Raw genomic sequence first — 132,258 nt, 5'->3', positions numbered from 1 at the left:
TACCTACATAAAAAATTGATTGATACCTTAATCTGATGATAAGAGTAATCATTATGAAGTGAACATTATAGGTGAAATTCTATTCTATTTATTTAAAAAAAATATATCAAACAATTGAGCTATAAGGCTTTTGAGCATTGTTATTTGAAGAAAATGGTTTTGACTTTATCTTTTAATAACCCAAGCCCATTTAAATTTCTTAAAACTTAGGTAACTGAATTGTACATTCAAAAATTATCTTAACAACTAATAAATCACTTAATATTTTGACAATACAGTTTTGGTTTTACCTAAAATAAACCTCTCCAAAAAAAAAAAAAAAAAAAAATCCTCATAGTAATCAACAATAGAAATACTGAAATAGGTTCATCGAAGAGAGTATATTTCACCTTTGTGATTTTTTTAGTATTTTTTTAATGGCCAAAATACAAAATCCACCTTCTAGGTTTCACTATTAGTCATTTCAGTTCTATAAATTTAGGTTTTGTTATTTCAGTTATCTAAATTTCATTTCTTCTTAATTAAGTCCTCCATTAATATATTGTTACTTTTTGCCGTTAACTTACCAAAACCGCGTTGTTTTGAACCTGAGTTAATATATATATATATATATATATATATATATGTTAACAATGCCATTAGATTTTTTTTTTTTTTTTCTTTGGTCCAGAATGACATTATAAAGTTAAAAGACCTCAGTCTCATGGACTACCAATAAATCGAGAAATTTGTGCATATAAAGGCTTCAGGAAAAATAAAGAATCATACTGAGATGCAGAAAGAGTCGGATTGAAAAAGAAATATCACCCGCCAACGGAACAAGGGCCAAGAGCAAGAAGATCTTCCAGAGTCGTTGGCAATAAAGATGTCAGAAGTGAAGTAGACAATTTTTATTTGGTTTTATGTGTTTCTTGGAGCTCTATGGTTGATGGGTATTGCAAAGGGGAAAGGATAGGTGATGCTAGAAATTTGTTTGATATCGTACCAGAGAGGAATGTAGTAACTTGGACAGCAATGATTGATGGGTACATGAGGTTGGAGAGTTTCAAATATGGGTTTGAATTGTTATTCAAAGGTGGGTGGGACGACGTGGTTCTTCTAATTGGATTTCTGTTTTTTTTTTTTAATAAACTTTTTTTTCTAAAATTAAGAAAAAAAATTTACCAATTAAGGTCCAAAATGACACTGTTTTGGTAAGTTAACAGCATAAACTAACAGCACATTAAAAAATTGAAATGATAAAACTCAAATTTACAAAACTGAAATGAAAATTAGTGAAATTTAAAGCATAAATTTTACATTTTAACCTCTTTTAATTTTTTTTTTTTTTTTGGATCTAAAGAGTATCTCATGTTTTCTATAAGAACGGTTAATTTGTACCATTATTTATTATGAGAGAGAATATTTCTTCTCTTAAAAATCATTTCTTTTTGGGCGCTCATATAGGCTTTTATGAGTTAATGACTTAGAGCACCCGCATTAGATGTGGTAAATGTGCCAACTGCCAAATATTTGGCACATTTACCACACCAAACACAAAAAACCCTCTTTATCAAATGTTCCAAATGCTATAATTTTTGCAACATGCTACAGTATCATCACATATTTGTCACTGTACGAACAGATGTGGCAAATGCTTTTATTATTTTTTTATTCCTCATTCTCTCTCATCTCTCCGTCAGTCTCACTCTCTCACCCCAATCCTCTCCTCTCTCTCACCCCAATCCTTTCCTCTGAACCCCAACCCTCACTGCTCTTCCACGTCGACGCTGACTGGTTGAGGCAGTTGATGGGTCGTAGAGGATTTGGTTGAGTTAGTTAGGCTGGGTGTCGGCGGAGGTGGGTTTTGATTGAGTTGTAACTAGGTGTCAGCGGAGAAGGGTTTTTGATTAAAGGTGGTTCTTTTTTTTTTTTAGTGGGTTTTCAGTTGAAGGTGAGTTTTCGGTGGAAGGGTTTTGGGGCGGTTGAAGGTGAGTTTTTGGTGGAAGGGTTTTTAGTTGAAGGTGAGTTTTTTTTGTTGGGTTTTCGGTTGAAGGTGGGTTTTCAGTGGAAGGGGCTTTCGGCTGAAGGTGAGTTTTTGGTTGAATGGGTTTTCGTTTGAAGCTAGGTTTTCAGTTGAAGATGGGACTTTTGCTTTGGTTGTAGTATCAATGGGTGGTGATGATGAAGGTTTTGGGTCAGTGATTGGTTGAGGCAGTTGATGGGTCGTGGAGGATTTGGCTGGGATTTGGCTGGTTTTGTTTAGGTTGGGGTTTGGCTTGGATTTGTTTGAGTCGTGGAGGATTTGGCTGGAATTCGAATCATTTGATGGGTTGTTTAGGTTGGGGATATGGTTGTTTGTTGTGGAATTTGGTTGGATTTGTTTGGGTGTTCTTTGAGTTGTGTTTTTGGTTGTGGAGGATGTGGTGGTTGTATGGTGGTGGCTATTGGTTGTTGGCAGCAGTGTGGTGGCTGTTGATTGTGTTTGATGAGTTGTAAATATTATTTTAATGTGTACTAAATATTATTTTAATGTATAGAATTGAATGATAAAACATTTGATAAATGGGATGTTGTAAAATGATGTGGTAAAATAATAAAGTAGGTCTTTGGTGTGGTAAAATGGCATAAATTATGCCACGGCTGCTGTGGATGCTCTTATGTAAAACTTACAGATAGTAAAAATAATAATAATAATAATAAATAAGCTTACTTATAATTACATCTCAAAAATAAGCATATTCTTCAATGGGTAATTCTACAGTACCCTCCCTTTTTTTTGGGGGTACGGTATCCATTAGTAGGCAACCTGTTATATTAGGTTACCAAAATATCACATTTGATTGTACCATCCTCACATTGTGTAGTACTAACATCACATATGATTGTACTTTTATCACATTCAATGGTTCTTTTATTTTTTCTCACATTTGTTGGTACCGCCCTCACATTATGCAGTACCAACATCACATGTGATTGTACTTTTGTCACATTCGGTGATTCTTTTTTTTTTTTTCTCACATTTAATGGTACTATCCTTACTTTGTGTAGTACTAACATCACATGTGATTGTACTTTTGTCACATTTGGTGGTTCCCTTATTTTTTTCTCACATTTGATGGTACCATCCTCACATTGCATTGTATCAACATCACATGTGACTGTACTTTTGTCACATTCGATGGTTCTTTTATTTTTTTTCTCACATTTAATGGTACCATCCTCACATTATGCAGTACCAACATCACATGTGATTGTATTTTGTTACATTTGGTGGTTTCTTTATTTTTTTTCTCACATTTGATGGTACCATCCTCACATTGCGCAGTACCAACATCACATGTGATTGTATTTTTGTCACATTTGGTAGGTCCCTTATTTTTTCTCATATTTTATGGTACTATCCTCACATTGCGCAGTACCAACATCACATGTGATTGTACTTTTGTCATATTCGATGGTTTCCTTATTTTTTTTCCTCACATTTTATGATACTAGTCTCACAAAATGCAGTATTAACATCACATGTAACTGTACTTTTGTCACATTCGGTGGTTTTTTTTTTTTTCTCATATTTAATGGTACTAGCCTCACATTGTGTAGTACCAACATCACATGTGACTGTACTTTTGTCACATTTAGTGGTTCCTTTATTTTTTTTCTCCTCACATTTTATAGTATCAGCCTTACATTGCGCAGTACAAACATCATATGTGATTGTACTTTTGTCAGATTTGATGGTTCTCTTATATTTTTTTTCTCACATTTTATGGTACTAGTTTCACAAAGCGCAGTACTAACATCACATGTGACTGTACTTTTGTCATATTCGGTGGTTCTCTTCTTTTTTTTTCTCACATTTTATGGTTCCAGCCTCACATTGTGCAGTACCAACATCATATGTGATTGTATTTTTGTTACATTGTACAGTATCAACATCATATTTGCAGTACCAATATCATATGTGACTGTATTTTTGTAAAGAAGCCATGAAAAAAATAGCACACAACTAACTAATGCTATTTAAATGGTAGGAATAGAATCAAGTAAGGACCAGTCCTTGCTTAAATGATATTTTGTTTGTTTTTTACTTATCAAAAACGATTGCTGGTGGGGAATAGTTATTGATGACTATGACTCATCATAATCAATGAACTAAATGATGTTGCCGCTTTGGTAGCAATAGCTTGAGCTTGATTTGTATTGTTATATAATTTATTTTCATGAGTATGATTTGTACAGCTAAATAATTAAATCAGACAGCATATAGATATTGGCTAAATGTGATGCATGTCAACTTCCTAGTACTTAGAGTTCAAATAGATCCCAAAAAATATGAAGTCCAATAATACAATTAATAGGATTCCAATTGTTGAAGGCATAGACGATTCATCAAGAAGTGATATTTCTTCTCAATTTGTCAAACTGATACAGCCATAAAAATTAATGACAAAGCTCACAAGGGAACCATGTATCATGATTACGAACCAAATGCATATGCAGGAATAAACAACAACAAATTCTTTTTCTTTTTTTCTTTTTTCCTCAGAAATGTTTGGATTTTATGGAAACAGCATAATTACAAAGCCAATTACATCAAAGCAGAAGCTACTAGCAACATTCTGCTACAAGCAAATTGACAAGAAGCTTCAAGAAGTGAATATATTAAAATAAAACATTTAAAATTTAATCCTTTACACAAAACAATAGTACTATATAAGTTAAGACCAAAACAACAAGTACAAGGAACAATAAGTCCAAACATAATTACAAAACAGAGTTTACAACTCACCTTACCTAATAAAGACTCATAGTGAAACTAATAGTTCAATTGGACAGTAGGTTTCAATAGAAATACAAAGACTTACTGCAAGGTTACCTCACCCAACTCTAAACTAAAAATGGCTCACAATGAAACTTAAGATCACAGTTAGACAATAGGTTTCTGCAGTATAGCAGGGCTCATTAACCAGTTAGAGCATAGGGTTCTATTTAGCACTAAATTGCATAATTGATTCCCCAGTTACAGATGATTTATAAATAAAAACCCAATTGATCCATAGCCTTATAGGTTTTCACTAGATAGCCATAGTTCACTTTTATATCCATATAACATCACAAATTTAGACTTCATCATTTGGAAAAGATAACTTATGTGTATAATTTTGACCTTAATAATCTGAGAAATCAATCCTAGCAAAAGATGACACTAAAAAGAAAACAAATAGGAAATTATTCATATTGATAACCTGAGTTATTAAAATTAGTAATTACTTTTAAAAGAACATGTTATAAGTGTTTGGACTCATTTACAGAAGCAATAGCAATACATAGAATAAGCAAAGAATTTAACATATTTAATAAATTCATTCATAAAGGATTTGTCTTTGGTTACACCCATGGATTAGGAGGGTAGGTTCATAGTAATAATTGATAAATGGGGTAGAATTTTATCAAGGTATCCAGTTCAGTCCAGTTAGGATTGTTTCAAAATTTAATCGACCAAAACAAAGTAATTGAATGGTATGACTACAGATTTTTCTGTTCAGTCCAGTTAGGACGGTTTCAAAATGAACCCACCAAAACAAAGCAATTGAATTTTTCACAAGGTCCAGTCCACTTAGAACTACTCAATGTTGAGTTCAAAAAAAAAAAAAAAAAAAAAAAAACTACTCAGTGTTGAACCCTAAGCAAGTTCCACCCCACACCCAATACCCATATTCGACAAATAGAAAGGGCAGTGATATGCAATCAACAACCAATTGAAATAAAAAGTATATATTTTTTCAAACGGATTAGCTAAAAAACTAACGAAGAAAAAGGGGAAACAAAACAGAGGTGAGTGAAATTAAGTTTTTTTCTTTTTATCCTTACCTTCACCAGTGAGTAAATTGACGGACTGCGGAAAGGAGATTGACGTACAAAGAGCACGCAAGAGAGAAGAAGCAAAAGCAATTTTCTCAGAATGACAAACGAATCAAGCAAGCACTTTTTCGTGCCTGAGATTATTTTTTGAGAAGATCAATTGAGTTTGGGAGGACGCGAGAGAGAACTGATAAGATCTGGTTCTATCATTTTGCTTTTATATGCTAACTTGTCTTTCCGGTAACTATTATCTCACTAAAATTGAATAAACGGCCAAGATTAAAAACCATTAATTTTGATGGTCAAGATTTCGGTGGGTACCATACCCCAGGGCGAAAATGGGTAATTACCCATAAAACCCCAACTATTTAGTTAGTAGGGTCCGTTTGGAAACATATTGGCAAAGTAGCAACTCGAGCCTCAGAGGCTCGATTTAGGGGCCCAAAATCGAGCCTCTGAGGCTCGGTTTACGTTCTTTGGAACGGCCTTGACGTGGCAGGAGTCTACGTGGAACTCGAGTTTTTAAGTCTCGAGTTCCACGTAGGTGCCGCCCAAACTCGAGTCTTTGAAACTCGGTTTACGTAAAAAGTGAAACCGAGTCTCAAAAACTCGAGTTTCAAATAATACATTTTCAAAAATAACGCCTCTCACCTCACACAAATCACTCTCCACTGTCACTCACCCTCACCCTCACCCTCACCCTCTCTCTCACACAGAGCAAACGCTTTCTCACTCATTGTCTCACCCTCTCACACACTGATCCGTCACTGACTTTCTCCACTCACGCTCTCACTCACCGGCTTCTCCGTCTCATTGTTCGCACTCTCAGTCAATCTCACTCTCAGTCTCAGTCAGCCTTCGCCAAAAGCTTCGATCAAGCGACAGCAACCTTTTTCTTTCTACGCGGTCTCTCAAAACTAAAGAAAAAGGTGAGTTGCTTTGTACCCACCGTTTACTGTTTGGTTGCCGAGAAACATGCATGAAAAATTAAAGAAAGTCATCAGTCACGAATTTGTTTTCTATTTTGGGTTCTGTATTGAATTTGTAATAAAACTGTTAAACCTGCTAAAAAAGAGCGAAAGTTTATTGTGTTTTGAGATTGAATTGGTTTGTGGGTTTGATTTTTTTTTTTTTTGTTTTGTTTTGTGCTTTGTTCTGTTCGTGGGTTGATGTGTTGATATGAGGGAAATTTCATACTCATTTGCTAATACTATGCATTGTTTTGCAGTGATGATGTTAGGGTTAGTTAACTGGGTCTTTGTTAAATTAAATTGTTGATGTTAGGGTTTGTTAAAGTTGATGATAGGGTTTGTTAAAGTTGATGATTTAGTGTTTAATTTGATCCATGTTACTGAAAGTTTGATGACTTTCTTCTTGGTAAATTTGATAATTTCTTAAACCCCTTTTTATTTTTCTAATTTTGTGAATTCTGCATCTGTGCTCCTTTAAATTTTATTTACATTTAAATATTTCAATTGGGTTGTCATTTTAAATTTTCCATATGAAGCGTATGCTTAGTGTAATTGTAATTGGATAATGATCAAAATATACTTATAATAGATTGATTGAAAGATTTAGGAGATATTGGAATGGGCTTGGTTGCTTCTCTTAGGATTATTTCTGTTCCTTCTTTTTTAAAACAGAGGAGCCCTGTGGCTAATAGCTTCTGTTGAGCTTGTATTAGTTATGGGTTGAGAGCAGGAATTTAACTCTATGAGATATAATCTTTTGTTGTTCCTGTTTTTGGTGATCGTAGCCCCCATACCTATATTTTCTTGATTCAAAATTCTAAGCTAGAGTGTATTATTCACCTGCTAAAGGCCAGCTATGATCTTTGACGAAATTTCTGGGATATAAAAACAATGAAACCATATATTTTACACTGATAAAAAGATGTCTGCAACCTAGCCAGTGAATTTTGTTGGAGTCGTGTGCAAGTTTCGAAGTTAGGATGCAATCTTTCTTTTCTTCTTTCTTTCTTTCTTTTTAAGTAAGTTTTGGCCCTAAGGTGAGGGAGAAGGAGAGATTCAAACTAGTGGCCTCCAGTTTTCATGAGGCGTGGTCCCCAACATAGATCATAGCTGGCCTTTAGAAACTGTATAATAATTAATACATTCTAGCTTAAACAGTGTCCAATCTTTAACTTCTATAAACATTAGCTTTAAACAGAATGTTGAGATGTTTAGAAACAATTGCAAAACTTAAATAGAGAACAAGTGCCATATAATTAGCAAGTTAAACCATATGAGCAGCTATACATGCATGCATACACATGCTCGAGAACAACTAAAGAGACAAATTGACATAGAAGATGCCCAACAACATTAAATCAACAAAATATTGCCTGTTCGATAGACCATTTTCCTTCAAATAGTTGAAAGTCTCCTTCAATCATCTTAAACTCAATATCACGCTTTTGAACAAAAGGAAGGCTTTCAAGTTCTCTTTCATAACAATCAACAATTCCTTTTGCATTAAATTTCAGCCCAAATGCCAAGTTTTGCTGTCCAATCTGTTTTAAAGGTTGTAATTGCACAGTAAGTAGGATCAAAGGCAAAAGGTCAGAACTAAACTTAGTGGAAAACTTGTTTCAAGATGAGGTCTGCAGTCTATGTCACATAACAATATCAATGTGTGGTAAAACAAGAGGCATAGGGTGATTTAGGAAAAAACATCGAGTGCATTGCACTTGAAATAACCCATGCTGACACAAAGAGGTAAACAATGGAAAACTTGTTTCAAGATAAGGTCTTCAGTCTATGTCACATAACAATATCAATGTGTGGTAAAAAATGAGACAGAGGGTGAATTAGGAGAAAATAATGAGTGCATTGCACTCAAAATAACCCATGCGAACACAAGGAGCTAGCACACCAATGTGCAGGCAGAACAGATATGGCTAGGGTATTAGTATCTTTTAGCCAGAAAATGCATTTTCCCCTTCTTCCTTCTTTGAACTCCTTTCCCAATGAACCTAAGCTCCACTCCCCGCTACACACTACTCCTTGTGATTCACTCTCTTGGTGAATCTAATTTGAAAGTTTATTATTAGTTTATTCTTTACACATGTAGATGAAATGGAAATCTCAAATATGTTGTAGGTAAATGACCCAATGTACAGCCCAATCACATTTTCAATCAATATAGGCTCATTTTTACTCAATATGACCTTTAAGCCAAGTGCACTCTCTTGGCGACCTCCATTTGATGTCATTTGTTGATTTTATTGACTCTCTTTCTTTGCGATTGTATTCTTTGAAAAGGGATTGTTCCCATCTTATTATGTGTCTTTATCTTTTCCTCTTCTATAAAATTTTTTTATTATCAGAAAAATAAAGATCTTTAAGCTTGTTACTACTTCAAAGCAAAGGATAAAACTTCGTAGAATCGTATTCATAGGTAATCAGGATGTTGAGAATTTCCTCACAAAACAGTTCAATGTCATCTGTGAAAAGGAAATATGAGATTTTCATAATCCCCATGTTTTGACCTCCTACATTAAACCCAACAATAAAACCAATTTCTACGTCCAATTCGCACTACTCATGGGTTAGTAGTTTGAAACGCCGCTAGAGTAGTAGGTTGGGATTCCTTATGTCAATTTGTTGGCTTTGGGATTGGAGATGGCAGAAGAGTTAGATTTTGGAATGATATTTGGTGTGGTGAGTCCCTTTTAAATAATATAGCATCACATTTACTCTTGTCGATTGGTGTTGCATGTGGAAGGGTAGTGGGTTATTGTGGATCTCTTATTGCTGCATTGTGCAGTTGGCCATAAACTGTGGTCTATTGTCTTCTCAAAAAAAAAAAAAAAATTGTCTTCTCTATTTAGGAGTTATTGTGGATTATGTAGCGTGGATGCCAAATTTGACCTATTAATGCTGATTGATTTTGTTGGATTTGATTGATGCTGATTGATACTATTTGATGGATTTGATTCTATTTTATTTTATTTCTCATATCTCTTATGTAATCTTGTTATGAGGTTTTTTTTCCCAATGTCTAATGTGATTTTGGGAGCTGTTTTAAAGGGTTGAAAATTCACTATTGTAGATAGTTGGTTCTGGATTAATGAAATTGGGTTGGAAGTTTTCTTCTAGTGCCTTGTGGTGATTCCAAGCTAACCCATTACTTGGTGTTGGTTCCAAGCAACCTTAGGTAGTAATTACTAGTTTTGATTTTCCTCAAACCCTAGGTAGTGATTAATAGTTTCTATTTTTCTATTTTCATCCTTGGTAGTGATTCCTAGGTTCTATAAATTTTGTTCTTTTTGTTTCCTCCAACTCTAAGTTCCCTTTTAAGATTTTATTGTCCTTCTGTTTTGGTATGTGTGGTATCTGAGCAAACCACGATCTAGTCTCTAGGAAAGTCAAGAAAGCCACCATAATTGCTACCCTCCTCAATTGACCATCACAAGTTCACAACATAGTCAACCTCCAAAACCTCAAATCAACTCCAAAACCTCAAATCAACTCCAAAAACCTATCCAAAAAAAAGAAAAAAAGAAAAAACGACCCTCAATTACCTCCAAAGCCAGCTTAAATCCAAATTCCCCATAATTCATTAAGAAATAAAAAACACCCTCAGCATTGCCAACCCAATCTTTGCTGCAACCTACAATAGAGTGGCAAGACCCATCCTAAACACCCCAACCAGAGATTTTATTCGTCACAAATCCAGAGGGTCCAACTGTCATTCAACCATGAACCAATTCATGTTGAGTACATTACCCACCCAAGTCATCGTTGTCAGCTATGAAAACCACAATCGAACCTCAATGAAGGCCAAACCCATTTCAAATCACCTTGAACTCGATCTGGCTTCACCAATTGAGCCCAAGACTTTGGCAACACCCTATAACCGAATTCCCTGCTGTGAGGTGACTTGCCTCATGAAGCTAACCACCTCTTTTGGTTTAGTCTTTCATCTTTTACTGAATTCTCATTGTACAAAGTGGCTTTAGTTGCTCTAACTCATACCTATATATTTAAGCATATTGTGTGTTCAATTTTGAAATTAACTGCTTATCATTCTTCTTCAGTATGGCTGCTGCAAATGCTGGACGCATTGACTATACACAGCCTGGACCCATTGACGACTCAGTGTTGACACAACAGGCGACGCATCGGTCTGAAGCTATTTGGAATGGGCGGGTAAAACACTCAACTAAAACAGTAACTTGTGCACATGCATTTAATCCATACAATGTACACATATTTGCATATACTATATTAATCCATGATTTTGTTATGTGCAGGATCCAGGGTCCATTACCTGCCGTAGTCGTAGTTCAGAGTTCTCCAAGCAACCTCCAATGGTGGACAACCGAGTGAGGAACATCATCACCACAGTTGGTTTGGAGGGACTCTTGTGGGTCCCGGGTAGAGAGATTGACAATGGCCTGATAACGGCCTTAGTGGAGCGATGGCGGCCCGAGACTCACACCTTTCACATGCCACATGGTGAGGTGACCATCACATTGCAGGATGTGGAGGTTCTTCTCAGGCTTCCTGTTGATGGTGACGCTATAACAGGGAGCACACAAAAAACTTGGGTGAATGTGTGCCGGGACTTCCTTGGTTTTCAACCTGTAACTCAAAATAACCATAAGCAACTTGATGGGCAGAGGATTCTCATCAACCGCCTTTTGGAGGAAGTTGCTAACCCATTGCCGCCTGATGCTGAAGAGGATCAGCTGCATAAGTACGCACGATGCTACATCCTAGCGCTATTGGGGGACACAATATTCATGGACAAATCCGGCGATAGGGTGCATCTAATGTGGGTGCAGCAGTTGGAAGACCTTCACAATCCACGGAGGTACAGTTGGGGAAGTGCTTGCCTTGCATGGTTGTATCGAGAGCTATGCAGGGCAAGCGAGGACACCAGTCAGATTGGTGGGTGCTTGCTGTTGCTCCAGTACTGGGCATGGGCCAGGTTCCCCTATTTGTGCCCGACAGTTGAGCGAGGCCCGCCAGTGGGTGCTTACGGTCCTCCAGTACGTGGTCCACTATCCCTGAAGTAAGTCTCTACCTCATACTGCTATAACATACTGTCTTCACCAAAGCACAAGTCTTATATTATGTTTTGAGTTCTTTTTCTATTTGGTTCTAATTTCTTCTTGAGGAATTTTATTTGCTATTTGAAGTCGTAGTCTCTTTAGGTTTTTTATAAAGGCTTTATTGTAATCAGTAACACTCATAGAGAGAGTCTCTTTAGGTTATTTATAAAGAATGTAAAAGACACTACATATAATGAGTAAGAGGTGAATCAGCATAAATGCTTTAATTTTATTATATATGTATAATTATTATATGAATTATAGTACTATATAAATTTTCAAAATGTCTGCACATTATGATGCACAATACCAAAAAAAGAATATAATAATAATAATTGATTCCCAATATGATTCTATATTTGACAACTACAATGCATTACACACACACACACACACAAATGCATCTATATGTGGAAATTTGTTTTACCATCTTTATTTGCATATTTCCACTAGGATTGAGCCTGTCAACAATGCAGCCACAATCCCACCAATGATTTGTCTATTCAAGATGAAAGCCATTTCAAACAATATAAATCTAAATATTCCTTTTCAGTTTGGAACTTGGGGATTGTGCCTATAAGAAGCAAGAGAAGATATCGAAAAAACATAATGATTAAAAGAAGTAGAGAAAACTAAGTTGGAAGGCCAATCAAAAAGGAATATAATATGTTACTTATATAGTTGGATGTTTTCATGTAAAGAGAGTTAGCATTATGACTCAGAATATAAAGTTCAACAGAAACCCCTAGAACAAAGAAATATATAATTGAGAATATATGTGGCCCATCCTGATTCATTAGGACTGTATTTAAGAAAGATCAAAATAAAACACTAGTGTGAAAGCTATTAGCAATATGAGCTTTTCAGTCAAGTTGTGTGGAACAATTTAATGGATGGGAATGTAAAACATTCAATGTCCTTCACGTTCAGCACCAAACCTTATCTCTTTGTTAAAGTTTCAAAGTGAATTATATTGAAGTAAGAAGCAAATTTAAACAGCTATGTATTCCAGCTCACACCATGCTATTGGGGCTTTGGAGTATACAGTAAACATTTATAAATTAAAACAGCTGCCAATTAAGCTAGAAGATGGTTTGGGTTTCAAACCAACGTGATGACGTACCTTGGAAATTAACTGCAATTGTTAGGTTCTCTTAAAATGGTTACTCTGACTAGGAAAAAAAGAAAAAAAAGAAAACTACGAAGCACACACATTGACATAGATATCATTTTTGTTTGCGTGCCTCACAAGGAAGAAGACACTATTACTGGATAGCGAACCAACCAGAATTTATGGCTTTTACAACACATGCTTATGGGTTTGGTAAGTTGGTTCATAATTTGTTGCCTCTAAATTAGGGACGGACCCAAGTGAGGGCCTAAGGGAGCCTGGGCCCCCTTGGGCCCCAAAAAACAAAAACAAAAAAAAAATTAATTAGTAGCTTAAATTTTTTTTTTTAAAAAAAAAAAAAAAGCTTGCCCCACCTTAGTTTTTAGCTTAGGCCCCCCTCGTGAATTCCTAGCCCAGCCAGCCCCCCTTATGAAGTACATTTACAGCCCATATATTTACACATATGTTGAAAAATTAAGCCCATGACCCATGTAAATCAAGAAGAAGAAGAAGAAAACTCAGAAAAACCTAACAGAGAAAGTGAAAGTCTGAAAGATGAAGGAAAAAAGAAAAAAAGAAAAAAGTAAGGAAATTTAGGAGAGGCGAGACAAAGTCACAGAGAGATAGAGAGGCTGAGGCGAGGCAGTTGCTATTGCTACTTCATCTTCTTTTTCTTCTTTCTTCTTTTTCTTCTTCTTCTTCTTTCTCTTCGTTCGCTAGTCCTTCTTCAATTCTATTTTGAATTTTCATTGCCTTGTTTTGTGTTTTCTTTCTTGTTTTGTGAACCTAGCATGTGACTAGTTGTTGGAAATGACAAAGAGACTTGAAAAAAAAAGTTTTAGGCTTTGTTTATGTGGGTCCACACGTAATATATAAGTAATAAAACTAGTACTGCAATATTTAACTTGAGCTTTTATATTTCTGTTTTTTAATAGTAATTTTTTAAGAATATTTTAATAGAAAAATTGTTTTAATAGTTTTTTTTTTTTTTTTTTTTGAGAATCAATAGTATTATTATAATTATTGGGTAGAGTTTTAGACTTGAAATTGATATATTAGTTGAAATATGGACTTATAGTTTTAAGACTCAATAAATTATATGGATGTTGACTCATAATATATAAAGAAATATAAGCATATAAAATTATAAATAAATAAAAAGTATAAAAAAGCTAACTTTGAATTAATTACTATTGCAATTCACATGACCTCACCCTCCACCTTACTTTCAATTTCCTCTTATTTCTTCATCTTAAGTGATTACAAAGTGCCCTCAAATTTCAATTTCCGTATATTTCCTTTAATTTAATATATGTGATTACATTATAGTTTTAACATTATCTCAGTACTTATTGATCCATTCTTCTTGATTGTAGGTGGTTGTGGGTCCCAAACAAGAAAAATAGGCCCGCCCACATCTTCAGGGACAGGTATCGCGAGCAACTAGCTTCCATGTTGCCAGACCAGGTATGAAAATGCCTTATTTTACGCTTTTACGAACGTCCATATAGGTTTCGTGAACTTTGAAATATAAACATTGTTCCCTAATGTGTTGTGTACTTCTTTTTTGGCTATTGTAGGTGGTGTGGCAGCCATATGAAGCTCATTTTGACGACCTCCCGCCGTGGTGTGTTGCAGGGAGGGCCGTATGGACGGCAAGGGTGCCGCTTGTATGTTTCCACCTAGTAGAGAAACATACACCGGATCGTGTTGTTCGTCAATTCGGGATGATCCAAGAAATTCCCCGCGCTGTTAACACTGACAAAGTGCTTCATGGCATTGATTTGAGGGGGAAGATCGGTGTTAATTGGATGCAGAAGCATGCTGCGCATATCCTTGAGTGGGGTAATCGCTTTGATCGGCGTTGCGAAGCTGTGCTTGGTGATATGCCTCCAGAGCACGAGTACCACGACTGGTTCAAAAGGGTGACTCGGAGGTTCATCGATAGGCCTGGTGCTGTAGTGACTCTGCTGGTAACTTCTCAATGTCTTCTACATGTTATAGATTGTGTGTCTTACCATGAAACCACTGTTTAGAGAGCATGATGTTTGTTACTACATTTTTTGCTTAGCACTTCATCTCCCTTTAATTTGCAATTATTAGTAGCAGAACCAACATTTATTTTATTATCAATTGGCATTGTTGATTTCGTATTGCAGGTCTAATATGTGTGGTTTTTCCATGTGCAGATTGAAGGATATGTCCGTTTGTTGAGGCGTCATCCAGTGGGCACCGAGGACCACAACGACATTACTGAGGTGCTGACGGCAGTGCAGGCGATGACACGTGTCCAACCTCCTATCCCTGAGGCCCCGATTGAGGAGGCAGCTATGCCTACCGGCCCAAGCACGAGCACAGCTCCGGCCGGATGTCAATCTCGTCCGCTTGTTGCTACCCCCCAGCTTGTCCCTGCCCCCGATCCCTCTGCATCCACCTCACATGCATCTGCCAGCCCCACCATACCTTCATCCACCCCACATCCATCCCCTACCGTCACCATCCCTTCACCCAACCCACATTCAGCTCCTACGCCCACCATCCCTTCACCTAGCTCACATCCAGCCCCTACGCCCACCATCCCTTCACGTAGCCCACATCCAGCCCCTACGCCCACCATCCCTTCACCCACCCCCCATCCATCTCCTTGCCCCACCATCCCTCCACCCACCCCACTTCCTTGTGATGGGTCTGACGTCCGTCCACCCACCCCACAGTCATTTCTTCAGCTGTCACCCATTCCATCCTTTGACCTGGGTACCCCACCTGACATGCAGCAGGAGCCACCCTCCCATAGTTCGTTTAGTACCCCTTCTTCAGCCATTGACGCACCCCATGTTCAGGCTGAGCAGGCGGTTGGGTTACCTACAGCGGCTGAAGCTCGGCCTAAACGCATATCAAAGGCACCTCCGTGTGGGACAGGGGGGCACAAACATGGACACAATGTTGGGCCTGAGGCATCTGACGAAGGACATGCAAGACCTCCTCCTCATTATACGAGACGGCGTAAGATTCAAAAAAGGTATCTGAAAGCTTAATATACGTGTTTCAGATATTAGGAATGACTTATGAGTGAGTTATGAAAAGTCCCTGTGGCAATGTGTCAGGTGTAAGGTCAATTGTGCTGGTGGCACTTGTTTTGCCAAGCTTACTTGTGTAGTTTTCAGTGTCTTGTTTGTGTGTAAGGTCTCGGTGTGCTTCTGAGCTGTCATATTTTGAGGAAGGTGTTCTTCTATGTTATTGTGAAGCTGTCAAATTTCCTGTTCAAATTGGTATACATTTTATTAGGTGGCATCCTGCATGTAAAGTCTGTTTAAATGATGCTCTAGCGCAAGAATGGTCTAGTGGTTCAATTGTGTTGCTTGCTTTTTCCTGGTCATGGTAAAAGGTGTCTTTGTTGGGGTCCCAATGATGGCATTTAGTAATTCTCTGCATGAAGTAGAAAAACTTATCTCAAAATTGAGGAATGATTTTATTTGTATTTATTTTTTTTTGGATTTTAGGGCTGTTATAGTCATCTCAATCCGGACCAATCAAAATTAGTTTCCATACCACTCAAGATTTGTCAGTATGAATTTAAAGCTTTCTTCACTTTTATTTATACAGAATAGTTGGTGCTTATATTTAGTGCAATCTTCCTGACAGATCATTTCTTTTGCTGTATAATTTATAGGAATAGTTTAGCCTTTTAAGGAAAAAAATTGTAAAATCTACTCTGTTTGTGTATCTATATATCTCGTATAGCCTCTCATTGTTTGGTGTTGTGCTTCTTATTAATTAATTTCCTATGGAAAGCAGAACTTTTTAGTCAGTGTTTTAATTGCTTTGATCTAAGATTCATTTTACATGTAATTCTGGCAGGTAGAAATGGACATGGAAGAGACTTGTGGATGGAAATGGAAATTTATCTGGACTGCAAGAAAGAATGCCTGAGAATAACATAGTACCCCCTCTAGGAGAAGATACACCTGATGGTATGCATCAATCCTTGGCTTTATACCTAACATAATATTGATTTTATCTGATATGGCTTGACTCAGGGGTTGTATGTATCTCTATTTGTGTGTTTTCCATAGTATTACTGCCTCTGCATTTATATGCATTTAGCAAGTATACTTTTGTATCTTTAACGGCACTCTTTGCTTTACACTTAGAATCCTTATAATAGATTCTTTAAAAGTGTGTCTATTTCTTATGTGCCTTTTTCCTTTATAATGTTTGAGCTTGTGTTAAGGCTGGTTTGGATTGATCCGGTTAGGTAACTGATATCATTTTACACAAATGTTCCATAATTTTTCTTTCTTCACTTGTTTTCCCTAAAAAAATTTGCTTTTGTTAATATATCTCTAACCACATTTGACATAAGAAGAAATCAAGGAATGTGGATGTGGAAGATCTACAATTAAAATTGAAAAGGATAAAAAGAAAAAGAAAAATATAAAATCAAGACACTCATTGAAAACAAGGATTGTGTCATACCAGTTGGAGTTAGCATTGTCTATATTGATTATTCTTTTCTTCACCTCCCCTTTTCCTTTTATTTTTAATGTTTAAGCTTGGTTAAGGCTGGGTCAGCTGGGTAAATGATGAACTTGGTTGTTGCTGTGACGGTGATGAGAGGTTACTTGTTGCAGAATATATGCCTACTGATACATTAGCAAAGCAGTTATTTCATTGTAAGTTTGTAAGCTTATCCTTGGTGTTGTTGCATGAGCACTACTCTATATATAATTGTATGTTATCTATTAACTAAACCCACTCTCTAAGTTTAATCTTATAAAATGCAAGAAGCAGGTCCTTTAATGATTCCCTGCATGGACATGGCTTGCCTGAATTCTATAGAAATAATTAAATCAACTATAAATTAATAAATAATGCAACATGTATGTAGGTTAATGGCCGTAGAAGCTAAGGTGAAAGTAACGTCAAAGAAGTGCCCTCGAATAGATATTTCATCCTACCAAGCAACTACGCGCATATTAAGATAAATGACTGTTGTCTAGTTGTCTTTATTTCCTATATCCTTTGTAATATCTACATTCTGAGTTGGTCTAAGTTATTTGGCCAATAAACCATAGGCTTGATGATGGGTTGTAGAAATTAAAAGGAAAGCCCTTTTCTTTTTTTTGGGGGGGGGGGGGGGGGGGGGGGGGGAGGAAGGTTTTGGTGTTTTCCTATGACATTGCTGTAATTGTAAGACAGGCAGTTTCAAAGGGGTGGCAAAATGTATCAAATAAGTACTGACGAAAGGGACCCTTTAATGCACAATGTCCTTTCCAACCAATAAAGATGAGTAACCTAATTAGGTTTTTGTCTATTAGTGAGGGGAAGGAAATGTCTTTATCAAAGTACCATAGGATGAGATGATCAACCAAAAAAAAAAAAGTACTAGAGGATGAAAAAATCCACTCGTTTGTTAGTGGTCCACTTATCTATAATGAGCTTGCTCCATAGTTTGGGGGCCTGCCAAGTGCCAAAGATGGGCATATTCTCTTTTCATTTCATGTGCCTCCCCTCCATCCACCATATCATGCTTTCATGCTTTTATAGAATTTTTAGGATATCTACGGTACAATGTGAAATAGTTAACCAATTCTTCTTTTCAAAAAAAAAAAAAATTCCCTATGTATATGTGCATTCTCTGCTGATCAGTATTTGGGCTTTAGAGATTAGAGGTTTGTGCATTCTCTTCAAATATCTTTCAAACTGTTGACTTGTATCTATTCATTCTTAAACAATCTGATTTGCAGGACTCTTGTAAATATGGAATTCAAAGAGATGCTGTTTATTTTCCCCCACGTCGTACTGAACAGTCACATGTTATGGGGCCATCCTATCCTCTGATGGTTTGTACCCTTTAGTTGCCTGAGCTCTTGGTATATGATCTTAGCTAGGGAAGTAATTATGTATATATCTCACAGACTACTGTATGACTCTTTGTAGGTGGGGATTCAATCACATGCAGTGGATATTAGTGCAGATGAATGAACGTGAGAGGTAGGGTCCAAGGAAACTGATGAAAAGGCTGATGAGGTTCTAAAGTAGGATATTTTGGATTGTTGGACGCCAAAAAATCACTACGGATGGACTGAATCTGAGTGTTAAACATGTTGGGTTTAGACCATCTGTAATGATTTTCTGGAGTCCAACAATCCAGAATATCCAACTTTAGAACCTCATCAGCCTTTTCATCGGTTTCCTTGGACCCTACCTCTCACGTTCAAGTAGCTGCACTAATGTTGGAGCTAATCTGAATGAAGGTTTTGAAACCTTAATTGAATAAAAAGGTATGCTTGTTTCCCAAATATTGCAACCTTGAATTAGCATAACGAGATTTTTATCAGAAAAACAAACTCAATTTATATTTATGCAGCCGTAGCTTCAAAATTTTTGTAGGCTTTTTATGTGGGTTGCTGATAAATGTACCTTCATTTTAACTGAAGGAGATTCAGCTAAGGCTCTTGCAGTAAGTTGTTGTGTCACTGTGCAGAGTTTTTTAGCATTAAAGTTAGCTCTATTGGGTTTCACTTTGTATGATTTTCGACTTTATTCATTGTATTACAGTTGTCATGAAGCGTCATGCGCTGCTTGAGTCACTTTGATTTCCTAATGTAATTATATTACTTGTAAATTTATCACACCCTTTTTTTTACATAGAGTGGAAAAAGCACTTTGCCGAAATGGATGTGGAAAAAGCACTTTGCCGAAATTATCATTTGGATTTTGAGAAGCCAAGAGGGGGTGAAGTTTTGCTTGGGGAGCATAATGTCCTGCCAAACTATTTTGAGCAAAATCAGGTGTGTTAGTGTCTACAATGTTGTATCTCCCATTTATCTAATGATCATGGTGTTTCTACTTTTTCATGCTTAATTCTAAGCTCCAATGGTTTTACAAACATATACATGTACTTCATATATATTTTTATATAATTGGCAGTTTGTATGTTTTGCTAATTGTTTGCTTGTGCTAACTGACACTGACCCGCATCTATTTTAGGCTGAGGCACTTCATTTCAATAAAACAGTGCTTGAGACAGTAGTAGAAGCTGCAGAGGACTGGAGAAGTGATGACATAAAGGGACTCCTTGGGCGTTGTAATTTTAAAGCTGATATGCTTGATAGAAAGGTTTCTCTTTTGAGTGGTGGTGAGAAGGTAAGCTAAAACTGTATGCTCTTATGCGATTTTGTATTCTCTCGTAGTGGACATATATCTGGCATTTATGTGTGCCATAACAAGTTCTGTTTTGTGCTTCAGATCTTTAACTGGAACATGTACCTATCAAGAAAAAAAAAAAGACAAAAAAACTGTAACTGGAAAATTAATTTATAATTTTCTTAGTCTCTTGTATATACACTAGAGTAGTATTGTACTTTAATGGAAAGCAGAAATTATCAACAGCATGAATTTCCTAGTCTCTTGTATATATTTCATAATGTTAAAGAGTACTATTGTAGTTTAATGGAAATAAGAAAGTGCAGCACAATCTGGTGGATTTCATTTCCGGTGATAGTTTGAGGATTTTTGGACAAAGTCTTGTGATTTCCTGAATGAAAACTGCTGAGATGATAGACAAAATATACAACTAAAAACCATTACATGATTTTGTCTATGTCATTCTTAATGACAATGGCCTGATTTTTCAGCATGGTTTTTGGTGTTTCTTTTCCACCCCTTTGTCTAAAAAAAGATTATTTGTTGAGTTTTAGTTGGACCCAAGGAGATTCTAGGAAGGGTGGAAGACACAAATATTTTGTGGATTTTATGTATCATTTGGAAGTTAGATGTATGACTTAAACTGGATCTATTTCAATGCATCCAGTGATCTACATGTGTAATTTTTTTCCTGGCATAGGGTTGCACTTGTGCCTGTGTAAATATGTATGCTTGTCTGTTAAGCCCATTGAGGCCTAATTTGTGATCATATCATGAGATACATTATTGACATTGTTAAGCCCATTATGCAACTATAAATGAAAAATAAAATAAAATTATCATATCCCATGTGCATAGCTTAGTGGGAGTCTGGACGTTGTCCTCCATGCAGTGCAATTATCCAATTGCTAAATTTATTAGTACTTTATGACCTTGTGTATATATTACAGTATTATCTTGAGAAAAATCTTGATGCGAGGATGAGGGAGGTAGAACGTGAGGCCGAGCTGATATGCTGAAGGCTCCTAAAATTAATGCCAAATCGAAGATGTCTAAGGTAAGCATTGTTGTTATTATTACCAGCATTATGAAACAGGAAAGGAAATGATATAGCTTCATAAGCTTCTGCTGTAGCAATCTGAGTTGAAATTTAGATTTTGTTCCTCTAATAGGCCGAGAAGGAAGCCCTGAAGAAGCAGAAAAGGCAAGCATTTCAGCAGGCAAAACAAAAATCAAAAGGAACGAAGAAATATAAGAGGTGGAATTGATTGATTCACCCATATTCCTCATTGAAGATTCCTCCAATGTTTCAAATTTTTTTTTTACTTGTAAAAAAGCCTAGGAGATAAGGTGGCCTGTTGTGAGCCAGGTAGTTGTCCTCATGTATATAATTTAAATAGAATTATAGGAATTACTTGAAATTAAGGCTGTAATTGAAAATCTTGTTCTAGCAATTTGTTCTCCTTTACTAATGATTGCAGAACCCCGACAACATGCATTTATGCTTTCGAAAGCCATATAATGTAAGGAAAACATGAAGGTAGGAGTTCAGGGACTATTTGATTATACCCCCTTTTGAAAACCTGGTTGTAGATATCATTTTACCATAAATCCAACAGAGTTATTGAATGTATGAAGTGTGCTAAATAAATGAAGCCTAAATTCATAAAATACATTCAAGTATGACATGGTAGCCTCCCAGAATGACGTTAAACCCACCGGTAGCTAGCTACTACTGCTTTGGTTGTTAATTATTATTATTATTTTTTGGCTGACACAGCTAGTATTGTGTTAGACTAAGTACATTGGTTCGTTGGGGTGCCTACCACGAACCTTCTTGGAATGAATCTTAAAATTTTGTATGTGATAGTGGTTGCATCAAAGATGGTTGTTGTTGCTGTTCTGAAACTTGCAACCATTGGCAACGATAGATGTAAACTTTGAACTAGATTTGTAGATTCTTAACCCAAAAAAAGAAAAAAGATTTGTAAACAAATAAAATAAATGGAATGTTAAATTGCTAACTTGGTTTCAAACTATTTGGGCTAAATTTAATTTAACACTCAAGTACTATTTCTATAATTGTATCAATATATTTTTTTTTAGACATACTATTTGTATCAATTTAATCACTTAACTTTCAAAATCAAGCCAATGTCATCATTAGGTGTGAATTTTTTTAGTAACTTTAATAAAATGGCCACCCTCCAAAAAATAATAATAATAATAATAAAATGGCCAAACTACAATTTGTTGGTTTTTATAAATTTGTCACAGTTTTAGTTTTAGTTGGGTCTTGTTAACAGATGCCCTTAGATTATTTCTTACCAAATCATTTTTAAGGACAAAAAGTATCTCCCAATTTTTTTATCAGATGCTTTTAAAAATAGTTCCTAAACCTTAATTCTATATAGAGCATCGTTATCTTTTCCCCACATTTAATAGTATCAATTTTGTCCCTCTACTTTCAAATCAATTTTGTTCGTACACTTTTAAAACCAATTTCTAAGAATAAAATTAACTTGATTTAAATGTTGAAAGTCGAGATTAGCACATTTATATTAACATTGATGCCATGCTTAAAGTTATATATATACACACTATTTGTCAAAGTAATGGGGAAGAATAACGTTTTAGTTAAGGTAAGTAATATTCCTATATGAATGCACTCAATTGTAAATTTGCAGCTGTGCCATAACTATTTATTTTTTTCAAAAGTAATGATATTTTAGCAAGGGAATAGAGTATTACATGCACAAGGAGTGCCTGGTACGTGCCTTTTTGTTAATAAGAGATGGTTTGATAACAGTTTGAATACATTTTTATCTAAACAATCTCATCTTGTTTACCAGGTTCATCTTGAACGGAAATATGTTGTTGACATTGATAAAAATATCGATATCACGAAGATAACTCCATCAACAAGAGTTGCTCTCCGTAATGACAGTTATGTGCTTCATTTAATCTTGCAAAGCAAAGTTGATCCATTGGTCAACCTCATGAAAGTTGAAAAGGTTCCAGATTCCACATATGACATGATTGGCGGTCTTGACCAGCAAATTAAAGAGATACAGGAGGTTTGCCTCGTGTACCGTTTTACTTTCTGCATTTAAACTGGTAGTGGCAATGGTGACAGTGAAGTGCAGCGGACTATGCTGGAGCTTCTCAACCAGCTGGATGGATTTGAAGCATCAAATAAAATAAAGGTATCCTGTGTGTTTTCATTATGCAGCTTGGGTTGTTTAGTTTTTGGTACTTTTCTTTATTGTGACATCAACTATTTAAACAGATTTTGGAACTTATTGTAAGTATTTGCCAAGCATGTAAAAAAGAAGCTTCATTCTTGTAAAGATTGCCAGTATTTTATTGAATTTAAACAATCTCAACTCTTTTGGATGGATTTGGATAGAATGATAAGTATAGTCTTGTTAATTCCATAACGAGATTTTGCACTGGGCTATTAAAGTCTTCAAAAGTGAAAGATTGTGTGTTTTCTCTGTGCATAATCATATTGTCACAGATTTTTTTTCGTTTTATTTTTGTTGCAGGCTGTGTGCACAGAATCTGGGATGTTTGCTCTGTGGGAGAGGAGGGTTAATGTAACACAAGAAGATTTTGAGATGGTAGTGGCAAAGGTAATGAAGAAGGAGACTGAGGAAAACATGTCATTGCGGAAGCTATGGAAGTAGTGTGTGTCCATGTTAATGTTTTGTTTCACTCCACCACCCTGAATATAATTGATCCGTGGCTTTGTTCTTCACACACAGCCAACAGCTCTGTTCTTTGTATGGATTATGAAGCACATGGGGGTGCCTACACTTTGTTGAAGTTTTTTAAATACCACTGGCATCTCTGTTTATTTTGTTAAATATTCTTTTGTGATACATTTTTATGTAATATGTGTTTAATTATTGTAAATTTGCAGCTGTGCCTTAATTATTTATTTTTTTGAAACGTCATGATATTTTAGCAAGAGAATAGAGTATTACATGCACAAGGAGTGCCTTAGGAGTGCCTTTTTGTTAATAAGAGATGGTTTGAAAACAGTTTGAATACATTTTTATCTAAACAATCTCATCTTCTTTCCCAGGTTCATCTTGAACGGAAATATGTTGTTGACATTGATAAAAATATCGATATCTCCAAGATAACTCCATCAACAAGAGTTGCTCTCCGTAATGACAGTTATGTGCTTCATTTAATCTTGCAAAGCAAAGTTGATCCATTGGTCAACCTCATGAAAGTTGAAAAGGTTCCAGATTCCACATATGACATGGTTGGCGGTCTTGACCAGCAAATTAAAGAGATAAAGGAGGTTTGCCTCGTGTACCGTTTTACTTTCTGCATTTAAACTGGTAGTGGCAATGGTGACAGTGAAGTGCAGCGGACTATGCTGGAGCTTCTCAACCAGCTGGATGGATTTGAAGCATCAAATAAAATAAAGGTATCGTGTGTGTTTTCATTATGCAGCTTGGGTTGTTTAGTTTTTGGTACTTTTCTTTATTGTGACCTCAACTATTTAAACAGATTCATCTCTTATTGTAAGTATTTGGCAAGCATGTCAAAATAAGCTTCATTCTTGTAAAGATTGCCAGTATTTTATTGAATTTAAACAATGTCAACTCTTTTGGATGGATTTGGATTTGTAACTAAGTATAGTCTTGTTAATTCCATAACGAGATGTTGATTTTCTTTTCTTTTTCTTTTTTTTCTTTTTTTTTGGATTTACAGGGTTGGGTTACTTATATGTTGGCAATTGAAAACTAAAAAACCAGATTGTATAATTTTTTTTTGTTCATTTCAGTTATATTTTTGGATTTACAAGGTATTTACTCTTCGATGTTGGTGGTTCTTAAGTAAAATTCCCTGAAAATAGTTCTCAATGGTAATAAAAAAAAATTGAAAAAAAAATCCCAGTAGAACTCTACTTTGATGGGTTACCATAAATAGAAATCGAGTCTTAGAGTCTCGATTTCCATAAATGGAAATCGAGACTCTAAGACTCGATTTCTATTTATGGAAACCGAGTATAACATACTCGAGTTTTACTGGGAATTTTGAATCCCAGTAGAACTCGAGTATTTTATAGTCGGTTTCCATAAATAGAAATCGAGTCTTAGAGACTCGATTTCTATTTATGGAAACCGAGTATAACATACTCGAGTTCCACTGGGAATTTTTTTTTTTCTTTTTTGGCCGCAGGTGACCAGAATTATTTACCACATTTAATTACGTTTTTTAGTTCTCAAATTGGGGTAAAAAAAAAAAGGAAAAAAAAATCCCAATAGAACTCGAGTATTTTATACGTTTTTTAGTTCTCAAATTGGGGTAAAAAAAAAAAGGAAAAAAAAATCCCGATAAAACTCGAGTATTTTATACGTTTTTTAGTTCTCAAATTGGGGTAAAAAAAAAAAGGAAAAAAAAATCCCAATAGAACTCTCTATTTTATACGTTTTTTAGTTCTCAATTGGGGTAAAAAAAAAAAAGGAAAAAAAATCCCGATAAAACTCGAGTATTTTATACGTTTTTTAGTTCTCAAATTGGGGTAAAAAAAAAAAGGAAAAAAAAATCCCAATAGAACTCGAGTATTTTATACGTTTTTTAGTTCTCAAATTGGGGTAAAAAAAAAAAGGAAAAAAAAATCCCGATAAAACTCGAGTATTTTATACGTTTTTTAGTTCTCTCGAGTAATTGGGGTAAAAAAAAAAAGGAAAAAAAAATCCCAATAGAACTCGAGTATTTTATACTCGGTTTCCATAAATAGAAATCGAGTCTTAGATACTTGAGTTCTTTTGGATGGAATTTTTTTTTTTTTTTTGCCGCAGGTGCATGGACCAGAATTAGTTTTCTCCCCTGCAGCAAATTTTGCAGGGTCCAGAACACATCAAACAACTACATACTAGCATATGATAGGCGAAGGGAGCATACATTAAAGTTCTACAACCAAATTAAAACAGTAACTATTCAATAAAATTATTGTTGGACAAAAGTCTTAGCACACAATGGCAGTTCAATACTAGAAGGGCCTTGTGGTTGAACTTGCCAAAGTATCATTGTTCGTATTATAGGAAAAAGCTGCATCACGCAACTAATGTAACGAGTAAAATGGATAGCAAAGAGTTCAATTATTCGTAATTTACAACAATAAACAAAATAACAACTAAGTTAATACAACATAGTCTACATATTCGCCTAGCGGATATAACATATTATACATAGTCACCTAACACTTGTCCATACTGATACAACATACTCTACATAATCACCTAGCTTGTCCATACAGAAGATAACGACAAGTCCCACGTACAATGTCACTTACGAAAATCAAGTCTCCGCTTGCCTGACAAACATGAAATACGGTTATTAGTTTCCAAATGCAAAGAACAAAAACCAAATGACATTCTGAGTATATTATATAAAAACAGTGACGTCACTTGCCTAGTTCATAGCACTACCACTTGTTGAAGCCCCATGGGAATTGGGACAGCATCTACGGTTATGCCCCTCTTGATGACACACTCTACATCGTTGCCTCGGTTGCATCTCCCTCAACTCCGGATCTTCCCTCCGGCTTCCCCGTTCTCGCCGTACCCCATCCATTTCATTCCTTATTCTTGACATCGTAGGACGACCTTTGGCCCGCAACAATCGTGGGTCAGGCACCCACCGTGGTCCGCGAACGTCTGTCCATAATGACTCTGACTTTGGCACCACAAAATTATGTGAATATGTGAGAATGGCGTTGTTCAGACTGTAACATGGGTCAATATAGCTGGGCGCATCGAGATGCAGACTTTTAAGAGCTTTAATTGCATGTGAACAAGGGATCTTCAAGTTTTGCCACTTTCCACAACCACAGGTTCTATCAAATATGCGCACATCATGACTGTGATTTCCCCCTCCAGCTCTATGGTCATTATACGGGGTAACCACTTGATATATACCCTCTGCATGATTATAATTCCTCAGAGTGTGTCCTGCAATTTTCTGCTCATTTTTGTTATAGATCTCCATTGCATAATCACTCCACACCTTACCTCGAGAGAGATCAGAAGTAATTTGTTTATGTCGATCGTGGAAATATGCAACAAGTTTAAAATAAGTGAACTCAACCATTGCAGCAATTGGCAAACCGCGGGCACCTTTAAGAACCCCATTAAAGCACTCAGAGATATTGGTTGTCATTGCCCCGTAACGTCTTCCACCATCATGTGACTGGGTCCATTTGTCTACATCCTCACTCATTAGATATGTGTATGGCATATAACGTATAATCCGGCGATCAGTAGGGTCTACACCCCTCAGTAAATTAATCTCGGCCTCCTTAATGGTCTGCATTATGGACACAAATTTAGCATCATGAGTCGCATATCCAGCTTTCAAGGCCAATGCCTTTAGAGTCGGGTTATTAAAATGTGTGTTGAAGTTGCTAGCAACATGTCGAAGGCAATATCGATGATATACCCGTTCTCTTTCGTCTTGCCCTCTAGGCCACTCTCGAATGGCGCATTTGATACCTTTATGTCGGTCAGAAATAATGCAAATGTCCTTGTTTTCAATAACACGCTCTATCGAAGTCCTGAGACACTCTAAAAACCACCCCCAACTAGCCCCTGACTCCTTGTCCACAACAGCAAAGGCGATAGGCAAAACCTTTTGATTAGCATCGGTTGCCATTGCAATCATCAATACCCCTTTGTATTTACCATATAAATGAGTTCCATCAATACTGATCACTGGCCTGCAATACTGGAATGCAGCAATGCATGGAGCGAATGCCCAATATACATAGCGCAGTAACGTAGTACCTTCTAATGGCTTAGGTATGGTGTGATAGCTATACTGGGTACCCGAATCCTGATCCAAGTATGCCAACAACAACTTTCGCAACCTTTGGTAAGACTCCTCCCAATCCCCAAAAATCTTAGCAATTGCCTTTTGTTTTGCGTCCCATACTTTATAGTAAGAAAGCTTATGATCATACTTAGTACGGATGATCTCCCAAAGCTCATCAACAGTAGCAGTGTGCTTTTTTCGCAATCTTCCCACAATTTCTGATGCAACAAAATTAGAATCCATCATTCTACCATCTCTTCGCAGCCCAAAGGGTATACAACTGTGTGGACCCACATAAGACGTGACCATCCACAGACCATTGAATTTAGGCTTCATGTATGCCCCAACGTACCACTTGCAATTGTCGTCAATGCATGCGGCGCACAATTCAGTTGTGCTCGACCTTTGGATGGAGAAATTTCTATTATCCTTTGCTGCATATATTATCAATGCACGCTTCACCGCAGCTTTATTTGCAAAAGTCAACCCTTTACAAAAATGCATCCCATCTTGCCAAGTACAAAGATATGGTATCTGAAGACGTGAAGGATCAACCATATTTTCCCAAGTATTTGCGTAGAATGAGTCCGCAGGAGGTCTGTAGCCAGTGGTCGTATCTGTATCATGCTGGACACCAATATCATCATCATCTGCATCACCTTCATTATGGTACTCCATATTTTCCTCTTCAAAATTAGGAACGACTTCATGCTCATCCACATCGTTCTCAAAGTCACCTCGCTCAATCCTCTCTTCGTACTGATCCATATCATCATTATTTTCACCATCATTCGCAGCATGATCTTCGTCTTCGTCTTCGTCTTCCTCCTCTAAATGTGTCTCTTGAGAGTAGAGGGTTCCACCAGTATTCGCAACATAATCTTGAGATGACAGCGTATAACCTCCCATTGCATACCCTCCCATTGTAGTGCATCCATCATCTAGGGTTGTAAATTGTAAAGCCGTAGATGTTTCTTGCACCACCTCAGTACTGTTGTCTACACTCGCCTCCAAACTTACATACAACTCAGCAGCATTTACTTGGGGCATTTTCTGGATCCTATTAAACATCATCTTTACATGTTTATCTTCTTTAATCGCCATATACCCATAATTTATCCGTTCATGAAGAACTTCTTGTGGGCAACGATAAATAATCTTGATGTCATACCAAGCAGGGTTCAATTTCAATTCGTCCATTATTTTCCTCTTCAAATCAGTCAACGTCTTCAACTTACGACGTAACATCATGTAGTAGCATTCGATACCCTCCCCTCTAAATGGGAATCCGTCAATCCCTTCAGGATTGTAAAGGTGTCCACCGAAGTATACATTTATGTCAATATTCTTCAAAGATTGTGCACCTATTAGAGAGCCAACTAAATTTATGTTAGTGACATATTTGATCTCTTTCATTTCACATCAATTACAAAAACTTTTCTATCTACTCAAAGTACAAGAATCACAACTTCTAAAAGTGTAACAATTGCATATACTCACCCCACATCACATACAAACACACTCAATCATTATAATTTCATACTCAAACAAATAAAAAAACTGAAGACAAAACTCACCCCCATTACAAAATTGAAACTCAGCTCTAACAAAAATATAAATAAAAATATCAAATCAAACAACAAAAGTCCTGAGGATGTGCAAATGAATGAGTGCAATTATGTAACAACATCATTCAAGTAATTTTAAATTAATGCCATACCCTATTACACTACTATTGATGAAATAACATAGAGCAGGGTTCATCAGACAAAAAAAGAAAAAGAAAAACACTAATGTGAATATAATCATGATCAATCAAATTAGACATATCATCTAATTTAATATATAAATATAAATATATTTATATATTTAGCCTATTTATACAACTATATAATTAAATATTTATATAAATATATTTATATTTAGCCTATTTATACAACTATATAATTAAATATTTATATATTTATATAAGTATTTATATATATAGTTGTATAAATATAAAAATATTTATATAAATATTTAATTATTTAATTATATAGTTTTATAAATATATAAATAAAAATATGTATATATAAATATTTAATTATATAGTTGTATAAATATAAATATAAATATACGTATTTTTTATAAGGAAACAAATATACATATTTTAATACAAACAAATATCTTATCAGGAAACAAATATATTTGCCTAATACAAACAAATATTTTATTAGGAAATGGCATATACACTAAAACAATGCAAGCAACACTTTTTAAAGCAGCTATATACACTAAACAACTAATTAGAGAGTGAGAAGACCCTTACTTGACATAATGATGTGCAAATGTACTGCTGAGATTGTATGAGAGTGAGAGGAGCAATGTTTTGCTGCTAAATATGTATATTGAAGTTGCTGAAGGTGAGAGTTGTTGAGGCAAGTTGTTCTTCATGTGAGAGAGTTGTGTTTAGTCAAAATATTTTCTGCATCTGAGAGTAGTGTGAGAGTTTTTTAGGTTCAACATAGTCTGAGAGAAGTTTTGGGTGCTTGTGCTAGTTTAACATATTTTTTGAATATGTCTCAAAACAGACAAATTATATTCACATGTCCTTCAGCAACGTACTCTTACCTGCTGGAGGAAGCAACAAAGACTGTTGACTAGCAAAAGCACAAAAATAGTAGATAGACAAGCACAAGCAACAGACAAAAGACAAAACATGTCCTTCAACACAGGCTTTAATAGACTAGCACTGCACGTATTCAGTTAATAGACTAGCACAGAGCACGTTCCTAGCACAGAGCACACAGCAAAGACACTTGATAAGACCAGACAGGAGGGTAAATAATGCTTTAAAACTCGAGTCTCTAAGACTCGGTTTCAAAGTGAAACCGAGTCTCAAAGACTCGAGTTCAACGCGTGCGTATTTTCGGCTAAAACTCGAGTCTTTGAGACTCGGTTTCACTTTTTACGTAAACCGAGTTTCAAAGACTCGAGTTTGGGCGGCACCTACGTGGAACTCGAGACTTAAAAACTCGAGTTCCACGTAGACTCCTGCCACGTCAAGGCCGTTCCAAAGAACGTAAACCGAGCCTCAGAGGCTCGATTTTGGGCCCCTAAATCGAGCCTCTGAGGCTCGAGTTGCTACTTTGCCAATATGTTTCCAAACGGACCCTACTAACTAAATAGTTGGGGTTTTATGGGTAATTACCCATTTTCGCCCCATACCCACTAAAAAACATAAGGGTGCTGTAGAATGACCCTTCTTCAACTCACTATTAATGTATCTCCAGTCTCCACTCCGTAAACAAAAACAGAAAAAAAAAAAATATATATATATATATATATATATAAACCATAAATAAAAACCCTTTGTTTCCGTTGCAGCTCACCACCGACCTATTTACCCAGAAAATTTTCAATTTTCTCATATAAATGACAGTACCTAACGGTGAATTTTCAGTTTCCCAAACGGTAACAAATGAATGAATCATTCAAATTTCACATCCTCCTATTAGCGATTCTTTTTGCAACGCGCTCTAATGGAGAATCATCGACGTGCGTGACGGTCTACAAAGAAGGCGGTGCTCCCGCGGTCTTTCAATCCCCAAAATGCCCCCGCTGGACGCTCCCCAATTACGGTTCCACCACCACCGCTCCTTGCCAAATGGCAATACTTCAAGGTCGCCGAAAGTCCCAAGAGGATCGCACTCTCTGTGCCCTCGATATTCGCATCCCTTTTCCTGGTCTCTCTCTCTCTCTCTCTCTCTCTTAGGGTTTTTTTTTTGTTAATTGCATTAATACCATTCTATTTAGCACAATTGCAGAAACACCCCTGAGTACTTCCGTTTTGTTTCCTTTTAGGTCAATTTTAGTTGCTTGCTGAGAATTTTCAATGGCGAAAGATTTTTTGAGAGTTTAATTAAAGCTACAAGAAATAGATTATGTTTATTGTGGATATAGTTAGATTTTGAATTTACAAGAAACATTATTTATATAAGAAAATTATAAATTTTAATTGTTTAATGGAATTATTTGATTAAAACAATTAAATACCATATAGGGTTGTGATTAGAAATATTGAAAATAGTTAAAGTAATTAAATATATTTTTTATTTTTATCATCCTAATTTTTCGGAACCATTGGTAATTTAACCTAGTATTAGAGCAGGTAATCTTGATAAACAATGCTACAGACACTGTAATTTTTACAACAGTTGAATTGATAAGTTTTTACTTGTTAACATCTAGGCCAACCATTGATATTAATAACAACTTTTTACATTTTGTAAAGTTGTGTTTAGGTGTGTTTAACTGTTTCATTTATTGTAAAGTTGGCTTTTGTAATGTAATGAATTTGATGTTGGAGCAGGCAAAATGGGGGTTAAGGAGGTTACAGTTGGAATCGTGGCGGTTTTTGATGGTCATAATGGTGCCGAAGCTAGTGATATGGCATCAAAGCTTTTATTGGAGTATTTCATTTTGCATACTTATTTCCTTCTGGATGCAACATATTCAGTCATATCATCAAAGCAATCCACTGGAAGATTGCCAGATAGAAGACTACATGATTTTGTTTTTCAAGTGCTTAATTTGGATGAAAGAACCAGGTAAGCAGTACTTGGATTTTTTAAGGTGTTTTTGCCTACGCGTTAATGATTAATGTTAGATATCAGTATTTGTAGTGTTAGATTCATGGAGTGTTCTACTTCTACCATTGTGGTATTGCTAAAGTTGATAACATCCACTTTAAATACACAAATATGTAAACTAAAGAAACCAAAGAAGAAAAAAAAAACTTATGAGAAGTTCTTACAAATGAACAGTGGTGGGGTTGTGTTTTACATGTGTCTTAATAAAGATATTTCCCCATTGCTCTGTATGTAGAATTTGTAAGATTGTTTCCAAGAAAATAAGTTTCATTTATTTTAATATGATAAAACAGCTTCCAACATTAACTGAGGGATGTGTTGGTCATGTGTATACATTTGCATTTGTAAGGTTGTTGTTTTTCAGGATGTTAGTTTTTGGGTCTACAAAACCTCTGTTTTTGGTACAGTGCTCTTATATTGTTAATGGTATTGCCTAAATGTTATCTCACCATATAATTTTAATCGACATGATATTGTTTATATGTACTTCCAAATAATGGGAATGCATTCCTAGGTTAAAGTATTCATGGCCGGTGAATTTCGATGATTCTCTTCACTTCGAAATTTTAAAGGAAGCATTGTTGAGGTGTAGATTTTTAATTGATGGGATATTGTTTATATGTACTTCAAATTTGTGAATTCTTTCCTAGGTTTAAGTATTCTTGGCCGGTGAATTTCGATGATTCTCTTCACTTAGAAATTTTAAAGGAAGCGTTGTTGAGGGCAATCCATGATGTTGATGCAACATTTTCTAAGGCAAGTTCTATTTGATATATCTTGGCTTGTTTTAGAATTATTGTGCGTTATTCCCTTCCTTTTTATCTTATGTTGACATTCATTCACTTAAGTAATGAAGGAAGCATCTAGAAGGAATCTTAATTCTGGTTCGACGGCCACCGTCATACTAATAGCAGATGGTCAAATTTTAGTTGCCAACATTGGAGATTCAAAAGCCTTTTTGTGCTCTGAAAAATTCCAGCCTCCTGCAGAGGCAAAAGGTTAGAATGGTCTTGGCCTAATTCGCTATGTGTTCAGAATGTTAGACGATGTTTTGCAGTTATTATTTATGGTGTGATTTGTTTTTTACCTACTAAGTTACACATGCTCCCAATGGGTCTTGAACCTACAACCTCACCCTCCACCTAGTGCTTACAAGGGGAGGAGGTGCCAATTGAGCTAGAGCTCATTGGCTATGGTGTGATATTCTTGTATGATTATTGAAACACAAAGTATGATTTATTATGCCAGAGTTTTACTTATCATTTTAACAAAGACATAGTAAAGGCTATTCAATTGATGTTGCTTATGCATTGCAGCCACTTTAATAAGGTTATATAGGCAGAAAGGACGCAATGGCCCTGTTTCACGCGTGAGAGATCATGACAACTTCAAAGTGGCTTCATCCAATGGATTCGCGCATTTTTATGTTAAGGAATTGACCAAAGATCATCATCCAGATAGAGATGATGAAAGGATTCGGGTGGAAACTGCTGGTGGTTATGTTCTTGAATTGGGTGGTGTGTCCCGAGTAAATGGTCAACTAGCTATTTCTCGAGCAATTGGTGATGTGTCCTTTAAAAGGTCAGGTTCACAAACAGTGTAAAATATTTGAATTGGTATTCTTCCTTAATTGTGACTTCCAAAAGAGCTTGTGATGAAGTCTTATTAACTTTCCCCGCTGCCAAGAGCCTTGTAGTCAGTTCTCTCCTTGTGGAGAACCTAGGTTTGAATCCTTAATTGACTTGGCATATTAAACTCACATTTCTTATCTTTTTATCATGACATCCTTATTTTACTTGTCACTAAAAGAAATATTAATTGAAATTCTGATTTAGTATTCTCTGAATCTTTTTTATCAGTTACGGTGTTATATCTGCACCAGAGGTGACAGATTGGCAACCTCTGACCACAAATGATAGCTATCTGGTGGCTGCATCTGATGGAGTTTTTGAGAAGTTGAGTCTGCAGGATGTTTGTGATTTGTTGTGGGAAGTAAATAGTCATGGTACCCTGGAATCAGAACTTTCTACTTCATGCTTGTACTCATCAGCTGATTGCATAGTGAAGAATGCCTTTGGAAAGGGCAGTCTGGATAATATGGCAGCTGTTGTGGTTCCTTTGGGATCTACTGTTTTTTCTGAAGATTTTCTCAAGGAAGGTTGTGTGGAAGAGGGGGACAGAGATTTGACAGCAAGTGGACTACAAAAGTTCAGATATGAAAACTCAGGTGACTCTCTGCTTTTAAAATTTCCAACAGATTATAGATTGCATAAGTATGGAAACTAGAACTTCAGTTTGTAACTTTGTCTTAGAACCACTGGGGCATCAGAAACCGAAAACTCCAGAGGTCATTTATCCTATCGTTTAATTTTTTTCTATATAAAAGAAAAAATGCTGTGATCATTTTGTAGACTTTGAGATGTGGATTAAACTGGGTTCACATATTTTGGCAATATGGTTTATGAGATAGCTGTTAGAATAATGGTTAAATGATCAAATTCACCCGTTTCCAACAGCTTAAGCTTTTGGGACAATTGGTAATTTATAGTAGCATCAGAGCAGGGGATTATAAACTCTATCTCTATCCCCATTCTACCTCCCATTTAAATGTTAAAAATCTTACATGTTGGGCCTCACTTATTAAGGTGGAGTTTGGGTCTACACATGTTGGGGGTGTTAGAATTATGGTTAAATGATTAAATTCACAATTTCCTAACAATTTAAGCTTTTGGGACAATTGGTAATTTATCAATAACCAACATAGAGTTGGTCTAAAAGTTATCACTTTTGTTCATGATTTTAGTGGTATTAACTTTTTCTTCATTGCAATTTTTTTTTGATAAGTAACTTTTTCTTCATTGCAATTGTGCCAAAACCAAATGATTAGAAGTCAAAACTAGCAGTTTGTCATACCAAGAGCCTTGTACCTTAATTAGTTGGCACTTCTTAGTATCTCCAACAGAGACATTTAGGGTTCAAATCTCCTCACCCTAAATTATCAAATTATCCAAAAACTGGTAGTTTACCTCAAGTGATGTAGCTTTTGGGTTTTCAAAAATCACATTATCTTGTAAAAAAAATACCAATATATTGTTTTGTCAACTTTGTCCTTATTTAATAACTTAAATTCATTTCTATCACATCTTGTTTGTGTTTGCTGATGTCTCGTCTGTGATAGGCATGTTGGCATGCCCTTGACTTGGGCACACCTGTCCTTTCGATTTTTCCATCATAGTTATTCTTTTACTGTTCATTTATGCGGACCTGCCTGCTCAAAATATCTGCTTGTGGTGTGTTGGCGGCCACTAATGTTAGTCTAAAAGTGCACAGACCATGTCAAGAACTTAAGATGAAAAATATATTGAATGATTTCTCAGTTGTCTATATCACATTTTTATCTTGGTACATAGGCTCATTATGATGATTCTTTTATCTGCTATTGTACTCATCATTAATTTCTCACCCTGATCAGCTGATGATGTCGCTTCTGGCCTAGTGGATTTGAAGCATGCTCATCCATTAATGTTCAAGTTTGAGAGGTTATTGGTGAGTATGAAAGCTTAGATTTTTTTTTTCCTTGTTTTGATCCATTTGCTTTTCCAAGGCAGTTGGTTTAATGTCATTTATTACCTCATAGGGAAATGAATTATGATTTTTTCCTACTGTTGTGTGCAAATGCATTTAAACCTTTCAAATAAATATATTTTTCTGATTAATGAAGGGAAAGGAGCTGGGACAGATTCCTTTCATATAACAAACTGCAAGGTGGTTAAGGTGGTTTTAACTAATAATCATGGCATTGGTATTGATGTTCATTAATGTCCACATCATCTATCATGCATCTTGGCAATTAACAGTGGTCCTTTTGCAATTGTTCCATACTTTATTTTTGTTAATGAAATTTTATTTCATCTCTATTCTCTCATGAAGGAAGAGGTTCTGCTCATCCGGAACATAACAAGTTTTGACAAATTAACTTATATTATCTTATGTAAGTTGTAAAAGTCTGATACATATTTACGAAGTATATCTTGGATAAGTGATTGTTTTGATTGAATGGTTGTGGACATTTGGTTATTTTGAGAGAATGATTTGTGGGCCACCAAGATATTTTTGGTAGACTGAAGCAGTCATTTTACTAAAAGAAGACTGTCTACCTCGTCAAGGTCATCCAAGTTTGTTATGTGGTAAATTGTAATTGTTAAAGTTGAAACTAACAATTTTGGGTTCATGTAATGAGACCATGATTTATTTATTTAGTGACTTGTGCCATTAGTACTGGGAAAGGTTTTGTATGAATGATATTGGCTGCATTTCTTTCTCTAGGTTGAAAGAAAACATGGCAAATTTGGCTGTTTTCATTTATTTGAGAACCTTGATGAACACATGGGTTACACCTTGCAAGCTCAAACGGATGACCTAGAAGACCATGTGTATTATGTACCTCAGGCTCTACCTGAGGCCCTTGATCAACAGTGTGGTAAGTGAAGGTGTCATTGGGGTCTTTAATCCATGGTATTTTCTTTTTTTATGGCCATAAATTACCTCTAGCCAAGAGGCCTGTGTTTCTGGGTTTGCTTTCAGTAATTTGGATAGAAACTCTGTTAAGTTCCCCTACATTCAGTTTTTAATAAATGTGAGTTAACCTTCTGTTTGAATCCCTCTCTTTTAGCTGCAATTTCAAAATATAAGCTAGATTTTGTTTCACTCACAAATTGTCTTAATGCATAGGAGAATAATGTGAATTTTATTTTATTAATCATAGACATTTGTCTTTCATTTTTGTCACTAACATACACTATCTATTTACAACGAGCTCTAATTTTGATTTTAGGTGGACCTCTATGTTTGTATAATGACCAGAATTTTTGCTTGCACCTTGGTATGAATGTTGATGGAACTAAAGATCAATGCATAAATCCTGAAGGCTTTGCTAATTTCCTTAGTCTGCTTGAATCAATTCCTCTTCATGATACGGGGCCAAATTATGGATCATTTGAGTATGCAATGCCAGACTTGAGGTACATTGCTTTGCTTTAATTTAATTTTTCTGCTTAATGATTGTTAGCCTGATGAAGCTAATATAAATAAAAAATTACAACTTTTACAACTATACTTGTAAAAGGGGAAAAAAAATCTTAAATTCAATACATGTACACACCTTCATGCAATGTACCTCTATTATGTTAATTTAATTTTTGAAATGATGTGCTAACTCAGTATGTAATCATCATAATAATGTTTGTGAAGTACTCACAATCTGAGATGCCCCTCTTCAGGGGAATTTGATGATCACATACAAATACTTATTAAAAAATTGTGAATTTGTTCTTAGTGGTTTCTTTGTGTTAAAAGGTTTTTATTATTTTTTATTTTTTTTATAAGCTTTTGTGTTTCAGAATTTTTTTGAACATCGCATGTGTGACACGTGATCTTCTGTGTTCTTTGATAAGAGACCCTAAGTCATATGGTGCATTATTTGATTGACTTCCTCTGTTAGGTACACACTAAAGAAGAGGTTTGGTCGTGGATCATATGGTGAAGTATGGTTGGCTTTTCATTGGAATTGCTATGAAGGAAGCAATGCTTCAAACCTTAATGGAAAAAACAATAATACCTCATCTAATTCTTTTCATTTTGATTCAAATCATATTTCATCAAATAATTGTCATGCTGATCCTGCTGACGAGAACTTCTTCATTTTGAAACGTATAATGGTAATAATCTTTACAATTTAAAATTGAATCTTTAGAATTTCGTTTGGATCTAATGTTGATGTCTTTTCATTTGTATAACACTTTTATCCTCCATGTTGCATTTGTTAGGATGATAGCATGAATTAACACTTGCTTCCTCTAAATAGGTGGAGAGAGGGACTGCTGTTTACTTGAGTGGTCTACGGGAGAAGTATTTTGGTGAAGTTTTTTCAAATGCCTCTAAAAGCCTTGGAGGGTTGCTCTCAAATTCTGTTGTGGAAGAATCACATGTGGGCTTCACTGACCTAATAGAAGCAAATGAACCAATGATTCATGAAAACACTTGGAGTTTTGAAAATGAATTTCTGAATGATAGACTGCAAAGAGCTATCCTTGAAGAAGGTCTAAACCATATTGCAAGATATGTAGAGTCATTTGAATCTCGATCTAATGAAATATGGCTTGTATTTCGTCATGAAGGCATCTCTTTGTCAAAGCTTATGTATACTGTTGAAGATGTAGATGATAATGCAGATGGGGTTGAACAAGTTAAACGTGTTCAGATTTTGCGTCCCTCAAAATGGTGGCATTGGTTGAAGACTACAGAAGCAGGACAAGAGGAAATGCGCAATCTTATATGGCAGTTGGTATTTCTGCAATACACATTTCTCTCTATCATGAACTTTTTTTTCAACCTAGTCAATTTCCCATTTTCTATAGTGCTATATCTCGTAGAAATAGTTGCTTGACTTGGATGGATGGCACATCCTTTAGGCATGTGAATATGTCGTTGGAAGATATGTTAATCCTATGCTAAGTAAACATGCTTAAATTTATATTAAGGACAATTTCATGTTGTTTAAATATTCTAGTTTCTATCAAAAGATTAATGAATGTAAAACAAGGCTTGGAGATAAATATGACTCAGCTTAAATTGGTGAATCATACTTTTAATAGGCTGAAGTTAATTTATTTTAAATCTCTAACTTGTGTGACTTTTGCCATACGTCTTTAAGTAAGAATCATAAGTTGGATTATGTATACTACATGTGTCCAAATTTTTTGCAGTTGTTTTTTCTGTTGCATTCATTTAGATACCTGACATACTATCCTTTTCATGTCCCAGTTGTTGGCGATCAAGTCCTGTCATGACCGCAATATCACCCACAGGGATATAAAACCTGGTGAGGACATTAGTACCTTATGTTAGAGCTGATTATTATGTAAAATGATATGGACATGCACATGCACACGGATACATGCATGAGAAATCAATTTTTTTGCACTTGCTGATCCAATGAGCAATAGCTCAAATTGCACTCCCTCCCACAACAATGGGATGGAGGATAAGGTCAGCCTATGGGGTGCATGTGTAACTTACCGATCCAGTTTTTTTTTTTTTATATTTAAAAAGAAGATCCAAGCTCATCACTCCATATTCTTTTCTCCTGCGAATTTATATCATAATTGTCCCACATTAACCAGTTATTTGGTTTTGAAAAGAATCATTTATTTTTTCCAAAAAGTGCTCAATTGGAAAGTTTTCATTTGTGATCTCTTGCCATATATATATTGTGATTTTGCATGACTCAATTGGAAGGAGTACTATTTGGGAAAAAGCTAATTGTAAATTCATTTTTGTTTGGAAGAGAACATGGTCATATGCTTTGAAGATCAGGAGACAGGGAGATGCCTAAAAGGAAGTCCAAGTGGAGATAAGAATTTCATCACCAAAATGTACTGTAGAATATATCTAACTGTTATTGTATTTCAACTGAAATTTTCTTCTTTGTTAAAGTTTTTTGCTAAATGACATTAGCTTCTACTCATCAAGTATTAGGAGAGAGTCAAAACATACTACTATACAATTTGATGGGCTAGTGGTTTTCTTTTTTCTTTTTCTTTTTCTTTTTAAATTTCTTTTTAAAAAAAGTTGATTGTCTGTGTCATATCTGTAGGAATTATATATATATGGACTTGTGTCCGTGTTCACCTTCTTTTCGGCCTTATTTTTTCTATCTTGTGTTTGTTTTTTTTGGCTGTTCAAAATACTTGTCTTGTTTTAAAAAGTAAGTGGTCATTAATTTACTGACTTCCCAACAGACCGATGGATTTAATACATATTTGAATTCTTGAAAGTTTACAAGGGCAATTTTGAAACTTAAATATTAAACAGAAGTCTTTATCCCCCCTTCCCCACACAATTTATCCTCTTCATTTAGTGCATTTTAGAAGCTTATCACATATGCTAGAGCTTCTGCACAACCTCTCTCAACCAAATTGACTGGCCAATAGTTTGTTGGTTGTCTTTCTTTCCCCTTTTAAAAACCCCATTGCTTTGCAATCTTTGGTTGGAGTCTGATTTTGCAAAGGTTTCTAACATAAATAAAAAAGGACTACTTTGAGTTTGCATTATTCCATCATGTTTTGCAATGTCTTAGTTACCATGATTTTGGTCCCAAGTGATTTTTACATGAAATTAGTTAACAACTTCAGATGCTAGTGGTTTACTTGTCATTTAATTTCATGGTCCTCCCTTGTCTCATAGCAGTAGTCTGGGTTGATCCAGCAACATATTATGACAATAATATTTGGGTAAAGTTTGTCATTTCCATATGAATACTTTCCAAAATTGGCTGGTTGTCCACCAAAAACGTGATTTATTGAGACAGCATTATTTGTCAAAAGAGTATTCAAATACTTCATGTTCGAAGAAGCTTCTTTTCTCCTCCAGGCAAATCTTAGTGTAAGCTGTAGTGATCAATGTCTGGCGGAATGTGTCAATTTGTATTTTCCTATGGCCTCGTTTAGGAGGAGGGAATGGAATGGAATGGAAATGAATGAAAAAAATAATTTTAGAATATTCTTCCCTTCCCTTGTTTGGGAGTATTAATGGAGTGAATAGAAAGCCCATTCCCTTGTTTGAGAGTTTAAGTGGGAGGGAATTGAATGAGTAGAAGGGAATACTTATTCCACTCTATTTCCTTAATTCAACCATTTATTTTAAAATATGGATCTAATAGTAATATTGTTATAAAATGATTCCATTCCATTCCCTCCATATTGCTCCCAAAAAAAATTACTAACATTCCATTCATTTTTATTCCTTTCCATTCCTTTATTTTAAAACATCCAATCAAGATTACTTAATTCCATTCCATTCCATTCTTTTCCATTCCTTTCCCTTGCTTAAATACGTTCTATTCCATTCCGTTCCTTTCCATTCCTTTATGATCATTCCATTCCGTTCCATTTCGTTCCCTTATGAACTCCCAAACAGAGCCTATATGGTGGGGGGGGGGGGGGGGAAGGGAATCTTTGTGTTCTCCTTTGCCTGTTTAATATGAGTTTAACATTTTTGATTGATAGTAACCCACCCCACAAGTCATTCCCTTCTTTTCCTATATGTATGTTTTTATATGTAGAGGAAATGTAATTTTTATATCATGCTTATTGTTCAATTTATGATACATTCCATGATCACCTTTTAACCCATTTCTGTTAAAAAGCAATGTTTCTTTTGCGACTCTTTACAAGCTCTGAAGTTGCAGTGTGCTTTATTTATCCATAATTGTTTGACACCTAATTTGACATTATGTATGTGCAAGGGTCCCCCCCTACATCAATTAAAACACAAATAGTGAGGTTGGGTCTTTCACCATTACATACATGTACTGGTCTTCTTTTTGGCATAGACTAGAAATGAATGGTTGGGTTGACTCTTGAATATATGTATCAACAAAACAAAGAAATTATGAATGGTTGAAATTTAGTACTGTTCTGTGTGCTTATTTGATGTATAATAATGTAACTGAAACTTTATGCTTTTTGTGCTTAAGCATGTTGCACTACGGATTTAATGCCTTTTTCTTCAATGGATTAGGCGCATTATTGACTTTGGTAGTGCAATAGATGAGTTCACACTGAAGCACTTATATGGTTCCACTGGACCGTCTAGGTATCTCTTCTTTCTTTGGAAGCTTTTTACTTCTGCAATATCTGTGTTTTAATATCTCAGTTAATGGTATGATGCATATTCATTTTTGGGGTTGCTTCAGGGCTGAACAAACTTATGAATACACTCCACCTGAAGCCTTGCTTAATGCAAGTTGGTATCATGGGCCAAAAGGCACAACTGTGAAGTATGTCAATCTTCGATATAAATCAATATGAAAGTTAGCATGCATGGTTTATATATTAAGGATATATTACTTTTTTACAATGCTGCGTATGTATCTTCATATGTTGGATTTATTTTATTTGCATTGCAGGACTAATAATCACCTTTACTTGACAGGTATGATATGTGGAGTGTTGGCGTTGTGATGTTAGAGTTGATCTTAGGATCACCAAATGTATTTCAAATAAGTTCCTTAACACGTGCTCTTTTAGATCAGCATGTTCAGGGTTGGAATGAAGACTTAAAAGAGCTGGCATATAAGTGAGTTTTGCTTTTAAGGAGACTTTAAGATTGTCAAATTATTTTGTACTTTGAGTGGCTCTCAGTGATAATATTGCATCTGTTACAAATAACCATTGACACGCTTGAAAATAAATCTTGATGGACTAGTTTCTGATCCGAAGATGACATTCTGATCTAAGTGCAAAGCTTTCTGGCAATGTAGCATTAATCAATGTGATAACTCTGTTCCTGTGTCATAGTGTATGCTAAAAATAAGGATGTTAAAACAAAATAGAATTGTTTAGGCATGATAATATTAATTCATTTCATGATAAGTGTTTGGTATGACACCCAATGAGCTCTGGCTCGCACTTTCTTCATGCACAACAATGGGTTGGAGGGTAAGGTCATCGTAGGTTCAGGTTCCACTTGATGCACGTGAAACTTATCAATTTAAAAAAAGTGTTAGGCATATACTTTAATCATCTGACATATCTTCCCACATTTATGGAAATTGTTTTGATCCTGTGTAGCAAGTATTCTTAGCCATATAATCTCTTCTATAGGATGATATTTGGATCCCATGTAGCAGGTTTTTATGGCCAAATTTTCTGCAATTAACCATTTGCCTCTCCTCCACATTAACGTCTGTTCAAAAGTTTTGGCTATTTGTGCATTCCAAGTGCCTTCATATTAACCGTCTCCACCCCCCACAGCTTCATCTTTTACAGTTAACTGATCTGTAATTACATTGTTCCATATAAGCTCTCAGTCTCTGTAGTTAAGCAGATGTGAGACAAATGATTAGATATGTAACTTGATTTTTATTGGCCCAAATCTCTAATTTTATATAATGTCATGTTTGAAGTCTATGGCTTCAGAACAAAAGGGTTGCATACTTGATGTTCCTACTCCAGCTAATGGACTAAGAATCAGTTTACAGATGTCTCCCTTCCCCTTACCAAAAAATCCCCTTTCTGAGATTTTAGAATCAAATCGGGTAAGTGACATGTGGCTAGAAGAGAAAGAGATAGCACGGATTTGTAATCAATTCTCACTACTTCACCAAACATAGCATTCTTGTTAAAATTCTTATTTTAAATCTTAAGTGTTCTTTAAGAATGACAGATTTGATAAACGAAATGAAAAGGTATTTGTTAAAAGCTTCTCATTATGATGTGGAGAAATGGATTTTTTTTTTTTTTTTTTTTTCTGTCCCTGAATTTTAATACAAATGTTGAATATTATCAGATTATATAAGGTGAGATTTAAGCCATCAAATTTGTATGCATTAAAGAAAGACTACACTGTCTAAGGAGATTGAATGTTTTGGATCTGTCCATTTTTTGGATAAATTCTGAGATTGATGATTGAAACTTTTTCTTATGATTACAGGCTTAGATCATTTATGGAATTGTGTATCTTAATCTCTGGGAGTTCTTCAAAACATCATCACTCAATGGACCAAGTAAGCATACCATCTTTTATTGCTAAGTGATGGCTAGATTGTTTTAGTGTTACAATGTACTGTGTTTTAGTGCTGAATATTCTCCTGTGTTTGTCAGTGTGTTAAGTATACTTTTTTCATTCTTTTTCCATCATCTTTCACCCTGACTTTACATTTTAGTTTGGTGATAGATTCTTTTTTATTTATTAGATAAATAGTTTGGTGATAGATTCATAGACATTAGACATTGCAGAAATGGATTTTATTTTAAGAGCAGCATGGTTGAACAACATGCTTAATTCCTAATATGCTATGTCATGGCATCTATGCTCATGGAATCTATGTCTTCTGGCACAACTATGTGTTATATTAATTGAGCAAAAGTAGTGATATATTAATTTTCTATGTTATATTTTCTTTTTAGGAGTAAGGGAAATTTAGAGGAAATTTGAAGTTTTTTACCTGATGTTACATGCGTGCTATATATTGGCTGATGTAATTTGGCACTTCTTTAAGTTGTGTGAAACTTGAGGCTGCTTGTTCTGTATTGCTTTCTCTTGGATTGTGTTCATTGATTAAGTGTCTGTTTGTCAACAGAGTTTTCTTTTAGGAAATCCGTAATCCCTCTCTTCTTTTCTGATTCTTTTATCTTTTGGGAGGGTGTGAGATCTGATTTTAGTTATGGTGCCCTTCTAGAACTAGAATTGACATCCTTGCCATATTATGTATAAGAGTGACTCATACAATAAGAATTTACAGGCCTGAAAAAGTGCATGAGACATGTTTTAGGACATGAGGTATTTATTTTACAAACAGATATAACGTGCTGTCCCTTTAGGAAAGGAATTGGTATGGACCTTGAGGAATGTGGTATTTTTTATTAAGGATGGTCTTCTTTTTTCCAAGCATACAATCTGAGTATATAATCTGGTCACCTATTAATGAAATTTCATCTGTTGGAATTCAGGTTGGAGTTTCACCAGCCTCATGGAAATGCTCTGAAGAATTTTTTTCACATCAGATAAAGAATAGAGATCCTCTTAAACTAGGGTTTGTCTATAATTTCTCATGCTTTTGTTGGTATCAGTATTCATATTTCGTTACTCGTATGCTCCTTTTTACAAATGTTATGCTAATCAATCTTTTGTTTTTTTTCATAATGGCTGCAGATTTCCAAATATTTGGGCTCTGCGGCTAGTACGCCATTTATTACTCTGGGACCCAGTAAGTTGTCATTGCAATTATAAGCATTGCATGGTTTGAGGCAGATTTTTTTTTTTCCTTGATTAAAGAAATGAATAGAATAAGACTTTCTTTTTCATTCTTCTAAATTGTTTAAGTACATATATACCTTAATGGAGATGTGGTTTTAATTTCTAGATTTTCCTGAGTATTTTTCTTGAAAATGATTAATTCATGCAGAAAAATGCAATAAGTAGTTAGTTGTTTGCTATATTGGACATCGTGTTTAGCCTATAAGATGTGAATGTAGAACCTCGGTTCTGATTAAGCGTATTTATCTTGAAATTTATGATTAATTAAAGAGAAATAAGTTTTGCTCCAAAGTGTGGGTGACCCCTTGGATTCATGCAATGCATTTATTCCCTCATTCAAAATTGCATGTCTGTTATATTATTGATAGACACTTGGCCAAACCATTTTTTTGTTATAATTTTTTAAGTAGGAGTTTACTAATATTTTTCCCTCTTTAACATACCCACATTGAAACTTTCCCTTCTCCTAATTACACGCCAGAGACACATTTTCCATATAATCGGTGACAAGAGGGTTAGGTGTTATAGGCTGTTAAATCAACTCCTTGGGCAACGGCATGTAATAAGGGTATTACAACTTGATTACAAGAACTTAAAAACATAGTGTCTGATAATTTTTTGTGATTAAGCATGTTGTATCACTCTTGTATATTTGATATATAGCTGAATATGATGTGGGTTTTAAATGCATGCGAATTTTAGGAGGATCGATTGAGTGTCGATGATGCTTTAAGGCATCCTTATTTCCAACCTCCTCCCAGAGGATGATTTTTTGGGAGTTCAGGGGTTCTTCTGGTGCTTAATTTTCCCAACAAGGTACTATACTTATGCTAGTTAGACATACAAGAGACGTACTAGATTACTACCACTTACAACACTTATGGTCTTAAATTTATTATTCAGATCCAGGTTCCATCCTCTCATTACATGGAAAAGGAATTGAGAAAGTCAGAATTGGGAAGCCTCGCAAAAAGCTTTCGGAAAATTAACTGATCGAAATACTCCATACATAAAGAAGTGTAGAAATATCTCGAGTTTTTGCTGGCTTGCTTGGGGTCTTCTGGAGGATACTGTAAGTTCAAGCCCCAAATAGAAGCACTTGATCAAAAACTATCCAGGAGGGAAATTGAAGCCGAAGCCTCAACGTCTAATGTATTTCCAGAAGATCGGCAAATCCATGTGGAGGGAAACAGTTGTAAATATATATATATATATTCTTGCTATTACAATTCACAGTGCCCAATTTTCTAAATTTGCCTCTACACATCCCAACGGCCGAACCCCTAAGCTATGGACAAAGTTTCAAATCGGTTTGGAAGAATCTCCTTCAAGACAATTCTTAAAGGAGAAGATTACTGTATACAATTTTTCCTTCCCTTTGAACACTAGTCACTTTTAACTATAAAAATATCACATCATTTATAAAATGAAGAAGATTACTGTATACAATATTTTAATGTACATTTGAGAGTTAATCTGATATAATATATAAATATACAATATTGCTTAATAGATGAACGATTCAAATTACATAAGGAAGTTATGGTCAGTTAATAATAATTTTAGCATGTTATGTACAATCTCATGTAAGATTTGACTTAGGATGTGTTTGTTTTGGGTGAAAATCACTTCCAGAAATGCTTTTCCGTAAATGCGGGTGTTTGGTTGCGCATGGAAAATGTATTTTCCGGAAATGCTTTTCAGTTGACCTGTGTTGGGATGTAAAATGATTTTCGTTTTTATTTTACCTTCAAATATCATTTTTTGGAAAACAGCGAGAGAGCTGAGTAAGAGGGAGATCGCGCCCGCGCGCAGAGAGAGAGAGAGAGAGAGAGAGGAAGAAGAGACCGAACCTAGAAACCGACTCCGATGAACCTAGAAACTGACTCCGACGAACCCAAAAAACCCAAGACTGAGCTCGTTCATCGAGCAATGCCCAAACCCATTTGTCAAACCTAGAAAACCCATTCGATCGCACCATCTCAAACCCTCATTGCGCCGATCGCACCACCGGCGAGATCGTCGCACCCCCGCACCGATCCACCCAAAATCGATCGTTCTAGTCGCACCCCAAAACCGATCGTTCTCGACCTAGATTCGTCGTCCCCGATTGCGATCTCGACTTCGTGCCGATCGCGATTGCAGCACCGCGCCGCGCGATCTCGCCTTCGCCTTCGCCTTCGCCACGCGATCTCGCCTCTCGTCGAACCCAGTCTCCTCTCTCTTCTCCTTCTTCTCTCAATTTGACCGGATTATGAAATTTTTTTTTTTCTGGGTTTTATTTGTGTTTCTGGATTGAGGAATGAAATTATATATTTGTTTGGCAGCTAAGAAAATGTGAGAAAATGTGTTTTCTATGGTATTTTCAACAACACAACCAAACACCAAAAAATATTTTTCACAACATTTTCTGAAATGCAACCAAACACTTAAAAATATTTTCCTTTCTTGAAAATAGCATTTCCGAAAAATAAGTATTTTCCGAAAAATATTTTACATGAAACAAACACAGCCTTAATGGCAAAAAATCTTCCTTTAAAAAGATTGAAGGGCAAAAAGTAGGAAAGGAAAGCGAGAATGGTCTTTTACAACGTGAAATATTAGCAAGTAGGCACAGTGATCGAGCCTTTAAGAACATGAAATATTAGTCATGTGCTCTGTCCACAAGGAAGCCTTACCCTTGAATTTGTTCATGCAACTAGAAAATTTGACATTTGTTTTCACAATTTTGAGGGTATTACTTGCACAAAATTCTTTTCTTTTCTTTTTTTTTTTTTTTTTTAAATCGATAGTTCTTGGCAGCCTTTTAGAAGTATTTAGTGCTAATCAAAAGTGCAAAGTGAAACCACTGAAGGAGATATTTCTACAAGGTATGAATAGATTAAAAAAAAAAAAAAGAGTTTGCAATAGTTAAATTAACTTCAAAACATAATTTCATTGACACACACTGTTTCAATTCAGTGTGCTTTGAAAGAATCACACACTTAATCACAACAAGCTAAAAATTAACTCTAAGAAAAATTTGAGATAAAATTAAGATCAACAAACAAAGAATCTATCAAACTAAGCCATCTTATGGCGACAGAGTGGACAGAAATCATTCATCCAAAACCATGGAAGAATGCAGTTTTGATGAAAGATATGTGAGCATGGCAACTTAGCATGCGACCCCACACGAAACTCTTCCAAACACACTGCACACTCACCACCCAAAAGCAACGATGACCCTTCTTCAATATTCATCACTTTCAAGCCTACAATTAATCTTACATCATCAGAATCATCATCAACAACATCCTCGGGAGATTCGTTGTAATAAACACCACCTTCATCATCATCACCATAGTCAATAAAAAGAACAGCACCATCATAATCATCATAAACGTCCTCTTCTTCTTCTTCTTCTTCTTCTTCATCTTCTTCTTCCACGAAGATTATTGGCGGAGGACTACTTGGAGGAGCCAAGTTAAAATTGCTTGCATCGACTGAAAACAAAGACGTATTCTTCATTGAAAATATGCAGAGAGGACAGAAATTCTAATACAAATAAGCTTTTTGATTTGAGGCTTTTGATCTCTCAATAAAAGAAAATAGTTGCTATTATATATTATAGAGGACCTAATCCGATTTTGTAAAGGAAAACCCATATATACTATGATTGGAATGTGTGATGTATCGGTTATTTTAAGATAGAATTTACAACTAATCCCTAAATCTAATCAACTTGGAAGTTTTTGTATGATAATGTAATGGCACGAGTTAAAAAAACTGATAAACACAAGGGTGCTCTATGTACGTTGGGGACTGGGGTGCACGGCTTCACCTAGGAGTCCAGCCCACATAGGACTCTTAAGTTCTTATTTAATGAATCCTATTTCAACATGAAATAGGTGAACTTGGTGTACCAGACTTTTTATTTTTATTTTTTGAATCTGAAACCGAAACCTTCATTTCATTCAACAATAAAATAGTATGGCTATTATCCATGGCGTTGGCTGTACAAGACTTTTATTCCTAATTGTATTTGGAGTGTTAGGACTCAGGCTGCAGTAGCTTTTATATAATGCTTGGTGCGTGTGGTTTCATTGAAAGAGAGAGATTCCGAGAGATTGAAGAGTGAAATACAGTTTTGAAGCCTATTGAAAGAAAAAGAATAGTGTTTCAGAGAGTTGAAGTATTCAAAGTTGAAGATATTGCTACTGGATTTTGTGGTGAGGTTGTACTTGTTTCTAGAGGTATTATATATTGTATTTGCCCTGTGGTTTTTCCTTTTACGTAATTCTTGGTGTTCTTTTTGGTTGATTTCTTATTACTTTCTAGTTAATTTCTTATTGCTTTCATAGATTTCTATTTTCTCTGTTGCTTAGTTATATTTAATTTAATTCACACATGGATGGAGATTTATCCCAACACTCTATATATACCACCACAACAGAGACCTATTATCATCGTTAAGTTTTACAAAATTTTCTCTAGCTCCTTTATTATTCATTGAGTTTTTAAATTCCACAACTTTTTCATTCATTGAACTTTTAAATTCCACAACTTTTTTCAGTTAAGTTAAACTTTCACTTTCTTTCTTTCTATTTATTTTATGGAGTTCATTAACGTATTGAGTTATTAATTTTCTTGTACATATATAATTGGTTATTTCTTTTCTTTCTTTATAGTTCACTGTTTTTATTGTATGTTTGCTAATATTAGATTCATGTTGTAATGTCAGTTGCGATCATTATGGAGAGTGTGAATGTGAATACACCATCTGTGACAATTGAAGAGAGAAAAAGAAAGACTCGAGAAGCTGTAACACAAGCACAAAATAATGAAAGAGATCAGTATTTGAAGGACCTGGTGAATGAAAAATCTTATTTGGAGAAGGAAATCGAGAGGGTTCGTGAACTGTGCTCTGTAGCTGATGAAAAGCAAAGAGAATTCGACTTTGAGAAGACATATTTGAGTGCTGAAAAGGCCAAACTTGACCAATATCGTAACCTTTTGTTACGCTTTTCTCTGGGGCGTGGCATATGATATTTTGACCAACTACTTTTGACTATTGTCCATCATGGTTGATGTAGTAGAAAATAATGGCGTCCAGTAGTATTTATTTTTAGTTGCATTCAATATTTGTCATGATGTTCTTCACTCCAAGATGTAGATCATCATTTAATTTATATAAATAAGTTTTTATAGCAGGTTCCTCCTAGATAACTTGAGATGATCATCATTCAATGTGGACCGAATAAGACTTTTGAATATTTATCATTTTTAATGCATTTTTAGACCTCATATTTCTAATTTCTAATATCTAATTTTGTATTTTTCTTTTTATTTTTTAACTCAAAACTAAAGAGTTTAGTCCAAATATTATAAATTTTTATACTTTTCAACCCAAAAATGAAAAAAAAAAAAAAAAAAAAAAAAAAAAAAGAAGAAGAATTTTTGAGCTAAACTTGAAAAGAAAATCTACAAAAAGAATCAGTTTAATTGGGCCTAAGTAGACCTAATTGGACTAAATAGAAGTTGTATAATTTTTAAGATAAATAAATTATCTTCAAAAAGTTTTAGAGAAAAAATTATACATTATATTACAATAAAAAAAATTATTTATTCTCACGCATCATATAAGTCTACGTCTAGTATATATATAAAATAAAGAGAGAGAGAAAGGTTGACAATTGATGTTTGTTTAACAAACTTCTCACTCACCCATAGTGAATGCTTAATCTACAACTTTACAAGTTAATGTGTCAATAAACAAATGTTGAAAACATGATCTGAAATTATTTTACTTGTAGCCATTATGAAGTGGGTGAAAAGGGCTTACATGAAAGGAAGGGTTCGAATTTTGTTATATAGCTGATAGCACATTAATACAAGTTTGAAAAAGATATAAGTACAAAGTGCACAGAATAGAAAATACTTGAAATACTACAACCCTAAGGCTTGGCAACAATTGTCGTGTGACTATGATTAATTCATACTCTGTTTCATAGTTACAAAGCATATTTTTTTGTAGCTAACAATATTAAAATAATTTTGTTGACTCCTTTTTTCTCATAAAGAATTTTTACTTGTCTCTCTAAGAAATAACTGGTGGACAAATTGAAGATGCATTTAAAGAATTTACAAGGGCGGACATTGCAGTAGTTTTGATTAGCCATTATATGCAAGTTGATTCTTGTCTTTTAGTTTCTCATTATCTTGTGCAACTATACATATGACAGAGCTGTTTGATTATTTACTTGTTGGATAGGGTATAAGTATAACAAAGTGTTCTGTAAACACTTTTAGTGTACACCATTTTCTGTTTATCTCTCATCGATATTCAATTGTATTAAAAAAAAAAAAAAAAACATTGAAAAAAAAGGTTTTTTAGATCCAAAACATAAACTTGTTTTTCGCTGTTTTCAAAATAGAAATTTTCTTTAGAATGGTCTAACTCAAAAACATTATTTAGAAATTCCCAACTTTGAATTGACTCCTAGCAATGCTAATTTCCACATGCACCACCAAATACAAGCAAAAAAAACCCAGTGGCCAACAGCATGTTTTCATCGTATGCATATCATATATTCTAAACTTTAGGTCAATCTGATTTTATTTATTAATGAATCCAATATTTTCTAACAAAAAAATAATAATAATAATCCAATCTCATTTATATATGATATGAATATCCTCAATATTTGGTCTACATCATTTACTCAAATTGGTCAAGCTAGATAGCATATATTCAAGAAAACAGTAGTCCATAGAGTGCCATAATAATTTTTCATAAAAGAAAGGGGAAAACATCAATGAATGTACCCAATTATTATGGTTAAAAAGGTTATGATCTTTCATCATGCTGTTTTTGAGTAAATGATTGTATGTGTAGCCAATGCTCCAAAAAAAGCAATTACAAACCAATTTACCAAGTATCTAATTCTAACATCTTTCTTCCTACAAGTTGACAGAAAAACCATCATAATGGAACTACAATAACTGACAAATTATCCACGCTGCCTTTCTCAAACGCTGTATTTACTATGCATTCAGCTAACGAGGATGAGGGCGAGCATGAACTTGAATCATGTACAAGATCACATACATCTTGCGGTGTCATGCTTTCAAAAATACCATCAGAAGAAACCACCAAAAATCTATCTTTGGCATCTAGAGTTTGCCAACCTGTCACTTCAGGCTCAGCTATAACACCAAATCTGACCAAAAAAGAATGAAAATACAAGCTCCATTATAATTGCAAGTGTGTGTGTGTGTGTGTGTTAACATGAATTAGATAACAGAACCGACAGTGAACTCTAGACATGGTAAAAATCAGAGCTTTTTTACCTTGGGTTAAAACTAGGATTGTGTGTGTGTGTGTCTAAAATGGGGGGGGGGGGGGGGGTGGGGGGGGGGGTGGGTGCGGGCTATTTCAGTATTTCTGAATGGAATGCAATCATAACAAATCAGTTAGTCCCAAAACTTTGAGATTGGTCTCTATTTCTGAATGGAATAAAAAATAGAAAATCAGGTAATAAAAAAATGACAAACTGAGAAAATAAGGGAAACTTTAGCTGTCATTCAAGTTAAGAAACCCACCTCTTTTGGTACACATCACCAATGGCTCGGGACATAGGAAGTTCAGCATTCACCCAAGGCTTACCCCAAAGAGTAACAACGATACCACCAGCTGCTTCAATTCGAGCTCTTTCATCATCTCTACCTGGACTATGATCTTCTGTTAGTTCAGTAGCTGAAAGACTGGCTGTCAAGTTACCTGTCATTTTCATGTAAACATACAGATATTCAATTATTAGGTTAAAATAAGGTAAAGTTTTTATACTCCTTCACTTAATATACAACTAATGATTAGGAAAGTCCTATTTCAGGTAAAAGCATTAAGAGAAAGAAATTCTTTATCATTTTAGCACATATCTTATTGACACAACTATTTCAACTCAACTCAACTAAACCTTAATTCCCATTCAATAGTATGAGTTATCTTCTCGGTGCAACTGGTTTAAAAGTCAATAATCAATATCACTACATAAAAAAAGGAAGATATCAGAGAACTAGAACCTTGACCAGACTGAATTTTCTTTGTGCATAAAAGGGCCTTTGAGTCACCAACATTGGCAATTAAAATCTTCCCATCAACAAGAATAGCCACAGTGGCTGTGGATCCTGAGAAAATCCTCTTTTCAAAAGCCTCCTGAAAGCATATAGCAGAGCATAGATAAATCTGTGAAGAAAACCAGATAAAAGTACTAGAAGTGAACAGATTCTGCTTGCCTGAGAAAATTTGAAATCAATGTCACGAATTGTCCTCAACAATGCTTCTTTTAATATTTCCAAATGTGTTATTTCATCCTCAGTTACAGGTACTCCCTCGTACTGTTCCATTAGCTCGGAGGTATTGAATAAAGCATGCATGTAAAAGTAATCCAGCAGAAGTTTTGAAGCCATCTCACTAGCTTCCTCACCAATATGACCATCAAATACTGCCATAACACCAACTGTACCCTCCCCAAGCCCATTTTTGCCTGCATTCAAGTCAAGCTTCAAACAATAACTTGTCCACATCAATATAAACATCAAAAGTGTTCTGTCAGTTTGAGAAGTCATGCTCCTAAAGCAGTGTTTCTTCAAGATATGAAACCTTACTTTGAACGTCCTGTTATTGGATTCATTATGAATTTATATTATTACACTCTCTCTCTCTCTCTCTCTCTCTCTCTCTCTTTTTATGTGTAAAATCTGAAATTTATGAATGTGAACATACAATAAAACCAGTCCTAAAATAATAAGGGTAATTTTCAAGAGCGAGGAAAGAGAGAGAGAGAGTACCTAGATGTGGAATCTTCATATCAAGATCACATACAATACGATCCTCTTGGTATTCCCTATGCCCCAGAAATGTGGCAAACTGGCAGTTCACTGTCTTATTTTGAAGAGATTCGGTGGAGAGATCCCACTCAGCACGTTCAGAAAGGCCACCTTCATCATTTTCCATCATACGCAACATGGATACCCCATATGAAGATGGAATCAAAATAACAAAAATTGTTAACCAAAGTACTGAAATTTTAAACCCTTCCATTATGAAGTGGATGATAGAATTCTACTCCTGAGAAAAAAGAAACCCCAAAAGTCATACAGAGAAGATTTTAAACTCTGAAAAAACAAACTAACAATGGGAAAGAAATTGCATAGAAACAAAAGCTTAGGACTCAATTTGTTCACTCCCTAGGAAAAGTTTCATTAAACATCAGTCATAGAAGTTCATTTCAGGCAGCATGTAATCATGAGAAGTAACTCAAACTTTACATTTCTATAGATTCATATGATATTTCCATAGACATGATACAGTGATTAGTTTAAGAAATGCCAATTGTACTGCTTTTAAAAAAAAAAAGTATATACTTTAAGATGAACAGTTAATAAACATGATGAAAAGTCAACTAATTTAGTAACCACTTCGAGCATATAAAAGAAGACCCAATACCATTCCAAAAAAATAAAAGCATTATGCCCTGTTTGGTTGCTAGGAAAGAAACCTCAAATTGTTTAGATTAGGATTTTTCATTATTTAAGAAGTAGAAAAACAGAAAAACAACAATAAAAAAAGGATCTGTTTATTTTGGTTAAACCAAATGGAATGTGAATGTATAACAAGACTGATGGTTGTACCTGATCAATAGGGTTTGATTTGAATCTGAGAGGAACGATTCGATTGGGACTGTTGTAGTTGTAGTTGTAGAGTGAGTCAGTGTGAATGACTCTGACTCGGACTCTCTCTCTCTCTCTGTGAGAGTAATCTTCCTCTATATGACTATATATGGTGCTTGGTTCCGTAGTTGGAGGTGATACTGTTACGTTGGTGAGCAATAGGATTGCCATGTCAGATTAGTCAAAGCAGCTAGCACTTGCCACATTATCTGTTTTTGATTTAATTAAATAAAACTAAGTTTTTTTTTGTTTTTTAAAAGAAGGAAACAAAACTAAGTTGGGTTAGTGAAAGAAGCTAGCATTTGCCATGTCACCTGTTAATAATCTTTTCATTTCCATATTACACAAGTTTCGTTCAAGAAATTAAAAGGGGAGAACCTTGTAATTCAATTAGTTGGAATTTAAACATGGTCTATATTGAAAATTGATTAGTGTCTTGACCTGATGATAAAAAAAATTATTATGATAAGGTCATCAAAAAACTAGTTTGCCCCTCTGTACATTCATCGTACATCATTTTTAATGAATATAAGCAATCCTGTAATAAGATCCTCTCCATTAAATGGATCCATTACATGGTTCAGATTAAATTTTAGAAATCTAAATATGAATCTACTGGCACCTTATTTAAAATTTTAAATGATGTGGTATTTTCTACATTGTCAACCAGGAATAAAGGATCCTATTTCATAGGCAAAGTGTAGCATTTCTGTCCATTTTGATCCTTTCCTTTTGATTCGGTCCATTTAGTCCATTTCAATTCATTCTCTCCGGCTCAGTCCACTTTGGTTAATTTTAGTCTACTTTGGTCCATTTGGTCCACTTAGGTCCTTTTTGGTCCACTTCGGTCTATTCAATCTACATAAGAATTAAATTTGGGTAGTTTCGACTTGTTAGATTGAGAAAAACAGTTTTTTTCCTCTTTTTTTTTTTAAAAAAAAAAAAACTTAACCTCCAATACTTCTATTATTTAGGTAAAATAACTTTTACTAATTGAGTTAATTGGAATCTACCAAATAATCTAAATTTATTAAGATATATAATTATAAGCTTATTATTATTTTTTCCTCTCTTTTGGTCCACTAAGGCCTTATTTTTTTATTTTTTTTATTTTTTTTAATTCAATAGTTAGGGAGAGGTAGGGTTTTTGATCCTTCATCAGGCTCTTTTTGAGTAAATAAACCGATGTGTAGCCAATGCTAATTCAAAAAAATAAAATAAAAAATAAGAGAGAGTCAGAGAAGAAGAAGAAGAAATTACAAACCACTTTGGCAAAAGCCTATCTAATTCTGATATCTTTCTACCAACAAGTTCACAACAACAACAAAAAATACAAATAAATAAAACATCATAATGGAACTACAATAACTGACAAATTATCCATGCTACCTTTCTCAAATGCTGTATTTACAATGCAATCGCCCAATGAGGATAAGGGCGAGCATGAACTTGAATCATTTATAAGATCACACACATCTTGCGGTGTCAAGCTTTCGAAAATACCATCAGACGAAACCACCAGAAATCTATCATTAGCATCTAGAGGTTGCCAACCTGTCACTTGAGGCACAGCTATAACACCAAATCTGATCACACATGAAGAAGAATACAAGCTCCTTTAAAATTGGAAGTATATATAAATCATAACATGAAACAGATAACTGAAAGCAAACTCTAGACATTATAAAAATCAGTACTTTTTTACCTCATGTAAAAACTATGATTGCGTGTGTGAGAAAGGGTGAAGTGGGGGGGTGGGTGGGGGTTAATATATCATTCTATTTCTGAATGGAATAGAGTTTGCAAACAATAACAAAGCCTTTACTCCCAAAACTGTAAGGTTGGTTACTATTTCTGAATGGAATAAGAAATCACCTCTTTAGATACACATCACCAATGGCTCTGGACAAAGTGAGTATTCGATTGACTCGAGGCACACCCCAAACACTAACAACAGAACCACCAGCTGCTTCAATTCGATCTCTTTCATCATCTCTATCTGGATGGTGATCTTCTGTTAGTTTAGTGACTGAAAGACTAGTTGTCATGTTGTCTGTCATTTTCATGTAAACATACAGATAGTCAGCTATTAGGTTAAAAAAAGGTTAAAGTTTACATACTCTTTGCTTAATATACAACCAACTTCTTAGGAAAGTCATTTTTCACGTAGAAGCATTAAGAGAAGTATTCTTTACCATTTTAGCATGCTTCTAACAGGGACAACTAAATTTAACTCAACCCAACTAAACCTTTAATCCCATTTGTTAAGGTCACTATCTTCTGGATGCAACTGGTTAAAGAGTCAAATATAACTAATGAGAGAGAGAGATAGAGAGAGAGAGAGAGAGAGAAGATATCAGAGTATCAATTAACTGACCAGACCGAATCTTCTTTGTGCATAAAAGGGCCTTTGAGTCACCAACATTGGCAATTAAAATCTTCCCATCAACAAGAAGAGCCACAGTGGCTGTGGATCCTGAGAAAATCTTCTTTTGAAAAGCCTCCTGAAAGTATACATTGGAACATAGATCTATATTTGAAGAAAACCAGCTAAAAGAACTAAAGTACATAGATTCTGCTTGCCTGAGAAAATTTGAAATCAATTTCTTGAATTGTATTCAACAATGCTTCTTTTAGTATTTTCAAATGTGTGATTTCATCATCAGTTACAGGTAACACTCCCTTGTACTGTGTCAGTAGCTTGTACGAGCTGAATAAAGCATGCATGTAAAAGTAATCCAACAGAAGTTTTGAAGCCATCTCACTAGCTTCCTTACCACCATGACCATCAAATACTGCCATAACACCAACTTTACCCTCCTCAAGACCACTTTTTCCTGCATCCAAGGCATGCTTCAAACAATAAGTTGTCCACATCAATGTAAATATCAAAAGTTTTTGTCAATTTGAAAAGTGATGCTCCTAAAGAAGTGTTTCTTCAACATATGAAACCTTAGTTTGTCTAACAAATGAGAAAGGAAATCAATTTGGGTACCCCGTTCTTGGATTCATTACGCACATATCATTTTATCCTCTCTTTCTTTTATTTTTTTCTTTTTTCTTTTTCCATTTTTTAAGGGTGATCCTAAAATTTTAAAAAGTAACAAATTAAACATTAGCATTGTGTTTGATTTTTAATATGGCTGAATCTTTAATTTACTACCTTTTGAAACATCAGGGTTTTAATTTGTTACTTTGAAACTCTAGGGTTCATTTTTTTTTTTTTTTTTTTTTTTTTTAATAAATTTTTTACTCTTGAAAACTATAGGGTTTAAATTGTTCTACTCCTAAACTGAAGGCTTTAAAATGTAATTTTCCCCCCCAACACTAGCAGATCCTAAATACAGTTTCACATGTTACATCTGAAATTTATAAATCCAACAATACAAATAAAATCAGTCTTTAAGTAAGGATAACTTTCAAGAGGGAGAAAAGAGAGAGTACCAAGGCGTGGTATTTTCATATCAGGATGACATAAGATACAATCTTCTTGGTAGTCCCTATGTCCCTGAAGTGTGGCAGACTGGCAGTTCAAAGTCTTATTTTGAAGAGATTCAGTGGAAAGAACCCACTCAGAACATTCAGGAGACTCCAACACATTAGAAATGCCACCTTCGTCATATGCCATCATACATGATACAGATACTCCATATGAAGATGGAATTGCAAGAACAGAAATTCCTAACCAGAGTATTGAAATTTTAAAACCTTTCATCATGAAGTGGACAATAGAAATTTACTCCTGAGAAAAAAGAAATACCAAAAGTCATACAGAGAAACACTTTAAACTCTGGAAAAATCAAACTAACACAGTCTTAAGAAATGCACAGATATGACAGTTTGTTTGGCCAACAAACAGTAGAAAATTGAATAGGAATAAAAAATTAAAAAGCTTCAGTAGTAAACTGATAGTCAATTCGTTCGCTTCCTAGTAAAAGTCTCATTAAACGATAGTCATAAATATTCATTTTTTGGCACCCTGTAATCAACTAATCATGAGAGCATGGCATCCTATCTTCTCAGTCTATCAGTTACAGAGTCATGCAAAAAGTGATTCAAATTTAGATTTCTTAAGACTCATATAATATATTTAGTTGGCAATTTAATATATGGACGAAGTTTTGGCAAGTAGAAGTTGTAAACGTATTACACAGAAATGATATGGTGATTAGTTAAAGAAATGCCGACCAAAATTTCTGACATTTGAGAGATACAAATAGATTAAATAGATCAAATACTAGCACATAAGCCACTTGTATTCTTAAAAAAAAAAAAAAAAAAAAAAAAAAAAAAACCTATTACTTTAAGATGAACAATTAGGAGAAAACTATATGGTGTTACTCTTCTGGTTACTGCTTCTTCAAAGTATTTCCAACAATACAAAATATGAATGTGATATGTCTTTCCACCAGCCCTTGCAGCTCACACAAAAACAGGACATGAACCACCTACAATTGTTGTCAATATATACTAGGAACTGATCAATTAGACATTTGTGATCTATGTACAATGGCAGTAGTTACTTTAGCTGTATAAACTAGTTTTAAGATGGTAGCAAATGCTTACATTAGTAAAAGAATATCATAAGAAACACTTTTAATTACACAATATACTACCCCAAAACATTATGTTATATTAAGCATTGCATGCTTAAATATTATCATGAATTCTAGTACTCCTTTTCCCCTTTCTACCCTGCACCAGTAGCAGAGTGCACTTTATATTTATATTTTCAGAAAAAAAAAAAAAATGCTAGTTTAGAGAACATGTTCACGATCGCTTCTAAACCGCGCAAAAAAAGGTCTCTAATAAGTAAATTCACACACACACACACACACACATAGTTTCTAGAAATCTGTCTAGTCTTAAGGAAACCCATTCTCTATTTTTGCCAATAAGTTAAAGAAATCTATCGCCAAATCAGCCAAAGAGTCCAAATTGAAATCTGGGGAGTTCCAACTTCAAATGGCAAGTTGAAGCCAAGAGCTTTGTAGCTCAGTTGCACTATTTTATAAAATTTAGGTTTTGCATAAAATTAAAATTTTTAAGCTAACAATAGATATTCACAAACAACATAACATAGAAACAAACAAACAAACAAACCCACTAAAATTTCAAGCTTTAACAATAGATATTCTGGCTTGTTTGGTACCTAGGAAAGAAAGAAACCTGAAATTCATGTAATTAGCTTTGGATTTTCATTAATTTAAGAAGCTGGGAAACAAAAGGCAATAATAATCAACTATAACCAAGCAATAAGTTATTTTCGTTAACCAAACGGAACCATAGCATAGCTAGAAAAAGAAGGGCAATAAGATTGATATGTTGTACTTGTACCTGGTCAATGGGCTATGAATTGAGTCCTGAGAGGAACGATTTGATTGCGACGGTGATAGAGTGAGTGAGTGAGTCAGTGTGAATGACTCGGACTCTCTCTCTCTGTCAGTTTCCGATTGAATTTTTAAGCGTATACAACTATATATAGTGCTCGACTGCTCGGTTCCAAAGCTGGTATTATTTTTTATTTTCTAGAAAAGTCTCTATTTGGCTGATTGAATAGGTTTGTGGTTTAATTCTGAATATACCAAAAACCGATTAATGATAGAAAATGCAATCATCAAAATGAACGTAATAGGTTAAAATTCTATAAATAAATAAAACAAACAAAAAAATTAAAATAAATCAATCGTATTGCAATAAAATTTTTAAATAAAAATAACAACTTATTTGTTTTTATAACGTTATTGTTATGGTTCAATCTCTTGGATGACAATGATGTTTTAGTGTTCTCTCTTCAACTTTATCATTTCATCTTTCGAACGAAGATGTAAGTGTTCTTATAGATCCATCAAGTAGTGCTTCCTCAAAAAAAGTAGTTCTTTTTAGAAACCCCCATATCTATTCTTTGTAATTGCCACAAAAATTACTTGCTCTATTAATTTTGATTTCCCAAAGTTGTTATTCAACAGCAAGAAAATTTATTGAATGAGCTAACTAGATCCACTGTTATTGAATTCTTTAGCCTATGAAAATCATTTAATTTTTCATTAAGTCTAGTGAAGTAAGAATTTTATAACCCTTTTCATAGTTGTTGAGATGTCGTATTGAAATTGTTACCCCATAGCTTTTGAACATGTAGAACACCATGGTCTAGGCCACAGCAAGTGAATTTGTTCTTGTGTGTTTAAAGCCTAAGCTTGAGGTCGGACAAAGATTTTAAATGGTCCAATTCACAGCCTCAACCCTGTCCCTACCCTTTAATCTTTATGGTGGTCTACTACAAACAGCAGAATCAGGGATTCGTATTCTGGACCCTTATAAAGGAGTGAGGAAAGTAAAGTAGCCAAAAGACTCATAATTAACAGAACAAACGGTTAATCATGGTTTTGGATTTCTTTTTGTATAGAGAGGCAATAATAATAGTAGGGATCACAATTTTTTGCAACCATAAAAGTCTGGCCAGTGGCCAACACATACACACACAAGAAGTGAAAAAGACAGACTAGTTACCAAAGCATGAATAGAACCCCGGCTTTTCATCTTTTGCTTCATCTCCCTAATCCCATGGGCAAAATACATAGTAACAGAAACTGAGTATCTCATGTAAAATAACTTGCATATGTTCTTTCTTATATCAGTTTATAATAACAGGAAACTACTTTAAGGGTAAGACAATTTTTTACTGTGACAAATTAAATTATATTACCAAAAATATTAAAACATAAAATTACAAAATTTGGGTTAAAAAAGAAAAAAAGATATGACATGGTGTACATGCACAAACTCACTAGTATACATGGTGGTAATATAATTTAACTTGTCTTTCTTTTCTTTTCTTTTTTTTCCAATCTTACAATTTTCTTTTTCTAATTCATGGTTCATGGCTGTATACACGGCTGTGAAGCTCCAACATTTCTTGATGGTTTGGATCAACAGAAAGAGCTGCTCGACAGTCACGTAGTGCACCTAAGACATTGCCAACGTGCTCGTGGAACGCAGCCCGCAGATGTAGAAGGTGAACGTCTGCTTTGAATGAAATTGCTCTTGATAGTTCAGCAATGGCTTCATTTTCTTTGTGGCTGTCCATTAACACTGCTCCAACCAAACACAATATGAACTTAATAACAGTAGTAGCTACAGAATCACAACAGCCAAAAATCAAAAAGACTACAATAGCGGCACCTAATCACTTTACTCTGCACTCATTTTTTTCACAACCTGCTGAGATGACAAGTCGTGAGTGGTAGACAATTTTCATATGGACCCACTATTGACACCAATTTTCATATTTTGCCACTATAGCAAAGTTGTGAAAAAATTATGTCACAAGACTTATTCAAAGGCTTATTATAGTTTGAATGGACAGTAAAGTTGAACACAAAATATCTGTGTACAATTTCACAGTTCTAGATGGGGAAAGAAAGAAAAAGAGTTGACCACCTCAAATTTCATTATGCCACTAAAGATGGTGCATTATGAAGACTAAATCCCGGAAAGACTTAAAACTTAAAAGTACACTACAAGATATAACATCCGCATAATTCAGGTTATACAAAAAACGTGCAAAAGAAATTCTGCTTTAACTGTGTTCATTTTTTGTATCAGGTGAGGAATTTCTTCACATAAATTATACACCAGCAACAATAATCGTGGCTTAGTTGTTGAGGACTTTGTGGTCATCATTTATTTCAATTGTTTGAGATCTTTACATTACAGATTTTTCAGGCACCACTAAAGTCATGCAGTTATAAGAAAAGGGATGGGGGTTGGGGGATCTAACCTGCAGCTCGATATCTGTAAGGGTACACCCGGAGGGGATCTAATTGGGTGACCATCTCCAGATCCGCCTTTGTAAAATCACGATCACAGTACTCAGACCTCTTCTCATAGGCAGATGCATTGTTCCGAGCCTTCTCAATCAGTTTGGTCATTTCATCATATGCAGCAGACTTATCATTTCTGAGAAAATGAACACGAGCTAGGCCCTGGTGGGCTCGTGTGTGCCGGATGTTAAGGGCATTAATGTAACAATTAGCTGCTAAGTCTAACTTCCCACAGTCTACATAAACGCTTCCGAGATTGTTCAGTGCCTGGCAAATGGAAAATTAGGACTCAAATAACGATCACAGAATTCATGAAAATCTATAAATCCAAATCATTATTACAGGTTGGCAACATGATGGACTAATCAGCTTTCTACATTTTAACTTCCGTTTACAACAAATATGCTACCTTCTGGTCAATCATCAAGTCTCTCTGAAGCCTGAAGGCTAAAACCTTCTTGCAATCCTTAATATCGTGGGACCCCAACTATCACTACTTAACACTTGCTAAAGCTTGAATTTTCATATGGTCAGGTGGCCCAATTTGAAAATTTTCATATCCACTACTAATAAAAGGGCTTCAAAAAGAAAGAAAAAGGAGAGAATTCATCATTGGACATCCTTTACTAGAAAGGGAAAATAGTCGAGATATGGTCTATCAACCAAGATAAAATCACTCAGCAATGAGGTGCGCTGATTAATTGTATCAATAAGAGAACCTCTTGAACTAAAACTCCACATTGTCTCCAAGTTACAGAAAGTATTACCTTCCAAAGTGCAATCCGATGTCAGTCAGCAGTCTGTTGTGCGAATTTATCGAAACAACAAAAGACTCAGCTGCCCAATGGACCTCATGGATCCAGAGGGACAATGCCCGGAAACTTTTAAATAATTTCAAATGCTAAATTTTGAAGTATTAGTCAGTATGGTATTAGATATTGAACTCCTGTACTTCATAAGTTTTTCTGAATTTAGAAAGACCTAGAATTTAATATTTTGTAGGAAGAATTAGTTCATAAGTGGAGACTTATATTGCCCAAGAAAAGGTGTTGTTGCAGGAAGACAGGGTTAATTGTTATACAGAATAGTATTATATTTAGTGACTAGGTTATGCCTTTCACAACTTCTTTTGGTCCTCTCTCCAGAATTTTCCACAAGCGCCAGCCAAATATGAACAAAATCATACTATATGCCAAAAACATCCACAGTTAACCTTCTAAGTTTTTCATTATTTTCTTTTTCACTGGGCAGTTCTTTGCCCTCCACCTAAGTTGCGCAGGAAAGGCCCAAAGCCAATCCCAGGGAACACCATAAATGACATGAAAAAATAAATGCACATCTGCCCAATAGACATAGTGCAGAGAAGATGACCTGACAAGTGCAACGAAATTTAATCACCCCTTGATTGCAACAAGTGCTCGTCTTTTATTCTATCCCACAGTTGTTTCTTCAACAAGAAAAACATCATCAAAACTAAAATCATGTTATCATTCTAGAAATAACCTTCACTCCTTGTGTGCTAGGGTGTTTCCTTTTTAGTATCAATATATCTTATTACTTATCAAAAAAAAGGATAATGAAGGCATAACCATGACTTGGAAAAAGCATGAATTTTATTGAAATTCACAGTATTTTTTATTAATTCAAGAAATACAAACAGCCAAGTGCACAGGAAAGTTATAGAAACGTAAACTGACAAAATTTAAGAGTATAGTTTTTGTAGTATTAAGTATTGACTACTTCATTGAGAGCCTATATACTATCGCTACACTTTTTTCAAAATGAAATAATCATACATTAATTTTTTAAAAGAACCATGATACCAAACATGCCTTTGTTTGCAAGTGCATGATAAGAAAGTTTTCCATGAAAATGCCCAGAGATAGACAACCATACCTGACCTTTACGAAGCCTGTCTGACGGACACTTCAATGCATCTTCAAGAAGTGAAACAACAGTTGAAGAACAAGATGGATCTTGGCTAGAGTCAGCCAATGCATAGGCTTTCAGGAAGAAGGCCTCAAAGGACCTCTTGATTTTGATAGACTCTTCTGCTTTCTGGAGCCCTTCCTCACAATGACCAGTATCATATAAGATCCATCCCTCATAGACCAGCCGTTCATGTTCACTGGATGCATGTTGGCGAGCTAATTGTAAACTCCGCATGGCTGCCTCAGCACAGTTCAACCTGATCAAGTGAAGGTTTAAGGGTTCTAGTCACCCCAATGTAAAAAGAAATATTTTACAACCTAAAATATCACATAGGTAGAAGAGGAGAAATGGAGCCAAATTCAGGATTTACAGGACCTGAATTAATTCCCACGGCATGAATAGATTCACAAATATACTAAATTGCAAAGAAAAAAAAAAGGTTTAAAAATACTTGATGAGATAGGAGAGTTTCCAGTCCTTTTAACTCCAGGGGTCATTTTATTACAGTGCCCAAACAGATCAGAAAGCTGGACATACCTCAAAAGAAGCAAAGACTGTCTGAAGTATAAAATCCCTTTTGCTGCATCAGATTCAAGCATCTGGTAGATAACGGACAGAGACCCAATATCATCAACTGAAGACCACCGCTCATACAATTGCATCCAACAATCTGCTGTAGTCCAATTATCTACATGCTCATGCACAAGAGTACGGAGCTGGGATGCTACCACCCGTCCCTCAAACATCCTATAATCAGGGGAAAGTGTGAGAATAGCCTGAACATCACAAAGGGCTGACTGATAATTCTCAAGTGCCAAAAAGAAGCAAAACCGAAGCTCCAAGCATTCTAATGCAAGTTTAAACCCAAGAACCCGATTAATTTCTTTAAGCGCATCTGTAGCATTCTGTTTCCTCATTGATGAAGCAGCCCGATACATGTAGGGATAAGTAAGAGTTGGGTCCAATTCAGTTGCTTTCTCAAGGTCCTCCTTCCTCTTATCACCTTCACAGTATAATGATCTCTCCTGGTGCATCCAACCAAGTGGGGTAACAGTGGAAATTACAGAGCTGAGCTTCTCATAGGCCCAAAGTTTATGACCCTTGATGTAACCAACTCTAGCCAAACCTGCAACAGAATAAATATGGCCAGCGTTCAAAGCTGCCTCAAAAAGATGTTCGGCTTCATCGTACTCTTTCCTCATCAACCTCACACATCCCAATTGATGAAGCCCCAATAGTCTCTGCCGGTCTGTTTCAGCAAACTCAATCAGCTTTTCTAGGAAACAAGCTGTTTTACCAGACCTAGGATCAAGGTTCATGGCAACTTCACTTAATAAACAGTATAGGGAAAATGAGGCTGGCCCAACCATGATTGATCTTTGTTGTCTATTAGCATTAATAAATATCTCCACCACCCGATCATCATTCAAACAATCAGGTAGTTCACGTAAAAAAATTTGCAAACATGCGGCTGCTAAAATTGGAGTATTTTCTTCAAGAGCATATTCCATGAGTTCCACTGCATCTTCTCTAGAGCAAACCAGAGATGTGAGTTTCCTATCACAAGCATCTTTGAGCCTTTCACAACAAAACTTGTTTGCAAAAAATAATATTTCCAGCAAGAGATTTGGAGGGACTTCACTTAAACTGCCTGTCATACTAAATTCCTTAACTGCCCTCATACCTGATGGCGAGATATTGTTTTCAGACATATCAATGTCCTCACAAAGTGATTCTGTGAAACACCCATTTAGCATAGCATTAAATGGGGCTGAAAGGCTAGAGATTTTCTGCCTATCACAAACTATTTTCTCATCTCCAATTCTAAAACTAACATTCCTCGAAACTTGGTTCCCATTCATTGAAACACACTCATGGGAATTAACATTTAAATTAAGGGGAAGCTGAGATGCTACATCAATAGGCCCAAACTCTTGTGCACATTTCACACAAGTGCCAAGCAAGTCAGCAATAAGATCTTCCCCTTGCTTCTCATACTTCAACCATGCCCCAAATACAAGCTTCTCATGAACAGTGCTAGCCTTCTGCCAAGCTGCGCGGAGGCTTCTCCGCATCAATTTAACCTCTCCAAGGCCTCTAAACACCTGAAATTGTAATAAACAGAGGTTTGACCTCTCTTGCGGAGGACATGATTCGAGTTCTTCATGAATTTGAGCTAAAACTTCTACATAATCAACAGGTTTAAAGAATGGGAGTATCTGTGGCTCAGGGACCTTGATAAAAGATTCTCTACACCAATTTAAACCCCCCAAGAAACAACAAGACAACACCAAAACTACTTTAATTCACTGAATTCGAAAATAAATTAAGCTGCTGTAACTGAATAATTTGAGTAGAATAAACTTACATGGATGAAGAAGAAGAAGAAGAAGGATGCAATGAAAGTTTGGAAAGTTTCCCTCTTTCAACTTGGAGCCAAGACTGTGGATTGAGAGCATTGAGCTGTGTTTCTTTACAAGACTCAGAGGGAAAGAAAGTCCTCATCGGGCATAAGAGATGAAACAAGTCCCAGATCTCCACAATAGCAAGATGGGTTTCTCTCTCCAAAACAACTCAAACACAATGAAAGTATGGGGGAAAAACAGCTCCTTTTAATCACAAATCACTACCCTTAGCTGAGACAAATTCTAACCCCACCCCAGCAGACATCAAAGAAGAACCTAAAAGTTAAAATTTAAAAATACAAAGCTACAAATAAACAAAATAGTCACAATAATATGTGGGCTTCTTTCAAAGAGTAGATACACTCCAATTCAAAAAAGGGAAAAAAAAGATAACAGTGGGTTCCTTTTCGCTCACCAAAAGAACAAAAATCAATCTTTGTTTTTTACTTTAGCAATCACAATCATACAACAAAAATTATGCTGATTCTGTTATAAACAAATGACAACCAGAACCCATTATTATTTTGCATCTAATTTACAATAGAATAAAATATCATTGGTCTCTTCAGCATATAAAATCATAAAAACCAGAAAAGACCAAACACCCACTAATGTTTACGTAAGATCTCTACCTGAAAAATGACCAAACCAACATTTAAGCCCACCCAAACCCCCCATAAAGAGCCAAACAAAGCAAAGCAAAGAGAGTGGGAGGGAGAGAGAGACCCACTTCACTTTGTGGCTTGAATTTGCAGACCCAGATCAGAAAATAGGAGCTGGGAGCTTGAGAGAGTAGGAGATCAGACAAGAGAATAGGAATCCAAACCAAAAATTCTAACTTTAACTTCGCTTCTGTCTTTTTTGTTTGGTAAAAGGGAAAGTTTTTTTCTTTTACTTTTTTGCTAACTTTCTTTCCGTTGGAGAGGTCAGAATATAAAAGATAATCATAATATAGTAGCAGACACTCTTTGTTGGAAGTAGAACTGTAGAACTGTAGAAGTGGGGCAAACAAAAGTACAAAAACTACCCAAAAAATATAATAATAAATAATAAATACAGATTTCTTCAATGAATCCAACGACGTCGCTTTAGAGATTGGTAAGCGTTTTTTTTTCAAGTAACTGTGACTTTTATGGGAAGCCAGGAAGGGTTTGTGTTGTTTTGTTTACGACAATAATTGTTGAACCAATGTGGGGTCCTTGGAATTGAATGAAACCATTAAAATATGGGAAGTTGTAATTAAGAATGGCGGGAGAGGGACTTGAATGTTTTGCTCAGACCAGTGGCTTGGTTCTGCATCTGCAGCAGTTTAAATATTACTGTGAGACAATACAGATTTACAGATTAAAGAAAGAAAGGGCCCCACCAGTTGATATGGCCCACCTATTTTAAGAATTGAGAGAGATGAAAGGAGAGACAGAGTGAAAAGGAAAAAGTAATAGGAAAATACCAGTGAAATTTTGTAAATTATAATGATATTTTTCCCTATTCTCCTTTTCCTCTTCATCCTTTCCTTTCACTCTGTCCAAACATAGGATAAGAGTTCTTAAGTTTTTGTTTGAGAAAGATTACAATTTACTTCTTTATAGTCTGACTCTAACACTATCACAAAAGCCCACATTTAATCCCTTAAGATTTAATTTAATTCAAATTTAAAGGAGTCAAACGTAATAATTAAAATGAAAACTTGTGAGACTAAATTGTGATTGGGTTAAAGTGTTAAACAAAATCGATGTAATTTCTTTGGTTAAAACAATGGAAAATCTGTTAATTTAAACAAAACCTTAGCAATCTTATTTTAATCCAAAAGAGGCCCACTATAAAAATTAAAAATTTGTTGAATAAATTGTGATATGGTAAAATTATAAGAAGTTATCGCGTGACCATAATAACCACCCAACGACTAGGATAATCATCTCATAGCCAATTCAGTTAGGCAATGGCCAATCTTGGCCTCTTAGCAAGGATGATGATTAGTGATCCTTTTGGAGAGAGAGAGAGAGAGAATTAATTAAAAAATTAAAAACTCATTAACTAAGCTACAGTCTTAGTTAGATTTGGACTTGCACTATAGTTATCAATTGTTTTGCTTGGCTACAAGGTAGCCAACATTGACCACTTTTTTGGGGTTAGGCTATCAAATTTTAGTTGAACTAGCTAAATGTCAAATTTTACATTGGGCCTCTTTTTATGGTGTTTTATTTTTATAGTTTGAACCTCATTCCCACTACCTCTTCTCTAATATCTACCTAAAAAAAAAAAACCGAGCACTAAACATTTAGCCTTTTTTTTTTTTTTTTTGAAAATCTTTAGGCCTCACGCTACTTCCGTTTTTCTATCTACCGTACACCTAAAGGAAGTAGCATGAGGCCTGAAGATTTTCAAAAAAAAGCCTAAATGTTTAGTGGAAGGTGTACGGTAGATAGAAAAACGGAAGTAGCGTGAGGCCTGAAGATTTTCAAAAAAAAAAAAAGCTAAATGTTTAGTGCTTGTTTTTTTTTTTTTTTTTTTTTTTTTTTTTTTTTTTTTGTGTGTGTGTGTGTGTGTGTAAGATAGGTAGATATTAGAGGAGAGGTAGTGGGAATGAGGTTCAAACTATAAAAATAAAACACCATAAAAAGATGTCATTAACATTAACCTGTTATTTGAATTCTAAATATTTAGTGCATTATTAATGCTCTTACATTGTGATTAGTTAGAAAAAGTGATATAACCAATGCTTAAAATAGTATATGACATAATTGAGATTAAAAAGAAAAAAGAAGTAACATAATGAGCGGCGACTTTGTAGTAGTGGATTTTGGTGTGGGATAGATAGATCTTGGGTTTAAATCTTTAAGGACGATGACAGGGTGTTGGTTCAATTAAAATTAATGTTGTCCCTTGCCTAATGCTATTGGACCCAAGTGGGTTAAAGACTTAAAAGTCATATGCTATGCCTCAAACCATGTAAAAAGAGTTCTTACAAATCCCTCAATTGAGTCAATTTCTTATGGGTTCTCCTACTAAGGCTTTAAGATACTGGTTTCACCATAAATAGGAGTACTAGATATTAAAATGAACACACCATGGTAGTGGTAGGTTTGTCTTAATAATTGTCAATTGATCTCTCCTCTCACCCTTTTTTATATAGGAAAAAAGGAAAAGTATAGATCATGATCATAAAGGTGAAAAAAAATGATGAATAATAAAATTTTTATTATCATTTGGTCATAAATTAACATGATTACTTGTGATCATGATAATTTGAAATCACAGCTGTGGAGAGCACTGTTGCTGTACACATGGAGTTGAGTCAGATGAGATCAATTAAAGTTTTTTTTGGAAATATTTGTTACAACAAACAAGAATGTGACAGGAGTGAGAGGCAGCCAATATAATGTGAGTGACACACCTCGTCTTATTCAAACAAAGCATGAATGAATTCATGCGTCGTTTCTTGATTGTTTCTTTTGAATTTGTATCCTACATGATGTTAAATGAGGGTTGCTTCTCCATTAGAGCATGAAATTTTGATGAGTGTGACAGTCCTATTGTTTGATATGATTCGCATGGTGTGTGGGGCAGACAGGTATTCAAACATGATATGTGGATATGGGTGAGTGACAACATCTAATACTGTCTTATAATAAAAAATCTAATACTATCATCTTATCTTACTGGCCGAGAGAAACTATGTACATCACATTCTCATCTTTCACACAAATCGTTAAAAAAAAAAAAAAAAAAAAAAAAATAGCAAGTGCCGATGTTTTCGCCTTTGAATTCTGGGGAAAGTATCATGCCCCAATGACCAAAATGTCCATCACTTCCTTTTTCAAAATTCAGAATGCAGTACTAAAATAGTAAAATGACTTCTTTGTTGATGGAGGTTGGTTGGCTATGTTAGCTTTCACTGATTAAAAAGAAAAATCACAGCAATAAGGCTCTGCTCCACTAACATTCCCCACCTGGGTCCGAGTGAAAATATATTCCTTTTATTCATCCTAAAAAATACTAAAATATTGGAGTTTTTCTGATAAATGTGTTATATGTTCAGCATCTTAGGAAGGACTGAGGAGTGAGGCCCATCTCGCTGAAATTCAGCATAAAATGCTTTCTAACTTTACATTCCTCTCCACTGTTTAAGTAGGCCCACTATTATCATAAAATTTGTACAACACTTCTTACCGAATCTTAAAAAAAATATAAAAAAATAAAAACTACGTAAAGCATTCATACAGGACTTACTAGTTCTCTTTTTTTTTTAGCTAAAATATAACTGAACTTGTTAGGATCCTTGGCATATTTTGTGCCAAATTTTGGTGTAATCTGAATTTTAAATTTCATTGTAATTATATACAGTTGTGCATTTTAATTTGTAATGGGTTGAGGATGGTTAGATGTTTGAAGTTTAGAATTGCAAACAAAAGAAACTCACATGAGTGAACTCAGAGGGTGTGGTGAATACATTTTGCAAATCAATTAAGGCAGCAATTTCACCTTTCATTTTTAGGATACTGGCTTAATTGCGATTGCTAGAACTTGAGAGAACTGTTATGAACTTCTTTGCAATACCAATCCTTAGTCTTTCTTTATAATCTCATTTCCCATGAAATTTGTAAACTCATTACCCAGATTGAAGAACTAGAGAGAGTCCTAAAACCCTAGATCTAAAACCCATTCCCTCTCTCTACCTTCTCCCTCTCCAACTGCCAAATTACATGAGAGGAAATTAAAATTAACACACACATTAACTGTTCTTGTTTAGTGGATTGTTTGGTGCTGTTGGCTGTAAAGAGGTTTTTTTTTTCATCCGATTATTGGATTTTTATATCTGTAAACACACCCAACTCAAAACAATTGTAGACAGGATGGTGCTAGTTTTGGTATTGGATTTGGTGGAGTTGCAGGAATAGAAAAGGGTTGGTTTCTAATTTCCAATAGAGTTTTTTTTTTTTTTTTTTTTTTTTTTTTTTTTGTGGGTTATTTGAACTAGAGCAAACGAACCAGGTTTTTTGTTCTTCGAAGACTGAACCTTTGTTTGGTGAAAATTTGTGAAGGGTTGATTTATAATTTTCTTGTGAAAATTTGTGAATTTGTGAAGTGTTGATTTATCCGTAAATGAGAGAATGTGAAAATGGGAAAGGGTGGTAGAGAAAAAAGTTATATTCGTGGAGAGAGAAAAATTAAATTAAAATAAAATAGAGAAAGAATAAAAAGGCTTATGTGAGTGAACAGTAAAAATTAACTAAAATAGAAAAGGTAGAGTTTTTACTTTACACTTTTAGCTTAGATTTGACTAAACCTACATTGACTTTCTCCTCCATACCCTTACATATTTAAGTTCACTCAATTCCATGACATTTTTTCCCCTGAAATTCTCAACCATGACTTAGTAATTCATTATATTGCTTAGGAAATCATGTCAATCTTTTCTTCTTTTTTGATAAAAAAATAGGACCATTAGCATTTAGCACCCGGAGAATAGCCAGGGACATACACTTCAGCAGAAAGGGCCGCTGCCACCCTACCCAAATGATCACTTCTTTTTTGGCTGAATCACAGATGATCACTTCCAGAGAATAGTTTACCCACCTTATGAATGGTAGTGATTCAGTAAAAATAAGAATAACCTAACGAGCAAAACATCTTATGCATCATCATGTGCAGAACATAAAAGGCAAAGCTAAAATAGGCTAGGGAACAGGTTGTAATGAAGTGCCTTGGGCTGGGCATCAATGGTGGGACATCATTGAGAAATCATTATTTGGTGATCACTGGACTCACTACTCATCACTAGCTACTTACTATAATAGATGGATATCGACAAATCGAGCAGGGCAGATTGTGGTGGGTTTTGGATTCGTTCCTATGATTTTTAATCATGAGGGGAAAAGACTAAAAGCCAGCACATAATCATATCTTGCATACTGTTAATAGCAAATTTTGACCGAAATGTCACACAATTTTTTATAATATGTCCACATTCACCTCATCACTCCCCCCCCCCCCCTCTCCCACCTTTTTAACCTTTTTTTTTTTTTTTTTTTTTTTTTTTTAAGGTAGGAGTGGTTGGAGAATTCTGACAAGACTTTATTTGAGCTAGGGTTGGCATGAGATTAAAATGATTCTTAACCCTAATTTTAATTGCATGGTTATTAGAGAAGATAAAAAGGAAACTTTGATTTACACATTAGAAAAGGAGATCGAGACAAGGCTTTAGTACAATGATAAAGTATATAAACAAAATATGTAGAAGAAAATAAACACAATCTTAGAGGACCACATCTACGAAAAAAAAAAAAAAAAAAACCTTTGATGGCCAAATTTTTGCTATTAAGATTTATATTTTAGAATGGAGCACTCAAAAAAGGTTATGAAAAACTTTTTTCTTTAGACTTATTTTTAATTTTTACTAGAGCTAGGTCAATAAAAAAAAAAGCACTAATGGATTACCGACGAGCGTGGCTCAACGGTAAGAAACCCTCGAAAGCTCTATTTGTTTAAAGGTTTGAGTCCTAACTCATGCAATTTTGTGTTGTGGGCTGTTTTAGCATTTGGCCCAAATTGGCTTGATGGTATAAAACGTGGGCGAGAGTAGTGGTATATCTTGTTGTGCATTTGTGGTACTTTTGAGCTTACCCAAATTATACCTTAAGGCCTGGGACAATGATTACACCTGCGAGCTCCCTTTTTTTTTTTTTTTCCTCAAAAAAAAGAAAAAAAAGAAAGCACTCACGGATATTTGAGCTAGTCATTAATTAATTTAGGTATATTTCAACAGGTTTTACTCGGATTGTGTGATAACATTTTAGGATAATGATAGATGACCACCATCGAGACAATTTCATATTTTCATGATTTGGTTTCTTTATGGGATCTTACCGACAAGATTTTGAAGCCAATTGGAGGCTAGGATGCAATGTTTGTAGATAAGGTCTTGTTGATTTGTGAATTCATAGAGAGACTTTGAAAGAGAAAATAAATAAAATTCTGAGGTTCACATTAATGTCGGCTTATATTTATGTATTATCCTGAAACAGTAATTGAGTTTTGAATGTGTAAGTAAACACACACACACACACATATATATATATATATATATATATTTTTTGAATCCGTAAACACACACACACACACACATATATATATATATATATTTTTTTTTTTTTTTTGAGAAACAGTAAGTAAAATAAACTCTAACAATGTGGATTATGTAATTATGTACATTCTAGACATGTCTAGAATGTTTTATCCTTAAATATTTCAGAGAATATGTTTAGGATTAGTGATGACAATGGTGCAGGAGGTGATTGGATTAGGATAAGGGGTGAACCATCTCTATCTAGTCCTCTCTTTAGAAAGAACTTACGCAAATCGGGAATGGAACAGATCGGTGTTTGGTGGAGGTACTTTGTCATCTACTCATCTTTAACATGGTGGTATTGAGTCTATTGACACTAGCTAATAAAATTTTTTTTAAAAAAAAAGAAAAAAAAAAAGAAAAGAAAAGAGATGAGAGTAAAGGGAAGGGGATGATGACATTCATAACAAATTATGATTCTTCATATTTGTGAGAGCTTATTTTTGTTGGTTTATTTTGTTTAAGAAATAAGTTGGGTGAAAATAAATTATACTTAGAAAAAGTTGAGAAAGTATCTCTTGTGACAATTATTTCAAGTCATTCATGAGAAAGTTTGGTGGAACCAACATTGATAAATAACTAAAATAATAATAATTTATATAGCGTTGATCACTCATTTTGTTATTATTGCATGGATACTTTGGTATACCTTCTATAAGAGATGTTTTCTTCCGTGGGGAGATTTTAAAAAACTATACATTAAGGATCCGTTTGGAATCTGCTTATTTTGTTGAAACTGAAAACTTTTTACTGAAAGTACTGTAGATAAAAGTAAAAGTTAGATAAAATAGTAAAGTGAGACTCATAAATAGTACCCAAAAAATACAGTGAGACTCATGAATAATAGCAAAAATAAGTTGAATAATAAAATAAATTGACAAAAATAATCTTTGCTAAACAAACACTCAAAAAGAAATGTATAGGATTAAGGGTGCCTGCTCCTCGTCTCATTCCCTCTTTGGGGTGGGAAAAACCCATACAATAAAGTTATTTCAAGACGTAATATAGAGTCACCATATTACAAAATTAATAACTATTACTTAATTTGAGATACATGTACGTTTGTAAATCCAATGTAATAAAATTTGTAATATCCCTTATAACACTCCTAACATGAAAACTTAAAATTTTAGAAAAGTAAAAGAAATAGACTTGCACATTAAAAAGGAACCACCTTGTAGCTACGTTGTGGCACCTTCTTGATGGTAGCCCACATAAGATCAAAGTACAACGGAAACTGCGCTACTGCAAAAAATGTTATCGGCAGGCAAGTCACTGCATACACTGGAAACGCTGCATATTTCAGTTTATCCTTTAGAACAAAGAAATGTCCCGCGCAGAAGGCAATCAACATGGAAGCTATGGAAACGAACAGTGATGTTAAGCCTAGCAAAAGCTTCCTTGGTAGGTCTCCGCCAAAATCTTTCTCCTGGTACCGAGATGTTAAGATGGAGAGGAACATGACCAGGGCCGTGACAGAGAAGCAGAGCGCGACGAGTGATGAGATGGCAAAGACGTCGAATGCAGGATGGTTTTCGAGTGTTGGAGTGCCAATATCCTGCTTAACGCCTCCGGGGACTGTGGTGGCGCTGGCAAAGGCCACGGTGGCTATGAGTGCAGCGACCACGGAGCAGGATTCAGAGGTGCTTCTTAGCCACTCGCTTCCATCTTCGACGAGATCTTTGTGGGTTTCGGTAAATATTTCTTTTGAGGTATTGCCCTTGATGTTGTAGCGTTGGAAGAAGTGGAAGGGCATGGACTCTTTGACAAACTGAAAATATTAAAAAGTTAAATAAAAAGAGTGATTATAGTACAAATTTTAGTATATAACTAGTCCGTGTAATATACGAAAAGTTTAACAAAATGATTTAAATTTATTATCTCTCAAAAAAAAAAAATGATTTAAATTTTTTTTGTTATAAAAAAAAGGTTTAACATAATAATTTGAAAAAAAAAAAAAAAAAAATACAGTATGAAATATGATAGTTATTAATTTTTTTTTTTTTTTTTGAGCAGAATGATATATAGTTATTAATAAATATTTATTATCATGATTTTTATATATGAAGTTATAGATTTTCAGATTAGGCATTTACTATGAATGTGTACTGTCTGTATATGAAAGTACTAGAAAAAGAAATGTGTTAAAATTTTAAGGAGAGGTTCAAATATAGAATATAATTTAAATTAATTATAAATTAATATATATTAGAATAATAATGTGCAAAATTGTAAGGGCTCAAAAATTTACACGACATAATACTTTGGGGTCAACCAAAAGCCAAATATTTTTATATAGACTGTAAATTTTTTGTAGTAAGTTTTTTGAGGTCAACTAGTTTCTAAATTTTTTGTAGTAATAGTAGTTTTAGCATTTTTTTAATTATTAATTTGATGTCTAAGAATTTCTTTAAGTAGTAGTTCTACATTTTTACAATTATTAACCTTATTAGTATTATTAATCTTGAATGGAGTTCGATAAAAATTTAAAGTTTTATTAGTCTGTGGTTGATTTGGAGTCATGGTTCAAATTTGAGGCTGCTTTCTCTGATAATATGATAAATTATTGATTGTTAAAAAAACCATAAAAAATGATAAATTTAATAATTTAACCATAATTTTAACAGATATTTTCAACATAACCTTAATTTTCAATGAGGATGTTTGTCTTGGGATATTTTACCTCATTGACTTAGTTGTTTTAGGATATTTTAACTCATCAATTTAACTAGGGTTGTGATGTAGAACATGGGCTGATAAATAGTTAAGGTAAAAAAATTTGATATTGCAAATCAAACAACTAGATTCTAGAATTTTCCCTCTAAAGAATTCTAGCAATTCTTGAGACTAACATAATATAATTGGTTGAGAATTCATAGTCTACCCCAATTTTGGGACTAATGTCAATTAAAGGATTCTAACAATGAGCTAGAAATTCTCAAAAAAAAAAAAAAAAAAAAAAAGAGCTAGAATGAGTTTACCAATTTTACGAGAGGAACTCGAATTGTATCCCTCATATATACCTCATGCCACTTGATTTCCCATTGCATTTGCAATGCTGCTCCGGGAATTAGCCAAGGCTTATGCTCCCCAAGCTTTGCCGCGAGATGCAAGGCACTATTACCTTCGTCATCCACTCTCAAAAAAACGCTTTCTTTCATCCTACTTTTTTGTAGCAGAAGTTCATATACATGTGGTTGCCTGTTCTCCACCGCCAATAGCACTATATTCTTCTTGTGTTCATTCATGTCATGTATGGCAACGGGAAAGAGTTCCAGGATATTTGCCACAATTTCGGTGATACCATTCTTAGCTGCAATTAATATGGGGCTCTCCTTCTTTGCCTTCTCAGTGGGCTTCTCTTTATCTGCCAATAACACAAGGGGCACTTAAGTAATGTTTGATCTTTGTTTAAATTGTTTGCAACATTCATTGCTAAAGTAACAGTACATGAAGTACCACCGCGCACTCTTAGTACAGTGATCACTCCACAAATATAAATACTTGTGGAGTGTGGAGGGTAAGGGTAGAAATTCTATCTTGTATAAAAAAAAAAAATACATGAAGTAAATATAATTATATAAATCCTTTTATTTTTTTTTCCTAATAGATAGCTTTCTATTATCATCCCTCAACTTTTTAGGTCATTCCAAATAATTGGGTAATCAAGAGCCTTTTATAGTTCAATGAGTATTTCTTTTGTATCTTCAACGAAGATATTTTTATTTTAATTATCGAACTATTAAAAAAAAAAAGAAAGAAAGATAGTTTTAGTCAAAAATACAATATTGGCCTCTAAGGTTTATCTAATAAATGTTTTTGGTCCATAAAATTTTACATGAGCGTTATTGGCCTTTGGAATTTGAAAAATGAGTATTATTAGTTTTTCTGTTGACTTTTGTTAGTATTTTTGTTTACATAGCTAATGAAACAACAAAATAACATTTGTAAAGTGACATGGCAGTATTTAAAAATTAAAAAATTAAATGCATATCTCATTAAAAAGCAAACTCAGCCAAACTGACCGGTCCCAATAAGTCCTCTCTTGCCCCGCCATCTGCCGTCCCTGTACTCTGGACAGCCACCCATGGCGCCACTATCCCCAACAAGATGGAGGTCCTCCAAAAGTCCCAGGATGCTATCGAATTTCCCCGTAAAAAGATCATCTCGACATTGATTTGTTATTTCTAGTGTGGATCTCCGTTCCAACTTTGAAGTAAAGTGCCATGGGATGTGTGGATCTCCGATTCTTAGTTTTAAGTTATTACTAGTGTGGCTCTTTACTTTATTTTATTTTTCTTTTTATACGGTATTGAGGTAATGTTCAAAGCTGAATTTAAAAAGCTTAAACTATGGTGGGTATGTAAAATTTGAAGCAGTAGTGTAGTGTCAGTATCTTAAGTCTTTTTATTACTTTACAAACAAAATTTGCTTCATTTTGTGGTGATGTTGTTAAGTGCAAAATTTCTTCTTGTTGTTGCATATAGCCAAGAGATTTGAGGACGTGGTGTTCACATCCTGATCTTTTGAAGTGTTGTTAGGGATGGTGGCGCCGTTGGTGGTCAGACTGAGGAAGGAGATGGTGGCTGGCGCACTGGGGTTTTGGGACTCTTTAGGTAACCGGTCAGTTCTACTGAGCTGGCTATTTTGTTAGGATATGTATTTAATTTTTTTAATATTAAAAAACTATTATGTCACTTAAATAATGCCACTTCATTGTTACCTTAACCACAAAAGTAAAAATACTAACTAAAGTTAATGGAATGATTAATAATGTTCATTTTTTAAACTTTAAAGATCTATAACATTTACTTGAAACTTCATGGACTAAAAGTGTTCACTAAGTAAATTTAAGGAATTAACATTGTAGTTTCGCCATAATTTAAGGCCCAGGACAAAATAATCAAATGACTTAAAGAATTATTGAATAAGGCAGCAGGGAAAAGTTATGCTATGCTTTTTTTGGAAGGCCAGCCTAAGCTTGAAGTACCCAGCCCGATAATGCCTATTGCAATATGCATTTTTGGCTTGGACTCACGTGTGGACCATTTTATTTTTAAAAAACAAACAAAATTTTATAATGCTTTTTACAATTATTAAGGTGTCATGTATATTTTATTGGTGTATAAAAAAAATGATGTTAATTAGTATCTATTACATTTGCTATTTATTAAGGACAAAATTTGACTCTAAACATTTTTGGAGCCCTAAGTAAGCTTCAACCCAAACTAAGAAAATGAAATGTATCTATGTTACGTTCAAATGCAATGCACATATTTCACTTATTCATTTTCTTATTTGGTAACTATGCTCACAAATGACAAAGTCGGATGGTGGACTAGCCCTAACATGCTTATTAATTACTTTTTTTCCTTATGGATATTTGAATCTAGGTTTTTTTATTTTATTTTTTTTATTTTTATTTTTTTTTAGGGAAAGAGTTGTAAATTTTCATTCAACATGGGTAAGACCCAAGGAAATTACATCAGATTGAATTTGAGATACAATTGGAGGGGGAGTATCTTCCACCCATATTAAATAGTCTACAATGTCTTGAGCGTGCCTAGCCATTAAATGGGCTGCCTTGTTACAATCTCATTGAGCGAAAATTGCTTTCCATGATCTGAAGTTCGATAGCCAGGTCTGAGCACCTGAGATGATTTGCTGGATTGGTAGGGGGCTTTTGGTCCCACGGTTGAGTGCATGGATTACCACTTGTGAGTCCCCTTCCACGATGACTTGTCTGAGTCCCAGCTCCCATGCGAAGATGATCCCGCATTCCATAGCCTTGGCCTCTGCTTCCATTGCTCCTAGCGGATACGGAAGCATTTTCGAGAGCGCTTCCATGAGTTGCCCACGGTCATTACGGATCATAACCCCAAGGCCACATGTCCTGCTTCGGCGAAGACCGCGGCATCAACATTTATTTTGTACCAGTCTAGGGGCAAAGGTTTCCAAAATTTGGGAGAGATTACTACTTGCCTGGGCGTGGGGTGGCTTGCTAATTTCCGATACTCAATCATGTATCAGTGGGCATCATTAATGATTCCCAAAGCAGTTTTTGAAGTGGCTCCCTGCCTAATATTGTTCCTATTGTTCCAAATGCCCCATGATGTGGTAATGACGATTTCCATGTCAACATGGGAGTGATGTTCTTGGAAAACCCAAAGTATATCTATGAAATCACGAGGCTCCCAAGATTGATTGGGTGGGTGAATCTTGAGGGTAGTCCATACCTCTTTGGCTAAGTTGCATTTCCAGAAGACATGCCCTATGGTTTCAACCTCCTCACACAGATCACAGTCCACCTCAATTGGAATGTGGCGGTCTTGAAGTTGGGTCTTCGTTGGAAGTATGTTCTTGCAAGCTCGCCAGGTGAAGTTTCGGATTTTGCTCGGGCATTTCAGTCCCCATATCAACTTCTATAAGGCTTTCATTGCTGACTTGTCTAAGCACTGTCCTTCAGCTTGGTTGTCAAGAAGCTTCTTGGCCACGTGGTAAACACTACGAATAGAGAAGGCTCCATTTGGTGTTACGGCCCAGACTAGACAATCCTCAGTGGGGACGGAGCTAAGTGGGATGCCTAATATTACTTGGGCTTCATATGGTAGGAAGGTACGGTGAATAACATCTGCTTTCCACGCATGCAGCTCTTGGCCAATAAGGCATGAAACATTATTTCCATTACTCAGGGTCATACAAGGGCTCACCACTTTGTAGGATGATGGGGTCGGCATCCATTTGTCTTCCCAAACTCAGACCTTCGTGCCATTGCCAATGTTCCATCAAGTGCCTTCAAGAATAACATCTTTTGCAGCCATAATACTCTGCCATGTGAAGGAGGGCCGTTTGCCAAGTTGTGCATCCAAAAATGTATCATTTGCAAAGTACTTGGCTTTGAAGACTTGGTGGAATAGGGAGTTTCGGTTCTGTATGAGGCGTCAGCCCTGTTTTGCCAAGAGAGCTAGGTTGAAAGCCTTTAAATACCTAAAGCCCATGCCCCCTTCAGCCTTCAACTTGCAAAACTTATCCCAAGCAATCCAAGGTATTTTCCTCTCTTCATTTTTCTGCCCCCACTAGAATCTACTAATCATGGAGCCAAGTTCTCTACATAGTGATTCTGGCAATTTGAAACAGCTTATCGTATAGGTTGGAGCCTCTTGGGCGACAGCTTTAATGAGTGTTTCTCGACCTGCATTTGAGAGAAGCTTCCCTTTCCATCTCACAATCTTTTTCCCCACCTGGTCTTTTAGTTTGTTGAAAGCTTTCTTTTTACCTTTACCGATTAGAGAGGGGAGTCCCAAGTATTGGTCATGCTGCTTGATAATTTGGGCTCCAAAGAGGCTTTTGATGGAGTTTTGAATTTCCATGCTTGTGTTTTTGCTGAAAAATAGAGAAGTTTTTTCTCTATTCATTCGCTGACCCGAGGCTGCCTCATAGTCTTTCAACACCTTCCAAACTTTGTTACACTCACTCATATTGGCCTTGAAAAATATTAAGCTGTCGTCCATGAATAGGAGGTGCGATATGGGTGGTGCTCTGCGGCAGCCGAGACACCTTTGATGTAACCTTAGAGTTCTTCCTTTTTAAGCATGGTTAAGAGTCCCTCGACACATAATAGAAATAGGTAGGGGGATATTGGATCGCCTTGTTGGATTCCCCTGGTTGGCCTGATCATTCCTCGAGGTTCACCATTTAGTAAAACTGAGTATGATACGGTTGTGACGCATATCATTATCAAAGAAATCCAACGGTCATGGAAGCCAAGTTTCCTCATGATCCTTTCCAAGCATGGCCACTCAACTCGGTTAAAAGCCTTACTTATGTTGAGTTTGATGGCCATGAGACCATCCTTCCCCTTCCGCCTTTGGTTGATATGATGCATTGTTTCAAATGCCACCACTACGTTGTCTATGATCAACCTGTCAGAGAGAAAAGCACTTTGGGAGGTGCTAATGACATTAGGCAGAATTTGTTTTAAGTATTTAGCCAAGACTTTTGAGATGATACGGGAAAGAACATTACTGAGGCTAATGGGGCGGTAGTCTGTGATTTTTTGTGGATTAGAATTTTTTGGGATGAAGCATATGTGTGTGGCATTTATATCAGAGGGCATGATACCAGAGTTTAAAGTACTAAGAACACATACTGTAACATTTGATCCTGCAACATTCCAAAATTTCTGATAAAAGACAGGTGACATACCGTCGGGTTCGGGGGATTTGAGTGGGTGCATTTGTTGGAGAGCATCTTTGACTTCATCAGGGTGGAACTCACTAAGCAAAGCGGCATTCATTTTTGGTGTTACCTTTGGCTCAAGAGCTTCCTCTACTGCTGCGAAAGTGGATGGCATGTCTGATTGGAAAATGGATGTGTAATAGTCCAACACAAAGTCTCTATGTCCTTCGCATTGTCCCTCTAGCAACCAAAGTCATCTTGTAGTCCCAGGATAGTGTTTTTTCGATGCCTTTGGGTTGCTGTAGGGTGAAAAACCTTGGTGTTGCGGTCTCCTTCCTGCATCCATAGAGCTCGTGATCTCTGGTGCCACATGTCATTTTCCTTATCCATTAGCTCATTTATTTCTTTCCAAAGACGTTGAATATCCTTGGCATATTCATGTAGCGTGTTGAGGGACATAAGCTGCTGAAGTTTTTCCTGCCGAACCTTCAGCTGCTTATCAATGTGCCCAAAAACATTTTTGTTCCACCATTGGAGCTGGTCCTGACAATTTTTTATTTTAGCTTGGATGGTGTAGTTCTCACTAGTAGTGCTAATACCATTCCAAGCTAATTCCACAACTTCCTTGCATGTTGGGTCCCACAACCACATCATTTCAAAATGGAACCGATGCTTTTGTTTTCGAGTTTTGCACCTGTGGGTTAAGTGCAGCAGTAGGGAGTAGTTAGAGGTTGCCATGGATCGATGTTGCACCTTTGCTCCACGGAATATGGCTCGCCATGCGGAGTTTGCCACCATTCTATCAAGGCGAATTAACGTACGTTGCTGCCCAAATCTTTCGTTGCGCTATGTATAATTTGGGCCACTGAAGCCCAAGTCTTGGAGATCACAAAAGTCAAGGGCATCTCTGAATGCCACCATTTGTTCAGTACTCTCTACCCATCCACATTTTTCATCAGTGTGAGTAATCTCATTGAAGTCCCCAAAAACAACCTAAGGGAGTTCAAGTTGTGCATGTATATATTCTAGGAGCTTCCAGGATGTATGTCTCTTCTGCATATCAGGGTGGCCATAGAAACCCATGGCCCTCCAATGCTGGCTGGTTATAGAATCAGGAATGATGATTTCAATGTGGGAGTTTGAATACTTATGGGTCCAAACAATTGTGCCTTCTTTCCAAAGGAGAGCGAGACCTCCACTCTTTCCATCACTCGGAACTATTATTCCTTGTGTGTAGTCTAGATTTGTCTGAATCTTTGACATATGTGCTACGTTGGGTTTTGTCTCCTCAAGGAAGATCAAAAGGGGAGCTTTAGCTTTCACCATTTTGGTGAGTGCAAGAACTGACCGAGAGTTCTCAAGCCCTCGGCAGTTCCAGGATAAGATACTCATTGGGTTGGGCGAGGCTGCATTGCAGCCTCCACCATATTGCTAACCATGTTGTATTTGTTTTCCTATGTAGTCTCAGCCAACGTCTTTCCTTTTTTTCGATTCATAGGGATGAAGTTTGGGTCAAGTTCCTATAAGGGAGTTGGGCCATCTCTCTTTTGGGCTCCTTTGTTAGTGGTAGGTATTGGGCTTTCTATTCCACCACTTCTAGTAATACGCTTCTAAAATCTTCCCTTGGGCCCAACCGGGTCATCAATCCAGCCCATTTCATCTTCAAATATCATAGGCGTAGGCCCAGTATTAATATCCCATTGTAATATTTGACTTTTTTCAGCTTTTGCCATTGCTTGCAAAATGTCATTTTCTGTATCCTCGGTTGCTGCCAATTTGTCTCTTGTCACTGTCATTCGGCATACTGCACTTGTTTTCAAGGTGCTTGACTTAGCTAGGTTTAAGGAGACATTACCTCCGGAGTTTACTTGCTTTTGGGAGAGTTCAGCTTTGGTAACGTAACCTTCTGCAGGGTCTGGCTCACTGCTCCAAGCTAAGCTTTTTGCAGGTTCTGAAATTGGCAGCTTTGGCGTGACTTTTAGGTGGGACACAGGTGTGTCAGACGCTCCCTTGGGACTACCAACCACGCCGCTCGTGTGTGGTTCACCTACTTCGGTTGTCACGTGGGAGAGAGGGAGGCCATGGCTATCGTTCTGCTTGTTACGTTGCTGGTCTTCCGATGTACGGCTACTCTGGCCTTGTGCATTGTTGCTCCAAGAATCATCGTATTGGTGAGTACCTTCGTCTGTGGGAGTCGTTGTTCTCATCAAAGGTGTGGGAGTTGGTCTGGGAGTGCGGGGAAGGGCGGAATGAAGGATAGCAAAAGAGTGTACAACTTACTATTGCTCGTCCTTTGATAGTGTGCTGCCACTATCTGTCTAGAGCTTACAATCCCTCTCATCGTGGTTTAGGGTGCTGCACCAATAACAGAATATTGGCAGGCGTTCATACTGAAAGGATATCCATAGTGGTTTGGTCTTGCCCATGTTTACGAACCTACCTCGGCAGAGAGGTTGATTGATGTCGATGCGAACTCAGACCCATATATAGCGACCACGACATTCTCCATTCACAGACACATCGACTTGCTCCATAGTGCCCACTGTACTCCGTATCACTTCAGCGTTCTCTCTAGTCATTCGTTGAAGAGGGAGGTTGTGGATTTATACCCAAAAAGATGTATGAAGGAACGTTACATCATCTGCGGATTCGTCGTCTTTTGGTTTGTATAGCTCGATCAAATATTTGTCAAAAGACCAAGGCCTTTGTGTGAGGATTTTCATCAGTGCGGTGTCATCGTTGAAGATGATCAGGACTGTGTTTGAGCCAAGGTCACGATCCTCGAAGTTCTGAATAGAACGCCACATGCTTTTGAGGATTTGCACTAAGGCTTCCACGTTAACACGACGTTTTGTGAAGAGCTGAGCAACAAGGATCCTGCTGTTGTTCACAACATTATGGGCAAGACTGACTGTTTGGGCTTCCTTTGTGTTCAGTGATAAGCTCGCACACTTCCCTGTGATGTCGTCCATGTGAGGATGTGGGTGAAAAGGAAGGAAATAAGGGAGGAGTGTTCCACCGATGTGGGGAAAGAGAGGCTGCCTATATGAGATAGGTGCAAAGGTTTTCACCTTCGTGGGTTTCTTAGGAAGAGAGAGCATTATTGAATCTAAAGTTTATTCTAGAACTCTTAGCTTAAGTTTACAATTCCATGAAGTCTTAGCTTATTCTAGAATCTGGACACTTCTGGACCACCGATGTGACAATATTATTAGTCACAAAACTCTTAGCTTATTCTAGAATCTAAAGTCTAAGTAAGAATTGTATTTTCTGTTAGAAAACCTTGAAAAATTCTCTCTTTCCTTATGGGGGGAAAATGTTTTAAAATCCCTAGTCTTAAAAGTTAAAACAGAAATTTCCCAAAATACCCCATTTGGAATTTTCTTTTCATGAATGCCCCTATGGCCTCTGTGTTTTGTAAGCTAGTCAAAAAGTTTAGAGGTGAGAATGATATTAACTAAGAGTCTTATAGTTCAATTGGTTGACACATTCTATTGTTTCTAATGAAAACATTCAAAGTTGAAATTTCTCATCCCTACTGTAATTATCAAAAAACAAAGTAAAAAAAAAAAAAATCAGATTATTGTACCTTCTTTTGTTTCATCGTTACTGCCAGTTTTCTTGCTGTTGTCTTCTTTGTTAGTTTTCAAAGTATCAATAGGAGGAGGAGGTGTTGGCTTCTGATCCCTAAAGAAGGCCTCGCCAGAAAAATTGATTGTGCTACCATCGCTAAGAACATGAGGCTTTGTCTCAACATCTGTTTGAGATGTAACTGTTGCTGTCATGGGGTTTGACTCAGTGTCCTCATATTCGTATATTGAAGTATAATGTAGAAGTTCGTTTAGGATCTGAACAGCCCATGTGTGCTTCTTTTTCTTTTCTTCTATCCTTCTTATACTGGTAGATCCTAATTAACATAATATGGTTTTACAAATTAGAAACACTGTGAATTCAACACCCCCCCCCCCCCCCCCCCCCCCCCAAAGAAAAGAAAGAAAGAAATAAATAATGTGGAAGCTTCACCTAAGGTAGTTCTTCTAATTGAAAAAGCTATTTTTATGATTTTGAGTGTTTAAAGTTTGGAATTTATAAAGTATGAATATTGAATTGTTGAGTGTTTTTTTACCCTTTAAAAAATTTAAAGGGGTCCTTAAAATTGTTTTAACGAAATTGACAAATATTTGACAATTCTTACTAAAATTTGCTCTTAATAAAGCACTTTTAACACCCCTTGAAAAGAAAATTCAGGACCGAAGACTGTTACTAGGCAGTTCAAGGGAGCCTGGCCTTATATAGTTACGATGTTTTAGTAATAATAAAAAAGTTTGTAACACTTTTTTAGGACAAATAATATTTGATACAAAAGAATGGAGGTTGCAATCAATGGTTATAAAAACAAAAATTCTAATATCACACTCATTCTCACACTATTTGCTATAACTATTATATATGGTTGATTGTGAGTGGTGGAGAAAAAGTAATAAACGACTTATCACAATTTACTACATAAGATATTTGTGAGAAAAAAAAGTGTAGTAAAGATTATGGTCCTAAAATCACTCGTTATATATAATGACTAATATGTTTAGTGATTAATTTTCTTACAACTATTGATATGACCTATATATTTTGATTGGTGTATGGTAAGAAGTATGAGTGATAGATAAGGTTTGTATGAAAGATATTTCTCCAAACATAACTTGTCATGTTAGCAAATTGTACAAAAGAATATGAAAAAAATTATGTTCAAACTTTGCTCTATAGTGACATACCTAATCCCAAAATGACCAGCATGGCCTTGGATGCAAGCTTGACAAACTCAAAGCAGATGCCATAATTAGCTGGAAACAGTTGATGCCCTCGAGCTCCTTTGGTAGCACTGAATCCTGAATAAGGTAGATAATTGTAATGCTTAGATAAACAAGGTTCAAGAGTTGTAGTTTACACAATGCTTATCTCAGTGACTAAAGATAAGTCATGATGACACTAGGACCTCATTGATTCAACAATTTGATCCATCCCAAAAATTGGCCTATAATCTTTTCCCCCTTTGATTAAAATGAGTCAGTATATGACTATTTTAATGATTACGAACGCAGACTTGTAATTTTTTTGTAAAATTAGCATGCAATTACAGGGTATTCATTTCTCCCTTTTATATCATATCCATTTTTTTTTTTCTTGTATTTGCTACAACTATTTGCTTCATTAGTAAGCACCAATAGTTTCATGAAAACTGAAGAGACAGGGGAGCACCAATCTCATCTTTGTGAAGTACACAATTATATATTATGAAACTCAACGAATGTTCGTGTAATTACTTTATAAAATTTAATCCATAGAACTCGAGGTGTCACAGTTCATCCTTTTTTTTTTTTTTTTTTTTGAGAATCTGTCACAGCTCATCTTGATTACCTGCTTCATGTGCATCCTTTGATCCTTTAGGGTTCTGTGCATCCGTAACCTTTCGCACTACACTCAATTCTAGGACAGATAAGAAAAAAGTAGTTTGGTCACTTTATAACACATAGTAATGAGTTTAAATTAAAAAAAACTTGCATTATGTCCCTATTGCTTTGGGTTCATGTATCCTAATCGTTTTACAAATGTGACATTTGAAGAGGGAGTTGGAGGTTGACTTTATAAGTTTAACACCAATTGGATTTAATGTAGGTGGAGAATGAACTCTACATCTCTTATTCGATAATAATAAACTTTATTAGTTGAGTTGATTGAAACCTATTAGGCTGTGTTTGGATACTGCTTATTTTGCTGAAATTGAAAAATTATTTCCGAAAATACTGTAGATAAAGGTAAGTGTTAGTTGAAATAGTATATTATGACTCATGAATAGTGTTAAAAAGTGCAGTAGGTCCCATGAATAGTCGCAAAAATAAGCTGAATTTTAATTTTTCATTTCAATCCAAACGCACACTTAGTGTGAGTTTGGATAGTAGTAGAGTGAATTATTTTATGTGTCTGTATTTTTTTGGCTGGGTCCCGTGCACTGTTCACAGAACCTGCAAGTAACGAAAAAACACAAATCTAACTTTAAAACTAGGTCTCATGGTACTATTCACACATTTAAAAATTATTTCGCTACAGTGTTTTCAGTTTTTAGCAATAAGCGGTATCCAAACAGACCCTTAGTTGACTTTATAAGTGATTAAACTACTAAGAGAATTTTGGCATAAACTTAGGACTTAAACCTATATCCAAATATTAATAGAGCTTAAATCTATATATTAGTTTTATGTATAAAAATTATAATTTTCATACTTTATTTAAATAATTCAAATCAAAATTAATTTAAAAGCAAAAGTTTTCTCTTCGAATAACACCGTCCAAAACAACCATTAAAATTGATGGTGTTATGTGAAGGTTCGAATCCTCTCCTATTCTATTATCCAGTAGCCTTCAATTTTTGGTCAGTAGAAAAGCAAATACCTGTAAAATAATCCAACGGCACATAAGAAGCCACCCAAGATAACCATTTGAACATCTTCTATCGTTTTAAAAAGGTTCATAATAGCTTGAATTTTAACCAATGCTGTCTCGGTTCTCTTTCTCACTGCTCATACAAGAAAGCATTCCATAGATATTATATAGGTCAAAAGCACCTCTTTGGGTTTGGGATAGTTGCAAAAGTACGTGGTTTTAATTTTTCCTTTTAACTCTTTGAGGTTTTCATAACCGCCAAATTGACCTCTAGGCTTAAATTTCATAAGCTTTTATGGACGGAAAAATCACCTGATTATCATGTGATCACGTTAAGAATACTCTCCAACTAATTTGAACCACTCGTCCTATCATGTTAACATAATTTTTCCATCCATAAGAACTATCAGAAGTTAGTTTCAATAGTTTATTTGGTGGATATGGAAACCTTAAAAAGTTATAAGGAAAAATTGAAACCTCAAAGAATGTTTTTGAAACCTCATTTTTAGGACTTATTGGTGGCCGGGTGCATCCTTTGGTAAGAGGAGGAATGGTACAATGGATAATGTTGTAAAAGTGGAAGCTTTGATACCAATTTGTTGAGAATAGCATAAGCGAAAAAATCTATTTGTTGGGTATGTAGCCAAATAAGAAACAATCATATTAGAACACAAAAATTTACGTGGTTCTGCTTTTGACCTATGTCCAGGCAGCGTCGAGGAAAAAGTTTCACTAACAAAAGAGATTACAAAAATGATACTAAAACACTCTTACAATACCTAAACTCCAAATACACCCAAAAGAGAAGCATGTGACAAGAGAAAATCCTTAGAACTCTATCAAAATATCAGAGAGTAGAGAAACTTATTCTAATATTGCGGCACTCATAACACATGGAACAATAGCCGTATAACTAGTGTATATATAAGCAAGAGACATGGGCCTTTTGTCGTGGAGTAAAATACAAAATCCAAGTTGGACTTGGGTTTCTTAAGTCGTCAAAGTAAACCAACAAGGACTTGGTTTACAAGTCCTTCCAAGACAAGGACTATGCACTCCCAGGTGCACTATTCAAGCCACTAATCATAACAGATAATAACAACAATTAAGCCTTAATCTTAAATTTTTTTCTGGTCAGCTACGAATTTTCAATTAATTAATTAGTCAGGATAGGTTACATGTATTCATTTTTGCAATATTTATATTTTATCCAAAGTTCTATATATTCTCTATAACTTAATTAACATGTTATTTTTACTATTTCTATTAGTACTATTATTTTTGGTTTTTCTTTATTTGTTCCTCCAATTTGAATCAACTTACTCATTTTTATCTATATATTAATCACTTTTCTTTGAACAGGACCGTTTTCATTCCAAACTACTCTTCCTCATAATTTCATTCATAGGGGCCGTCCATATTTTAAAGCAAATTACCTTATTTATTTATATCCTATATGAGAATATGTTTTCACTTATCATCTTAATAGTAGATACGTATTTATTCAAATTCAAAGATATAAGAGGAATATATTTTACTAGTTAATAAAGAGATAAATAAAGATTTAGTCACATGCCAACTGATACCACAGTCCAAAACAATTGCAAGAAGTTGACGCATGTTCTGTAGTTCTCCGGATACTTCTGCTTCTTTTGGTCGTGGACACTGTTTTTTGTTCCCGTTGCCGGATAATCAGATGGTTCTTTCTCTTCAATTTTGATCTCGCCACCGACAATGATTTCTGGTATCGCTGGCAGCTGATCAGATGGTTCCTTCTCGATCTCATCAACAAAGACAATTTCCAAATCCTGAATGGTTTGGCCATTGAGACTCTTTGTCTCGAGCTCATCAACAAAGATACCTTCGAAATAACAATAGAAGATAATATATCGTGATAAAATGCATATTGATTACATTTATAAAAAATAAAGTATAAGTTAAAGTGCACTTATAGTTATAAAAAAAAAAAAAAAAGAGTTTTATTATTATTATTTTTTTATTAGGGAAAGAAAAAAGAAAAACAAAAAAGAGAGTTTTTTTTTTTGGGGGAAAAAAAGAGAGTTTTTTTTTTAGAAAGAAAAAAAGGGGACTCGTGTATGACAGTCATTGTCCCATGCCCCATGATACAGTTGGGTAAACTCATGGGTACTACAACCTCGAATTAGAGCTTGGAAACTCTGAACCCACACACACCCCAGACTCTATTGGTTTCTGAGACTTTCAGAAATTACAATTACAGTATTCGTGAGAATTCGAACCTAGAATGTGGTGAAAGACTCAACAGTCACCTATTAGTTGTACCACACCCATCAGTGAAAAAGCTAATAAAGTGCGTATACATTGTAATAGGAAAAGTTTCATTTCACATATATAATAAGGAAATTATTATTCATCTCATGACAATGTAGTTTGGAGAAATATTCTTTTTACCTATTACTGATAGGTGACAATTCAGAAAGTCATTCACATATATTATTTAAATAAATTTAATGATTCATTAAAAATGTATTGCAACTAAAAATATATTAGTTGGTACAGTGTAATATATATGAGAAAATTTTAACATAATATGATTTTTATATGAAACTTTTATTATTATTATTATTATTATTATTATTATATGAAACTATAGGATTTGCCAGTATTCTAATATATGGTTGCTTAAATTTAATTAAGAAATATAGATTATATTATATATAAAATTGTGAGTCCTCTTTCTTTAAAAAAAAATTTGTGAATCGCTAGAAGTTTATGTAAGCCAACTATAAGTCAAATTCTTTCAGTTTTATAAAGATTATAGACTATAGATTATAGAAGTGAATAATCAATTTAACAGCCACATAACGAGGGTTTTTTTTTTTTTTTTTGAGTGGGGCCACATAATGAGTTGAATGGATTTTTCTTCAAATTCGTTTGATTGTAAACTCTACCATTAATTTTATTTTATATTTTTATAAAAATATTTTATGACATATCTGACTAGCGACTAAATATTTGTCATGCACACTTGTGGGGTAAATAAATAAAAAACAAACAAAAGGATATATTGATAATGAGCCACATGCCCATGAATAAAAATTCTTAATATCACATTTTAGTTTTCATCAATTGCAATATCCCATGTATTTATTTTTTGTTTTTTTTTTCCCTTCATTTTAAACTTTAGTTTTTTCTTTTGTTGAGAATCAAACTTTAGTTAATTTATAAGAATTCTTTCTCAAAAAAAAAAAAAAAAAACAATTATGAGAAAAAAGAAAAAAAGAAAAAGAAAAAGCGTACGTGAACCTGGCTAAAATTCGTAAAGTATAACTGGAACATATATATGAGACCAATAATTTTTATCCATGCCACACTTTCATTAATTTGCTGTGCCACTGCCTACTAGTGGATCCGCAAGCAATTTTATCACGACTTTAAAATCTAGAACATACGTATCAACACGATGTCACGCATGCCATGATAAATGGGTTTTCAGATTATGGAATAAAACTGTGAAAATAAAATAGTATTTAATTTTTAACACAATTATTCAAATTACTATCGTTTTGAATCCAAAAGAAAATTTTGATATAAGACTCTAGAATTTTGAGTTTTGCCTAGAACATAGGGAAGTACTAATAAGAGTTTATAACCGCAATAGAAAAGGAGGATGAAACTTGAAGAGATTTGTTCCATATATATATGTGACTACTTAGTGATACTTACAGTGATAAATCAATTTATATATAACATCCTCCAATGTGGCTACCACTTCTGAAAGCGGAAGGCTTGCTCGCTAATATATGAAGGGGGGACAATCCTTGGTCATTGACATAGTTAACTAGTTTTTCATACATGTGAATTATTCTGAATGCCAAATCTGTCAACAGTGCAACATTTGAAATATGTCTTAGTACCCAAAAATAAAAGAAAATATAATAATAATCCATTAATAGCCTATATTTACACATATATACACTTAGATTAAGTTAAAGTAAAAATTCTATTTTATATAAAAAAAAAAATTAACAAATATCTGCCAACACCATTTTGTTCCTTCCTCAAGCACTTTACTACATGACATATTGAAAATTAGTAAAGAAACATTTCTAAGAAAATGGTTACACATATTATAAATTGACATGATAATAAATAAATATGGTATATTTCTACGACAAATGAATAAATATAGAATAAATTTTTATATATGATTGATGATAAATTAATTTATAAAATAAAATTGTAGTATCTCTAACATTAAAACTCACCGAAATAGTCTCCGGAGATGGTGCAATGAAGGATAGTGTCGCCTTCCTTCCTCCTACAGTAATTGTACCCATTCTCGATACCACAGAGCTTGTGAAGACAAAGAAAGGCTTCTTTTTTACCATAGAGCGCTGCCAAGAAAAAAGGGGTCTCGTTGTCATTATTACGAGCACCCACCAATGATTTATCAACTTGTGCAATGCACTCACACATAGCCACTCCCCATTGATGGAGCGATATGGAGAGGGGTACTCCCTTGCTCGTTTTTAATTTCTAGAACCGCTTTTCTTTCTGGTTGAGAGGAAATATATTCCACAAGTTCTTGGACTTTGTCTTCTTGGCCATCGGAGACAGCAATGTGTAATGCTGTGTCTCCTGACCTGGTGAGCTTGACCTTGAGGGCCATTGGATTTTTCTTATAGAATTCAACCACGTTATCCCATTCGCCTTTCATGGCCAATTTGAACAAATCTTTCTTGATGCTCTCCATGTCCAGATTCAGTTGGTCTGTGGTGGAAGCCATTTTCTAAAACAGGAACAAGGAAGATAGGAAATGAGAGGAGTTAGGATTAGGGTTGAGTAGAAGATGAAGAAACTGGGACTCGTGTATTGATTTATACTAGAAAATGAGTTCTGTGCGACTGCCACATAGAAACACAGACGCTTTAAGGAAAGTTTCATCCACTTTCTGTAGCGTACTTATTAGCATATTTGTAGCTTGGAGACTAGGACTACCTTGTCTTGAAGTTTCTAGCTATTATTTAGAAAAATAAATAGAAACACTTTTACCTCCGGCAGCTCCTGCCAATCAGAAACGAATAAAAATAAGAAGAGAAAATCAGCAACACAATTAATTAATTGTCCAATATTATTCATAGGAGTCCATTAAGCTTCTGACAAATATATATATAGACAGTGAACATAGTTTTGTGTAATTTGACTAATTTGAGTAATTTCTACATAATAAGTTACAAAATATTTAAGGCCTCCCATAGTGAATTATTGTCAAGTTGAAAAGGAGAATACCGTACAAGACTCGGACCTCAAGCGAAGAATGTTTTTATTCTTTGGTAAAGCGAAGTACGTTCCAAGTGATGAGGACTCGACCCCATGTTTTTCTCATCAGAATCCAAGCTTTTCTTTTTGAATAAAAAGAATTCTTATCTCACTTAAAAAAAAAAAATTGCAAGTTTAAGCTTTTTTGCTTTTTTGGCTTGCATCAAGGTAGTGGGTGAGGGATTTAAAACTCAAGTTCTCATCTACAGGAGAATCAAATAATGTTATTTAGCTATAAGACTCTTAATAAACATGTACTGTTGGATTCATAGTATTAGATTAGCAAACTGTAAACAAAAGTTGTGCCTTGTGAATGTATTTCAAGTGTAATTGAAGTCCTAGATTGCTCAAACAAAATTACAAGTTCTAAAATCTCAATACATGTTGATTGAGAGAGATTCTTGATAAATAGATGTTCAATGCTTTATTTGTTTGTTTTTGTTTCTCTTTTGGGATAGGTAGATATTACAGAAAGGGTTGGGGGGGGGGGGAAGTAGGATTCGAATTATAGATATGAAATACCATAAAAAATATCATTACATGATTAACCATGCAATTAACCCTAATTTTAATTGCATGGTTATTACAAAAGATAAAAAAGGAAACTTTGATACGTGTTAGAAAAGGGGAGGCGAGATTTTAGTACAATGATATAAGTTTATAAACAAAATATGAAGAAGAAAATAGTTATAATCTTAGAGGCTCACATCTACAACATGGTTTTAAAACCTGAACCATTCAATGAACCGTAAAAAAGAGAGGTTCAAGGTTTTTGAGTTTGGACCGGGATCAAACTAAAATTAAACTGTGATGACATCATAATTAATTTCAATTATAAATAAATATATTAAATTAGTAAAAATTAAAAATTTGACTAAAATAGTCCAAAATAAATATAGATAGTATTTTTCATAACATAACTTTCATAATACAAATAAGAGTTATTAAATTCAAAGAAAAAATAAATAGATATTGAGTTTCTATATTATCTTAAGTCATGCCAAAGCACATTTTAGTACCCAATAATTTTTCTTTTTACTTTTATTTTATGAGACCCAATAAAATAGTTAAGAGAGAAATTAGTTTGTTTGACATGGCCAAGAAGAAGACTAAAGACTTTAGAGAAAAAATGCAGAAACAACTTCGTCAAAAATGAAAAATGCACAGAGAGAGAGAGAGAGCGAGAGGGAGAGAGTGAGCAAGACAAAGAATAAATACAGGAAGATGGCAGTGTGATCTCATCTGATAGCATCTCACTTGGTTGAAGCTTCAGCCTTCAACAATGGCTATAAACCTATACGTACCCAAAATAAACCTCTAACGGTCTGACTTGTGAGAACTGTTTATGGTTTTTAAACCTGGAAGGTTCAACCGCGGTCAGCATGGTTCACTAACTTTCTTATATAGGCCGATTCTTGAGGTTCAATGAACCGTGTTAGTGAACGGTTTCTGGTTAACCTGGTTGAATAATACTATTTGGTTTGGGTTTTAAAACCATGATCTACTATGAAAAACCTTTGATGGCCAAAATTTTGCTATTAAGGTTTGTATTTTAGAATGGAGCAGTCTTTGTGAAAACTTGGTGTCATTAGACTTATTTTTAATTTTTACTGGAGCTATATAGGTCAATCAAAAAAGCACTCACGGAGATTTGAGCTAGTCATTGGTTTAGGTGTATCTCAACAGGTTTCACTAGGACCGTGTGATAACATTTTAGGTTTCATATTTTCATAATTTGGTTCCTTTACGGGATCATACAGACAAGATTTTGAAGCCAATTGGAGGCTAAGATGTAATGTTTGCAGATAAGTCTTGTTGATTTGTGAATTCATAAAGAGACTTTGAAAGAGCCAAAAAAATAAAATACTGAGGTTTACATTACAATCGGCTGAGATTTATCTATAATCTTGAAACGGTAATTGAGTTTTGAATGTATAAGTAAAATAAAATATTTTTTTAATTTATATATATTTGAGAAACTTAAGTAAAATAAAATCTAACAATGTGGATTATGTCTAGAACGTTTTCTCCTTAAATATTTCAGAGTATATGTATAGGATTAGTGATGGACAATGAGGCAGGAGGTGGTTGGATAAAGGAAGATTTCCCATGTAGATGAATTCTTTTGAGATATAATTTAGAGCCACCATGTCATAAAATTAATAACAATTACTTAATTTGAGATACATGTTTGTAAGTACATGTAATAAAATTTGTAATATTCCTTGTAATACTCTTAAGCATCAAATTTTATAAATGAGAAAAAATGAAAAAGAACTCACACATTAAAGAACCACCTTGTAGCTACGTTGTGGCACCTTCGTGAAGGTAGCCCATATAAGATCAAAGTACAGTGGAAACTGCGCTACTGCAAAAAAGGTTATCGGCAGGCAAGTCACTGCGTAAACTGGAAACGCTGCATATTTCAGTTTATCCTTTAGCACAAAGAAATGTCCTGCACAAAAGGCAATCAACATGGAAGCTATTGAAACGAACAATGATGTTAAACCTAGCAAAAGCTTCCTTGGTAGGTCTCCCCCAAAATCCTTCTCTTGGTATCGAGATGTTAAGATGGAGAGAAACATGACCAAGGCCGTGACGGAGAAGCAAAGTGCGACGAGTGATGATATGGCGAAGACATCAAATGCAGGCTGGTTTTCGAGCGTTGGAGTGCCACTTTCTTGCTTGACGCCTCCGGGAACTGTGGTGGAGCTGGCAAAGGCCACGGTTGCAATGAGTGCAGCGACTACGGAGCATGAATTAGAGGTGCTTGTTAGCCACTGACTGCCATCTTCGACAAGCTTCTTGTGGGTTTCGGTGAATATCTCTCTGGAGGTCTTTCCATCCTTGTTTTGGCGGGGGAAAAAGTGGAAGGGCATGGATTCCTTCACAAACTGAAATAGCATAATATTTTTTGAGAAACAAACACCAAAAGAAGGTGGGGGGTGGAGAGGGAATAAGGAAATAACAAAATTTGATAACTTTGTTACTCTTAGTCTTAGGACAAATTATTAGTATAAGTAATTTTTTATAATTGTAAGGGTGATAATATGATGGATCCAAGTACAATAGTATGGTGAGCTTAAGAGTGGACTTGAGAGCTTCCTAAATCTAAATACATTAACAAGAGGAATTGGATAGAAAGTTTCACAGTTTGTGGTCGTAGTATTGAAGGACATGCAGTGTGTGGGTTATGCGTGTGAGAGAGGGAGAATTAAGTTAGGAAATGTTGAATATAATAATTTAATTTAACACTTTTCATTTATGTGTGGGCCTAAATTATTCTTATTAAGTGGGGTTCAATATAAGAAAAAATTTAAATGAGAAAAGTAAGATAGAGGCAAAATTTGAACTTGCAACTTTTTACTATGATATCCTGATAAACTACTGATTCTCTTAAAAATAATTAATTTAATAATTTAATCCAATAGCAAGATTTAATTCCATTAGCTTCAAACACACACAAGTGTGTGGTCGAAGCTTGGAGAGGGAGCTACGACAGTCTCCCATCTACAGTTCCTATGCTATCTAGGATTTATAAGTATTGATTCCTATTAGTTATTGGGGTTCTCCTTAATGTTTTTTCTTTTTAAGAAAAAAAATTGATATGGAAAAATCATATTCTAGACCTTCACACCCCCCCCCCCCCCCCCCCCCCCCACAAAAGGATCCTAGAGAGCCCCAATAACTAATAGGATCTTTGACCTTTTTTGTACCTCATGCCACTTGATTTCCCATTGAATTTGCAATGCTGCTCCTGGAATTAGCCAAGGCTTATTGTCTCCAAGCTTTGCCGCAAGATGCAAGGCACTATTCCCTTTGTTATCCACTCTCCGAAATACGCTATCTGTCCGAACATTTCTTCGTAGCAGAAGTTGATATACATGTGGTTGCCTGTTCTCCACCGCCAACAGCACTATATTCTTCTTGTGTTCATTCATGTCATGTATGGCAACTGGAAAATGTTCCAGGATATTCTCCACAATTTCAGTGATACCATTCTTTGCTGCAATTAATATGGGAGACTCCTTCTTTGCTGGGGGTTCCTTGTTCGCTGCTAATAACACCAAAGAGCAGTTAAGTGGCATGGGCTGATCGACTAAAGCTAATCAATCTTTCTTTTCTTTTCTTCTTTTTATTTTATATTTTATATTTAAAAATTTGATAATTTTCCTAGTATCTTCCCTCACTCTTTGGTGCCATTCCAATAATTGAGATTTTATTTTTTATTTTCTTTGAAGATCCAATGATAGGGTGATAGATTTAATTTGAGGGAAAAAACTAATCAAATGAATCAAAGAATTATTGAAACGTTGTTAGTAAAAAACAAATATAAATAAATAAAAGGAAAAGTTAATGGATACCCTATGGGCATTGATTTAGGGAATATTTAAAAATTCTAATTTGAAAAGAAAAATGAAACTAAATTTTTTGAAATTTTTTGAAATTTTCTATAAAAGTTGTATCAAAACTTAATTTTTTGAAATTTTTTTATATTTTCTATAAAAGTTGTATCAAAAATTTCTTAAAATGATCAATTAATAAATATCCTAAGGGTATTTATTAACCAAACCCATAAATAAATAAAGATGGAAAAGTGGTGTTGTGTGTTTTATATATGGAAGGCTATCCCAATCGAGGTTTGGATCACACAAACCTGATAGTGCCTATTGAAATATGTACCATCAAGAGTTTTGTAACTTAATACTCTTGCCAATTCAATATAGACATCAATAGTTCAAATTCCCCTTCCTCACTTAAGAGGTATAAAAAAATGTATTTGTTAGCTTCAATTCAATGGAGACATCAACGGTTTGAATCCCCTTTTCCTCACTTAAGAAGTATAAAGTATGTATTTGTTAGCTTTGGCTTACATGTGTACCATTTTTTTTTTCAATAAGTTTTGGGATGCAACATATTTTACAAAATTTTCATAATTATTTAGGTGTCATATTCTAATTGTTGTATAACAAAAACGATATTAATGAGGCCATGTGAAATTGATGTTACGTTAATAACAACCTACCATTTGATATAAGTTCATAAAAAAAAAAAAGAATTTTAAATTTTGTGTTCCTAACATTGCTATTTTCTTATTTGGTATAAGTAGACTCACAGGTGAACTTCTTGGAGTACAATTGTGGCAAAGTTGGATGCAAGCCTAACCCTAATATACTTGTTAATGATCTTCTTAGGATTCTTTACATTTCAAGAGCAGTACCTTTCATTGTTAATATTTTGTTTTGTTTTGAATCTAAACCAATACAAGATGTTATATCATTTAAAAATTTTAAATGAAATTTTATTTAATATTTTAAATTAAAACCTTACAAATGGTTACATATCTTTCCTATATATACGCTTTAAACTTCCACCCTCTAAAAAACAAAATTTTCCCTATGTATGCCCTAGGATTTTTCTTTTTGTCTTATGAATAGCTCTGAGTGTTGTGAACTAATCAGATATTTAGTACAGAAGTGAGAAAGATAGCGGATTATACCTTCGATTGTATTATTGGTACCGCCAGTTACCCTGTTTTTTTCTTCTGGTTTAGTTCCCACTCCCACAGTATCAGTTGTCAGAGCTTCTGGATCTAACATGGAGCCTTCGCCTGCAAAGTTGACAGTGCCGCCATCACTAACAGCATAAGGCTTTGTCGGATCACTATCTGTTGGGGCTACTGTTCCTGCCATGGGGCTTGTCCCCGCTGTGTCATCATATTCGTATGTTGAAGTAGATCGTAGAAGTTCGTTCATGATCTGAACTGCCCATGTGTGCTTCTGTTTCTTCTCTTCTATCTTTCTTATCACAGTAGATCCTTATTAACATAGTACAATTCAATAAATTCATATTATAAAATAGAAACAGTGTGAATGATCTTGTACATATGAGTATGTGCAAGCACGCACGCACGCTTGTGTGAAGTGAAGGAGAAACACATGAGTATGTGCAAGCACGCACGCACGCTTGTGTGAAGTGAAGGAGAAACACACAGCTAAGCATATGCGTAAGGCCACACTAGCTAGCTTGGCATGATAATGAAGGTGTTAATTAGTTTCGTCAGAGTCTCAGAGATATCAGATAGGGACTCAAGATTCAATCTCACATTCACCTGAGCAAGGTGTCTGCATGTTTTCCATATTTCTGTATGGAGTAAACCTTTTATTGAAATGCCTTTTTGAGTATTTGACAAATTAGGCAAGTATTTTAAAGTGTAAATATATAAAAAGAAGTGGGAATGGTTATATAATGACCAAGAAATCTAGCAATAAGATTTTATTTTTGTAGCTGTTGATATAATTTGTTTTGATTATTGTATGATAAAAAAATGTAAATTATATGTACCACTTTTTATGTACCACTCTATATTTCATAAATCACTACTTACTATGCGTATGATTACTTTTTATTTTAAATTTCAGTTATTCTATAAGGAAAGTAAAATGAAAACATTATAATTAAGTAGTGATTGGTGGAACATAACAAAAAGTGATACAAAAGATTTAGACTTTAATAAAAATGGTATGAGCAATGGATTATGAAAGATGTTACTCCAATCTGATTTACCATTTTAACAAGTTGTAAAAAATATTTTGTTCGTACTTGGCATTGCTCTATATTAATGACGTACCTAGTCCCAAAATGACTAGCATTGCCTTAGATGCAAACTTGACAAACTCAAAGCAGGTGCCATAATTAGCTGGAAACAGTATATGCCCCTGAGCCCCATTGGTAGTATTGGATCCTGAACGAGAAATAATATAGTTCAAGAGTTGAAGTTTACAGATAGCGTGGACCCCAGTGATTAAAGATTAAGGAATGACCCGTGCAAAAAAATTGGCTCACCTTGATTACCTCCTTTAGGGTTCTCAACGTCTGTTGGTACTCCACTATTATTATCTGCTGTGCCCTGTGATCTTTCATCAAAGGTGTGTGCATCTGTTCGCTGCATCTTTTTTAGAGCTAAAAAACAAAGTTTCGTCAATAGCAAGCACAAAGGAAACGAGTCATTACTACATAGGCATTATGTCCGTGTGGCTTTGGGCTTCGTGGATGCCAATCTTATTTAGATGTTAAGTACGCATATAGCTTAAAAAAAATAAAAATTGAAGAAGAAGGAGAAGGTTTGGTCAATAACAAGCCATATGTATTAGGGATGATAATTTTTTCCTGTCCTGCTTAACCCACCCCTTTCCGCCTTGCTCCACACAGATTTTCCCCGCCCCGCAAAGGTGATGGGGCAAGATTTTAGCCCCGTGTCAGGGATGAGTTTAAACTTTTTAGACTCACCTCGCCCTTTCCCATCCCCGCCCCTGCCCCACGTTGCTAAGGGTTATAATTGTAAATTTTTTATACCCTAAAATCCTACTATTTAAGCAAACATATTAGTATTAGCTTATTTTATTCTACTTAATGTGGTTTTTTTTATTTTATTTTGTTATGTGTTCTACTATGAGTTTTTTTTTTTTTTTTTTTTTTTTTTTTTTTTTTTTTTTTTTTTTTTTTTTTGTTTTGTTTTGTTTTTGTTTTTATTTATTTTTATGATTGTCTTATTAAACACTTGGATATATTATTTAATTTTTTCTAAAAATTTATTTGATTTGATGGGATAAATTTAGTTGTAATTTCAAGTATATTTTTATCAATGAAATAGGTTTCATTAAAAAAATTATACTAGTTGTAGGGAAAATTAACAAAAAGTAGAGTTTTACGGAGTGGAGTGAGGCTTTGCAAGACCCCAAGGGATGGGGATGGGACAAGACAAAACCTGCGGGGTGGAGACAAAAATCCCATCCTTCAGCCCCGCCCCACCCTATTGCCATCCCTAATATGTATTACTTTATTTAAGCTCCAAGCCTCCAATGGGACCAATTATCTTATTTAGAGCATTAATACCCAGTCTTGCATATGGTATAATATGCTATATTTTAGTATTAAAGCACAAAAAAATCCCATTACCCATTCTTGTAATTGTAAAAAAGTTCACAATTGTGCTATAGTACCATTTTAAAATTATGATGATACGTACTATAGCCCACTTGCAAAAATTAAATACTATTTTTTATTCATTCTCCTCAAAAGCATCTTCCTCTTTCTCTCTCTCTCTCATCCAAGTCTCTCTCATCTCATCTCAGCCTCCTAACGTCTCTCTCTCTTCCCACCCTTTCTATCTATCTCAGTCTCTCTATCCTTCCTCACTATTAGATTGGCATGGAGCGCATATGAGGTGGAACTCAAATCGGCCTTATTTTATTTATTTATTTATTTATTTTTATGGAGAACCAAATGAAAAATCAGATCAAAGTGCAAAAGCAAAAAATACCTAAAAGCGAAGTTGGGGTTCAACGACAATGGCAACTCCGATCACAGCAAATATCAACATGGATTGATGGTGGTGGTTTGTTGGGGCTTTTCTCCAAATTTTTGTATTTGGGTTTGCTGTGGGTTTGCTATGAGTTTTTGTATGTGGGTTTGCCGTGAGTTTTTACTGTGGATTTAGGTTTTTGGCATGGGTGCTGATTGGGTATGGTAGCGGTGCTGATTGGGTTTGGATTGGTTTGGTGGCGGTGTTGATTGGGTTTGATGGTGGTGTTGATTGGGTTTGGTGGTCGTTGTTCTAGGTTTGTGTTTGGTGGTGGATAGTTGAAAGAAGGAAACAGAGAGACACAAGTTAGAGAGAGAATAGAGATGAAGAGAGAAGATAGATAGATTTTTTTACATTATTTTATTGTGTAATTTATACTGTTTTAATGTGTTGTATATAAAAATAAAATTTGGGATATTGTGTATGTTGTAAAATGGTATGGTATAATAGATAAAATAGTTTTTGAAATGATAAAATAAGATATTTTTTAGAAAACAAATGCTAATGCTCTTATAAGCCCATTTATGGAATGGATTCCTAGCAAATTATGGGTCCCACCATTTGTGAGGCCATATCTAGTTAGTTGATTGTTCCTTAGTGCGGGCTCAGATGATATTTTCCCCTCCAAAAGTGGAGATTTTTATTTTATTTTTTATTTCATCATAAATAAAGCTAATGATCTCAAAATTTTAAACTTTCTTAATATTTTCAATAGAGATATTTAAGGTCCGTATTGTTTTTTTTTTTTTTTCTCAATTAAAATGTATATAAATAAGAATTTAATCATGAAAAAAATATTTATTATGCTGCTAATATATAATATCAATTCATTTCATTATTATCATGTTTATTGTCCTTTTTTAATATAATTGGTACTTTTATTTATTTGAGAAAGAAGTATTTCATTGTAAAATCAAAATGAGGGAACATAATTTTATCTTAGAGCAACTGCGCGCAAGGAGGGCCATTTATATCGAACAATTAAATCAGACACAATATGATCCCGTTGGTATGATGTTTGTAAGATATTTACTGTACATAAACAAATATTAAAACAAAGATTCAGTCACATACCACCTGTAACCACATTCCAAAACCACTGGAGGAAGTTGATGAGTAAATCCACATTCCAATACATTAATTTCCAGAAGTTGATGCATGTTCTGTAATTCTCTGGATACTTCTTCTTCTTTTGGTGATTGAGATTGTTATTTGGTCCCGTTGGATGGTCATCAGATGGTTCCTTCTTGAGCTCATCAACAAAGATACCTTCCAAATAACAATAGAGGATGGTAAATCAATGATCCGTGATAGATCGGATATTGAATATTGATTATATTAATAAAAAATAAAATGATAAATTAAAGTTAAAGTGCCACTTACAGAAATAAAAGAAAGTTAAAGTTTTCTATTTTTGACTGAAAAAGAGGTTAAAGTTAAAGTGTCTATATAATAGGAAAAGTCCCATTTCATCTTTTCTTATTCAATTTTTTATTATTAAATTATTATTAGTAGCCTGCAATGTGTTGTAGTTAGAAATAATACATAAAAAAAAAAGATTAACTATATGTAAATAAAATAGTTTTTTTATATACTAATATCACTGAAAATAGATTAAGAATTATTGAGCCATGTGACAAACACATTATAACGTATAACACATGTGAATTGAGTTGTTTATTGCTGAAAACTAAAAATATTGTAGTAAAATAATTTTTAAATATGAATAGTGTCGTGAGACATATTTTTAATGAAAGTTTTGTTAAAAAAGAGGTTTGTGGGTTCCATGAATAGTGCATGGGACCCACTGCCAAACGCTGGACATAGTTGAATTTTTTTTTTCAGCTGTATCCAAACGTTCACTACGAATTTACGATATATAATGTACAAGCTTTCCATGTATATTAAAAAAAAATTAACATATAATCTAAATAATTGAGAAAAACATAAAATTTTATTTTTAAATGATTTGAATTTGATATATAATTTTATCTGGAGTAGAATTTTAAATTCTTGAAACTTAGGTAATAAAGTTTTACCTAAAATAAAGTATTTTAAAAATTAAGTAAACTATCTCAATAATTAAAGAGAGCACTTAGCAGTTAACACAAAGAGAAGATAGCTAGATTCTTGATGTAATCATGCATGCAACCACGATTATTTAGGACTAATTGTCTTATTTTATTATATATATATATATATATATATATATATAAAAGACTTTCTAGAGTTTTGAATTCGGGATTTTTTTTTTTTTTTTTTTTTTTAGGAAAGGAGTTCGGGAAGTAATAAGTTGTTGTAAATTAATGCAATTATAAAGGAGGATGAAATTTGAAAACATTTTGTTCAATGTGACTATATACTATACAGTGTTACTTACAATGATAAATCATTTTATACCATCGTCCAAGGTGGCTACCACTTCTGAAAGCAGAAGGCTTGCTCGCTAATAAATGAAGAGGGGTCCATCCTTGCTCATTGAAAGAGTTAACTAGTTTGTCATACAAGTGAATTATTCTAAATGCCAAATCTGTCAAAAAGGCAACAATAATTTGAAACATGTCTTAGTACCCAAATAAAAAATCAGTAGCCCAAATTCTCTAAATAACAAGTATTTTGCTTCTATCCAAAAAAAAAAAAGAAAAAAAAAAACCAGTATTTTGCTGCTTCCTCAACCTCTTTAATACGTAACATATATTGCAAATTACTGAATTAGTAAAAACGCATATATATATATATATATATATATATATATAGTTAAAACACTCACCAAAATAGTCTCCAGAGATAGCGCAATGAAGAATAGTGTCACCATCCATCCTCCTTGAATATTCATAGCCATTCTTGGTACCACAGAGATGGTGAAGACAAAGAAAGGCTTCTTTTTTACCATAAAGAACTGCCAAGAAAAAAGGGGTCTCTTTGTCGTGATTACGAGCACCCACCAACGATTTATCAAATTCTGCAATGCACTGACACATAGCCACACTCCCTATCGATGCAGCAATATGGAGAGGAGTATTCCCTTGCTCGTTTCCAATTTCAAGAACCTCGTTCTCTTTGCCTTTTCGGTGAGTGGAAATACATTCTACAAGTTCTTGGACTATGTCTTCTTGGCTATCGGAGACAGCAATGTGTAATGCTGTGTCCCCTGACCTGGTGAGCTTAGCCGTGTGGGCCATTGCATTTGTCCTATATATTTCAACCACGCTACCCCATTCGCCTTTCATGGCCATTTTAAACAAATATTTCTTGATGCTCTCCATGTCTGGATTCAGTTGGTCTAAGGAGGAAGCCATTTTTTCTAACAGTAACAAAGGAGGACAGGAAATGAGTGGAGTTAGATGAGTAGAAGATGGGTGAAACTGGGACTTGCGTATTGATATATTATACTAGAGACCGAGTCTGTGCTAGTGCCATAAAGAAACACACTACACTCTAAAGGAAAGTTTCTTCCACATGCTGCAGTTTTTGCTAGCATATTTGTAGCTTGTAGATTAAGACTATCTCGTCTTGAAGTTTGTAGTTAGTATTTAAAAAAAGGATCAGGAAAAAAACTTTTGCCGCCGCCTGCCAATCAGAAAGACACAAACTAATAGAAACTGGAACGAAAATAAACAAACAGTGCAATTAATTGTGCAACATTATAGGAGTCAATTTGGCTTTTGATGAAATTAGTGACAGTGAACATAGTTCGGGGGAATTTCTACCAAATAAGTTTAAGAAATATAACGTCGAATAGATTGTCAAGTTAAAAAACAATAGATTATCCCACTAGACTTGGACATCAAGCGAAGTATGTTCCAAATGATAATGATTCGACCCCTGTTTTTCACACCAGAATCCAAGCTTTTCCTTTTGAACAAAAAAGATTCTTACCTCACTTTATACGGTTTTCAAAGCTATATATTTTCGATACGCAATTGTATTTCAATCAATTTTCAACAAATAGATTTTTCCTGTAAAAAGCTACATTCAAACACCCTATATTGGATTTATATACCATACAACATAGATTAAAATTTATTCTTCCCTAGAACTTCTTCCTCTATCTAAACAACTACTACTTTTTTTCCTTCTCAAAAAAAAAAAAAATTAGGGAAACAGCTACTCTCTCTTGAAAGGTGCATTGTCCTTTTAAAAAAAAAGCATTTGTTCATTTGGTATGCGTTTCGGTTCTTTTTTTAAGAATGTATTCAAAGAAAAAGTAAAAGAAAAAGACAGGGAATGTATGCAAAAGAAAAGGTAAAAGAAAATAGTAAAGTAATGTTATAGATATAACAAATTTTTAAAAAAGTTGAATTGACTTATTTGTGTTAATAATATAAAGTGAGAGAGAAAAACTGAATAGTCAGTATATTTATGTGTGTCTAAAGATGTACAATAGAGAGTCTTATATAGGCTAGGTATGTGTGTAGTACAAGTAATAGGAGTAAACTACATGTACAGTATACAGGGCTAAACCCAATGGGCTAAACTAGTCTAAGTTATACACTAACACAATGGGCTAAACTAGTCTACGCTATACACTAATATCCCCCCTCAAACTCAAGGTGGCAAGGAGGAAGCCAACTGGAGTTTGGATATAAGATCTCGAAGACAACCGGGTAGGTGAGTCTTGGTAAAGATATTAGTAGGTTGGTCAGCAAAGGAGATGGAGAATAACTTGAGATTTCATTTCTTGAGATGCTGGCGAGTGATGTAGCAGTCGATCTCAATGTACTTGGTGCATTCATGGAAGACATCATTATGAGTAATGTAGATAGCATTACGATTGTCACAATTAAGAGGAGTGGCAGTGGGCTATGGAGCATCCATGTCAGCCAAGAAACAGCAAAGCCAGACAAGCTCGCAAGTGGTGTTGGCAAAGGCACGATACTCAGCTTCAATATTGGAACGGGAAACCACATCTTGCTTCTTGCTACTTACTATGCCACGAGACAAGAGAAGTACCTAACAGGAAATAGAAACCTGTGATAAAGCATCGATTAGTTGGATCACCTGCCCAGTCCGCATCTGAATAAGCATGAAGTTCGAGAGAAGATCGAGAGGAGTAATGGAGACCATGATAAAGTGTGCCTTTGACATATCAGAGAATCCGAAGAACAGCAGTATAGTGGATAGAACGAAGGGCATCCATGAACTTACTAACCATACCCACGGTATGTAAAATATCCAGACGAGTAACAGTGAGATAGATCAGACTACCAACCAGCTGACGATAGCGAGTAGCATCGAATATAGGTTCACCATCTAAGGGTGTGAGTTTTGCATTGTATTCTAAAGGAGTGGAAATAGTCTTATTGTCAATGATACCGACTTTGGAGAGAAGAACAGAAGCATATTTAGCATGAGAAAGATAGTATCCATCAGAGGATGAGATAACCTCAAGCCCAAGAAAATAGTTGAGAGTGCCCAGATCTTTCATCTCAAAATGTTGACTAAGGAAGTGCTGAAGAGCGGATACCTGCAAAACCATCGCCAGTAATAATCATATCATCAATATAAAGAAGAATAAGAGTGATACCAGTAGAGGATCTTCGAACAAAGAGAGCAGTGTCATGAGGACTCGAAGTGAAACCATGCTGAGCAACAACTAAGCTAAACTTTTCAAACCAAACTTGAGGAGCCTGTTTGAGGTCATAAAGAGCACGACGAAGGCGACGAACTTGACTACTTAAGTGTGGATAGCCAGAGGGTGGTTGCATGTACACTTTTTCGTGGAGGTCTCCATTGAGGAAAGCATTCTTCACATCCATTTGATAAAGAGGCCAACGGCGAACAGTAGCCACGGCAATGAGGCATCTGACAAATGTAAGGCGAGCAACAGGAGCAAATATTTCATCATAGTCAATGCCATACACTTGAGTAAAGCCCTTGACAACTAGGCAAGCCTTGTATCGTTCAACAGATCCATCAGCCTTGGTCTTGATCTTGTAAACCCACCTACAACCTACTACAGACTGACTAGGAGGCAAACTAACCATATCCCAAGTGTGATTCTTATGAAGTACAATAGAGAGCCTTATATACATTAGGTATATGTGCAATACAAGTAATAGGAGTAAACTATAAGTACAGTATACTAGGCTAAGCCCAATGGGCTAAACTAGTCTAAACTATACACTAACATTAGTGTAATGTCACCCTAGGGCTGACGTGGCAATGCGTGAAACGAAGCAGGTGTGTGGGGCGCATGGGAAGCGTGTGAATGCCCTGTTCCTAGCGTGTGGAGGCATGTGGCTGCGCGTGGAGGCGCATGGAGCGTGTGCTCGTGAGGCAGAAACTTCAGCCAGCATGTGGAGGCGCGTGTGGTGTGGTTTCTGGCAGATCTTTGTTAGGTTTTGCTTAGGATCGGAAGATCTATCAATATGTGCCTTGACTTTGGCAGTTTGATCAACAAAACTGACGAAATCCGAGTGTTTTAGGGGCTGTGGGCGTGACGGCGGTGACTCGCTTCTGATAGTGACTACTGGATGAAGGTGAAGGCAGTGGAAGAACGCCGGAAATGTCCACAGGAACTAGGAAGTTAGAGGAATAACTCTGATACCATGTTAACAATATAAAGTGAGAAAGAAAGACTGAATAGTGATACCATGTTAACAATATAAAGTGAGAAAAAAAGACTGAATAGTCTATATATTGATGTATGTCTAATGAATAGTCTAAGCTATACACTAACAATTTGCATGTATTGATTCTTATTTGGTTTATCACTTATATTACTTTATTATTTATTATTAACAATTTGCTAGCTTAATAATTTTATAAAAATTATTGTGACTCTAAAGTTATTGAAAAGAAAAACAGTAAAAACAAGAATAAGATGGGCCCAACAAAATTAGTGGATAGAAGAAGAGTAAAATTAATATCATGTACAGTACCCAAAAAAATTCATATATATACAACCTAAAACAAATGATCAATATATATATATATATATATATATATATTGATGCCACGAATGGTCAATATTGGCGTACATGGTGGATAAGGTGTATGATCAATTGAAATCCTGGAATTCCATTTCAAGGTTCGTTTTAATTTGGCCACTAAAATAATTTCTCTTATATTTTAAATAAAATACCTGAATATTAATTTCCACACCCGCATTCGGCCTTTCAGGTTTTACCTAGAAGACAGTCCACACCATTCCAAAATCCAAAAGCCGCTATTACCCTTTTAGAATAGGCCCACTCCAAAACATTACCCAAGCCCATAATTATTATATACATTTACAACTTACAAGCCTACAGTCAAACCAATTTTGAACCACACTGTGCTTCTATATATATATTTTTTAATATTTCAAATGACCGCCACACAAAGCGGCGGAGAGATGTCGTTGTATGTTGATTTGGCTAGGCATGCATATGGGCCAAACTTTTGTGGTCAGGGGCTGGGCTTTTTATTGGCCCATTTTGAGTCAATCTCATAACAACGCACTGGGCCTGTCTATAATCTAAGCCTGATTTTGTCGGTTAATGGGCTGGTGGGCCTTGGGCCTATTTGACTTGTTATCCAAACAAAAATGCGTTCGTGGGTCATTGCCTTGTGTTTTAAGTTTTAACGTTAACTTGATTCAGAATGAAAACTGCCCTTTATTCCCATCAAGCCCCACAATTCTCTTCTCCTTTCTTTCGACTAAGCCAAACAGAACCCTAACCCTTGTTCCACAGTATGTCGCCTTCATGGATTTCCAAATCTTAAAAAGGATGTTGAGATTGAAATCAGCAAGGTAAAAGCAAAATGGTTCTACTATACCTGTACTGGTCTCTTTTTTTTTTTTTTTTTTTTTTTTTTTTTTTTTTTTTTATTAATTAGGTGCTAACAAGGTATGGCTCTCTTTTGTGTAGGAACTAGGAAGCCACTCTCTCTCATAAACCTGAAACCAGTTCATCAAAGGGTGTCAAGCACGATTCTCCTAAGATAGGGAAAAAGGAATATGTTCTCCGTCTTTCGCTGCCCTTTCTTTAACCATGAAATTGTAAGTGGGGTGCAATTTTTTCTTTTTGGTACAAGAAGCTGTACCTCGTGTACCATTTCTGTTGCAAAAGTGTTGAGGGTGATATTTTTAAGGTAGAAAGTAATGCAGGAGCAGGCAGTCAAGAATCATGATAGCTTAGCTCTAGACAAATTATTGAGACTCCCAATGATAAAATTCTAATCTTATAACTCTTTTGGCAGTTGCAGAACATCTCACTAGTATTAATTAAGAAGAAATTTAATATTCCCTTTTGCAAAAACCTTCTGGGCCAACGTGAACAACACCATTTGTGATGGGGACTTTTTCAGCTCCGGGCTTTGTGGCTGGTTGAAGCGTAATCTTAAGGACTCTAAGGACCTGATAGCTGGGCAAATCCCACGGGAAGTTTAGTTTGCTTTTGGTATATGGAGCTTATGGACCCATAGGAATAAAAGAGTCTTTAAGCATGACGATCCTAACTCCAGATTGGCTAGTGAGACTCATAATCTAGCCACAAATTTTTTCTATTGTGCTGGGCGGACTGGGCAGCGTGCAGCAAAGGTGCCGATTAGTGTGAGATGGAATAAACCTGAGTTGAATTGATATAAGTTGAATACAGATGGCTCTTCTGTTGGGAACCCAGAGAAGGATGGGGGAGGAGGACTAATCCAAAACCATGAGGGTGGCTGGGTTAAAGGCTTCTCCCGAGCTATAGGTATATCCTCAAGTGTGGATGCGGAGTTATGGGCATTAATAGATGGATTGCGGATCTGTTGTTCAATGGAGATGCAAGCAGTGGAGATTGAGATTGATGCTAAAGCCGTGGCTGATTGGGTGGTGGGAAGTACTAGTATTAACACTATTCATTCTGTGCTCATTTCGGATTGCGGGTACCTCATGGAGCAGTTGCCTAGAGTTAAGATTAGACACTGCTTAAGGGAGGCAAACCAGTGTGCAGACTTTTTGGCGAAGAAGGGAGCTGCTCAAGAACAAAATTTTAGGATTTATGATGATCTCCCAGTGAATATGTCTATACTTTTGTATTATGACTCTATTGGCATGTATTTTGAGAGGCTTTGCCTCAACTCTAATGTTTAATCTAAGTCGAAGCTCTTGTTTACCCCAAAAAAAAAAAACACTTGTACCGTGTGTGTGATCTATTAAATATTAAGTTTTGTTTTGTTTTTGTTTTTTTTTTTTTGAGAATCAAGGTACAAGTTGATTGTCATAGGAAATAAATAAATGACTTTATCGATATTAAATCTGACTCATCAGTACTGGGTCTTGAATAAGATAGGACGGAATATTAATTTTTTACTTAATGTTTCATATGAAAACCAGCTAGAGTTATCATGTGGTGATGCTGTGGCACTTTCTTGAAGATAGCCCATGTCAAATGTAATAAGTACAGCGGAAACCCTGATATAATCATTAGGGGAAACGACTAAACACCAGCCCATAATCATATCTTGCATACTGTTAATAGCAAATTTTACTAAAACGCCACACAATTTTACATAATATGTCTACATTCACCCCCCCTTTTTACGTTTTTTATTTTTATTTTTATTTTTTTATTAGGGTAGGGGTGGTTCGAGAATTCTGACACAACTTCATTTGAGCTAGGGTTGGAATGAGATTAAAAAGATTTTTAACCCTAATTTTAAATGCATGGTTATTACAGTAGATAAAAGGGAAACATCGATGCATGTTAGAAAAGGAGAGACAAGGCTTTAGTAAAATGATAAAGTATAGAAACAAAATACGTAGAAGAAAATAGATCTAATCTTAGAGGCTCATATATGTGAGCCTCTAAGATTATATTTATTTTTGCTATTAAGATGCATCTACAATGAAAAACCTTTGATATATGGCCAAATTTTTGCTATTAAGGTTCACATTTTAGAATGGACTATGGAGCACTCAAAAGGATTACGAAAACTGTGTGTCATTAGACTTCATTATTTTTAATTTTTACTAGAGCTAGGTCAGATCAAGAAAGCACTCACAGAGATTCGAGCTAGTCATTGATTTAGGTGTATCTCAACAGGTTTCACCCGGACTGTGTGATATTTTAGGATAATGATTAATGACCACCATTGAGACAATTTCATATTTTCATGATTTGGTTCCTTTATTGGATCTTACAGACAAGATTTTGAAGTCAATTGGAGGATAAGATGCAATATTTGCAGAGAAGTCTTGTTAATTTGTGCATTCATAGAGAGACTTTTAAAGAGTACCAAAAAAAAAAAAAAAAAAAAATTAGAATCACTAGGTAGATATTAATGTCGGCTTAAATTTATCTATAATCTGGAAATGGTAATTGAGTTTTTGTATGTGTAATAAATAAAATCTAACAATGTGGCTTCATGTTTAGATCATTCTATCCTTAGATATTTCACTGTACAATGTTTAGCGTGCATGATGTGGTTGGATAATGGGAGTTAGGCCTCGTCAATGGGCTGGGCTGGGCCGGCCCGACCCGTTTTTACTTGGTCCATGGGTCTAATGGCCTGGGCTTAACGGGCTGTTGACTAGTCAGTGGACTGGGTCGGGCCGGGCTGGATGGAAAAACCCTAGCCCATGGCCCTACCCATGGGCAATGCCCATTTGTGCTTTTAGCGGGCTGGGCTAGTGAGGTGGGTTTAATGGGCTACCTATGGGCATTTTTAACAAGTCTTCAATGAGGTTATAAAAATTTAACAAAAAAAATTATAATTATATATTATTACAAACTATCAAATTGAACAATTAAATCTACTAAAAAGATTCTATTAAAAAAAATACTAAGACATACCTCTTAAAAAGGTACTAAAATAAGATTAATTAACTTTTATTGATAAGAATAAATAAATACATTGAATTAAATATCAATTCTTAAAGGAAATATTTGAAGAATAAAATATCAATTCTTAAAGGAAATATATGAAGAATCAAATATCAACTCATTAAGGAAAGAATTTCTTCCAACCAACGGTAAGCTTTTTTTTTAAGGAATTTCTTCTATAATTGTAACTTGTAAGGAAAGAATTGGAATTTATCAAAGGAAAGAATGACTTTCTTTCCAGAGGCACAGAGAGAGGTAGGGCAACAGTCATCTTAGTAACTTTGTTTTAAAAATCAAAGCTACTAGACTAATACCAAAATATATATTTATTATGCATATTGTATCACAATCATTCCAAGTATTTAGTGGTTAGGTATGTGGTCTTAAAGTTTTTATAATGTCTAAAGTTCAATCCCTCACCCACCCAACCCCCAAATTATTTTATTATAAATTTTGGACAATGAGTTAGGCTAACGGGTCGGGCTACTGGGCTGGGCTAACGGGCCGGCCCATCGGGCGCCCATGGGTAAAGAAACCAACCCATAGCCTGTCCCATTGGGCGACTGGGCTGCCCACGGGCTTCAATATTACCGGGCTGGGCTGCCCATTAGCCTGGTGGGCTAGCAGGCTATTGGGCCAGCCCATGGGTCATGGGCTATTTGATGATCCTTAATGGGAGTATCGTCTCTATCAAGCCCTCTCTTTAGTGCGAGAACTCACATAAATTGGGAATATTGGATCAGCCGATCGCTGTTGGGTGGAGATGTTTTGTCATATCCTTAAAGAGGTGGCATTGATACTAATAAAAGAAAAAGAAGAGAGAAGACAAGGGATGATGATAATTGTAAGGACTCAATTTGTAACGATCCCGAATTGGTTTATTGGGTTCGAACGTTTAAGGCCTAAACAATAAATTTGTAGAGAGTGGGCTAAAAGGCTAAGACTTGGTCACCGGACAGGGGTTAGTCATAGGGTCACCGGACAGGGGTTAGTCATAGTGTTCATGGTGGATGCATAGAGGTGAACTAAGTTTGTCCATTGAGCTTAATGTTCTTATTATTCCTTTCACTTTTTGGTTACCATTGTTTCCACCCCCTCTTTTGGCGCATGAATTCTTACATTTTATAGTCCTTCTTAGTTGATCCTGACCTTCCATCTGTCGATCAGGCAGGTAACTACTTAAGTGCCTGTCTCATCAGCTGCCTCCCCCCACTTTCTGTTAATTGCAATAACCGAAACCACACTGTTTAGGGGTCTTTTCCCATCAATGTGGTTAGGACGTTTGTTGGCGCATTCAATGCGGAGGTGACGTCTTTTCCTTGAACCATTCCCACACTGCACCCCAGTGCAAGTCCCATTCCACTCGCCTTTCTTCTGGGAGCGCTTTGGAGATTGCCTTTGATGACGTGTCGTTATTTCCTTTTAGTTCTCGGGATGTCGAGGATAGGGTCATCCTCGGTTGCATCTCTAGGCCATTTGGACTTTCGCTACTTGTCCTCGGCAACTACTCTCCTCGGTGCGGGCCTTGGGCCCTAATGGAAAGTGAGCCGGGACCACAAATTCTCTGGCCCCACAATAATCATAATTCGTCACAAGTTATGATTCTCTGTGTTTGTGGGAGCTTATTTTTAGGTCTATGTTGTTAAAAAAATGAGTTGGGTATAAATAAATGAGAGATGTAACGTCCACAACATTTTTACAACAAATCATAGATGATTAGTTGTTATTGATTCAAATTTGAACCAAACACTAAGATTATTTTTTTACCCCAACAATAACAACTAGTAATAACTTGTCACTTAAGATTTGTTGTAAAAATGTTGTGGACATATCATTTCTCTAAATAAATTATACTTAGAAAAAATTGAGAATTTATCTCTTGTAACAATTATATCAAGTCATCCATGTGAAAGACTGGTGGAACCAACATTGATTTTTTTAAAAAAAATAAATAAATAAAATTCACTTATTGTGTTATTACATAAATACTAATTACAATAGGAGATATAATTTTATCTCCTATTAGCTTCGAAGTAAAACCAATAAATATTTCTTTATCAATTCATCCCTAGGGTTAAATACTTCATTCAAGAATTATTTTTGTAAGGTACATCTTTTATAAGAGATGCTTTCTTGAAATGACGAGATTCTAAAAATATCAACATAAAAGAAATCATCCAAACAAGCAAAGCCTAGGGATGGTAATATGGCAGGACAAGATTGGATCAAGTGTGCCTGTCCTTGCCCCGTTCTTTTGAGATATAATTTAGAGCCACCATGTACTAGAAAATCAAGTAATATTGCTTATTTCTTTCTCCAAAAGAAAAGGTACTATTGCTTATTTGAATTATTGTAATATGTTTAATTAACAATAATGATGTAATCATAAATAATTAACGAAGAAAGTTAAAATTATTAGTAATTTTTAAAATTTTTTTATTAATACTTACAAACCGATATAACACTAAATATTAAATTTTTATTATTTTTTTCTTGTGTATCTAAAAATTAATACATGTTTGTAAAGCTCAAATAATAAAATTTGTAATATCTTTGAAACACTCTTAAACATCAAATTCCATAAAATGAAAAAAAAAAAAAATTATAATAATGAAATAAACTCACACATTAAAGAGGAATCACCTTGTAGCTACGTTGTGGCACCTTCAAGAAGGTAGCCCATATAAGATCAAAGTACAGTGGAAACTGGGCTACTGCAAAAAATGTTATCGGCAGGCAGGTCACTGCATACACTGGAAACGCTGCATATTTCAGTTTATCCTTTAGCACAAAGAAATGTCCCGCACAGAAGGCAATCAACATGGAAGCTATGGAAACGAACAGTGATGTCAAACCCAGCAGAAGTTTCTTTGGCAGGTCACTACCAAAATCCTTCTCTTGGTACCGAGATGTTAAGATGGAGAGGAACATGACCAAAGCCGTGACGGAGAAGCAGAGCGCAACGAGTGATGAGATGGCAAAGGCGTCGAATGCAGGCTGGTTTTCAAGTGTTGGAGTGCCAACATCCTGCTTAACGCCTCCGGGGACTGTGGTGGCGCTGGCGAAGGCCACAGTGGCTATGAGTGCAGCGACTACGGAGCAAGATTCAGAGGTGCTGGTTAGCCATTTGCTGCCATCTTTGACGAGATCCTTGTGGGTTTCGGTGAATATCTCTCTTGAGGTCTCGCCCTTGTTGTTGTAGCGTTGGAAGAAGTGGAAGGGCATGGACTCTCTGACAAACTAAAAATAACAAAAGGTTAAAAAAGAGTGATTATAGTACTAATTCTAGTATACAATTCTGTATCATTAATTACAATAAATCATTCAAAGATTTTTTTTAATTTATTATACTGACTTTGTTACAACTTTAGCATTTTATTATAAAAAATAAATGACTTTGTTACTCTTGGATACATTATTTGTGACAACGTTGGCTATAAATTTGGGTTACAACCAACAATAAAAAAATGATACTTGCTCAATTACTAGATCATATTTAAGTAATTGTACGTACACATTGCGCACATGCCAGCTAGTTTTACTTTATGAGTTTTACTTTTACAATCTAATGAGTCAACATTAAACTTAACAAATTAATGTTGAGTGGAATTGGATAAAAAGTTTAATTAGTTTGTAGGTAATTGCCAATTAATTGAACTACAAGAATGCTCTTTTTTTGTTTTTTTTGAAATTTTATAATTACAATGAGAAAATGAAGATTTGAATTTTGAATGTTTGTATTGAAAATATCAGTAGATGCCAACTAATTGAACAATAAGCTTAAGAGGCTCTTAGCAATTTGCCCTTATAACATGATAGATTACTGATTGTTTGAAAAACATAAGATATTAGAGAATAATAAATTTAATTATTTAACCATAATTCTAACATATATCTTCTAAGGTAATCTTACTTTTCGACTCATTAATTTACATTTTAGGATATTTTAACCCATTGATTTAATTAGGGTTGTGATACAACACATGAGTAGAAAAATAGAGACAAACGGAAAAATTGATATGGCAAATTAAACTAGAGAGCTCATGAGTTCACCAATTTTATTGAAGAATCATACCTCATGCCACTTGATTTCCCATTGCATTTGCAATGCTGCTCCAGGAATTAGCCAAGGCTTATGCTCTCCAAGCTTTGCCGCGAGATGCAAGGCACTATTACCTTCGTCATCCACTCTCCGAAACACGCTTTCTTTCATCATATTTTTTTGTAGCAGAAGCTGATAAACATGTGGTTGCCTGTTTTCCACCGCCAACAACACTATATTCTTCTTGTATTCATTCATGTCATGTATGGCAAAGGGCAAAAGTTCCAGGATCTTCTCCACAATTTCAGTGATACCATTCTTAGCTGCAATTAATACGGGAGTCTCCCTCTTTATTACCTTTACCTTTTCAGCGGGTTTCTCCTTCGCTGCAAATAACACAAGGGGCACTTAAGCAATGTTTGGTCTTTGTTTAAGCTGTTTGCAACATATATATATTGCTAAAGTGGCAATAGGTACGTGAAGCAAATAAATCTTTATTTTTTTTCCCCTAGTTGGGTAGCTTTCTATTATCGTCCGTCTAACTTTTTAGTTCATTTCAATAATTTGGTTAAAAATATTCTTAGTTTACATTGTATTGGTTAAAAATATTCTTAGTTTACATTGTATTATTAATGTAAGATTTATATTGTTTTTATATAAAGTAATGTGTAAGAATCTTATAGTTCAATTGATATTTTCTTGTATTTTCAACAAAAACACCTTTTATTGTAACTAGCAAATTTCAAAAAAAAAAAAAAAAAAAAAAAGGGGGATAGTTTTAAATTGAGAGGAGCAAAATAGTCAAATGACTCAATGAATTATTGAAATATTGCTAATTAAAAAAAATGAAGAGGAAAGCACGGAAAAGTTATGCTGTGTTTTTTTGGAGGCGAGCCTTAATGAGACCTAAATCACCCAGCCAAATAATATCTTTTGAAAGGATAAATACTGTTGCATACACTTCTACACACAATTAAAAAAGCAATTGAAATCATGACTTCAAGTCACGACTTCTAACTTTGAAATCGTGACTTTAATTCTTCAAGACATGAAGTCACAATTTAAATTGTGTGTAAAAGTGTGTGTACTAAGGTGTGCGTATTAAGGTGTGCCTATAAGCACTACCCCCTTTACAATATGTATTTGTTGGCTTTGACTTGTGGACCATTTCTTTTCAATAAGTCTAAAGGCCCAGGAAAATTTATAAATTTTTTTTACGAGTATTAAGGTGTCATGTTTGATAGATGTACAACAACAACAAAATTGATGTTAAGTGTCTCTTAGAATTGCTATTTTCTTATTTTCTCTTTCCTTAAGGGGAAAAAAATCTTATAAACTCCTACCCTCTTAAAACAAATTTTTTCCTAAATACCCCCTAGGATCTTTTGTTTTTGTTTTAGTGTTTAATGAATTCCCTCTATGAGTTTTGTAAGCTAATCAGAAAGTTCACAAGTATAAAGGATATATAGCGGATTATATATAGCTTGTTTTGTGTTATCGGCATCGCCAGTTTCTTTGTTTTTGTCTTCTTGGTTAGTTTTCAAAGTACCAGTATTTGGGAGAGCTATTGGCTTCTGATCCTCGAAGGAGGATTCACCTGCGAATTTGACGGCGTAGGGATGGAGCCAAGATTTAATGTTTTTTTTAAATTTGTTACTTGAAATTTTTGTTGTTGGGCTAAATTTTTTGGGCTTAAATATTTTATTTTATATTTTAGATCTATAATTTTTTATAGCCTTTCAAAGGAGGAAAATACTAGAGTTGTAAACTTTTTTTTATATTATAAATTACTAATGTAATGATTGGTTATTGGTAAATAAAAAAAATGATATAAATGATGGGTCTAGATGCAAACCAGTAAGAATTTGCTAACTTAATAGTTTGTAAAATTGTTGTAAAAAAGTTTGTGAATGTGGTATTACTTTTTAAAGAATTAATGATATAATTAAAACACACACAACCAATATGGGATAAACATCTCTATTTTTTTTTTAAGTAAACAGTAATACTTATTAAAACACATACGAAAATAGTAATATTAGTGTTTTAAACTGGGTTTATAATACATTACATAACCAAAGTACAACACTAATAAGATATAATTAAGGAGGGAAAAATGTAATTTTATTGAACAAAATTATTAAAATTAGTATATATATATATATATATATATATAAGTATTGAAAATAAAATACTATAGTATTTTTTATTAAAAAAATTAGGGAGGACATTGCCCTCCAAAGTCCAATAATACCTCCGTCCATGACGGTGCTGCCACTAACATGATAAGGCACTGTCTCTGTATCTGTTGGGGAAATTGTTGCAGGGTCCACAGGGACGGTGCTGCCACTAAGATGATAAGGCACTGTCGTCTCTCTATCTGTTGGGGGTATTGTTGCGCCCACTGGGTTCTCCCCAGTGTCATCATATTCATATGATGAACTATATTGAAGAAGTTCGTTCATGATCTGAACGGCCCATGTGTGCTTCTTTTTCTTCTCTTGTATATTTCTTATCCCAGTAGATCCTTATTAACATAATACAATTTATATTTTAAATTAGAGACCATGTGAATTATCTTGTATATGTACATAATGCATGAGTATGTCACTACCTTGTGTGTGCATGCACTTTTTATTTAGGAGAAAAAATATATATCTTATGAGATAGCTTTAGTGGGGAAAGAAAAATGTGATAACGTAGATACCATTTCATTTAATAATAAAATATTTGTAACATAATATTTTAAGAAAAATAATACTATAAACAAAAAAAGAGGGGGGGGGGGGGGGGGGGGGGGGGGGGAGCAGAGGTGACTGGTGAGGATATATAGTTATATAATGACTAAAAAATCTAGTGAAAAAAACTGTCGAAATGAGGATGGATTCAAGTGAAGACGTTTCTTCAATCAAAATTTGCCATTTTAGTAAGTTGTAAACAAGATTGTGAACAAAAACTGTGTTTATACTTCATAGCATTCCTCTATAATGACATTACCTAGTCCAAAAATGACCAGCATTGCCTTGGATGCGAACTTGACAAACTCAAAGCAGGTGCCATAATTAGCTGGAAACAGTTCATGCCCCAGTACTCCATTGGTAGCATTGAATCCTGAATGAGATAGATTATTGCGATGCTTAAATAACAAGGTTCAAGAGTTATAGTCTACACAATGCTTGGACCTCAGTGTTAAAGATTAAGTCAGGACAATATAGGACCTCATTGATTTAACAATTTGATCCGTCCCAAAAATTGGCTCACGGTAACATATTATTTAATTTATTTTTTCTCCACTGAATTAAAACTAGCCAGTATGACTGGTTTAACAATTACGAAACTCTCTTCTTCTTCTTTTTTGGGTGGAGAATTAAAAATCAGCATGCAAAGACAAGTTATTTGTTTCAGGAGCGAACGTCATATGTTAAAACTATCTTAAAAAAAAATTCTAATCCAATTTTCTTCTTTTTTTTCCTATTCTTTGCTACAAATATTTGCTTAGTTTTTTTTTTTTTTTTTTTTTTTTTTTTTTTTTTTTTCTTTTTTCTTTTTTGTATAAATTTGATAGTTATAATGAAAAATAAAAAATTTCAACTTTGGATATCTCTGTTGACAATACAAAAAGATGCCAGTTAATTTGTGTTAAAGATAAGAACCAGCTCATAGAGTTCAAGAGTTCAAATATTTGTGATAAATGATAACTAAATCTGTAGATTGTGATAAGATAAGAAGAGTTATTTGTATGTCAAACTTCACTGTATTTCAAACTCATTGTATCTCAAATACTTTGTATCTAATCATCTGTACATTTATATGTAAATGCAGAGCATTCACCGTATTATGGTTAGGCTGGAAAACAATTCAATTACTTGTGTTTATAATTTGCAAGACTTTTAACTTTTTAACAATATTTGCTTAGTTAGTACTACTTAGTAGTAGCACCAATAGTGGCATTAAAACTATAGCTGACAGACACACTAGTATTATATATGTCATTTTATCATTTATCGAAAGGGATATTGTGATAACCCTTACATTACACCATATATACCCTTTCCTGTGATATCCCAAAAATATTGATTATATTTGGGATTCTTCCGTAACTATTTTTTATTTTTCAGATCAACTTTGTACTTATTATTCTGAGATTAGACATATGTACGTGTAATACCTTTAAAAAATTTAATCTATAATATCTGAGGTGTCACACCTCAGCTTGATTACCTGCTTTAGCGCTAGGGTTCTCTTCATCTGTTGCCACTCCACTCTTTGTTTCTGCTGTAGATTTAACATTTGATATTTCATGATATTTGATAAGAAGAAGAAAAAAAGTTTGTTCACTAGCAGATGGCAAATAAGTCATAACTATAAGAATATGCAATAATTATGGCTTTGCGCTTAATTTGTGTATGTCAATCTTTTTATAAATGTGTAAATCCAAAGAGGAAATTAATTATCACAAAAAGCAAAGAAAGAAAGAGGACATTAGATGTTAGCTTTATAAATGCCTAATGCATAATGCATTTTGAGAGTTTTGAGATGCACTTGGGATTTACACTAATAACGTATCCACTCCTCTCATTTACTTTAATTTTACTTAATAGAAATAAATAAATACTACTACACAACGTGGGCACTGGGCATACATGTTCCTATAGATTTGTGTAGACACATATATAACTCAGACCATAATAGACAAACACTGGAACAATTCTAAGCAGATTTTTTTTTTTTTTTTTTTTAGTTTCCCACCGTGTTTCCTTAAGGCTTTCAACCAGAGACTAATCACTGTTCATGCCAGGTGGGCCCACGAAGGGGTAAAGCACTGGCTCAGTAAATTCTTTTCAAAGTGCAGGTAGCAGAACTTGAACTAGGGAGCACACCTAGTCGAACCCAGTACAAGCACTTTGAGACCAAGAGCCCAACCAACTTGGCCAACCCGTGGGTTAATTCTAAGCAGATTGTCCTTCCCTTTTCAGTTGTGATCACTAGGATCCTTTTGCACCTAGGAGTCGTTATTTAATCTGGTCTGAACCGTGTCCCCCTCCCTTTTGCTATTGGTTGTGGTACCCTTATCTTGAGTAGGTCTCAGCAGAAACGACCTCAAACTTGCTCTTCAACTTCTAAGCCAGACAATGATTTAGACGATACTGATTGCTACTGAAGATGCTGCTAAACCTGCTATTGCTGCTTAGGACAATGTGCCTGATCATTCCTCCTCTCGTGCTACTCCATCTTTGAGCAATGTGATGGACTATTATTTATAGTAGCTCCTGGCCACCCAGATCGAGTACCCTTCTTATCATTATCAGTTGACTCGTTTGGAGAGCCGATTTCCTCCGCTTGCTGATTCTTGTGTACCCTTTGTCTTTCATGACAAGAAGGGAGTGTTTTGAAGTATATGTCAGAGTGAGTGATGTACTTGTTAGGGGGACTGTATATATTTCTTTTTTGATTGTTTTCCGCGGGGGGGGGGGGGGGGGGCGGGAGCGCTGATATACAAGGGGAGTTGTTATTTATTGCCTAATATTTATTCGTTTTAGTTTATGTACAATCGGTTTTGTAACCATTCACTTTGATACCAAACTATGTTGAATGCTTGTGTGTTTTATTAATATCCATTTTATTTTTCACATATGTTGGTGTTTATAGAATAATCATCTTGATATAGAATACAAGTTATAGAGCCAGAGCCATTGTTGCACACCTGTGAGCTTAGAGCATTAGTATTGGTTGTGCTAAAAAGTCATATTGGTATTTTTAGTAACTCACATACTAAAAACCATGCTGTAATGGTGGTGATATAGGTAAAATTTTTACCTCTACATCTATCGTTTTGCCCTGTAGCTCAAGCTAAAAAAAATAATATATTTTATTTGACTTCTTTCCCTTCTCATTAAAATATTCTCCTTCTCTATCATTTCTTTTTTCTTTTCCTTTGACTTAAAGTCTCAACACTCTCTTCTTCTCCTCTAACTAGAGTGGTGGGTTAGATCGACAAGCATAATGAGATCGGTAAGTGTAGTGAGATCGGCGTGGTGAGGTGATGGCATGGTGGGTCGGTCGGTTAAGATCGCCGTGGGCTAAGTCGGCATGGTAGGTCGGTGGGTTAAGATCGGCGATGGCATGGTCAGTTTTGTGGGTGTGGTCTGATTGGGTTGTGGCTTGTGGGTTGGTGGGTTTCGTGGATGTGGGTTGGTGGGTTATGGCATGTAGGTTGATGGATTATGGGTTGTGGCCGGTTGTTGATCCATGGGTTGCTGTGATGTGTTGGTGTGATGTGTCATGGGTGTGGTTGTAGGGTTATAGCGTGGGTGTGGTTGGTGGGTCACAGTGTGGGTTGTGGTGGTTGGGTTGGTGGGTCACAACTTGGGTTGTGGGTTTGCTTGCTCTGAATTAGAGAAGAGAGAGACGAAGAGGAAGAGAGAGAAAGAGATGATGAACAATAAAAAAATATATTTAAATGAAATAGCTAAAAAAATAGATTCATTGATATCGGGTGTATTGTGAAATAGTAAGTTAAAATAGATAAAGTGGGTTTTTTATGGTACTAAAAAGCTAAAAATTTACCTCCACTAATGTTGATGCTCTTAAAAAGAGAATATTCAACACGGTGTTATTGCCTATTAGAGCATTCGCATCCCATATATTCGTACTATTCTATTTTACTATCTTAAAAGGTCTCTTTATCAATTATACAATACCATTTTACAATACACTTAGCATCCCAACTTTTATTTTACCATACTACACATTAAAATAATATAAAAAAATTTCTCACTTCTCTTTGAGATCTCTATTTCTCTTACTCTCTCAACCACCCACCACCACCACCGTCCAGCTTCTTAGTCACACCACCCACCTCCGTTGAGCAAAATCCATAGCAAAATCCAGCCAAAAAATCAAAATTCAAAATCCAGCCAAAATCCATAGCAAAATCGAAATCCAAAATCCAAAATCAAAATCAAAACCAAAAACCCACCACTGCCAGAACCCACACTGTTGCTACCGCCACTATACCACCTGACCCACGCCTACATCAGTCATAAACCCACCACCGCAAGAAACCCATGCCGTCGCCGTCGCTACACAACCTGACCCACGCCTACATTAGTCACAAACCCACTTGCCGATCTCCACCTGACCCACGCCCACTTACTGATCTCCATCGGTAGAAACCACAAAAAATACCCAAAAAACGATTCACCTAAAGATTATCACGCCAATGAGAATAAAAATGAGAGAGGGTAGATGAGAAAATGATGAAGAAAGGGAGAGTTGAGAAAGATAGAGAGCATCTCAACCTAGCCCCTAGAACCATTCGCGCTACTGACGCTTTGAAGCGTAGCCCCTAGTGGAACTTTATGTTAGGGCATTGCAACGGGCTACTGGAAGTGGTGGAGGGACTTTCTCGATCCACCGCCTGTGCCAACGCACAAGCCCTTCTCACAGACGGCGTCAATTGTAAGGACTCAATTAGTAACGACTCCAAGATGGTATTGGGTTCGTACGTTAAAGGCCCAAACAATATAATTTGTAGAGCGTGGGCTTGAAAGGCTAGGCCTTGGTCACTGAACGGTGGTTAGTCATGGTACTCATACAGAAATAAACCATGTTCGCTCGAGAAGTCTTTCTTCTCGGCATGGCCTGGGAGGCTCTGGTTTTTAGCCTTTTTTCCCAGCCTTCTCTTTTTGGATTGCTTACTTCTCTTTTTATATTACCCTTTACTCTTCCTCCAACGTCCACGTGTAGGTTCAGCTTTCCAGGGCTAATACTTGTCCCATCAGCCCATACCCAAAATGGTTGGGGGTGGTTGTAAAAGCTGAAAATCATTGCTCTGTCTGGCGCAGAGTATTTAATTGCAGTAATGGCAGCCTTTCCTTTATCCTTTGTCGCCATATTGTCCAAGGGTCCTTTCTCCATCAATGTGGATGTGTTCGGTTTTTCCCAAAACTGTTCCTATACCGTTCTTGCCCTTTCTTTTGGGAGTGCCTTGGGGATGCCGAGGATAGAATCATCCTCGGCTATGTCTCAACGCTATTTGGACTTTCATTGTATGTCCTCGGCTATATCCCTCCTCGGCTCGGGTCTTAGGCTCTAATATAAAGTGGGCCAGGGTCACAAATTCTCTGGCCCCACAATTATAGTAGTATTTTTAAATTATGATTTCTAATTCTTTTCCTTTCTTTCATCCATAGGTTTCCTTTTTCTTTTTCTTTTTTTTCTTTTTTTTTTCCTCTTGCATTTTGTCCACCACACACGTATACCCATAGGATTCCATCATTTCTTTTTTTTTTTTTTTCCTTTGCATTCCACTTGTTTCCAGAGCCTTCCTTTCTCCTTATTTCTCCAGCTCTCTCATTCTCTCTCTCTCTTTTTTTTTTTTTTTCTTTTTTCTTTTTCTACTTGATTCCATAAATTCTCTAGCTCTCTCTGTGATACTTGATTCCATAATCTTGCTTGCCTTTTGGTGTCATTATCTTCAAAGTTCAAACACACACAGACACGCATGGAGAGAGGAGAAATCGTCTTTGCTCCACCACACCGCCACCACTGCTCCTCCTCACTGCGGAGTGCATGCAACCAGGGGTCATATCGACTTTTTTTTTTTTTTCTTGATCATTTTTGTTCTATTTTTTTTTTTTTTTTTTTTCTGTTCTTGATTTGCTGTTGTTGTTGTTTTGATTTTAGATTTGTTGTTTAAATTATATCAGTTTTATGAGAGTAAATTTTTTTTTTGCTTTATTGTTGTGGTTTGATTAATTTTAAGATTATGTTTTTGAGTTTGTATTTTGATTATGCTTGAGATGAGAGGCGTGAGAGTGAGCTTCAGGGCAAAGGGAGAGCAGAGAGATGAGATGAGATGCATGAGAGTGAGCTTCAGGCGTGAGAACTGAGGACTTTTATCAAGGGTAATTTGGTAATTGAAGGAAGAGCCAACGGATAGTTACAAACGCGCATTGGACTTTTTGTTTTATGGACCTCCTCAGCTCCATAAGGTTTGTGCGTTCTCAGCGCGTTATCAACCTTGGCCCAGAACGCAACTTTTTCCAAAAAGTTGTGTTTTGGGCCGAACCAAATGCACAAGTTGCTCCAACTTTTTGCAAAATGTGCTTTTTGGGCTCAAAACGCCCAAAGAAACGGGCAATAATTCACAAAGAAGAAGAAGATGAAAGAAAGAAAGGAAGACAAGTCCTATGGATTGATAATAAATAATTAACAATAAAACACAAACAAAATAAAATGATCAATTCATATAATATATGATTCCATTCTGTCAGTATGATGTTTATAATTATGATATATTTTACTAGCAGCTAACACACACACACACACACACAAAAAGAAAAAAAGAAAAAGAAAGATTCAGTCACCTACCAACTGAAACTGCATCCCAAAAAAATTGCAATAAGTCGAGGCATGTTCTGTAGTTCTCTGGATAATCCTGTTTCTTTTGGTCATCGAGACCGTTTCCAGGTCCCGTTGACGGGTGATCAGATGGTTTCGTCTCAAGATCATCATAAATAATGATATCTTGAAAATTCAGATCACTTTGGTCATTGAGATCATCATAAATAATGATATCTTGAAAATTCAGATCACTTTGGTCATTGAGACTGTTATTTGGTCCTGTTGGCGTCTCGGGCTCTTTGACAGATGCATCTTTCAAATTCTGATTGTTTTTTGGCAGGTGATCAGATGATTCATGCTTGAGCTCATCAACAAAGATACCTTCCAAAAATAAGAAAAATAAAATAAAATCCATATTTTAAAATAAAACTATTTTAGGCCATGATTCTTAAATCTAAAATCCATATTTTTATGATTCTTAATTAAATCTAGAATATACGTATTTAATACCAAGTCACACATACCGTGATAACTGATTTTTGCCGATTACGAGATACAAGACATACAACAATATATGTAAAACAGTATTGTAAATTATTAGGGAAATATTTCATTTCAAAACCTATAATTTAGGAGATTAAATTTTATAAGGATGTGGTATAAAACTTAAGTTTTATCTCTCCAATCTTAACATATCACATCATCATATTATATATTAAAGAATATGCATGGCCACACTTAATCAATTCTAATACGTAATTGAAAATTCAACTTAAATGTGAGTTTATTAAGATGATTAGATATATTGAGTTTTAAGTAAAAATTTGATGTGACAATTTTTTATTAAATGATGTAAAATATAGATTTTACACCCCAATCCACCAAATTCAAACTCTATTTTAAATCTATAACATGATTCTGTTCATGATTGCTCATTTAGTGATACTTACAGTAATAAATCATTTTATACCATCCTCCAAGGTGGCTACCACTTCTGAAGGCGGAAGGCTTGCTCGCTAGCAAATGAAGAGGGGTCCATCCTTTCTCATTGAAAGAGTTAACTAGTTTTTCATACAAGTGAATTATTCTAAATGCCAATTCTGTCCAAAAAAAGAAAGAAGCAACATTTGAAACATGTCTTAGTAGTTAGTACTAAAATAGAAAGAAGATAAATGTACTCCATATCAGTAAGCCCAAATTCTCTAAAATAACAAGTATCTGCCTACACTATTTTGAATGAAAATCGATTTTAATCATGTTTTACTTTATGCTCTCCTAATTATAAGATAGCTCATATTTGTTTTTCCTTCCTTATAAAATAATTAAAATTTAAAACGAAAACAAATCATAGAAAGTTATTAGTTATGATTAGAAATTATTAAAGAAAGATATATTTAAACAGTTAAAATACTCACCAAAATAATCACCAGCGATGGCGCAATGAAGAATAGTGTCACCATCCTTCCTCCTTGAATATTCATAGCCATTTTCGGTACCACAGATCTGGTGAAGACGAAGAAAGGCGTCTTTTTTACCAGAGAGCGCTGCCAAGAAAAAAGGAGTCTCATTGTCATCATTACGAGCACCCACCAATGATGGATCAACTCTTGCAATGCACTCACACATAGCCACATTCCCCATTGATGCAGCAATATGGAGAGGGGTACTCCCTTGTTCGTTTTTAATTGTCAGAACATCTTTTCTATCTGGTTGAGCGGGGATACATCCCACAAGTTTTCTGACTTCCTCTTCTTTGCCATCGGAGACAGCAATGTGTAATGCTGTGTCCCCTGAACTTGTGAGCTTGGCCTTGTGGAGCTTTTTATTTTCACTATATATATTAACCACGTCTTCCCATTGGCCTCTCATGGCCATTTTGAACAAATCTTTCTTGATTTTCTCATCCGTTTGGGCTATGGTGGAAGTCATTTTCGCTAACAGGAAGAAGGAGGACAGGAAACGAGTCGAGTTAGATGAGTAGGAGATGGTAAAACTAACTGGGACTTGTGTTTTGATTTTATACTAGAGATCGACCGAGTCCTGTGCTAGTGCTACAAAGAAACATACACAAACAGTACTTCAAGGAAAGCTTCTTCCACATGCTGTTGTGTTTACTAGCATATCTGTAGCTTGTAGACTAAGAGTCTAAGACTACCTCTTCTAGAAGTTCGTCATTAGTATTCAAAAAAAGAACTAGGAAAAAAAAAAAAACATTTTTGCCGCCTGACAATCAGAATGACAGAAACTAATAGAAACAGGAAAAAAAAAAAATCAACAACAGTAGGTACAATTAATTGTCCAACATTATTTTGGCTTTTGAAAAACATAGTGACAGACTGACAGTGAACATAGTTTGGGAGAATTTCTACCAAATAAGTTTATGAAATATAACCTCGAATCGAATCAAAGGTCAAGTTAAAAAGAGAGACTAAGAGTGCGTTTGGATTGGGCGTTTTCTGCCCAATCCTGCGTTTGCGTTTTTTTTTTTTTTTTTCACGCGTTTTGGGGCGTTTTGGGTGTTGCGGCTACTGTTCATGCACTGTTCAATGAACAGTAGCCGCAAACTTTGACTTTTCAAATTTTTTTGGACCAATCACAGCACATCGTGTACTGTTCACGGACCCACAAATTTCACTTTTCAGCAACTTTTTCATTAAAAATGGGTCCCACGATACTATTCACACATTTAAAAATTATTTCGCTACAGTGTTTTTCAGTTTTCAGTTTCAGTTTTCAGTTTTCAGCTGTATTCAAACGGACCCTAAATTCTCAAAAAGAAAAAGAAAAAAAAAAAAAGGATAGACTAGACTTGGACCTAAAGCAAATTATATTCCAAATGATGTTGATTCACCCCATGTTTTTCATCAGAATCCAAGCTTTTCCTTTTAAACAAAATTATTTCTTATCTCGCTCTAAAAAAAAGATGTTTAGTAGGTCTGTGGGGTCTTTCTTTTTTATATTTTATTTTTATTTTTTAGAAAGCTCTTGATGGAAGTGTAAGATCGTATTCTTTTTTGCCGAGAGAAAAATGGATAGAAATGGGGCGTCTTTCATTTGAGCGTAATTATAGTGATACTTTCGTTGGGCCTGAGCCTGCGAGAGCAGATGATCTGAATGAGCCATAGCTATGCACCCAGCCTTATTGAGGACGCTAGTAAGAGCATAGAGTAATTTTTCAAGTGCTTTCCATTGCGGAGTTCGAACCTAAGACCTAATAAACCTCTTAAACCCTTAGGATCAAGTCCATAACCACTAGACCGACCACCACCAATGGTGAAGTGTAAGATTGTATTCTTTAATTACACAAAAAGCACACAATTAATATTCATCGTATAGTAATTAAATCAAACATGGCTCATGATTCCTTCCATATATTGAAAATTATTCACTTTCTGGGATTTGAATTAATCAATACTATTGATTTGTGTAAGGTTGAATTTAATCAACCATGTGTTGGTTTTATTCCATGACAAATTTAAAAACTCTGTATTTAGGTGGAAATCATATAAGGGTAGTGTGTGAGAGAGTATGAAGAAACTCTTCGCATTCCATGCTCACACCAGTATAAATATCCCTCAATCCCACAAAATATGTGCGGCCATTCAGAAAGAAAAACCCTAAGAGAGGTTTCTTCAAAACACCCACCCAATTAGAGAGAGCTACTCATTTTTAGAGAGAAATTTTTGTAGTCTCTTCTCATTCCCTCTCTCATTGTCATACCTATTGAAAGAAGATTTCTATCCAAACACTACCCACACCCATTTAGAGTGTTGAGTGTTTTTGGAGCTTTGGGAAGCATTGGAAGATGCCAAGGATGGCAGATGCTATGGATAATAGCGGAATTCGGTAAGCTAAAAAAGAAAAAGGTTCGGCGCAACCTCGGTGGAGCAAGAAGCTTGGAGGGGTTAGGTACATCAGGTAGATTTGGCTTGGAGGGTCTATTGCTGTTCATGTATCCCAACTACATTTTCTAGTGGATTATTGACCGTTTGGAAGGCGGCGCAGAGGTTTTATGCCGAGAGTTTCGGTTTCCTCTTCGATAACACATCGTGTGTTGTCCTTGTGTTTGCATCTTCCTTCCCTTAATCTTTTCCTTTTATTTTCTGCTGTGGATGTGATTTTAATTGGCTTAAATTGTTTACCAATTCTGTTTATAGCTCGTGTTCATTTTCCGCACACTAGTTGTTTAACATAAAGCTTGAATTGGTTATTTTGTAATTGGGGGTTTAAACGTTCAAGGGTGTTTTATATACTATTTGAACTTTCAATTGTAATTCAAACTCAATGTGTAGTGAATGAAGGGAATACACATAAAATTTTTAGATCTATGAGATGTAAAAATAGAGAAAATAATATGCGCTAAAGAAAAAAATTATACAATATAATATTTACGTGGTTTAGCAATTTACCTACATTCACGGAGTTGTGATTATACTATTTACAAGGAAAAATATAAGATGCAATAGTATAATTTTTAGCTCGTTTTTAGCCCATTGTGGATCCTCTGTGAATGATAGAAATATCATTGTTTCAAATTAGGGTTTTGGGTGAAGCCTTAGTTCCATGGACTAAGCCAAAAAAAAAAAAAAAAAAAAAAAAAAAATTCTCATTAAAAACTCACTTTTTTATCAGGTTGGGTTATAATCTGGAACGAAGACAACTAGGCTTTATAGAGCCCAACAATCAATTTATGCCATATGCATGCTGCCATATGACCTAGTAAAATTAAATAAATAAAAACTCAAAAACAAAACCTGAACCAAACTAAAATCCTATCATAGCATTTGTAAAGAGAATTTAATTTCACTTTAGTTGTAATTTTAGAGAAAAATGGTGGATCAGACTGATAAAGTGGGTGAATTTGACCGTTTCTTTTGCTCTCATTGTTTGATATGTGATTTGAAAATTTTGAGCCTCACCATATTTGGTCCTAGAGGTTCCCCCTACCCACTAGATTTTTGGCTCCGTCTCGACACGGCTGCACCTCCATCTTTGATAGATCCTTGCATTCCAATATTAAGAAACTTAATATAAAAATTGGAATTTAATTAAAATTAAAGTAAAATTGAAAAATTTACTATCTTAGTTTCACTATAATTCATTTCAGGTTTCTAACTTTTTCGTCCACATTACAAGGACAGTGGTTGAAATGTTAAAGACAACCGTGACAAAGAGACCTGCTACAATTGAGCATGCATTCAATGTGTTGCTTAGCCAATTCCCACTCTCTTCCACAAGTTTTTTAATTTTTATGCATATCCATGAAGATGTCCCCTACAGTTTTGCCATCTTTGTTGGAGAGATGAAGGAAGCCTTGTGGCATGGAGTTCATTATGTGT

General features: G+C 35.1%; 9 protein-coding genes, 1 long non-coding RNA gene and 1 pseudogene across 13 annotated transcripts; 4 read left to right on the top strand and 7 right to left on the bottom strand.

Annotated features, from left to right (window-relative positions):
• The first annotated feature begins 19,678 nt into the window (after positions 1-19,678).
• LOC115970847 (ABC transporter F family member 5-like) lies at positions 19,679-20,189 on the top strand. The gene is made up of 2 exons (XM_031090466.1): positions 19,679-19,810; positions 20,010-20,189. Exons 1-2 carry the CDS (start codon positions 19,694-19,696, stop codon positions 20,172-20,174), a joined length of 282 nt encoding a protein of 93 aa, XP_030946326.1. The 5' UTR covers positions 19,679-19,693; the 3' UTR covers positions 20,175-20,189.
• A 791-nt stretch (positions 20,190-20,980) lies between these two features.
• Positions 20,981-21,391, top strand: LOC115970848. The gene is made up of 2 exons (XR_004087160.1): positions 20,981-21,222; positions 21,338-21,391. It is a non-coding gene; the product is annotated as an uncharacterized LOC115970848 (long non-coding RNA).
• A 1,389-nt stretch (positions 21,392-22,780) lies between these two features.
• LOC115970682 (26S proteasome regulatory subunit 8 homolog) lies at positions 22,781-24,516 on the top strand. Its single transcript, XM_031090273.1, has 4 exons — positions 22,781-22,807; positions 23,018-23,242; positions 23,714-23,800; positions 24,256-24,516. The coding sequence occupies exons 1-4, from the start codon at positions 22,781-22,783 to the stop codon at positions 24,514-24,516; spliced, it is 600 nt and encodes a 199-aa protein (XP_030946133.1).
• Positions 24,517-31,339: 6,823 nt separating this feature from the next.
• LOC115971098 (probable inactive protein kinase At3g63330) lies at positions 31,340-46,900 on the top strand. Of its 3 annotated transcripts, XM_031090789.1 has the most exons (21): positions 31,341-31,726; positions 32,353-32,590; positions 33,283-33,388; positions 33,489-33,630; positions 33,949-34,213; positions 34,492-34,859; positions 36,105-36,178; positions 36,959-37,112; positions 37,467-37,653; positions 38,133-38,349; positions 38,496-38,975; positions 39,455-39,512; positions 39,978-40,065; positions 42,212-42,286; positions 42,387-42,470; positions 42,626-42,769; positions 44,126-44,198; positions 45,145-45,227; positions 45,347-45,401; positions 46,154-46,267; positions 46,355-46,900. In XM_031090789.1, the coding sequence occupies exons 1-20, from the start codon at positions 31,462-31,464 to the stop codon at positions 46,217-46,219; spliced, it is 3,222 nt and encodes a 1,073-aa protein (XP_030946649.1). In that variant the 5' UTR covers positions 31,341-31,461; the 3' UTR covers positions 46,220-46,267; positions 46,355-46,900. The 3 variants fall into 3 exon arrangements, with proteins under 3 accessions (XP_030946650.1, XP_030946649.1, XP_030946651.1); XM_031090790.1 differs by lacking the exons at positions 42,626-42,769; positions 44,126-44,198; positions 45,145-45,227; ... (1 more) ...; positions 46,154-46,267; positions 46,355-46,900 and having other exon boundaries at positions 31,340-31,726; positions 42,168-42,286; XM_031090791.1 differs by lacking the exons at positions 31,341-31,726; positions 32,353-32,590; positions 33,283-33,388; ... (2 more) ...; positions 34,492-34,859; positions 36,105-36,178 and adding an exon at positions 36,467-36,819.
• Positions 46,901-48,514: 1,614 nt separating this feature from the next.
• Positions 48,515-48,961, bottom strand: LOC115970681 (E3 ubiquitin-protein ligase BIG BROTHER-like). Its single transcript, XM_031090272.1, has one exon. The coding sequence runs from the start codon at positions 48,959-48,961 to the stop codon at positions 48,515-48,517; it is 447 nt and encodes a 148-aa protein (XP_030946132.1).
• Positions 48,962-52,319: 3,358 nt separating this feature from the next.
• On the bottom strand, positions 52,320-55,226 carry LOC115972300 (probable protein phosphatase 2C 51). Its single transcript, XM_031092528.1, has 6 exons — positions 55,127-55,226; positions 54,284-54,563; positions 53,729-53,979; positions 53,516-53,648; positions 53,036-53,213; positions 52,320-52,653 (listed from the first exon to the last, which is right to left on the bottom strand). The coding sequence occupies exons 2-6, from the start codon at positions 54,534-54,536 to the stop codon at positions 52,416-52,418; spliced, it is 1,053 nt and encodes a 350-aa protein (XP_030948388.1). The 5' UTR covers positions 54,537-54,563; positions 55,127-55,226; the 3' UTR covers positions 52,320-52,415.
• Positions 55,227-56,432: 1,206 nt separating this feature from the next.
• LOC115969766 (probable protein phosphatase 2C 51) lies at positions 56,433-60,664 on the bottom strand. Its single transcript, XM_031089376.1, has 6 exons — positions 60,503-60,664; positions 58,610-58,907; positions 57,749-58,002; positions 57,543-57,669; positions 57,041-57,218; positions 56,433-56,751 (listed from the first exon to the last, which is right to left on the bottom strand). The coding sequence occupies exons 2-6, from the start codon at positions 58,881-58,883 to the stop codon at positions 56,514-56,516; spliced, it is 1,071 nt and encodes a 356-aa protein (XP_030945236.1). The 5' UTR covers positions 58,884-58,907; positions 60,503-60,664; the 3' UTR covers positions 56,433-56,513.
• Positions 60,665-61,981: 1,317 nt separating this feature from the next.
• LOC115969919 (ETO1-like protein 1) lies at positions 61,982-68,314 on the bottom strand. The gene is made up of 5 exons (XM_031089557.1): positions 67,289-68,314; positions 65,458-67,170; positions 64,885-65,176; positions 62,946-63,255; positions 61,982-62,257 (listed from the first exon to the last, which is right to left on the bottom strand). The coding sequence occupies exons 1-5, from the start codon at positions 67,423-67,425 to the stop codon at positions 62,037-62,039; spliced, it is 2,673 nt and encodes an 890-aa protein (XP_030945417.1). The 5' UTR covers positions 67,426-68,314; the 3' UTR covers positions 61,982-62,036.
• Positions 68,315-75,521: 7,207 nt separating this feature from the next.
• On the bottom strand, positions 75,522-93,874 carry LOC115970680 (annotated as a pseudogene).
• A 2,703-nt stretch (positions 93,875-96,577) lies between these two features.
• Positions 96,578-106,416, bottom strand: LOC115970887. Of its 2 annotated transcripts, none has more exons than XM_031090506.1 (8): positions 105,504-106,416; positions 105,114-105,263; positions 103,808-104,002; positions 101,215-101,331; positions 101,000-101,113; positions 99,869-100,186; positions 98,085-98,425; positions 96,578-97,262 (listed from the first exon to the last, which is right to left on the bottom strand). In XM_031090506.1, the coding sequence occupies exons 1-8, from the start codon at positions 106,030-106,032 to the stop codon at positions 96,654-96,656; spliced, it is 2,373 nt and encodes a 790-aa protein (XP_030946366.1). In that variant the 5' UTR covers positions 106,033-106,416; the 3' UTR covers positions 96,578-96,653. The 2 variants fall into 2 exon arrangements, with proteins under 2 accessions (XP_030946366.1, XP_030946367.1); XM_031090507.1 differs by having other exon boundaries at positions 98,085-98,422.
• Positions 106,417-116,098: 9,682 nt separating this feature from the next.
• LOC115970679 lies at positions 116,099-128,996 on the bottom strand. The gene is made up of 8 exons (XM_031090271.1): positions 128,335-128,996; positions 127,870-128,019; positions 126,947-127,300; positions 121,793-121,846; positions 120,569-120,682; positions 119,826-120,098; positions 117,605-117,957; positions 116,099-116,769 (listed from the first exon to the last, which is right to left on the bottom strand). Exons 1-8 carry the CDS (start codon positions 128,846-128,848, stop codon positions 116,158-116,160), a joined length of 2,424 nt encoding a protein of 807 aa, XP_030946131.1. The 5' UTR covers positions 128,849-128,996; the 3' UTR covers positions 116,099-116,157.
• Positions 128,997-132,258: the final 3,262 nt, after the last annotated feature.

The sequence above is a fragment of the Quercus lobata genome, chromosome 12, assembly GCF_001633185.2.
Source record: "Quercus lobata isolate SW786 chromosome 12, ValleyOak3.0 Primary Assembly, whole genome shotgun sequence".
In the NCBI taxonomy this organism is placed as follows: domain Eukaryota; kingdom Viridiplantae; phylum Streptophyta; class Magnoliopsida; order Fagales; family Fagaceae; genus Quercus; species Quercus lobata.
Note: the sequence above shows the minus strand (reverse complement) of the source record. Positions and strands in the feature narration are given on the sequence as shown.

What these genes read in the sequence shown, in the direction of transcription:
- LOC115970682 (XM_031090273.1), top strand. Translation starts at nt 22,781, where the DNA reads ATGGGGAAGAATAACGTTTTAGTTAAG. An exon ending in AAATTAAAGAGATACAGGAG is followed by an intron (nt 23,243 to 23,713) that starts GTTTGCCTCGTG and finishes TTTTTGTTGCAG; the next exon opens with GCTGTGTGCACAGAATCTGG. An exon ending in TTGAGATGGTAGTGGCAAAG is followed by an intron (nt 23,801 to 24,255) that starts GTAATGAAGAAG and finishes CTTCTTTCCCAG; the next exon opens with GTTCATCTTGAACGGAAATA.
- LOC115969766 (XM_031089376.1), bottom strand. Translation starts at nt 58,883, where the DNA reads ATGATGAAAGGTTTTAAAATTTCAATACTCTGGTTAGGAATTTCTGTT. An exon ending in TATGAAAATACCACGCCTTG is followed by an intron (nt 58,003 to 58,609) that starts GTACTCTCTCTT and finishes CCTTGGATGCAG; the next exon opens with GAAAAAGTGGTCTTGAGGAG. An exon ending in CACAAAGAAGATTCGGTCTG is followed by an intron (nt 57,219 to 57,542) that starts GTCAGTTAATTG and finishes TGAAAATGACAG; the next exon opens with ACAACATGACAACTAGTCTT.
- LOC115969919 (XM_031089557.1), bottom strand. Translation starts at nt 67,425, where the DNA reads ATGAGGACTTTCTTTCCCTCTGAGTCTTGTAAAGAAACACAGCTCAAT. An exon ending in TCTTCTTCTTCTTCATCCAT is followed by an intron (nt 67,171 to 67,288) that starts GTAAGTTTATTC and finishes AAATTGGTGTAG; the next exon opens with AGAATCTTTTATCAAGGTCC. An exon ending in ACAGGCTTCGTAAAGGTCAG is followed by an intron (nt 63,256 to 64,884) that starts GTATGGTTGTCT and finishes TCCATTTGCCAG; the next exon opens with GCACTGAACAATCTCGGAAG.
- LOC115970887 (XM_031090506.1), bottom strand. Translation starts at nt 106,032, where the DNA reads ATGGCTTCCTCCTTAGACCAACTGAATCCAGACATGGAGAGCATCAAG. An exon ending in GCTAGTCATTTTGGGACTAG is followed by an intron (nt 100,187 to 100,999) that starts GTACGTCATTAA and finishes TATGTTAATAAG; the next exon opens with GATCTACTGTGATAAGAAAG. An exon ending in GGGAAATCAAGTGGCATGAG is followed by an intron (nt 97,263 to 98,084) that starts GTACAAAAAAGG and finishes ATGCTATTTCAG; the next exon opens with TTTGTGAAGGAATCCATGCC.
- LOC115970679 (XM_031090271.1), bottom strand. Translation starts at nt 128,848, where the DNA reads ATGACTTCCACCATAGCCCAAACGGATGAGAAAATCAAGAAAGATTTG. An exon ending in CATCGCTGGTGATTATTTTG is followed by an intron (nt 128,020 to 128,334) that starts GTGAGTATTTTA and finishes TTTTTTGGACAG; the next exon opens with AATTGGCATTTAGAATAATT. An exon ending in GCTGGTCATTTTTGGACTAG is followed by an intron (nt 120,099 to 120,568) that starts GTAATGTCATTA and finishes TATGTTAATAAG; the next exon opens with GATCTACTGGGATAAGAAAT.
- LOC115972300 (XM_031092528.1), bottom strand. Translation starts at nt 54,536, where the DNA reads ATGGAAGGGTTTAAAATTTCAGTACTTTGGTTAACAATTTTTGTTATT. An exon ending in TATGAAGATTCCACATCTAG is followed by an intron (nt 53,980 to 54,283) that starts GTACTCTCTCTC and finishes ACTTGAATGCAG; the next exon opens with GCAAAAATGGGCTTGGGGAG. An exon ending in TTGATTTCAAATTTTCTCAG is followed by an intron (nt 53,649 to 53,728) that starts GCAAGCAGAATC and finishes ATATGCTTTCAG; the next exon opens with GAGGCTTTTGAAAAGAGGAT.
- LOC115970847 (XM_031090466.1), top strand. Translation starts at nt 19,694, where the DNA reads ATGGATGTGGAAAAAGCACTTTGCCGAAATTATCATTTGGATTTTGAG. An exon ending in ACTATTTTGAGCAAAATCAG is followed by an intron (nt 19,811 to 20,009) that starts GTGTGTTAGTGT and finishes CATCTATTTTAG; the next exon opens with GCTGAGGCACTTCATTTCAA.
- LOC115970681 (XM_031090272.1), bottom strand. Translation starts at nt 48,961, where the DNA reads ATGAAGAATACGTCTTTGTTTTCAGTCGATGCAAGCAATTTTAACTTG.
- LOC115971098 (XM_031090789.1), top strand. Translation starts at nt 31,462, where the DNA reads ATGAATGAATCATTCAAATTTCACATCCTCCTATTAGCGATTCTTTTT. An exon ending in TCATTTTGAAACGTATAATG is followed by an intron (nt 38,350 to 38,495) that starts GTAATAATCTTT and finishes TCCTCTAAATAG; the next exon opens with GTGGAGAGAGGGACTGCTGT. An exon ending in CCAAAAGGCACAACTGTGAA is followed by an intron (nt 42,471 to 42,625) that starts GTATGTCAATCT and finishes TTTACTTGACAG; the next exon opens with GTATGATATGTGGAGTGTTG.